The 132,722-nt window shown below is 40.3% G+C and overlaps 12 protein-coding genes and 3 long non-coding RNA genes across 21 annotated transcripts; 8 read left to right on the forward strand and 7 right to left on the reverse strand.

Moving 5' to 3' along the window:
* Positions 1–15,741: 15,741 nt before the first annotated feature.
* Positions 15,742–18,403, forward strand: LOC146674080 (uncharacterized). Of its 3 annotated transcripts, none has more exons than XR_014909112.1 (4): positions 15,742–16,290; positions 16,681–16,859; positions 17,036–17,162; positions 17,690–18,403. It is a non-coding gene; the product is annotated as an uncharacterized LOC146674080 (long non-coding RNA). The 3 variants fall into 3 exon arrangements; XR_014909113.1 differs by having other exon boundaries at positions 17,081–17,162; XR_014909111.1 differs by lacking the exon at positions 17,690–18,403 and having other exon boundaries at positions 17,036–17,650.
* Positions 18,404–20,498: 2,095 nt separating this feature from the next.
* Positions 20,499–21,512, forward strand: LOC146674081 (histone H2B 1/2). The gene has a single exon (XM_085394210.1). It carries the CDS (start codon positions 20,545–20,547, stop codon positions 20,917–20,919), a length of 375 nt encoding a protein of 124 aa, XP_085250336.1. The 5' UTR covers positions 20,499–20,544; the 3' UTR covers positions 20,920–21,512.
* A 1,669-nt stretch (positions 21,513–23,181) lies between these two features.
* Positions 23,182–39,302, forward strand: LOC146674082 (uncharacterized). 2 transcript variants are annotated; one of them, XM_085393956.1, is made up of 3 exons: positions 23,182–24,057; positions 38,257–38,341; positions 39,172–39,302. In XM_085393956.1, exons 1-3 carry the CDS (start codon positions 23,273–23,275, stop codon positions 39,247–39,249), a joined length of 948 nt encoding a protein of 315 aa, XP_085250082.1. In that variant the 5' UTR covers positions 23,182–23,272; the 3' UTR covers positions 39,250–39,302. The 2 variants fall into 2 exon arrangements, with proteins under 2 accessions (XP_085250082.1, XP_085250090.1); XM_085393964.1 differs by lacking the exons at positions 38,257–38,341; positions 39,172–39,302 and having other exon boundaries at positions 23,182–24,185.
* LOC146674083 (histone H2A-like) lies at positions 25,950–27,005 on the reverse strand. The gene is made up of 2 exons (XM_085384765.1): positions 26,959–27,005; positions 25,950–26,796 (listed from the first exon to the last, which is right to left on the reverse strand). Exons 1-2 carry the CDS (start codon positions 27,003–27,005, stop codon positions 26,424–26,426), a joined length of 420 nt encoding a protein of 139 aa, XP_085240891.1. The 3' UTR covers positions 25,950–26,423.
* LOC146674084 (histone H3) lies at positions 31,926–33,656 on the forward strand. The gene has a single exon (XM_085394145.1). The coding sequence runs from the start codon at positions 31,992–31,994 to the stop codon at positions 32,400–32,402; it is 411 nt and encodes a 136-aa protein (XP_085250271.1). The 5' UTR covers positions 31,926–31,991; the 3' UTR covers positions 32,403–33,656.
* LOC146674085 (histone H4) lies at positions 34,787–36,151 on the reverse strand. The gene has a single exon (XM_085394220.1). It carries the CDS (start codon positions 35,847–35,849, stop codon positions 35,538–35,540), a length of 312 nt encoding a protein of 103 aa, XP_085250346.1. The 5' UTR covers positions 35,850–36,151; the 3' UTR covers positions 34,787–35,537.
* A 100-nt stretch (positions 39,303–39,402) lies between the features above and the next one.
* LOC146674086 (uncharacterized) lies at positions 39,403–48,203 on the forward strand. The gene is made up of 5 exons (XM_085394103.1): positions 39,403–40,830; positions 40,917–41,031; positions 42,717–42,853; positions 43,001–43,082; positions 46,491–48,203. The coding sequence occupies exons 1-5, from the start codon at positions 40,759–40,761 to the stop codon at positions 46,565–46,567; spliced, it is 483 nt and encodes a 160-aa protein (XP_085250229.1). The 5' UTR covers positions 39,403–40,758; the 3' UTR covers positions 46,568–48,203.
* On the reverse strand, positions 43,495–45,343 carry LOC146674087 (histone H2B 1/2). Its single transcript, XM_085394201.1, has one exon. The coding sequence runs from the start codon at positions 45,298–45,300 to the stop codon at positions 44,926–44,928; it is 375 nt and encodes a 124-aa protein (XP_085250327.1). The 5' UTR covers positions 45,301–45,343; the 3' UTR covers positions 43,495–44,925.
* Positions 48,204–51,352: 3,149 nt separating the features above from the next.
* Positions 51,353–55,109, reverse strand: LOC146674088 (programmed cell death 1 ligand 1-like). Of its 2 annotated transcripts, none has more exons than XM_085394042.1 (4): positions 54,989–55,109; positions 53,215–53,270; positions 52,757–53,107; positions 51,353–52,634 (listed from the first exon to the last, which is right to left on the reverse strand). In XM_085394042.1, exons 2-4 carry the CDS (start codon positions 53,261–53,263, stop codon positions 52,378–52,380), a joined length of 657 nt encoding a protein of 218 aa, XP_085250168.1. In that variant the 5' UTR covers positions 53,264–53,270; positions 54,989–55,109; the 3' UTR covers positions 51,353–52,377. The 2 variants fall into 2 exon arrangements, with proteins under 2 accessions (XP_085250168.1, XP_085250159.1); XM_085394033.1 differs by having other exon boundaries at positions 51,353–52,637.
* Positions 55,110–57,753: 2,644 nt separating this feature from the next.
* LOC146674089 (polymeric immunoglobulin receptor-like) lies at positions 57,754–69,815 on the forward strand. Its single transcript, XM_085393976.1, has 6 exons — positions 57,754–58,564; positions 65,735–65,849; positions 65,979–66,314; positions 66,790–67,107; positions 68,017–68,277; positions 68,666–69,815. The coding sequence occupies exons 2-5, from the start codon at positions 65,810–65,812 to the stop codon at positions 68,217–68,219; spliced, it is 897 nt and encodes a 298-aa protein (XP_085250102.1). The 5' UTR covers positions 57,754–58,564; positions 65,735–65,809; the 3' UTR covers positions 68,220–68,277; positions 68,666–69,815.
* A 1,520-nt stretch (positions 69,816–71,335) lies between these two features.
* LOC146674090 (uncharacterized) lies at positions 71,336–74,421 on the forward strand. Of its 3 annotated transcripts, none has more exons than XR_014909105.1 (5): positions 71,336–71,375; positions 71,497–72,112; positions 72,471–72,623; positions 72,990–73,080; positions 73,670–74,421. It is a non-coding gene; the product is annotated as an uncharacterized LOC146674090 (long non-coding RNA). The 3 variants fall into 3 exon arrangements; XR_014909106.1 differs by having other exon boundaries at positions 71,342–71,628; positions 72,049–72,112; XR_014909104.1 differs by having other exon boundaries at positions 71,342–72,112.
* An 11,263-nt stretch (positions 74,422–85,684) lies between these two features.
* Positions 85,685–86,281, forward strand: LOC146674091 (GTPase IMAP family member 9-like). The gene has a single exon (XM_085401041.1). The coding sequence runs from the start codon at positions 85,685–85,687 to the stop codon at positions 86,279–86,281; it is 597 nt and encodes a 198-aa protein (XP_085257167.1).
* Positions 86,282–93,367: 7,086 nt separating this feature from the next.
* On the reverse strand, positions 93,368–94,231 carry LOC146674092 (uncharacterized). The gene is made up of 3 exons (XR_014909108.1): positions 94,053–94,231; positions 93,632–93,914; positions 93,368–93,504 (listed from the first exon to the last, which is right to left on the reverse strand). It is a non-coding gene; the product is annotated as an uncharacterized LOC146674092 (long non-coding RNA).
* A 16,436-nt stretch (positions 94,232–110,667) lies between these two features.
* On the reverse strand, positions 110,668–114,135 carry LOC146674093 (H-2 class II histocompatibility antigen, E-S beta chain-like). Its single transcript, XM_085394010.1, has 6 exons — positions 114,078–114,135; positions 113,596–113,868; positions 111,820–112,033; positions 111,673–111,740; positions 111,456–111,578; positions 110,668–110,873 (listed from the first exon to the last, which is right to left on the reverse strand). The coding sequence occupies exons 1-6, from the start codon at positions 114,130–114,132 to the stop codon at positions 110,851–110,853; spliced, it is 756 nt and encodes a 251-aa protein (XP_085250136.1). The 5' UTR covers positions 114,133–114,135; the 3' UTR covers positions 110,668–110,850.
* A 5,566-nt stretch (positions 114,136–119,701) lies between these two features.
* LOC146674094 (HLA class II histocompatibility antigen, DP alpha 1 chain-like) lies at positions 119,702–121,817 on the reverse strand. The gene is made up of 4 exons (XM_085394021.1): positions 121,760–121,817; positions 121,428–121,676; positions 120,422–120,706; positions 119,702–120,163 (listed from the first exon to the last, which is right to left on the reverse strand). Exons 1-4 carry the CDS (start codon positions 121,815–121,817, stop codon positions 120,024–120,026), a joined length of 732 nt encoding a protein of 243 aa, XP_085250147.1. The 3' UTR covers positions 119,702–120,023.
* Between the last annotated feature and the right edge of the window lie 10,905 nt (positions 121,818–132,722).

Below are 132,722 nucleotides of genomic sequence, written 5' to 3' on the forward strand. Positions count from 1 at the left end.
GGGAAATTGATTTGCAGTATGTCCATACAAACAAACAAACAAACAAACAAACAAACAAACAAACAAACAAACAAACAAACAAACAAACAAACAAACAAACAAACAAACAAACAACACATCACATACACACACAAAAATAATATAATATAATATAATATAATATAATATAATATAATATAATATAATATAATATAAGCCTGAGAAAACAACCTAGAATTTATCATCAAAAAAGCGCAATGTGCAATGCCAACAACACTTATGGTTTAGTGTTATTAACTATGATAATTGCAGTAGGTACAAAAGGCAATCTATGTCTCTTTGTCTTTACTGCAGGCACTTTATAATGACGACCTGATGGAAGAAGAAAATCATTAAAGAGAGGATGACCTGAGCACAACAGGACAGAAGTTGCCTTCTTAAGCACCTGCCTGTTATAAAAGTCCACAAGCTGGACCTGAGACCTCCCTGAAATCTGACCAGTCACTTTAACCAGGTTGCTAATTCTGGTCTTATTATTCAGGGACATATTACCGTACCAAGCAAAGATACAGAAAGTTAAAACAGATTCAATAAAACTTTTATAAAAAAGAGTCATCATTTCAGATGAAACATTAAAACCTCTCAACCTCCTTAAAAAGTACAGTCTTTGTTGAACCTTTTTCACTGTAGCAGCAAGATGTGACTCAAAGGACATAGTCTGATCAAGAACAACCCCCAAATACTTATGACTGTCCACCAGTTCAATGGCTGCACCATTTACCACTGTTAGTGCAGGATGGGGGGGGGGGGGGGGGGGGGTGACTTCCTGAAGTCAATAACCATGTCCTTGGTTTTCAAGGTGTTAATCATTAAGAAGGACTGATCACAGCCCAAAACAAACTCATCCACAACAGGCCCATGTGAATCCTCTTCACTGTGTCATCTGCATATTTAATGAAATGCCTGTTGGCCTATGTACTTCGACAGTCATTAGTGTACAAAATATAAAGTAAAGGAGAGAGACAACAACCTTGTGGTGAGCCAGTAGAAGAGTTCAGCTGTTTGGAGAAACAGCCGTTTACTCTCACACACTGAGATCTGTCAGTTAAAAAGTCTAAAATCCAACCAACGAGATTAAAATCGAGTTTAAACTGGTTAAGAAGTTTAGTTTGGATTATATTAAAAGCTGAAGAAAAAGATTTTTTTCCATACCTCTGGAACCTTCTGTTGCTGAAGAGATAAAATAAAGATGTAATAAAAAAATTTGCATAATTGCTCAGCGCATGTTCTAAGCACCACATATATTATCAGGACCTGGACTCTTATTAGTCTTACTCATTTTGAAAAGATTTCCCACCCTTCTTTCATCAGACAACAAAGCTGGGGGGCTTTGGTGCTCTCTATTAAGAAATCAAGTGTATTCCTTGAATTATAATTATCATTAAATCACAAATAAAATTTATTCAGCTCATTGGCTAACTGAGAATCTGAACTAAAACCAGGGAGACTTATCTTATTACAGTCACTGTAACAGTGACCAGTCATGTGTTTCATGCCTGCCCAGGCCAACAACAACAACAACAATCTTTATTTATAGAGCACATTTAAAAGCCTTGGGCATACCAAAGTGCTTTACATAAAACAATAAAAGGTTCAAACATTGATAACGGATAAATAAAAATAAGGAGTTATGTTCATAGATAAAAGCTACCAATAAGAATGACTACAGCACATGGGTAATAGCAAGATAAAAGCTGTACCACCATAATAAAAAACACCAATAGAAAGATAGGAGGGAATTAATACAAGAGGTCAATAGGTCACAGCAACCAAACAAACAAACAAACAAACCAGCAATTAAAAGGTGGAGAAGGCAAGTTTAAAAAGATATGTTTTAAGCTGTGATTTAAAAGAATGAATAGAATCAGATGCCCGGATGCCAATCGGGAGATTGTTCCAAAGCACAGGTGCAACAAGAGCAAACGATCGATCACCTCTAGTCTTAAGTCCACTCTTAAGTTATTGCTACCCATCTCCGCCTCTATCTTATCCTTGTATTTTATTCCCTCAGCAGATAAAACGGCCTCAAAGACACAGAGAGGAGCTCAATGTCAGGCAGACACACTTGTCTACGAACGGTCATGTTTTTACACCATTTCTGATTTATATACAAACACACCCCTCCTCCTTGAGATTTCTGGGTAGCTCCGGGATCTCTATCCAAACATATGGGAAACCCGAAGCCATTTTGTTCCAGAGAACAATCAGGGTCAGAATCCTTGAGCCAAGTCTCTGTGAATGCCATTAGACATGTATCCCTGTAGTCACGTAAGTGTGTGACATTCAAATGCAGTTCGTCCAATTTACTTCTCAGAGACGGCACATTAGCGCGGATTATTGATGGTAAAGGAATACGACTGTATCGCATTTGCTTCTGCAATCGCTGACGTAAGCCTCCCTTCTTAACCCACTTCCTAGCTTTGACTCTGTTAAAAACAAAAGTGCCCCTGTGGTTACTGGATAATCCAGAGCTGGAAAACACTGGAGGGTGAAAAGAGTCCAGAGACGGGCCTGTCCACCGAAGATCCAGAAGAAACTCCAGTGAGTATGTAATTGTTTGAGAGTATGATTCCAAACAACCATCAGGATTGCTAGTAAAACCATGCGAAATAAAAAACCCATCTTTGTTAAAAGAAGTTCCACAAAGCACAAGCCAATGCTATAGGATTTCCTCAGGCTCAAAAAATAAAAGAATAAAAGAATGAAGTAAAATAAGTTAAAACACTGACACTGACAGACAGAGACAGCCTGCTGGTCGCCGCAAGAGCAGCCCCTTCACCTCTACAGAAGGATAAAGGAATACATAGCCTAATAACAGAATTACACATAAACTGCTAACTGTTTTGGGCTCCTTGTCCTTCACCTGGATGATTTGTTTTGTGGTGAGCCATGAATGTCTCTGTGTTAGAGTAAAAATTTGCCTGTTGTTCTTATGTACCCTCATATGTTTAGTCAGTTTCATCTTCATGTTTGTTTTCCTTTTTTGTCCCTGTCAAGTTTGTGTGTCTCTTTCTCTGTGTTTGTTCTCTGTTTTATTTTTGTCTCTTTTTTTTGCCCTTTGTGCATTTAAACCCTTAGTTGACTTCTAGTTTTTTTTTCTAGTGTTTCTTGTGTTTTCTGTGCCTGAGTCGCCAAAATATTACTTGGTTTCTTACCATTTTTTATACAATGCTGATGCCTTACACCCCCCCCCCCCCCACACACACACACACACAAGTAAATAAATAACGGTGTGCAAATGAAGATTTGCTGTGTTCCTCCAACTCTTCCAGTAATGAAGCTGTTTCTTATCACAGGAAGAAGATGATCTACAGCTTTTTGAGTTTTGTATTCTCTGTAACAGAGCAGGAAAAAGTCATACTGCGCCACCATCTGGACAGGCAGACTCATTTCAGCTCTAACTGGTAGCTGAGTGTTGATGTTAAAAATGCAGCATTTATGTGAGACTTAATGCTGAAACAGTAAACAGAAATGTGACTATTATTTATTTATCGCAATTAAGAACATGATTGTCCATAATTAACTTGCGATTAATCACAAATTAATTTCAGATTTTTTTTAATCTGGTCTAAATGTGGTGTGTGAACAGTTTATTACCAGCTACCTTAATGAATACAGATTGATTGGACACCTGAACATAACAATCATTTATTAAAAAACAAAAAAACAAAAAAAACAAAACAAAGAATCAACAAAGAAGCTCTTATGTAAAAGCCCTGCTATGAGACCAGCCTGGGTAATAAATCACTATCGGCTGCTATTTGACAGTGACATGTTCAGTCATGTTCATGTTTTTACACCTGACTTAATCCCCTCTGGATCGAGGCTGCTGTCATGGCTTTACTTGCCACATTTAATATTAAGCTACTATGGAGCTAGGAACACAGGGATGTAAATTACATGGGAGATGATCATAAAATTACAGAAATATGCTAAAAATATGAAAATTAAACAATGGTGGATAAGGAGGTGACCTAGTACATCAGCTCAGTTCTTTATGAAAAAATCACTCTCAATTGCTAACATTTAACATACAGCTACTCAAGTTACAAAGGTATTTTTAAAAGTGATCAGAAAAACTTAAAACTTGAGATGCAAAATTCATTTTCAATAAGCTCATGCAACATCACAGTTTCATGCAATCTACACTTTGAAAATGTTTGTGTCATTTTCTCTGGTGTTCAGTCCAAAGTTCCTCTTGTCTTACTAATGTAGAAGAGCATGAGGAAAATAGCCATTAACAAAACACCAGCCAAGGACGCACGCACAACCAGAAGCCAGGAGCAGTCAGGACAATGTATAGAGACTCCTGCAGTGACACTTCTACTTTGGGTTGCTGTTTGTGGTGTGGAAACAGGTGTGTTTGAATCTGTGAACAATAAACACATACACAAAAGTTATCAATATACAGACAAATACAGTATGATAATTTAAAATACTCTCATACTGTCAAATACTTGGTGGCGCTCTTGGTGGCGCTGTCACTTGGTGTTTGCTCGCTCTGTGGTAGAGTATCACTTCCTGTTCCTGCTCAAACACAGTGGTCTTTCTGAGTAGCTTATTTGCTTAGCAATTTAAATAACAACTTTTAAATACATTCTTCTTTCATAGTATAATCTTCACGTGCTTCATCCGAAGCACACTTTCTGTGTACTCACTACCTAATTTATAGCTAAAGTATTCACTCACTGTCTCTGTACTGTCTTGCTAGCTTAGCTTAGCTCGTAGCCGACTCATTAGCACCATGGCTACTTCACCTGTCCGTCCTGCACTTTCTTGCTCATTGTGTCAGATGTTTAGTTACTCCTCGGCCTCCTTTAGCAGTAATGATATCTGTAACAAATGTAGCATATTTGCAGCTCTGGATTGCTGAATTGGAAACTCGGCTTCGCACCCTTCATTCACCCGTAGCTAGCCAGGACCCTGTAGCTGGTGCAGCCAAAGATACCGCAGGCCCCTCTAGCTGCTCCCCGGCAGACCCCAAGCAGCTGGGGAAAGAGGGCAGCTGGGTGACGGTGAGGAGGAAGCATAGTCTTAAACAGAATCCCAAGGTACACCACCAACCTGTTTATGTGTGTAACCGTTTTTTTCCCACTCGGTGACACACCCGCCAGGGGTCAAACTCTGGTAATTGGCGATTCTGTTCTCAGACATGTGAAGCTAGAGACACCGGCAACCATAGTCAATTGTCTTCCAGGGGCCAGAGCAGGCGACATTGAAGGAAATTTAAAACTGCTGGCTAAGGGTAAACGTAAATTCAGTAAAATCATAATTCACGTCGGCAGTAATGACACCCGGTTACGCCAATCGGAGGTCACTAAAATCAATATTGAATCGGTGTGCAACTTTGCCAAAACAATGTCGGACTATGTAGTTTTCTCTGGTCCCCTCCCCAATCAGACCAGGAGTGACATGTTTAGCCGCATGTTCTCCTTAAATTGCTGGCTGTCTGAGTGGTGTCCCAGAAACGATGTGGGCTTCATAGATAATTGGCAAACCTTCTGGAGGAAACCTGGTCTTGTTAGGAGAGACGGCATCCATCCCGCTTTGGATGGAGCAGCTCTCATTTCTAGAAATATGGACAAATTTATTAAATCCCCCAAAATATGACTATCCAGAGTTGGGACCAGGAAGCAGAGTTGCAGTGTTACACGCCTCTCTGCAGCTTCTCTCCTCCTGCTACCCCCCCAAAAACCCATCTCCACAGCTTCCAAAAAGACAAAAAACAAACTAAAAACCAGCAACAAACAACTTAAACATAAACAATCACAAAGAAAGAACAATACAGTATCCACATCTGAACCAAAGAGTAAAACAGTGAAATGTGGATTATTAAATATTAGGTCTCTCTCCTCCAAGTCTCTGTTAGTACATGACTTAATAATTGATCAACAAATCGATTTACTCTGCCTTACAGAAACCTGGTTGCAGCAGGATGATTATGTTAGTTTAAATGAATCAACACCCCCGAGTCATTCTAACTACCAGAAATCTCGAAGCACAGGCCGAGGGGGCGGTGTGGCAGCAATTTTTCACACCAGCCTATTAATTAATGAAAGACCAAGACAGACTTTTAATTCATTTGAAAGCCTGATGCTTAACATTGTCCACCCCAGCTGTAAAACTCAGAAACCAGTCTTACTTGTTATCATCTATCGTCCACCTGGGCCTTACACAGAGTTTCTGTCTGATTTCTTAGACTTTATATCTAATTTAGTTCTGAGCTCAGATAAAATAATTATTGTGGGTGATTTTAACATCCATGTAGATGCTAAAAATGACAGCCTCAACATGGCATTTAATCTGTTATTAGACTCAATTGGTTTCTCTCAAAATGTAAAAGAACCCACCCACCACTTTAATCACACTCTAGATCTTGTTTTAACATATGGCATAGAAACTGAACATTTAACAGTGTTTCCTGAAAACCCTCTCCTGTCTGATCATTTCCTGATAACATTTACATTTACAATTATTGATTACACAGCGGTGGAGAGTAGACTTTATCAAAGTAGATGTCTTTCTGAAAGCGCTGTAACTAAGTTTAAGAATATAATCCACCCACTGTTATCATCTCCAATGCCCTGTACCAACATAGAGCAGAGCAGCTATCTGAACGCTACCCCAACAGAGGTCGATTATCTTGTTAATAATTTCACCTCCTCACTACGTACGACTCTGGATACTGTAGCTCCTGTGAAAACTAAGGCCTCAAATCAGAAGTACCTGACTCCGTGGTATAATTCTCAAACACGTACCCTAAAGCAGATGACTCGTAATCTGGAGAGGAAATGGCGTGTCACAAATCTAGAGGATCATCATTTAGCCTGGAGAAATAGTTTGCTGCTTTATAAGAAAGCCCTCCGCAAAGCCAGAACATCTTACTATTCATCACTGATTGAAGTAAATAAGAACAACCCCAGGTTTCTCTTCAGCACTGTAGCCAGGCTGACAAACAGTCAGAGCTCTTTTGAGCCAACAATCCCTTTAACACTAACTAGTAATGACTTCATGAACTTCTTCACAAATAAAATTTTTATCATTAGAGAAAAAATTACCAGTAATCATCCCACAGATGTAATATTATCTACAGCTACTCTTAGTACCATTGATGTTAAGTTAGACTCTTTTTCTCCAATTGATCTTTCTGAGTTAACTTCAATAATTACTTCCTCCAAAACATCAACGTGTCTTTTAGACCCCATTCCTACAAAACTGCTCAAAGAAGTCCGGCCATTAATTAATTCTTCGATCGTTTGAATATGCCTCAGACCATTTCCTGAGCTTGAGAGAAGGAACAAAAAGGAAATGACACATTTCCTGCATCATTTCCACTCACACTTTCCCCACCCTTCTGTCTACTTTCTGCACTGTGCTATCTAAAACCCACAAAAAACACCACATGCCAAAGCTGACTGTTTTCTTAGAAATTAAGAGGAATATTAATGAATTCATTTATTTATTTGTAAATGAATTCATTAATATTAATTGTAATTTTGATGTGCATTTTGAGATTATTCCAATACAGTATTAAATAAAATACATCTGTTGTCTCCTTCCCAGTGGCTTGAGAGTTGTTTTGGACTTCAGTGAAATTTACCGGTTAATAAAGTAGGAACGACTCACCAGAACCTTTAGAATGTCTAAGAACTCTAAAGAAGCGTACACAAAGCCTTTCTCTAGTTGGAGGAGGAAGGAGTGGGTTTGACTCACTGTCACTAACTCTCACTAACTCACTGCCAGACTTAATTTACAGTGTTGTTATGTTTAACCTGGTTGAGCAGGTTACACATGTATGTTAGGCTAGAGTCCTTGCTGCAGGGCCTGGTTTTGAATCTGCCTTGACTGCTTGTGTGTCATTTCCCCTTACACTCTCCCCAAACTCCTGTCTACTGTCTGCACTCTGCTATCTAAAACACAAAAAATCACCACATGTTCAAAAATCACTGCCAGCTTGATTAATAAAATATCATACGCGAGTGTATTTAGGAAACTGACCCAGAACACAGACACGGGAGAAACGAACTAAAGTTTAACAAAAAGCAAGCCTTTATTGCAGCTGATACAAAATAGGAGAATAATGCAAGATGAAACAAGGGTGAAACTAAACTGAAACCTAAACTGGGACAGAACTAAACTAACTAAACAATGACGATGGACAAGAACATGAAAATGAACAGGAACATGCAACTATGGAACTATGAACTGAACTAAAACAACCATGAACCTGAACAGAAGGAAGAACTCTGAGACTTGCTGTGACTAGACATGAAACCAAACAGAGAACCTGGCAAAGAACAGTAAGACACAGAGGTGGATCACCTAGGGAGACACAGCTGACACAAATGATCATGACACCACAAGGAGAAATAAAACTAAACACACTGAAGATGGAAACATGAGACTCTTCAAAATAAAACACGGAGGGACATGAACTGAGACAGGCAACTCGACACAAGAGACATAGAGAGGGAGACGGACACAGAGGAGAGAGACACAAGGAGAACCTACATAGACGAGGAAATAACACAACAAACAGAAGAAACTCATAAACGAGGAGACTCAATCAACTAAATCCTAACTAATGATAACAACAGAAGAACTTAATAGAATTCCAATTTAACATAAGAAATCAAAAATACAAAATAAACTCAAAATGCTGGGTCACAGACCCAGGACCCATAAGAACCCATGCAGCTAGAGCCATCTATTTGCTGTGTTCCCACTGTGACAAAGTGGAAACTCATTGTGGGCTAGCAGGAGGGACTATGCGCTTACCTGCTGCTCTCTGGCAGGTAGCTCCATGCCCTCCTGGGTTTTAATTGCACCTTAGAACACACATGCATCAACACTACAATGAGCGGGTGGAGGGAGGTTTGGAGTCTTCTCTCACCCCCATTCTCTGCGGCCTGCTGGAGCGGGGGGGGCTAGGAGGAGTTGGCCGTCCGACTGCGGTCTGGAGTGTGGGGCCTCCTTGCTCCTGCGGAGTCGGGGCGGTCTGCCTCTCCCCACCACAGGGAAAAGGGTAACACCACCTGTAGAGTACGCTTGGGGAGTGTGATCGTGTGTACAGCGTCTCTTTATGTCTGTCTCCACGTCGGTTGAGTGTGAAGTGCATATGAGAGCATGAGGGTGGGAATGGATGTTTGTATCTGTGTGTGCCTGTATGTCTGTGTCTATATGTCAGGTTGGGTATCAGACGCCACCTCTCTGGGGACATCTCGGGCCCTCCAAGGTTTGGAGGCCTATCTCCACCCATCACCACTTCCTCTGCCGGTGGCGGACTCCCTCAGGTGTCGGTGCGTTGGTGGTTCTTTGTATCTGGGGATGGGCGTCCGGGTACACACCGGCTCACTCCTTGGCGGCCGCTTATTGGGGCTCGCTTGGGCCACTTTGGGGTGCCCCCGGCCTCTCGGCCTGGGGCTCGGTCACTCAGGCACAGCTGGCTGCCGGCGGAGCTCACGGGCGCGTCACTGCAACTCCCCCTGGCTTCTGCTCCACGGCTGCTGAATGAGCCCTCATCTGGGACTCTCCTCAGCTCTTACTGGGACAGTGGCGCGGCTGCCCCTCTGTTGGTCTTCCTTGGTCTCTTGTGTTCTGGGGGCCTCTGGATGTCTGGAGTTTTGATCTCCTCCATACCTGCTTCATACCCTGGAGGACGGGGCTGTGGCTCCCCACACTCCCTAGCAGATCATTACATGAAGGAACCTTTGGAATGCAAGCATGCTGATCCACACAGGTATGCACACAGGTGTACACATGGGTATTCACAGACGCGGACTACAGCTTTCTTGGCTGCTGCCTCAAAGCACATTGTGCGCTGTCTATCTTGCGTGCTGCACAATATCGTTTATTATTTCGTAACTATTGATATCTACTGCTAGCTAGTTTATTGTGATGGTGCTTTTTTTTTTCTTATTATGTTGCTCTTTGTTGTTTGCTTTCTCCTCTGTTTTTTTTTTCTCCATACAGGTGACCCTGGAGTTTTGTTTTTTTTGTTTGTTTGTTTTTTTCTTTCTTCCCCCCCTTCTCACCGTCTCTTCTCCCCTTTGGTTTTCTTTCTTTCTCTCCCTCTCTTTCTTTCATTCTTTCCCCCTGTCCTATCCCACAGTCATGTCTGTCCCGTTTGTAGGAACTGAAAATAAAATAAATTCATAATTTTAATAAAGGTCAATCAAATGGACCAATATGGCAAGGCCATGATGATCCACTTGGTAAAATAAATCCGCTTGACATCTTTCTTGGCCTTAAGACAACAATTCTGATGGCTAAAGATCCAAACGGGACAAAAAAAAAAGAAAAAAAAAAGTGGAAACTCATTTACCACTTGTCCCTTAACCATATTGATAATTTATTTCTTTGTTATTTTACAGTCAGCCATAATGCTTTAATTTAGACATTGCTGGTGTAACTTTTCACACTATCCCGGGTTTTGTTTGTGGTAGCAGTAGTTACATCCATTACATACATGCATGTGTTTTAAAGCAAACGCTACTAACTACTGATGGTCCGCTTGAAGCTGACGCTCCGGTGCGTGTGTCAAAAAAATCAACACACTGCTTCAGAAGCACTGTGTCGAAGCTTGATTCGTTTGGCCAGAGTCACGTGATCAGTGACGTCCGAAGCTTCATTTAGAGTGTGACTGCTTCGGTGTCTGATTCAATGGTTTATAAGGAAGCGAATCATTCGCGGGATTTGTGGAGTGTTTTGATGGTGACAGATAGCGAACCACTGATCATTCTACTGAGAGATTTGGAGCCAGCGAGGAATAGAGGAGGTTCTGTTGTGTGGGAGTATTTTGAGTAGATTTTGGTCAATCGGGTGGGTTTTCCAGCTTTGTGTTCTTGTTGTTTGCTTTTGTTTTGTGCGTGTTTATTTTATTTGACAACGGGAAAAAATCAAAATGTCAAAAATCTGTTTTTCATAATATAAATATCATCAAATAACTTTAGAAAAATTTCCACTTGATTCTTTACATGTAATGTTGTAAAAATATATATTTTATTGTTTAATTAATCTGAAAATGTTAGTCTGCCAAATGTGCAGCAATTTAATGTATTTATTCTCTTTAGCTGATAGTTTGTGGGGCCCAGGTAGACTGTATAATTGCATCTCTACCAGTTTCTCTGCACTCCAGCCTCCTCTGTGCCATGTGAGGGGATTTTCCTTAATGCAGAAGAAATTATCTCCACGAAAAGTAACAGTTTCGGCCATCGCACAGTGGAACGAATTTTCTTCTTAAATAAAAATGGAAAAGGGCTACCTTACATGCATCATGTTTTTAATTTGCAAGTTCATAAGCATTTTCCCTTTCACAATCAATTCTACCCCCAGGTCAGAAATATGTATAGGAAAGTTTCCCTAATATAATATTATTGATAAATACACCCATCTTGCGATTAATTTCATAAGTGCATGGAGGCAAGACCTCACAGCAGAAGCATACTCCATAATGTGTTGTACATTATTATATGTATATATTATATGTAACGTGGTATTTTTCAATTATTGTATTTACCAACATCAAGAAGTGAAAAGCAAAGAAAGACCACGCCATGGTGGATGTTTAAACAAGGAAAATTTGCTGGTCATAATTATTTATTAAACAAATAAACCACATTTTTTAACCCCCCAAAATACACGTTCAAAGCAACACAACGGCGGCCCAATATCATACAGAACTCCACTCTGTAGAGTGAGCAGTCATAATGAAGCAGTTGGTTTTATTTTGTGGATTCAAGCTGCTCTTCATATTTCTGGCCACCAAATGTCACCAGAGAGGACTGTGTTAAAAAGCTTCGAGTAATGAACCGTTTTTCAATACAAGCTTCAGTGCTTCAGAAAGCTTCATTTGGCCATCACTACTACTAACCATAAGGTCATTTGAATTTTCTTCTGTTCACAGGCAAATGTCTGGTAAATTGTGTTTCTTCACGTTGCTTTGGTTATACTTACCATGGTGTCCATGTTGTTTATTCAGGTCCTATATTTAAGACAGGTATATGAGAAGGGCCGCCCAGTACTTCCTGTTTATATAGGGTCATGAGGTCAATGATTGCATCATTGGGTGTAACCAAATGGAGGGTTTTTCATTTTGTATAGTATTGTTTATTTTCTTTAAAGTAGCCTTTTGAGTTATATTGTATGTGTTTTACTTTACAAACCATTTAGCTGAGTAAGTGAGTTTGTCCATTTCATGCATAATCTTATTCCTGTTCTTTGTTTAGAATTGTATTGTTTGGTCTGACCTATTTGTTTCAATGGTAGAGTCTTCAATCAACCTATTTGTTTCAATGGTAGAGTCTTCAATCATCTGCTAATGTTATTTACTTATCACCTTACTTGCTGCTTAAGTTATGCTACACTACACCCACCCCCAGTTTAAATCTGAGATAGAGTATATAGATGTATGATGGTTCCAACAAAACAGAATAAATGTGTGGGAAGACTCAAGAAGGTAGGTGTGGTAGTTTGAAATCTAGTAATGCTGGAACCTTATGCAGGAAAAGCAGGAGCAGCATTTACAGGCTATTTAGCACCAAGAATTTCTATTAAACCAGTAAAAATATTTCCACTATGATCTAACAACAAACTAAAGTGATTTCCTTGTCTCCTTTTCAGGCTGTGGTTGAGCGTCATAGCTGAATACACGGAGTAACCTGTAACGTTTAAACATATGCATTTTAAAGCTTAAGAGATCTAATGTGGAGCTTTAAAATTAGAAATGAACAACAGTAGGTGTGTGGAGACGCCACCAAGCAGCTCGACCTTCAGCCACAATACACTGTGAGACAAACTGCACAGAAACAGTTTGTGTTTGGTTACGGAGACCCGCAGTTGTTCCGATGTTGTCGCAAAAAGAAAAAAGAAGTTCCACTTTTAGGCCCTGACTTTACCACACATCATCTCTTTTTATATGGCATCCGCTAGTGATTAATACAGGAACAGGATTTCCTTTTTATGTGTTTCTGTTTAAGCTAAAATCGGTTTAGTGTGACACGAAAAAGGTCCCCTCGAATGTTTTAAAGCAAAAGTAATGAGTCTGTTTTGTTATGTAAATGTAAGAAGTAGAAATAATAGATATATATTCTTTTTAAATGTAGAGAGTGAAAGTAAAAAATTACTCATTAAAAAACTACTCAATAAGAGTAGACATACCTCAATTGAAAATTGTACTTAAGCACAGTCACAAAGTATTTGTACTTCCACCTCTGTAAACATCTGCGCACACAGTAATGAGGCCATGGCAGATACTGAGGAAATACAGAAGAAAAATCTTACAAAGAATATATTTTTAATTTTAGCGCATGCATGTGTGCATGTCTGTATCTGCTCTCACAGTGCATCCTGCAGGCCGATGGTGACCCTCACCTGTAAGCAAAGACATGTCATTGATCAACAGTTCAACTCAAACTGTGAGCATTTATCTTCTATTTAAACTCTTTTGTTCCAGCAGTCAGGGCAGGCTCGACCTGACTGCCAGGAATGCAACTCACACCTCACTGACGGCTGAAAAACTACAAACCAACCGAAAAATGTAATTAGCTACAATCACTGCAATGGAAACAAAGAAAACTCTGCACTGTAGTTTGCTCAAAACATATGTCATGTTTTAAAATGTACACGGGTGAAGAAATGTTCTATTTTTGTCACAAGGTGGCACCATGTTACAATTCTGAAATTATTTCTTCCATTGTTGACTCATTAGACTTTGGCTGTATCCCAATTCAGGGTCTGCACCCTTGAAGGCAGGGGGTTGAAAATGATGTGCCTAGGTAATAATAAAATGCAAAGATTGGTGACAGTGTTTATAAGGCAGCAGATAAAAAAAATTAAAAAAAACTGTGGGAAATAAACTAGGCTCTGCCAGTGAATCAGTCTTTGCGTCTCTTCCATCTCCTCATCTCATCTATCACTCTCCTGTCCGTCTGTCCGAAAAAGGCACAATTTGCTGTTGCGTTAATTTAGTATTTAACTATCCACACTTGAAAACTCTTGCACCTGACCCATAATAAAGCAATGATAAAAATACGTTATTAAAATAAAACATTACAATTGTGTTTATTATTGTTTTTATACTTGAATACCTCTGCAATGCAACAACTGGTATGTGTGTTATTGTTGCCTGTGGTCTTTTTAATCCAGCTGGTGAGGGATCCGCTGCCTTTAGCAGCCTCACACAGCTCCTTTTGTCACTGTATCCTCTTCTTGTCCTTACAGACCAGCACTACTTGTGCAGTTAATAAAAGGACAGGTAATGTTTTGTCACACTGTTAAGAAAGCTAATTGACAGGTGTGCAAATATGCATTGTGGCATAAAGAAGGTGATGGAGTGCAATGGCGTAGTTCACTTTAGTCCAGCTCAGTATGTAAGGGTCTGATAACGGGAAGGGATGTTTCTTCAGACAGTGAGGCTGAATCTGAATCTGTCTGAATATAATTTGGGAAAATTTTTAATAACAGTCAGTCTATGACTTAAGCAGCGTGGTTTTCAAAAGCAGGCCTCACAGCTGCTGATAATCACACCTAAACATCATGAAAATAGCGATGCAACAAAAAATGGTTCTTTGTGCCAAGATAATTGCATCTCATACACAACAAAAACTACACCATCACAATAAGAACAACAATGAATTCCCTCTCCAATATGCATGCAGTAATAAATAGCTTGACCACAGCACTTTTTGTGTTGCAGACTTTATTTTATCTGAAAATTCCACGACAAAGGATTGTGCAAGTTACCTCAGTTTCTAAATCAGATGGACTTCTAGGCTTGACAAACATCAGGATGACGTTGACAACTCCATTAGCCAGAGTTCGCATGAAGGCAGGACCCAAAAGCAGACTGAATAAACTGAATGAAACTATACACACACAATACTGTATTTATCACAGAAGTGATCGGGCAGAATCCAGAGAAATGGGAAAATCCAGAGACCCTGAGAGTATGAGGAAGAAAAGCCCATAAAAACAAAAAATCACGAGCGGCCCACTGGGCAAATGCCCGATGGCCAGCTCAGCCCTGCATCACAATATGAACCACATCAAATTACAATGAAAAAAATATTTTAACTGCTGGAAGCAAATATTAATCTTTTTTATACATAAACCATTTCGGTAACACTTACACACACTCGGCTACTAAATGAATGTGTTGTCACACCATAACTATTTCGTTGTTGTGAAAGTGTTGCCAGCATTAACTAATCTAACGGTCATCTACCAATCTAATTCAAGGGTCATGTCTGTGTTCTCCCACAGAAAATGATCCTACACGAACAACATGCTGCTTCAGACACTGATCCTCCCGGTGGAAGTGCACCTTCTTTTTCCTCCTTTTTAAGATTTTTTATGTTAATTTAAATTCAAAATCAACGGCTAAAAAAATATATGAACACCAGATAATTAAAAAAGTGAATGGTTCAGTCTCACGTGTGCAGTAGTGAGACATTGAACTTAACTAAAACTGTGCAGAGCCAAAGTATGGAACTCCAAAGTGTTCAAAATTAAATAAATAAATAGGTCAAGATGAAATAAATAACTATGTGAATAAATAAGACACAGATATGTAATGTGAGAATGATATTGTGAAATCATGGAACACATTTTGAAAAAAATGCTCATTATTGTGAAATATATTGCATTCTCCTATATACATTTACTTATTATTGTGAAATATTATTTCATGGTCATTATTTTTCACAATAACAGAGATTATTCCTGAGGCATTTTATTTATTTCCAGCCGTTTATATTCCAAAATGTCCTTTTTTCAAAGTCAGTCTTTATTTCAAAATCCCGTTTTTCCCGATGGCCTATTTATTTCATAATGCGACTTTTCAGCAGAATGACTTTGTCTGTCAATCAAGAGAGACAGGGCGGAGCCAGTTGTGTGATTGGTTGCTCCTTTACTCAGACGTAAGTAATAGCACATGAATTGTCGATTTAGGTTTAATGGTGCAATGCGTCTCCTATGCAGCTGGCGGCAGTATGCAGCTCAAAATAAACTTAAGGCACCGACAAATGCAAAACACTGGGCGCGAATAACGTTACAGGTGTATCCGTTTCTGAGTTACTCAGAGAACTTGCTAACCGCTTAGATTGAACGTCTTCACCTCAGTCTGAGTATTGCAGCAGTGTACTGGAGATGAAGTGGTCCCTGGTCCAAGTTCTCATCACAACCGCACAGTATTAACGTTAGCAAATGCTAACGCTATCACAGCTAGCTCCACTCCACGAAACGCTGTTCAGGGTAAGTAACGATATGTTATTATTGCTTGGTTAGTCTGTCTGTCTGTCTGCCAAATATGAGCTTTTTAAACAGTTTAGTCACAGATTTTTTTTTAATACTGTTTTTTATCATAGCAAAGAATTCTATAAATTAGGTAAGAGAAAATAATTGTCTTCTGGGTTAATGTCTGTATTACTATTTACATTGTTGTAGGTAATAGTTATTCATGACTGTTTTAAAGTGGCTTATCTTCTGTGCTAATATGGAAGACAAGTAATCTATGTGAAAGAAAAGAAAGCAATTTTAGTTCAACGTAGTGATTCTGTAAGTGGGTATAATTTGAAAATGCTTTTACTAGTACAGTGGATGTTCTTTAAATATTTAACATTTAAAGTGTGTGTCACTTTACAGACTCCAACTTCAGCTTTGGTTTGGTCTCAGAGTTGTAGGTCATAACACAAACAAGTCGTCAAGTCAAGCAGCTGAGGAAAGGGCTTAAGGAGACCATGGTATGGCCGCTTCTGACAGAAAGATCAGACATCATTCCTCTTTTCTTACCAAGGGAATCAGAGACTGCTCCCTGTTGTGAGGTAAGGTCAGGTCACATCTTTTAACATCTGAATAGTAAAGGTATTTGGTTAATTTATGAAGGATGAACATTAATTGTTGACACAAAACACCAATATACTGTTTTGTATGTGTGGGTTAGTTGAACAGCTGGCTTACATTTAATAAAAATACACCTAATGTTGCTGATGCTCTTAAGACTACAAGATAAGTAAAGCTATAAAATGACTGTGGCCTGCCACAGAAGATGAAGATGAGGAAGAAGAGGAATGCTCTCGAGGATAAATGCAGAGTGGCAGGTTACCTTCGGTCCTTCATTGAAAATGGTAAGTCTGCTGCGATAGGTATTTTGCCATTGGTTTTCTCTGATTATACTTTGGTAAATTACATACAGTCCAGTGATCTTGGGTCATTAACAAAGTACACTATAGTAGAGCTGGGCGATATGAGATTTTTTCATATCACGATATTTTTCATTTTTATTTTTTTTATAAAAGGACAAGAGCGGTGAGGTCTATCACAATAGTTTAATTTTTCTATTGAGAAAAAGTTATTTCGCAATACATATCGTTATATCGCCCAGCTCTACACTATAGTATAATTTTGTTTTGTTATTTGCTCCATGCAATACATAAGAGTGGTGGCATTATCAGTTTCACTAGAATTGTATGTAGACTACTTTTAGCTTTGTTAACATAAAAATATCTATAAAAGCTACAACAGCAATTTGAGTGGGGCAAAAATGTCTGGTGCCCTGTATGTAAGTGGTCATCTTTTATGGTATTTCTCCATAAAAGATTCAAAATAATGAATATAGGATGTCATTATAGTTTAAAACAATCTTCTGTTGCAGCATCTTGTGCACAACAAAAAGCCCTCATCAAGTTTTGGACAGGATGGGAAGTCTTGCTGAGAAATGACTGTGGAAGTGGTCAACAGCAATCTTCCAAAGGCTTCCACCGGTTTTGATGTACTACGTCTTCCTGCACACTACTGTACCTATGAGTCATTTCTAATGGACATTCAGGTGTGTCTCAACTCTACTGACTCAGGTTTTGGTCTGGTTTACGATTGATTCCATAACCACATGGTAAAATTAGACCATTTCTTCTTTCTTGCATCACATTACTGTACTCGGTGTTCAAAGAAACGGACAATCTAGTGAGTTCTAGTTCTTTTTAATACACTTGACAGTGAAAAATACACACTACAGGTGAGCATTGATGGCTTTTTTAATATAAACTGATGAAGAGTTCAGATATCAAAATCAGTTGTTCACTGTACATTATAAATTACACAGTATGTTTTGTTTATACTCGCTACTGATACAAAAAAAATTTCTAGAAAAAATTATTTGAATTAAGATGTTACACTACTGTACTGTGTTCATTGTATTAAATCTGCTCAGAGTTGACATGTACTGTATATCCAACCAAGAAATGAATATCATTAAAGTGACAGCTGTATAAAACAAATCCTGTTTTATAGCCACTCACTGTTTTGTTGAAAATGAAATTGGTTATGCTGTTTTGAGTCAGTATTAGCTACAAAGCTGTAGAAATTAAAAATAAATAAATCCTCCTGACATAGAAACTGATTAAATGTAATAATGTCTTTCTACAAGTGATTTTGAAGTATTGGTAGCACAGCAGGGTCTTGTTCATTCAGTGCATCTGGGAGCTGAATCTCAGGAATGGTGATCTCATTTGATGGGCGGCGATTATGTTGTCCTGTCCAGTCCACACCATAATCCTCATCAACCTGAAAGAGCATGCACATGTTTTAAATCTAAACTGAAGAGGTGTTTCCTGCAGCTGTTACTAGATGGACTTATTGAGTCTGCCAGGGCCTATGTGAGTTGCTTAGGCATTGGCTACCAACTAATTATTCATTCACCCATTCTAGGTCAGGATTGGTTCTCTTCAGGTATAACAAATTTAACTTTGTTTAAAGTATTGCCATCTATACCTGACAGGTGGGATAAAAGAGAATGGCTTGGGAGACACACAGCAAAGTTTTCCAATTAATGCTGAAAGAACCAAGGATGTAAATGTATTCTTGTTTTAGCTTTACCGAAGACACCAGAGAAAGTATATCTATAATGCTGCTGAAATAGACAAAACCATTTCAATAAACTCGCTATTTAACATCAACCTTGTTGTGCGTTATCAGAGAACAATCAACTGCAAACAGCAATGAAACATTCAACTATGTACTATTTAAAGCACTAATGACCCTGTTGTCTAACAAGATGTGATAAGTAAGTAGACTGTGGAAAGCTGGTGGGTCTACTCTCTGTGTAAAAGGTTCCTACAGGCTCCACTGACCCCAGTCTCCGAGTTAACACACTAACAGCTAACACTGCTAAACGTGTCTCAACGCCGAGATGGCGCCGATAGCTTTAGCCGTAGCTGCCCCACTTAGTTTAGACAGTAACAAAAAAAAGTAAGCGATAATAATTCATTGTCAAACGTCATAATTAAGGTCAACACCTAAACAATGCTGTGTACAGAATCACACAGGTGCTCAATTACAGCATAAACTTACCTTAGACCATCCTCCGTCATTTTCCTCCTAATTGTGCTCGGAGACACAGAAAACGTATCGGCAATTACCCCGATGGTTATCCCGGACAGCACTAAAATGTCCTGAGTGCTGCACCGGGATTTCTAGACGTGGACGGCCAACATTTGAAGACTGTTCTTCCTCGGCGTATTCCAAACGAACACGGTGCTGAATTGATCTTAAACCTTCGACAATGCTGTCATCGATGCTAACGTCTTGAAGAGCAATTATCATCCAGGCATTTTAGTACATCATCTAAACGACTCAAAACAGTATCTACAGGTAAATGATCCCTCTCTATCTGATTTGCTTAAATGAGCAGAACTGGCTGAAGTTCACACCAGTCCGCCATCCTCCGTGACTTTTGACCTAGCACGCTGTTGCTAGCTGTAGCAGCCGTCCGCGGAGCCGGTATCCAGGAAAACTAGTCGATGGTAAACGATAAGCCAATAGGTGCAAAGGTCCAGCCCACTTACATTGATTGACAGACAAAGTCATTCTGCTGAAAAGTCGCATTATGAAATAAATAGACCATCGGGAAAAACGGGATTTTGAAATAAAGACTGACTTTGAAAAAAGGTCATTTTGGACTAAAAACGGCTGGAAATAAATAAAATGCCTCAGGAATAATCTCTGTTATTGTGAAAAATAATGACCATGAAATAATATTTCACAATAATAAGTAAATGTATATAGGAGAATGCAATATATTTCACAATAATGAGCATTTTTTTCAAAATGTGTTCCATGATTTCACAATATCATTCTCACATTACATATCTGTGTCTTATTTATTCACATAGTTATTTATTTCATCTTGACCTATTTATTTATTTAATTTTGAACACTTTGGAGTTCCATACCAAAGCGATTTGCTTAGTTGGAAATACATTTACTGCTCATTTAGAACAAATGACTGTCTCAGCAAACGAGGACACAATCACACAGCCCACTGTCTTTGTTAGATGCGCGCCTGTTTCAGCACAGTTCACAAACTCCCTCCAACACAACGTCCGGCCCACTGTGCGGCTCCACCAATGAGATCCGAGGGCCCGCGCAGTAGTATTAGCATACAGCCTGTATAAAAAGCGCTGCTCTCAGCCACGGAGCTCATTCGTTACTGCAGAGTATCGAGGAGAGAAAATGCCTGAACCTGCCAAGTCGGCGCCCAAGAAGGGCTCCAAGAAAGCCGTGACCAAGACCGCCGGCAAGGGCGGCAAGAAGAAGAGAAAGACCAGGAAGGAGAGCTACGCCATCTACGTGTACAAGGTGCTGAAGCAGGTCCACCCCGACACCGGGATCTCCTCAAAGGCCATGAGCATCATGAACTCGTTTGTCAACGACATCTTCGAGCGCATCGCAGCGGAGGCATCTCGCCTGGCCCATTACAACAAACGCTCCACCATCACCTCCAGGGAGATCCAGACCGCAGTGCGCCTGCTCCTCCCCGGTGAGCTGGCCAAGCACGCAGTGTCTGAGGGCACCAAGGCTGTGACAAAGTACACGAGCTCCAAATAAACTGGCTATCAGACCTAAACACAACGGCTCTTTTCAGAGCCACACACTTTAAACTGACGAGCATAATTCCCTGTCACACTCGCTAGTTAATATGTCGCCAAATGCTTGAATCGCGGATATGGACCTTTGTGTCACTGGGTGGTATTAATCTGTTGCATTGACCGTGACGACTAAAATGTTTTGCAGTTTTCAGATTGTGGAAAGACAAACTGGCTACAAACAGAATTAATGCGACTTTGTATTTGACACTTGTGTTACAGTTCCAAGCACACTTTCTCTATTGTTCCTGATATGCAAAATTGAGTAATGACAGTGGCAGAGAAAAGGACATTAAAGAAACTGATGGGCCATGCCAGGCATCCTCTGCACCCGGCCATAAACAACCAGGAGAGTCTGTTCAGTGACAGGTTGCTTCTCCCCAAGACAAGAACCAACAGACTTAAACTCCTTTGTCCCACATGCCATCAGACTGTTTAACTCCTCTCTGGTGGCGAGAGGGAGGGGAAACAGGAGGACAAAGGAGGGGGGAACAGCTAAGCTGTAGTGCCTCTTCACCTCACTGTACAATACCTTGTGCAATACTTTTTGTAAATAGTCAACAGTGCAATAGACTCAATACTTGAAATGTGCAATTCACTTGTATTTTTATTTTTATTCCTATTTATTCTATTTATCCCCTTTGTATATTTTATTTATATTTGTTTCTGTATATGTGTGTGTGTATATGTATATATATATATATATATATATATAGATAGATAGATATAGATATAGATAGATATATCTATTCTGTAACTGTAACTTCGGTCGTTGCTGTGCTTTTTTTGGAAATCGAATTTCCCAGAGGAACCCACCCGAGAGATTAATAAAGTTCTATCTTATCTTATCTTAATTACACTGAAATGCTGTGGCACAGAAAACTTGTTAACATTGATGTTGCAGCTTTCTATTGCACGGTCTATCGTTTTAATCGTCTGTATTTGTTTTGTTGCAGTTTCTCCATACGTGCAATTTTTGTGGTCCTGTTTCAGTTACATGCAGCATCATGCTCTCGCTTCACTGTGTACTGTACTGCACGTGGTGGAAATGACAAACCCACCTGACTTGATGATGTGCACTTTAACTTTATAAACACACAACTAGACTATGATACATAAAGGGTGGTTTGGACTATTGGAACGCCAAAATTGGCTAATTTGGTGCCAAAATGTATACTAAAAAAGGCATGAATTAGTATCGTTACTTAATACACTTTTTGTGGTGTGTGGGGTCTTTGTTGGATGGATGGATGACATCTTTAGCATTTGCCTGTACTTCCTATGCCACAGGCAGGCTCTGCTGTGTCCTTCAAGCTTTCCTAGATATGACCGAAGAGGAATTTCCATCAAAGCAATCTTCAATCTAACTGCTGTTAAGCATGTTACTTGTCTTGGACAGAAAATTGTGGTTACACATTTTTCAGTAGGTGGAAGAATCACAGAATCCTCCAGAAAGAAGAGCAGAGATATACTGGGCATAACTAAAGGCACTAGATTAAACTGAAGTCGCTATCCAGGACATGAGATGAGCTTTATTAGTCCCACAGCTGAGAAATTCACCAACATGGGCAGAGCAGGATAAAATAAACAATTACAACAATATTACTATGAATAAAATGATTAAATATGTTTGACTAGTAGAGTCAACAAGTCAAGGTTTAACAGGGAGATAAGATGGATGTTTTTAGCAGGTATTGAGTATTACACATTGAGATACGCAGTGATCAGTTTGGATGTGTGTACGTGTTCATTCACTGCTGTTGTTTATTGTAGAGTCAGTAACTGTAGAAGGAAACTGAGTCAATGCAGACTAAGAGATCAGAGCCAAAGTGTGGAAGCGAGCTGCTGTAAGGTCACTAATGAAGCTTCTGATGTACAACAATGTGAGTGAAACTGTGCTTTGGTTAGAAGCGAGCAGCTGTCACACAAGTCTCGCTGCTCCGTGGGCCTCCAGCAGCATCGGTGTGTTTGCTGGGAGCTCGCAGCGTCACTTTGTCCCAAAGCTGCGCTCACCAGATGCTGCTTTTAACTCTGAGTGTGTGAACAAACATGTGTATCAGCTGGAAAAGGCTTTTTACGGAGCTCTGCTGCGGCTCCACCGGTTTTAGCAGAGAGAAGAGTCCAAGAAGCCGCTGAGCTCCGCACCGAGTCACTGAGCTTTGGGAGCTCCACGAACCGAGAGCAGAGAGCACGAGAGTCCGACACGAGGCCTGTACGAGGAGACACAAGCCCGCTGTGGACGGCTCCACTGTCGACCTGCAGTGCTGCTCACACACTCACTTTAAGCTCTTTGATCCCGAGACACGAAACACAAAATGAAGCATTGCGAGGCACGCGCGAGAGCTGCGCGCGCTGCCTTCACTCTCAACGGTTCTCATGATGCGTTTAAGTGCAGCGTGGCGCTTCCGACTTGCCATCACTGTACCGTGAATCTCGATCAGACGCGAAAGAGGAAAATGTCCGAGGAAGCTCCCGCACCTGCTGTCGTCCCGGCCAAGGCGGCCAAGAAGAAGACGAAGACGGCGGCTTCTAAGCCCAAGAAGGTCGGCCCCAGCGTGGGCGAGCTGATTGTGAAAACCGTGGCCGCTTCCAAGGAGCGCAGCGGCGTGTCCGCAGCCGCGCTCAAGAAGGCTCTGGCTGCCGGAGGCTACGATGTGGACAAGAACAAGGCCCGCGTCAAGACCGCCATCAAGAGCCTGGTAGCGAAGGGCACTCTGGTGCAGACCAAGGGCACCGGGGCCTCCGGATCCTTCAAGATGAACAAGAAGGTTACTGAGAGCAAAGCCAAGAAGCCCGCAAAGAAAGCCGCTCCTAAAGCCAAGAAGCCCGCCGCGGCCAAAGCCAAGAAACCGGCAGCAGCAGCTGCCAAGAAGTCGCCCAAGAAGGCAGCAGCAGCAGCTAAGAAGCCCGCAGCCGCTAAGAAGTCGCCCAAGAAGGCCAAGAAGCCCGCAGCGGCGGCCAAGAAAGCGCCCAAAAGCCCCAAGAAGGTGGCAAAGAGCCCCAAGAAGGTGCTCAAGAAGGCTCCCGCACCAAAGAAATCCCCCGCCAAGAAGGCCGCCAAGCCCAAAGTCAAGAAGGCGGCCACAGCAGCCAAGAAGAAGTGAGCTGACACCACTCTCACACTCAACAACGGCTCTTCTCAGAGCCACCACAGCAACACACAAGAGCTCCTTCCTCTCACTCACTCACCACTCTGTCATTCACAATAACGTCCATGTTATTAAAACACTTTTTTCCCCCTCATTTGTCCTCATTACAAATACAACTTGGATTACTATCATGGTGCACATTAGTGCTGTCTAAGCAAGTCTACAACTACAAGAATACAAATATTAACAACTCAACATTTACAATCACACCTTCATAGTACAGACACCTGCCATTTTTCTATGAGACACTATCATGCAAGAAATACACCTTTAAAAGTTTCACCTACATTTTTAAAGTATTTTATTGAAAAAACATCAATTGTGACTGAAAATATTACATTTATAGATGCATGTTATTATATATATATAGATATATCTATCTAGATAGATATGAGATATGTGTCACTTCTACTTTTGTTTTTTGAAAGCCTACACTGGCTGTTGTACTGTATATTTTAATGCTAACTAATAATATAATATTATCCAGGCAAAATGCTCTAATCTACAACCTTACCTCGCTAAATCTAGGCCAGTTGAACTGACATTCGGTCATTTCAAGGACACATAATTCCAAGCTGAACTCATACAGCTATTTATTTTACCATGTATTAATTTCATTAATCATTTTATAACCATTTTGATTCATGTACATTTGAACTAATGGAATTCTGTAGCATTAAGGGTGCAGGAAAATCCGTTATTTTAAAATATAGCCTTGAGGTTTACTTCTTGACCTCACCCATTCTTTGGATATCCCAGCTGAAGAAGAGTCCGGGGCTGCCCTGTGTCCCCCTCCACAGTAGTTTTCCACTAATTCTATTGTTCAGTCTGGGGGGGCTGTCCTCTAACCAGACTAGTAACTGTGGCTTCTTGTTCTTGGCTGAGGCAGATTTCACTCACTTTATAACAGGCAGACCCCCACTGTCAATGCATTTTTCATACTATACAGTTACACACCAAAGTTTATAGCTGAACCAACTGATTTGGCACGTCAGAGGTCAGCAACTTAATGTCATTCTTGGGAGCTTTAAGGTCGCATGAAATGCTTTGAGAACACAAATCCACTATTGTCCTTAAAACAGGGGTTGACAAAGACATTCTAACAAAAGCCACACTTAGGAATCATTTCCTGTTCTTCTGATCACCAGCTGCCCCCTATTATCCAAGCAAACTCTATTGTAATAGTTTTATTCTACTCACAATAGACACAAAAACCTAAGCGTAGATGTAAGTGACTTTGCAAAATGTCCCAAATTCAGCAGCAGTGCTGAACACGTCGCAAACAGCTGCACATTTTCCTCCACCTGTCCCTCTCCACCTCACGTTGTTATATTTTCCTATTGTGTTTAACAAGGTTTGAACTGCGTGTTGTCTGTTTCCATGAGCTTAGAAACTGTTTTAATTATAAAGCAAATGAACCATGATGAGTGTCCACATTCAGTTATGAAGCTAATAATTAGTGACATCCAATTTACTCTTTGTAGCTCTCTTCACGACAACACAGACACAGGTCGGTTCTTTGAAACGGGCGTTTATTACTTGGGCCTTCTCTCCTCAGCTTCACCATCACGCCGATACGCCGTGAGAACTGGTCACGAGCGAACAGTACAAACCAATTAGCAACTTTACAGTACACATATTAAGTCCAAACACAAATAAAAAAAAACATTTCTCAAATGACAAATACCTCGTTGGCTGCTTGTCCAGAAAAGAGGTCCTTAAGTCCTTGTATTGCCCTTTCTTTTAGTGAACCTTTAGCTTAAATCGCTTCATGAGAGACATCTGCTCGTGAAAGGTCTCGTGTGCTCTCGTTAAGGGTATTCTCACGAGACACTAGCTCTCACCTTACACATGTACATTTCAAATAAAGACATTTCAACGCAAACTATATATATTCATGAAATTATGTAACTTATAAATCAGTCATCTACATCATGAAATCCACACAGAACATTTTAACAGCATTTACACTCTTAATTAGTAAGATGAGCAATGAGGTGAATATGACCCCACATCACAACGCAGGAGACAGAGCTTTTTGCTGTAGTTTTATATCAAGACCTAAAGTAAGTTTCATTGACAAAAACGCAAAGAGCTTTGGAGTTAAAGTAGTTTTTATTTGAAGGTGGATTTCAGTCCCCGATTCTGTAAGATGACATGAATAAATGTACATTTCAAAGTAAATCAAGATGCATAATCTACATTTCCCAATACACAAAAAGTTACAGACAGTAAGAGCAAGAAGGATGTTTGCTCAGAGAGAAGTGTGTGGCTCTTAAAAGAGCCTTTGTTGTTGGTGAAGCCGAGCGCTTTGCGTTTACTTGGCCTTGGCGGGCTTCTCGGTCTTCTTGGGCAGCAGCACAGCCTGGATGTTGGGCAGCACACCACCCTGAGCGATGGTGACTCCCCCCAGGAGCTTGTTGAGCTCCTCGTCGTTGCGCACAGCCAGCTGCAGGTGACGTGGGATGATACGAGTCTTCTTGTTGTCGCGGGCTGCGTTGCCAGCCAGCTCCAGGATCTCAGCGGTCAGGTACTCGAGCACAGCTGCCAGGTAAACAGGGGCACCGGCTCCCACACGCTCGGCATAGTTGCCTTTGCGCAGCAGTCTGTGGACACGACCCACGGGGAACTGAAGCCCGGCACGGGATGAGCGGGTCTTGGCCTTAGCTCTGGCTTTGCCTCCGGTCTTTCTTTTTTTTTTTTTTTCTTAAACTTTATTTAAAGTAAACAAGTTTACATATAAAATGCACATACACATACAATTACATATACAAAACCATGAACACATACAAAAGGGAGAAACAAGGAGGAAAATCTAGCATTTGAGTCCACACAACGCTCACAAGACTTACAGTTTTAATTCGTTCCAGGGGAAAACTTTCCCAAGTTTCAGGTCCATTGTTCGTCTTCTCCGCAGGTCTGTAATGATATGTTTACTCACCACATCACTACTTATCATCTTTTGTTCTAACACTCCTTTGGCACGAGTTTTCCAAATATGTGTGTTGATTACACACATTACTAACCAAAAGAGTCTCCTTTTGTCGTCACACATTTTTTCTTTAAACAAACCATATTTAACTGCTTTAATATTAACATCCACATCATAGCCAATTTCTGTCATTTTCTGCCTGATCTCAGTTGTCCTATAACAATCCAATAGGAGATGTTCTAGGGTCTCATCTTCATCACAGTCTGTCATAGGACATTTCATGGTGGTAACAAAACAACTCCATTTTACCACCGCTCTCACAGGGAGGCGCCCGAGCGAGATGAGCCACACCACGTCTCTCATGCTTTCAGATAATAATTTGTCTTGTATATTTTTAACTATTGAAAGGTTTTCATCTTCATTTGCATACTTATATTGAATTACACCTTCATTTTTGGTTTCATTAATTTTTTTATAGATATTTTTCGTATTATCTTGGAGAATATTTAAACTATATTGTTCCCATTGACTTGATAAGTCACCGAACATAAGTCTGTGGTATGGAACACCCGCTCTGGCCCTGCCCTTTTTCTTTTGCCACAATTGCTCCTTCCCTCGAACCCACGGGGCACCCCGAGAAATTGCGCTTTGAGTAATTTTTATAAAAGGAATTCGCAAAACAATCTCTAAGTCTGGGGCTCCCAAACCCCCGTGCTTCCTACTCTTGTACATAAATTTCCTCTTAGTCACTTCTCGATTAGATCCCCAGATAAATTTAATGCACATCTTACTTATTTTCATTACAGTTGTTCTCGGAGGAGGAAAAATTGCGGCAAGGAAAAGAAGTTTCGAAATCATGTGTGTTTTTACAATATTAATACGTGTTTTATAATTTGTATCTTTATTTTCCCATTTCATAATTTCCATTTTAATTTCATTTTCTTTCTTATTCCAATTTAGTAAACTAGAGTCAGTATTATCAATCCATATACCCAGAATTTTAATCTCCCTACAAAGAGAGATCTTCATTTTAGGTTGTTTGGTCGGATGTCCAAGCCACACCCCTTCAGTTTTGTCTTGGTTCAGTTTGGCACCTGATGCCTGTTCGTAATGGTGTAATATCTCCATAACTGAAGACAGTTCGTTTTGGTTTCTAATTATCACCGTCACGTCATCTGCATACGCCAAAGCTGCGATTTTAAGGGATTTATCAAGGACGTATCCCTTGATCCGTTTATCATCATTTATCCTTTTCAATAAGGGATTAATTGCAAGGACATATAACGCAGCACTCAAAGGACATCCTTGTTTAACCCCGCACTCAGCACTAAAAGGGGATGAGAGCTTTCCATTTACCTTAACTTGCACTAGGGACTTTTTATAAATCAATTGGATAATAGAAATAAATTGGTCCGGAAAATTATAAGCTTTCATTACTTTCCATAAATAGGAGTGGGAAACAGAATCAAAAGCTCTCCTTTGATCTAATCCTAAAATGCAGAGTTCTGAGTCCTTTCCATTATAAATAATTTCTCTTAACATACTTAAGTTATCCCACATCAATCGTCCCTTAATTGCGCATGTTTGTTCTTTTTCAATGATAATATCTAATACATCCTCTAGTCTAGACATAATTATTTTAGCAAAAATCTTATAATCTACATTCATTATTGTCAGTTGCCTATAATTATTAATATCTTCTCTATCACCTTTCTTATATAATAAACACATAACTCCTTCATAAAACGATTTACCCATTGTTTCTCTTTCTATTCCTTCATTAAAATACTGAGTTAACAATTCAGACAGTTCTTTACTCGCAGTTTTGTAAAATTCAGAGGGGAGTCCATCCAGACCAGGTGTTTTATCGGTACTAAGTTGGTTAATTACTGACTCCACTTCCTCTCTTTTAATTTTTCCAATCAAAGTTTCATAAATGACAGAATCTAATGGTTCAACCTCACTCAAAAAATTGTTAATAGCGTCGCTGTTTGTAGCTATGGATGAAAACATCTCCGAACAATAATCTCTAATCACTTGTCTTTTCCCCTCTTCTTTAAAAACTGACTTTCCATGTTTATCCTTAATTGAGACAATAAAGTCATTCCGACTTTTCTTTTGATTATTAAAAATCATATAATCACTGTTCCCGTGAAAGTCAGTACGTCGCAACATATTAAATAAAACTTCTCTATTGACTCGATCAATGTCCTCTTTGAGAGACATCATTTGATTTTCCTCCTCCTCTTCCTTCTCCTTCTTATTTCTTAAATATATATATCTACACACATCTTCGTTATATTTTACATTCTTTGCATGGTTTAATTCTCTCGCTTTAAATTTAAAAAATTGACACATACGTCGTTTAAGAAGCTCCCAAAGTTCCGAGAAAGAAGTAGTAAAAATCTTAAGATGTAATATTTTCCTAATTTCGGATTTAACTTCGGACACAAGCAACTCGTCTGCTAACAAGGATGTATTCAATTTCCAATAGTTCAAAAATTCATGGGGACAACACGACACTGTTGCCATAACCACCATATGATCAGAAAAGTCTGTTAAAAGAGTGTCATATTTCAGACCTTGAACATTATGTGATATGTAGAATCTATCAATCCTTGTTTTAGTTAACGAATCGAATCTAGTGTAGTGGACGGTATGTGGATGCAAGTGCCTGTATAAATCACGAAGTGCCGCTTCCTTACAGACTTTAACCAACAATTTGCTTTCCCGCAGTTCTCTAAACTTAACCTTGGATATTCTGTCAGTTGCTTCAGTAACAATGTTAAAATCTCCACACAAAATTATATTAAAACCAATCTCTAATAAATACTTCAATTTTTTCAACAATTGTATCTTTTTCGTTCGTTCGGGTGCATTATAAACATTAATAATACGCAACCTTTGCCCGTAATAACAGCAATCAACAAGGAGGAGTCGTCCCGGTATTATGTCTCTTCTTTTGATTATATTCACCGCATCTTTTTTAAAGAAAATACCCACTCCGTCAGAGCTGTCTTCCCCTATCGATATTATTGAATGGGCAGTGTTCCACATTTTATTTAATTCGCATACATCTACGTGTGTCTTTAATCTCATCTCTTGAAGGCACAAAATATCATAATCAAGTCTTTTTAAGAAATCAACCTTCCTTTTCCTGCTTTTATCTGATTGGAGACCTCTGACATTAAATGTTATTATTTTGATGTTACTCATAGGTTGACTAAAGGAGAGACCATCTCAGAAATATTACTCACGGAGGACTTGGTCTATTATCCTTCCGCTTATCTCTTCCAGAACTAGAAGCAGAAACACTCCTTTTTCTGCTTCCTCTCGTATCCTCGTTGACGAGCTCGTTGAGGGCCGGGTGACTTCCACTAAAGATGATCTTCCGTTTTACTTTCGTTTCCCCGGGCAGCGAAGCAAGAGCCAGAGATGCCGCCTCTGAGAGAGGGAAGGATCCATGGTCCTCGCTATCTCCGTCGTCCTCAGGTGTCTGCTCGCTGTCAATTTCTTCGTCATCACTATCGCTTTCATTCTCACCATCCGATGTCTCTATGATTAGGTTACCATCTAGCTCTTTATCACTCTCGTCGCTTGACTGAGACAGTGGAGATGGTAACTCATTTTGAACAGGGCTAGACTGGGTATCCTGTTCATCCACTTGTGGATTGTCCAATCCAGGCGAAACTGGGAGTGACAGTGAGGTAGTTGTCGGAGGAAGGTGGGGAGGAGTAGAGGGAGGGGGCTCTCTCACCTGGTCATTCACAGGGGGATCCAAGACTTGGGAAGGGTCTACTAAAGAAGGGAAATCCATGGAAGCAGAAGGTCGAGGTTGTTGGGAAGATTTAAGTATATTCACGTAGGACTTGGGGCATTTAAAGAAAGTGTGCCCTTTCGCACCACAGAGGGAGCACTCACTTTCGTTTTGGCAAATTTTAGCCTTGTGGCCCAGCTCACCACATTTCCAACATTTGACAGTGGGGCATTCTCTCGCTTGGTGGTCTGGACCTTGGCAGATGAAACACCTCACCGATTGGCCCGGATAAATAATCCTGCCATTGTAGGGGCCCAACGAGATGGAATTCGGAATAGAAATTATATGTCCAGCTTCGTCTCTACGCATCCGAACTTTGTATTTTCGGACTCCATACCAGAATCCGAATTTATCCACTGGCTTGACTGGGGGTTGAAGAATCTCGCAATACCTTTTAAGATATAACTCGATATCTTGGTCTGGAATCCTTCCAGTCCAGAACTTAACAACAAGAGTCACTACCTCTACCTGGACAGAAGACTCCACTTGCCAGTCTTTCCATTTCGGATGTGATGCGTTGGAAAGGGAGATCTCTAAGAAGCGACGTAAGGGCGCCTCTTCGGTGAAACACAGCTCAAAATCCCGTTTACTGGGGAGAGCAATGAAGGAGTATATGTCCTGCACATTCAGCCATGATGTTTGCAATATCAGCTCTTCAGCAACATAATCACGGGTCGGGGGGTCCCCGTCTCCGATGTACTTGAGTCTCACCCATAAATTGCTGAAGTTTGAAGCAAACGATAATGGGGCATACGGGGGCATGATTACATAACTAATAACCAATTACTCCGGTCTTTCCGCGCCCACTCATTTTGACAGGTTCTTTTCTTCGTAGTATCGAGACTGAGAGAAAATGTGGCCCGATCAGCTCAAAGCCTCGCTTATATTTCCGCAGAGCGCGCGCAGCTTCGTCACGCACCAATCGCAGAGAGGCTTGCGGCAGCGCGCAACATCAATGCACTTTTCTCCAATGAGCAGCACACACCGAGGCGGGGCGATGCTCCACGTGGAGCCCGTCACCAATCACGAGCCGGAGCGGCACCGCGTCACAGCCAGTCTCACACTTTAAGAGCAGCGAGTCTCTTCTGTTCGCTACATTTTCTGCTCGTATCACAAGAAAAGAAAAGTGAGGAAGAATGGCAAGAACCAAGCAGACCGCTCGCAAGTCTACTGGCGGCAAAGCCCCCAGGAAGCAGCTGGCCACCAAGGCCGCTCGTAAGAGCGCCCCGGCCACCGGAGGCGTCAAGAAGCCCCACCGTTATAGGCCTGGTACCGTGGCTCTGCGCGAGATCCGCCGTTACCAGAAATCCACCGAGCTGCTGATCCGCAAGCTGCCCTTCCAGCGTCTGGTCCGCGAGATCGCTCAGGACTTCAAGACCGACCTGCGCTTCCAGAGCTCTGCTGTCATGGCTCTGCAGGAGGCCAGCGAGGCTTATCTGGTCGGACTCTTCGAGGACACCAACCTGTGCGCCATCCACGCCAAAAGGGTCACCATCATGCCCAAAGACATCCAGCTGGCTCGCCGCATCCGCGGAGAGAGAGCTTAAGCTGCACGCTCTCCTACAAACAACGGCTCTTTTCAGAGCCACCTCACTCACACCAAGAGCTCGCTCCTTTATTCTTTTTATTAGTATTCTTTTTGTAACACAAGTTTTATGCTCACTTCAATCTTAATGCTGTTTCTATACCAGAAATTACACTTTGCATCAACGTGGAATTCACTGACTTTATTTTCACAATTGCCTCACTATGGCCAATGTCATTGGCTGGGCCTTTCACGGACCTGTTTACGTCTTCATGCATTCTCAGTCATCCAGGAAAGTAAATCTCCAAAAAGTTGATTCTGTTCATAGATGTAAAACAAATATGCCAGCAGTTTATCTCAGTTAACGAGAGGAGCAGGCATGTGTGTGGCCCCTTCACATAGTGGACAGTGAGTTGTTGTGTGGGGCATGTAGTCCATGTCTGTTGCTGTAACAGTAGTTCATGTTGAGAATAAAACATCCCAGCTCACTAACTTGATCGGGGCAATAGTGCCTAAAATGTTGCATCATTTTGCCGAGAGATCTTTTACTTTGTGGTCATCTTAGATGGACAAAAACCACCAGGTCATTCAGTGTTCCCTTAGTGTTAATGCATATAAGAGATGTTGGTGCACTATAACTGAAGTAATGTTAAGTCCTTAAAGTCATATTCTTTTATTATCATGACTGTATTTGAAGCTTCCTTTTTTTTGGTATGATACCTGATTGATATGGAATATGGCTGAAGTAAACTAAAGCCTAAAATACTTAGTCAGTCATTTGTTTAATGGTAATTTAACATTAAGTAATTCACATATAAAACTATGAATTGTAATTTTAAATGGTTTAAAAGCATGAAGAATAGCACATGTAGGCAAGTATATTTCTCCTCTTTTTAAAAAATAAATAAATAAATAATAATAATCAAGAAACAAAGACAAAAGCAGGGCAGGGTTTGGAGGTTGAATCATCCATCCCCACCAAGGCCAAAACCAAATCTAAGCCCTTGTCAGGATCATCCCCCACCACCTGCAGCTGGCCGTCCACAACGACGAAGAGCTGAACAAGCTGCTGGGCCGACAACATCCAGGCCAAGAAGAATGAGAAAGCTGAATAAAATCCAGCCACTTTCCTCAACCGACTAACGGCTCTTGTAAGAGCCACTCACCTCTGAGAGTACACTTGGTTAAAGTAATGACACTAAATCTTTAATCCATAGGTGTCAAACTCATGTTCACACTAGAACTGAAGTGGGACAGCCCTGTTAGTCTATCAGTATGTGCAACACATTTAGTTGTTTTAGTACATGAAAAAAAATCTGAAATCTGTGAAGTTATTACCCAGACTTTTCTTTTTAAAAACTTGCTTTGAAACCAGAGATCTGTGTCGTAAGTGCATAAGATAAGATGACCTTGATTAGTCCCACAGGTGGGAAATTTGTTTCGTTACAGCAAAAGTGCAAAGTTATGTAGCAGAAATTAGAAAACACTGGTATGCAATAGAATACAAATGCTATATACAACTGAGTAAGAAAATAGAAAAGTACAACTTTGTCAGAAAAAAAGAATTGCACATATAGCAGTCTTATTGCACTTGTGTGGATGTGTGTGTTTGATCAGCTGCAAGTCTTTGTTGTAGAGTCTGACAGCAGTGGGGAGGAAAGACCTGAGTAATCTCTCTGTCCCACATCGTGGGTGCTGCAGCCTGCCACTAAAGGAGCTGCTCAGTGCTGTCAGAGTTTATGCTGTCAGAAGCATAAACATTGTCTCATTGTTTGTTCCTTAAAGTACTTGCATTAAAACTTAAAAACAAGACAGCTGAACAGATTAAAGAGGTTCAGACTTATAATTGTAAATCACTACAAACTCTCATTTAGGTCTAAGATTCATTTAGACCGAAAGCGAACCACAGCTGTGAGCTACATGCAAACACTAGTGGTGTGGTGTATTTTCTGTAATTCTGATCCACTCCTTCAAAGGAGCTTTTTTTAAATTATTATTATTATTTATACCTGGACGCACGTCAACTAAATGTAGACAACCTGGCAAATCTTCTTGTTTGCGATGTGGGTCGTTTCATCACAGATCATTTACAGTTGCTTTTGATACTTTGTTTGCAGTTTAAACAGACATGTTGCATTTCAAGTGCATAAAATCTGCATACTAAAACATATGTTAGACAATGTTGCTTGTATGAAGGTTATGTCAGGATTGTGAGAGTGAGATCACATCAAAACTGTTATATTGATATGATTGGTGAAGATGATATTTCAGGCACACATCAGGAAGAGGTTTAAGAAGCTTCATTGGGTTTCAGCCACTCATGTCCACCTTTTACTAGATCAAAGGTGGGTTAGTTACCTAAAAAAAATAAATAAATTAAAAAAAAAGAATCTACTAAGCAAGCACTTCTGTTTCAAGCAGATTTATGGCAGGAAGACATTTACAAATAAACTGATGAATAAGTGAAATTTATTATTTTTCTTTTGTTTGGTCTATGACTGTTCAGTGAGTATTAATAAACAGTGGTATTGAATAGGCCTGTAACCTGTGAAGTTCAGTTTGTGGTCATGACAGTTATTGTAACGTTGTGAAGAAAAGCACGCATTACAGCTGAATCTTATAGCAAAACGGAGAGTCAATATAATCTTGTAGCGTCCCTCGACAGACGATCAGCGTTCCGGTTACCGGTGTTTATTCAGAATAGTAACACGGGCTAATGTGGGCCGTAGCCAACGCCAAAACAACGGGGAAAGTGCCCTCTACAGCAACAGCACAACCCCCGACACTCTTCTGTCTTCCGCCACACACAAACTACTCTAATCCCCGCCCCCGAACACTGTCAGCCAACCACACACACACACCTGCTCTCCTCCAGACTGTCATTGGTAGCTGATGTGATTGACAGACTAACCGGCCTCTCGACTACTGCACATTCAAGGACACTCGGTAAATCGCCATGCTGCGGATGTGGTCCAACTATGCCGTAAGTAATTGGCAATTCTGAACACAATACACTGATAACACAACAGTCAACTGACTTATAACCCAGTCAGTTACAATATGTAGGCAATGTCAGTCGGTCATAAGGGAACAAAACTCTCAAAGTGAAAGTGGGTGGCTCTTAAAAGAGCCGTTTGATGGATTAGGGCGAATGAGTTTAACCGCCAAAGCCGTACAGAGTGCGGCCCTGCCTCTTCAGAGCGTACACCACATCCATGGCGGTCACAGTCTTCCTCTTGGCGTGCTCAGTGTAGGTGACGGCATCACGGATGACGTTCTCCAGGAACACCTTGAGCACACCACGAGTCTCCTCGTAGATGAGGCCGGAGATGCGCTTCACTCCGCCACGGCGAGCCAGACGACGGATAGCGGGTTTGGTGATACCCTGGATGTTATCACGGAGAACTTTACGGTGACGCTTGGCGCCTCCCTTGCCGAGTCCTTTGCCACCCTTGCCCCGTCCACTCATGGTTACAGTTTCTTCTTTGAACAAACAAAGTCGAATGAAGTGCAATCCCACGGAGCCGTCTTATTATGTGTGCTCAGCGGACGTAAAAGGAAACAGACGGTGCGAGGCTCGCTGGACGACTCGAAGCTCAGTGGCTCCGCCCACTCCTCTCTTCTCTAAATGTGGAAATGTTGTCTTTTGTTAATGACAAATCAAATCTAACCGAATGGAGGCTCACAACAAATCGCACCCACAATGTCATGTCAGTGTTTTTCGAAATCTACAAGTGTATTTACTTGTGTACAGTAAACTGCGATGGAGACAACCAGTGCCACTCCACCCCCAATGAAGCCTCTTAAACCTCTTCCTGAAGTGTGCCTGAAATATCATCTTCAACTCTCAAAATCCTGACATAACCTTCATACAAGCAAGATTGTTTGCAGTTTAAACAGACATGTTGCATTTCAAGTGCATAAAATCTGGCTACTAAAACATAAGTATCAAAGGCAACTGTAAATGCTCTGTGATGAAACGACCCACATCGCAAACAAGAAGTTTTGCCAGATTGTCTACATTGACGTGCTTCCAGGTAAAAAAAAAAAAAAAAAAAGCTCCTTTGAAGGAGTGGATCAGAATTACAGAAAATACACCACACACAAAGTGTGTTTGCATGTAGCTCACAGCTGTGGTTTGCTGTCGGTCTAAATGAATCTTAGACCTAAATGAGAGTTTGTAGTGATTTACAATTATAAGTCTGAACCTCTTTAATCTACTCAGCTGTCTTTTTTTAAGTTTTAGTGCAAGTACTTTAAGGAACAAACAATGAGACAATGTTTATGTTCTTACTACACAGATTTCTGTTTTTACATTAAGTTTATAAAAAAGAAAAGTCTGGGTAATAACTTTACAATTCAAGTCAGTCAGATTTTTATTCATGTACTAAAACAACTAAATGTGTTGCACATACTGATAGACTAACAGGGCTGTCCCACTTCAGTTCTAGTGTGAACATGAGTTTGACACCTATGGATTAAAGATTTAGTTTCATTACTTTAACCAAGTGTACTCTCAGAGGTGAGTGGCTCTTACAAGAGCCGTTAGTTGCTCTAAGACAGTCGCAGGATTTTATTTAGCTTTCTCATGCTTCTTGGCCTGGATGTTGGGCAGCACACCACATTCAAAATTACAATCCATAGTTTTATATGTAAATTATATAATGTCAAATTACCATTAAACAAATGACTGACTAAGAAATTTAGACTTTAGTTTACTTCAGCCATATTCCATATAAATCAGGTATCAAAGGGGCAGGGGCTTGAGCACCTTTCCTGATGGGTGCCCAAAGTGCCCTTTTGTTGAGGCAACTTTTAAAAAAATAATTATTTATTTATTTATTTTTTATGTGTGTGTGCAGAGTCCTGTCTGTGCCCCTCAACAATAATATTTAACTATTAATCACAGTTTTGCTAAATAAAAGGCTCTGGCTTGCAATTTTTGCAGGTGAATTTTTTTCAGGTGAATTTTTGCAGATGAATTTTTGCAGGTGAATATTTTTGCAGGGAAATTTGGAGGATAAAAATTCAGTGTCATAAATTCAATGTCTAAAAATACTTGAATTCTGATGATACTATATTTCTTCCATAGAGAAACACAAGTTAACTCAGAGACACAGACTGATGCGACAAAACCAGTAAGTAGGTGTACAGCGAACACTGTAGTGTGTAGCACCCAGGAGTATTAGCTTATTACGTACACGTTGGTAAGCTGTCTTGTTGCAACTGACGAACTGAAACAAACGAGCGTGCTGTGTGTGCAACAGCGCGACAAACATTACCTGTCCTTTTATTAACTGCACAAGTAGTGCTGGTCATAGCTGCTGGCTACCTGTGTAAGGCTTTCATGGGTCTGTAGCTCTGTCACCGTTTTAGGGAACATATTTAGTTTTAAAGCAAGTTACAGGGCTTTTCCTGCCTTTCTGGAGGGATTATATTTCACTAAAAAACGATCTAATATGCATGTCCACATAATTATGCATTATTATAATATTTAAAAAAAAAACACACGCTGTATTTTAAAGAACATACATTAAGAAGCAGATTATATTAGATTTATATTTTAAATAAGACAAAATTTGGATTTTACAGCAGTAAAATTATTGTATCTCTACAGTTTAAACATGTAATAAGCTTTGCCCCTGCACAGAGTGGATAGTGAAACAAATGGAATCATCATAATGACATTATTTCATATTTATATTTATATTAAGAAGAGAAGCAAAGAGTGATTCACAGGCAGAGCCTAATTTATTTCTCACAGTTTTTTGTTGCTTTATGGTTCCAAGCGCTGTCACCAATCTTTGCATTTTGTTATTATCTCATGATACTTGTTTAATCAGCTACCATCTCTATGGACTTTTTAATGTCTACAGTCTCAGATCAACACAGCCCTGCCCTCCAGTACTATCAGCAGCAGGAGCAGCAGGAACCCCTCAACAGCAACATTTTACCCATCAGGTAAAACATCGGCTTGTGCCGTGATATTTAAACCGAGCAGCATCACTGACTTTCAGCTTGTTGTGTTTGTGGATATATGACTGACTTTAATTATCCATAAAATCATCACAATCTCTGTAAGATTAAAGTCAACTATTGAACGGCGTATATTTTGAAGTAAAGGCTTTTAAACCAAGTTAGTACAAACATCGCTAATGTCACATAACTTACCCGACATGTGGCCAACAGTAATGTTTTAATGTTCTTCATTATAAAAACATTTGCGCATAAATAAGTGACATAATATTCAGTACTTATGAAGGCTACACCAACCCATCCTTAAAATTCAGGGAAATTAAGGACGCATTTGAGGGCCGCATTTCGAGCAGCCTTTGAATTGGGACAGCCTTCGTCGTGTCGCTGTGACGTAATCGGCCTTAAAATGCGGCCTTTAATCAAATCAAATCAAATCACTTTTATTGTCACATCACATGTGCAGGTACATTGGTACAGCACATGTGAGTGAAATTCTTGTGTGCGAGCTTCACAAGCAACAGAGTTGTGCAAAATACAATAATGTAAACAAGCAAAATACAAGAATGGCTACATCTGAAACTAATAAATATATGTACAATATATAATAGTATATGCATTTCTGGATGTGTATACTAAATGTTTTTCTACGTGTGTGTATACACATTTTTACAAATTAAATAGAGTAAACAATAAAATAAAATATATAAAAATATACAGAGTTGAGACATGTGCAGAACAGTGGCATTACTGTACAGTGTGTAGTGCATAATGTTAAAGTTCCAGTAGTGAAGGTGAGGTGTCTATGACGTGTTCAGCAGTCTGATGGCCTGATGGAAAAAGCTGTCTCTCAGTCTGCTGGTACGGGACCGGATGCTGCAGAACCTCCTTCCTGATGGAAGCAGTCTGAACAGTTTATGGCTGGGGTGACTGGAGTCCTTGATGATCCTCCCCGCTTTCCTCAGGCACCGCTTCCTGTAGATGTCTTGGAGGGAGGGAAGCTCACCTCCAATTATCCGTTCAGAGCACCGCACTACTCGCTGGAGAGCTTTGCAGTTGTAGGCGGTGCTGTTGCCATACCAGGTGGTGATGCATCCAGTGAGGATGCTCTCAATGGAACAGTGATAGGAGGTCCTGAGGATGCGGGGGCTCATGCCGAATCTTTTCAGTCTCCTGAGAAAGAAGAGGCGCTGCTGCGCCTTCTTCACTGTTTTGTTTGTGTGTACTGACCACGTAAGATCCTCAGCCAGATGTACTCCAAGGAACCGGAAGCTGCTCACTCTCTCCACAGCAGCGCCGTTGATGGTGATGGGGGTGTGTACTTCTCTGCACCTCCGGAAGTCCACTATCAACTCCTTTGTCTTTGCGACGTTGAGGGTGAGATGGTTGTCTTGACACCAGTGGGTCAGGGCGCTGACCTCCTCCCTGTAGGCCGTCTCATCGCCGTTGGTGATAAGACCCACCACTGTAGTGTCGTCCGCAAACTTCACAAGGCAGAATTGACAAATAAAGTTGACTTTGACTTTGACTTTTTGACTTTGATGTTGGAATTGTTAGCGGCTGTGCAGTCGTAGGTGTAGAGTGAGTACAGGAGAGGGCTCAGTACACACCCCTGTGGAGCACCAGTGTTCAGTGTGATGGGGGATGAGGTGATGCTGCAGGTAAGGCTGCAGACCCCAAATCTGGTCATTGGTACTTCCTGGCTTGTGTAGTTACTAGGTAACAAAAGCCCAACACTGCCCCTAGCGTCCTGGAGCACTTCCGTTGTGTTTTGGAATTTGCATGTGTTTTGGGGTTTGCAAGTGTTTTGGAGTTTGTATGTGCTTTGTCTCTAGGGGCCACCGTAATTTTGGCATCTAGTCGCCAACTTTCTGCCCTATAATAGTTCAACAAATGAGCCTTTTGTATTATAGTTAGTCTAGTTGTGTGTTTATAAAGTTAAAGTGCACATCATCAAGTCAGGTGGGTTTGTCATTTCCACCATGTGCAGTACAGTACACAGTGAAGTAAGACCATAGTGCTGCATATAACAGACACAGGATCACAAAAATTGCATATATGGAGAAACTACAACAAAACGAATAGATATACGTAGTGATGTGACGTTCTGTATCGAGGCTTCGAAGCTTCTGTCGAGTAATGGAGGGGGCGTTTCCGCGATGCGCATAACAAGGCTTGCTTCATTCATGGGAGGAGCTGAAAATGATGACGTCTGAAGCCTCGCTGCCCGGCTGTACCACGTGACTGTTTCAGGAAGTGGTTCGAACTTTGCCGTGAGCTATGACTGAGATATAAACCCCTCAGACTTCATTCAAAATGTGGGTGTTTGATGGAGAGTTGCGGTTAGTGAGAGTTTGGAGACAGTTTGGAGGTTTAGGAGAGTGAGGAGAGAAAGTCAGGAGAGAATGGAGCCAGCTAAGAAGAGGAGGATGTCCTCCCCTGTGTGGGAACATTTTGATCCTATTCCTCCCAACAAGGTATGTAAATTTCTACAGAAGATGTATTTTCATAATACTGATGGTGCAATACAATTTATGTTAAGCTGTCTTTACTTTTGTACAAGGTGAAGTGTTTGCTATGTGCCAGGGAGCTGGGATATAACAACAACACATCATCCATGCTTAGGCACTACAGAGCTTTGCATGAGAATAGGAACACCAATTGTGGAGCAAGACCAGGTGAGCCATCAAATGCAATGATAATATAGCATGCAGTAGTGATGGCCCGCTTGAAGCTGAAGCTCCGGTGCATGTGTCAAAAAAATCAACACACTGCTTCAGAAGCACTGTGTCGAAGCTTGATTCGTTTGGCCAGAGTCACATGATCAGTGACGTCCGAAGCTTCATTTAGAGTGTGACTGCTTCGGTGTCTGATTCAATGGTTTATAAGCAGGTGAATCATTCGCGGGATTTGTGGAGTGTTTTGATGGTGACAGATAGCGAACCACTGATCATTCTACTGAGAGATTTGGAGCCAGCGAGGAATAGAGGAGGTTCTGTTGTGCGGGAGAATTTTGAGTAGATTTTTGTCAATCGGGTGGGTTTTCCAGCTTTGTGTTCTTGTTGTTTGCCGGAGGTTTCTTCCTGTTAAAAGGGAGTTTTTCCTTCCCACTGTCGCCAAAGTGCTTGCTCATAGGGGGTCATATGATTGTTGGGTTTTTCTCTGTATCTATGAAGCGCCTTGAGGCGACTTTTGTTGTGATTTGGCGCTATATAAATAAAATTGAATTGAATTGAATTTAAATTTTGTTTTGTGCGTGTTTATTATATCTGAAAACGGGAAAAAGGTAAAATGTCAAACATCTGCTTCCATAATATAAATATCATTAAATAACTTTAGAAAAACTTCCACTTGATTCTTTACATGTAATGTTGTAAAAATATATATTTTATTGTTTAATTAATCTGAAAATGTTAGTCTGCCAAATGTGCAGCAATTGAATTTATTTATTCTCTTTAGCTGATAGTTGGTGGGGCCCAGGTAGACTGTATAACTGCATCTCTACCAGTTTCTGTGCACTCCAGCCTCCTCTGTGCCATGTGAAGGGATTTTCCTTAAGGCAGGAGAAATTATCTCCACGAAAAGGAACAGTTTCCGCCATCGCACACTAGAACAAATTCTCTTTTTAAATAAAAATGGAAAAGGGTTACCGTCAATGCATCATGTTTTTAATTTGCAAGTTCATAAGCATTTTCCTTTTCCATTTCACAATCAATTCTACCCCCAGGTCAAAAATATGTCTGGGAAAATTTCCCTAATATAATATTATTTATAAATATACCCCTCCGGCGATTAAATGCATACGTGCATGGAGGCAGGACCTCAGAGCAGAAGCATACTCCATAATGTGTTGTACATTATTATATGTATATATTATATGTAACGTGGTATTTTTCAATTATTGTATTTTACCAACATCAAGAAGTCACAAGCAAAGACAGACCACACCATGATGCATATTTAAACAAGGAGAGTTTACTGATCAAAACTATTTATTAAACAAATAAAACACATTTTTTTAACCACCAAAAAATACACGTTCAAAGCAACAAAACGGCGGCCCAATATCAGACAGGATTCCACTCTGTAGAGTGTGCAATCATAATGAAGCGGTTGGTTTTATTTTGTGGATTCAAGCTGCTCTTCATATTTTTGGCCACCAAATGTCACCAGAGAGGACTGTGTTAAAAAGCTTCGAGTAATGAACCGTTTTTCAATACAAGCTTCAGTGCTTCAGAAAGCTTCATTTGGCCATCACTAGCATGCAGTAATGTTACTAAATGATATAACAATATTATACAAGTGCAATAAGTTACGTGTGTGATATTTATATTTGTGCTTTGTTTTTATTGTCTTTCCTCAGGAGAACAATCTCAAATAGATGAAGACCTGGTTAGCATGGTGATTGAGGACTCCCAGCCATTTATCATTGTGGAGGACAAAGGATTCAAAAGATTTGTTGAATCATTAAATCCTAGCTATGTTCTCCCCACTAAAAAGGTCATAACAGCAGTGAAAATTTAGTTTTTACAGAATAAAATGTGAACAGGCAGGACTGAACCTCAAAGCCTAAGTGTGTAGCTACACTACACACTGCTTCACAGCCACGTCGTACTTTTAAACAAAATGTTTTTTTCTTTCCTTTAGGCCCTGAAAGTCATGGTGGAGGCCAGGTACCAGAAGATGAAGGAGAAAGCTAAGGCCAGCATTGAGAAGGCAGCAGCTGTGAGTCTGACATCAGATATATGGACCTCCAACACAGAGGCCTATCTTTCAGTCACCTGCCATTTTGTTGATGAGTCCAGCACATTAAATACTGTTGTTTTAGGAGTGCAGTATTTTCCTAATGCACACACTGAAGAAAACACAAGTGAAAGGCTCACTCATGACAGAATGGGCAATTACTGACAAAGTCACATGCCTAGTAACAGATGGGGCTGCTAATATGAGGGCTTGTGCAAGGGAACTACGACTCAAACATGCCATATGCATAGCTCACACCCTGAACTTAGTGGTGAAGAAGGCCCTTGACCAGACCCCTGAGCTCTCACATCCTGAGCTCTCTGACATCCGAGCCAAGTCCAGGAAGATCACGGGATATTTCAGGAGCAGTACCCCTGCAAAACTAACTTCTTAAGTGGCTTAATTACATTAATTATTGTTCTGCTCCCTTGACAATCTAATGTATGCTTTTTTTAAATTGTATTTTGTAAGGAGAGGCTTTCAGTGATACAGGAACGACCATGGGCTGGACTGGGACAAAAAAAAAAATCGGCCTGGGCATTTTGACTAGAGACTGGCCCACCAGGTATTATAGGAAAAACCATAAAGCCTTTGAATGAAAACAAATGCTGTTGTCACAAGTGATGTACACTGTCTTGTTGGTATATGTGTATCAATCTAATAAACTTAAACCTACACCATCCTCCCTATTCTGGCATTCTAAACTGTACCCGAAAGTAGACTGCTTGGTTGAGTCAACCTCCTGAACTATCTACAACACACGGTGAAAACCTGAAATTAAGACAGAAGACTAGAGGTGAGACATGATTACTGAATATTAAAAATAAATAAATAATATTTTATTAATAAAATAAACAGATATTGAGGTCCAACGGTACATGATGGAGCCAAATATTGGAAGGCTGGAGGACCCCCTTAAATACTGGGAGAGACAAAAATATGTCTTTCCTCACTTATATAAGGTAACACTGACATACCTGTGTACCCCTGCCTCATCTGTGCCCTGTGAGCCGACTATTTTCAAAAGCAGGGGAATTATTGTCCAAAAAAAAAAAAAAAAAAAAAAATCTCCTACGACCTGCCACAGTGGAGAAACTGTTTTTAAATAAAAACCAATGACGTGTTCCCTGAACACTAATCACGGTCCACACCTCAACGCTACAAAAGCACAACCACTGTCCACACCCTAACCACACCTCACAGTAAATGATCATTTCCATTTTAAGCATTTCCAAATAATCATTTTCCATTCTGCCAGTATAAATATACACAGTATACTGCCATCACTACAATATACATGTTTTACACACTCCTTTTGTTGTTGACATTTACAGGCTGTGTGCAAAATGCCACACTCTTCAAATTCATGCCAACTAATATTTTTATGTCCAGTAGGTGTCCTGCTAGAGCAAATGAAGCTTCAAGACGCTTTGTGCTGGGGTGAAAAGCTTCACAGCTTCATAAAGCGTCATCTATTAGACCTATACGACCTAACCAATATAGACAGTGCAATAAAAAGACGCAACTTCGCATATCAGGAATAAAATAAAAAGTATGCTTGAACGGTCAGATACTAAGTTGCTGTAACTCTGCGTTTATCTCTCTACAATTTAAAAAAAAAAAAAAAAAAAAAAAATCGGGAATCCATTTCGGTCATCTCTGTCACTGCAGCGGATTGAGACAACGCAGTGACACACAGGCGAACATCTGCGATTCAAGTGCAGTAGTTGGCAACAAAGTAATTGTACGTTGAATAATAGGACGTATGCTCGTCAGTTTAAAGTGTGTGGCTCTGAAAAGAGCCGTTGTGTTTAGGTCTGATAGCCAGTTTATTTGGAGCTCGTGTACTTTGTCACAGCCTTGGTGCCCTCAGACACTGCGTGCTTGGCCAGCTCACCGGGGAGGAGCAGGCGCACTGCGGTCTGGATCTCCCTGGAGGTGATGGTGGAGCGTTTGTTGTAATGGGCCAGGCGAGATGCCTCGGCTGCGATGCGCTCGAAGATGTCGTTGACAAACGAGTTCATGATGCTCATGGCCTTTGAGGAGATCCCGGTGTCGGGGTGGACCTGCTTCAGCACCTTGTACACGTAGATGGCGTAGCTCTCCTTCCTGGTCTTTCTCTTCTTCTTGCCGCCCTTGCCGGCGGTCTTGGTCACGGCTTTCTTGGAGCCCTTCTTGGGCGCCGACTTGGCAGGTTCAGGCATTTTCTCTCCTCGATACTCTGCAGTAACGAATGAGCTCCGTGGCTGAGAGCAGCGCTTTTTATACAGGCTGTATGCTAATACTACTGCGCGGGCCCTCGGATCTCATTGGTGGAGCCGCACAGTGGGCCGGACGTTGTGTTGGAGGGAGTTTGTGAACTGTGCTGAAACAGGCGCGCATCTAACAAAGACAGTGGGCTGTGTGATTGTGTCCTCGTTTGCTGAGACAGTCATTTGTTCTAAATGAGCAGTAAATGTATTTCCAACTAAGCACATCGCTTTGGCTCTGCACAGTTTTAGTTAAGTTCAATGTCTCACTACTGCACACATGACACTGAACCATTCACTTTTTTATTATCTGGTGTTCATATGTTTTTTTTAGCCGTTGATTTCCATTATTAAAATAGATATCGATGTAGTTCCTTTCTGTTTCCACAAGTTTACACTGCTTACACTGCTTTCCAGCAGGTCAACAGCGCAATCTGTTGACCTGCTGGAAACTCTTGCACAAAATGACTTTGTCTTTTAAAAGATGTAGGGAACCTCTGGCCTTTATTAATGATATCAGTTAAAAATACATTCATAAATGTGAAATCTATTCTCAGTTATTTTAATAACAACTGCATTATAAAAGTGTTGTAAATTCTTTAAGAGAAGAAAGGAAATCAAAGGCAGCACATGCCTTTGATTGTTGGAATATCCCAAGGGGCTATTGGGACGAGTACAACCAGTATGAATCATAAACGCCTCAGGCATGTCGATGAGCAGGTTGTTTAAGATGACAATCACACTAAGGAAGAGCTTTAAAAAGCTGAGCATAGCCAGTTGGTACGTGACAGTACACTGTTACTTCATGGCTGCAGAATGTCAGTGAAAAACAGCCAGCAGCACTAAATAGTTTATTTTTGACTCCACTTAGTGGATTCCTGCATTAATACTCTTGAACTGTAAACTGTAAAACATATCAGTGTCTTAAACACACATTAATAGTCTAATTATTCTTAAAAATAATGATGCTATTGTTTGTCTGGATACAACTTTGCTTTGATATTTCTGCAGTCTTTCATTTTGTCTTTAGATATTTTAATGAGTGAATGAAGTCAGACTGTAGATTGTCCTTCTTCTAGCTGTACTGACTGACCTTTGACCTCATGTGTTGATGACTCTTCACCTCTGTCTCCTCTCACAAGGAGAAGATGATCTGCAGGATCCTGCTGCTCATCATCCTCACCTCATGTGTCTCTGGTTAGTTTACAGCTTCACTTTATGAACTCCAAAGCTCAACAACAGATTTGTTCCAGTTTAAGAGTGAATGAGTGAGCAGTTTTACAGGCCTTACCCTACGATATAAGCAGAGGAGAGTGGATGGATGGATGGACAGCTGCTTGTGTCAGCAATGGAGAAAACTGTGTAAGTTCTTGGAGTTCTTTTATCTGCTTGTGAATGAGGAAGAAACTCAAAGAAATTTGTTTACATCGTGAAAGTGCTTCTCTTAAATCAAAAGCACTTCTCGCTTTATTACCTGTTGAACAGGTAGTAAAAAACAATTTAGAAGGAATGCGGCATGAACAGAGGCGGAGCCAGACATTTGAAACACCCGGGGCTTAGCCCTAAAGGGTAGTACGCATGTGGGTTTTTTTTTTTGTTTTTTTTTTTTGGGGGGGGGGGGGGGGGGGGGTGTTAGAAATGACTGAAAGATTAATAGGCTCTGTTTTGAGTTTCAAAAAAGAATGACTTCACAGAGGGAAAAATATATATCACATATGCAGGACACCTTAAACTAGTTTTTTAATTAAGCAGCAAGGCAGAACAAAGTCGGGGCTGTATCAAGACACGAGGACTAAACCCCAATTCAACCAGACCCAGAACTGATCCTGAATTAAAACAAGACTACAACAGTTCAAAATCAGGACTACAGAATCAGAACTAGATGATAGTAGTACTAAAAATCATCATATACCTGCACTACACTTGTTTTTTTAATTCTAAGAAAAGTCCACTATTTAGATTGAGAAAAGTTTATATAATTATTTAGCCTTGTTGCGCAAAAAAGCCTGCATAACTTAAATGTAGAATTTGAAAAATAGCAAACCTAAAAAGAAACACTAGGTACGAGATACATGAGGACCTATGATACGGTGATACTTTTGGTAAACAACCATTTGACTAACATGTGTGTCTCACCTGCTCTTGTTCCACCTCTGTTCTGTCCTCATTCTCCATCTCCCTCTCTGTTCCTCTCTCTCCCTCTTTGTGCTGACAATCATCAAATATACAGTTGAAACCACATATTTATGTACTCTTCAGATCAAAACACAAACACTTTTTTAATTGTAACATCAAATCAGACTAAATGTTTATTTTTTTAGATTGATAAATATAAAAAACATATTTGTTAACTTTAAGAGTAAAGAGAGAAACTATCTGTATTTCTTAATTGCAAATGGCACCAAATTGTATTCAAACTGAGCCACACCTATGGAGCTCCACAATTCTTTTCCTGGTGTTTTGGTTGACATCTCTTGATGTTCCCATGTCACAGAAACAGTGTTTTGCCTTATATGCATCCACAGCTGTGCCACCAGTTTACTCACATGGACTCTACTTTTTTTTTTTTTTTTTTTTTCTAAATGACATCAGAAACAGCAGTATGCGACATTACGTGATGGCAGAGCTTCAGTTCATCCTTTGTCATTTTTTTTTTTTTTTTTTTTTTAATAAATAGGACAGGGGGAATGAATGAGAGAAAGAGGGGGAGAGAAAGAAAGAAAACCAAAGGGGAGAAGAGACGGTGAGAAGGGGGGGGAAGAGAGAGAAAAAAAAAAAAGAACTCCTGGGTCACCTGTATGGAGAAAAAAAAAAAAAATCAAACAAAAAAAACAAACAGAGGAGACAGCAAACAACAAAGAGCAACATAATAATAGAGAAAACAAAGCACCATCACAATAAACTAGCTAGTCATAGATATCAATATTTACTAAATAATAAACGATATTGTGCAGCACGCAAGATAGACAGCGCACAGTGTGCTTTGAGGTAGCAGCCAAGAAAGCTTTAGTCCGCGTCTGTGAATACCCATGTGTGCATACCTGTGTGGATCAGCATGCTTGCATTCCAAAGGTTTTTCCATGTAATGATCTGCTAGGGAGTGTGGGGGGGCCACAGCCCCGTCCTCCAGGGTGTGAAGCGGGTATGGAGGAGATCAAAACTCCAGACATCCAGAGGCCCCCAGAACACAAGAGACCATGGAAGACCAACAGAGGGGCAGCCGCGCTACTGTTCCAGTAAGAGCTGAGGAGAGTCCCAGATGAGGGCTCGCCCAGCAGCCGCGGAGCAGAAGTCAGGGGGAGTTGCAGTGACGCGCCCGTGAGCTCCGCCGGCCCCCAGCTGTGCCTGAGTGACCGAGCCCCAGGCCGAGAGGCCGGGGGCACCCCACCTCCAAAGGGGCCCGAGCGAGCCCCAGGCCCCAGGCCCCGACAAGCGGCCGCCAAGGAGTGAGCCGGTGTGTACCCGGACGCCCACCCCCAGACACAAAGAACCACCAACACACCGACACCTGAGGGAGTCCGCCACCGGCAGGGGAAGTGGTGGTGGGTGGAGATAGGCCTCCAAACCTTGGAGGGCCTGAGGTGTCCCCAGAGAGGTGGCGTCTGATACCCAACCTGACATATAGACACAGACATACAGGCACACACAGACACAAACATCCATTCCCACCCTCATGCTCTCATATGCACTCACTCCACACTCAACCAACGTGGAGACAGACATAAAGAGACGCTGTACACACAATCACACTCCCCAAGCGTACTCTACAAACCGGGTCTAGGTACCCTTGCCCCTGGAGGGGGGAATTGCACCCAGACCCAGGTGGTGTTACCCTTTTCCCTGCGGTGGGGAGAGGCAGACCACCCCGACTCCGCAGCAGCAGGGAGGCCCCACACCCCAGACCGCAGTCGGACGGCCAACTCCTCCTACTAGCCCTCCCGCTCCAGCAGGCCGCAGAGAATGGGGGTGGGAGAAGACTCCAAACCTCCCTCCACCCGCTCATTGTAGTGTTGATGCATGTGTGTTCTAAGGTGCAATTAAAACCCAGGAGGGCATGGAGCTACCTGCCAAGGAGCAGCAGGTAAGCGCATAGCCCCTCCTGCTAGCCCTCAATGACTAAGTGTATTTAAAATTGAGAGGTGGGCAACGACGTCAGGGGTGAGGTATACACCCTGATGGTAATTTGGACTCCGTGATTGTGCCCACCCCCAAGATCCTATATGTATGTGTAATGAGAGTGTGAATAATGTGAATGTCTAAGTTGTGGGATAAAATTGAGGCAGAGGCAGCCAGAAGGGGACAGGGGGGGGGGGGGGGGGGGGGGGGGTAGCCTCCTCTGCACCCTGGTGACATACCCCCACTCCAAGGCCCTGCATGTGTGGGTGGTTGTGGAGGAGCGGGAAGAGGGAGGCAGCTGGAGATGGGGAGGGAAGGAAGGGAGGGGCAGGTAACCCCTCCCTGGGGCCAGCTCCCCCGCTGACCCCAGTAGGCACTCCCACCCTCCGCGACCCGCCAGGGAAGGGGGGCCCAGGCCCATCAGACCGGGGCCCAGTGCAGTAGCGCCCTCCGGCTCCACAGAGCCCTGGACAGTCCACCCAACCCCACCACAGAGAAAACTGCACCCACCCCACCATCCACACATCTTCCAGACTACATAAGACGGTAAACGCCCAGGCTGAGATCTTCCTCCACCTCTCCTGTATCTCCCCCTCCTGCAGACACATGGACTCTACTAACCTATCAGAAGCTTCTTCAGCTCAGAATGGAATCGTCTGCAGTTTTCTTATTAATTAACAATAAACTTAGTGTACATGTGCTCCTAATTTTGATCAAAGTGATAAAAAATAGACAGCTCTGTCTCTCTTTATTCTGACATTTAACTAATTCAAAAGATGTTTCAATATTTATCTAAAACAAAAGTTTACTCTAAATTAATGTTGTACAGTAAAAATGTTTTATGTTTTCCCCCTAAAGTGTATGTAAATATCTGGTTACAAATGTGAATATCCTGCTGTGTACTGAAATCCCTCTTGTTTTGCATAGAAATATACTGAACAACATACAAAGCATAATATATAAAATAACATTTACCTGAGTTTTTTCTTTGAAAGAAGCCTCTAATGTCCATTCTTATATTTCAGTACATAACTGAAACCGATTTAGTCGGGGAGGGTAAGAACTGAAAATATGAAATAAACACACGTAAGCTAAGACTCTCTAAAAACAATAGCATTTGTTCGGCTTTTCATTTTGCCATTTGTTGATTCACTTGAACAGCAAGTAACATAATATTGGTCAAGTGATCAGTTTGATATCAATCTTTCGTGATGCACCGTCATATTTACATTATTTGTACGGTATGAATGATTTGCTTTGGTACCTGCTCAAACTTAAGCTCTCCTTATGGCTGGCTCCGTTTCTTCAACAGCGCACTCACAGGCAGCAGCTGCCCCGCCCTCTTGCTCAGTCGCTTAGTGTCTGAGCTCGGATCATACCAATATCAGGGGGGATTCACGCACAGTCGTAAATTCCCACAGTGTGCACTATGTGCTTCGAATATTGCTTGCACTTTTTGTTTTATACAGTTGTCAGCCAAGCATCTAACTATGAAAAAAATTACACCCCAAAAGACCCCGGGCTTCTGACAAAAAGACCCGGGCTTAAGCCCAGTAAGCCACCCCCACGCTCCGCCCCTGGGCATGAACCAACGAGAAACTGATATAACAACAATACAGCAGCTTTCTTATCTACCCAGACATATCAGGACACAATGGTGAAGGATGCATTCATGGATGTATGAAGAGGTTTTTAAACACTTATCTGTAAATGGATAATTTCAGTCAGACTGAACCCAACACTATTTTGCAGAACTCTTGGCTCTGGCTTTCAGCTGTCTTAAATTATGAGGCAATAAATCACACAGAGAGCTGAATTTTTCTCACGTGAGTCAACAATGTTGAATAACCTAAGTATAAAACAAGAAATAGAATCAGCTCCAAAACTCAACTCGAAGTATGTGAGACTGATTTTATTGTTTTGATCAAAGGGCGATTTACAGTTTTGTGTTTTAAACGTGTCTATTAAAATGTTGCATTTCTGTCATTGAATATGTGTATAAACCTTTTATAAACAATCTATTCACTGACTGTTGCCTAAAAGCTGGAGTTGAACAGTAACTTTTTAACTAACAGGTGACTCACACTGAAAACAGCAGTACATGACCCTGTAACCATGTGGTCCTAACTGTTGTGACACTAATGAAATCTACAATGAGTATCATTGTAATGACACATCTTCATTCCTAACTAGTTAAAATGTAAATTGATAATATAACAGCGAAAATTCAGATCCAGTTACAAATGAAGTATTAGGGACTAACGGATAAACCCTTTGAAAGTTCTCCACTATGACTGTGTGGCAGGATGAGGTGCTCAGGAATAATGAGGAAAAGAGCAAGGGACTAATGATGATGTTCCAAGCACACACCATGGTTCATAAATAATCACAGCACACATAAATACCCACCACCAGGGCCCCCTAATCACCTCCTCTTTAGGCCTTCCTCTGAATAAGACTAACAATTTTTATTCTGAATACTTTATTAAATTTAAAAAAAAATACTTTTAAGTTCTGCAGATGGATCAAACAAGAAAACAAGTCAAAAAGCAACGAGGACACAACGAGGCAAAGCAACAGCCCACAGATTAAACGTAGGCCAGAGAAACAGCAGTGGCCATGCTACAAAGTCATCAGGCTCAGACCACCGATCAAACTGCATTGCCCAATTCCTCTCCCTGAGTCGAGTCCATACTGTTAAGGTACAAAAGTTCAATACTGCAAACTGAACAACACCCTGCAGGATGTTGCCAGTGTCATCAGTTCTGCTATATGAATGCTATAAGAGGGAACCGGAAATGTATGAATTTAATCTGAAAGCTTTGGATGACTTATTGAATAATTTTAACAGTTTGGGAAATGTTTTCTTCCATTTTAACGTAAGCTTCTAAGAGTTCAGGGAGGTGAGGTCCTCAGTCAGATTAAGCTAATGGGTGGAGCTTCTGATGAAGAAGCAGGAAGAGACTCAGAAGAAGAAGAAGTCGAGGTGACCACACTACTCAGACTGTGACTGTTTACATGTTTACATTTTCTTTTCTCTGCTTTTAAACTCAGTGTGATGAGCAGAGCTGCAGCAGCTGCTGTCAGTATGAGTGCAGCATAGAGGCCGATCCTTCCTCGACTCTCTGTCTGTGGGTTCATTGTTGGAGTTTGATGTTTGGGCTCATCAGCAGCTGCTGGAAGGACAGAAAATATTATTTTATCCTGAAAGTTCAATCAATTCATCAAAGTTTATTATCCTAAAGTTCAACTAAAATATGACACTCATTTTTAAAGTTCTACTCAATCAACTTACCAGTGACGCTGAGTTTACAATCTTGAAAGCTGCTGCCACTATTTGTCTTCACTTCACATCTGTACAGACCCGAGTCCTCAGTCCTGAGTCCGGACAGTTGAAGTCTGATTCGTCCTTCTCTGAGGGCGTCTTTGTCACTCTGGACTCGTCCTGAAAACTTTGCATCCTGAGACTCTGACACCTCAACACCTTCATGAACCTGATACAGGACTGAGAGTTCTGGACGACTGCAGCGGATCTTCAGTGAAGTGATGAAGCTGTCAGGTTTGGTGGTGAACGTCCACTCCAGTGTGATGTTGTGGTTCTCCTCTGCCTGATAGCAGGTCTGTGTCACATTGACTACAAATGATCCTGTTGAGGAGACAGAGAGGGAAAGAGAGGAGCAGACACACTGAGAACTGGAACAAATCTGTTGTTGAGCTTTATTTGGAGTTCATAAAGTGAAGCTGTAAACTAACCAGAGACACATGAGGTGAGGATGATGAGCAGCAGGATCCTGCAGATCATCTTCTCCCTGTGAGAGGAGACAGAGGTGAAGAGTCATCAACACATGAGGTCAAAGGTCAGAAGCAGTGATGCAGTTACAGAGTTTGTCCACCAGGAGAAAAAAGTAGATTTTTATGTGTTCATGTTATAAATAAATGTGTGCGCTGAGTGAACAAATAAAAGCGGATTAAAACAAAATCATTTGACTTCTCTTGGTTTGATCTGATTTCTATATTTATAAGTCAGACTGGACAGATTCCAAAGTTGGACATTAACTTGGGTTAAGTTTCATGATTAGTTCTGGGCTCTAAGTTTTTTTTTTATGCTGCTTCTCTGCTGAGTAAGCCGTTTATTGGGGATGCAGGGGTGGGCAACTCCAGGCTTTGGAGGCCGGCGTCCTGCAGGTTTTAGATCTCACTCTGGGTCAACACACCTAAATCACATGATTAGTTCGTTAGGCCTCTGGAGAAGTTCAGGACATGTGGAGGAGGTCATTTAGCCATTTAAATCAGATGGGTTGGATCAAGTACACATCTAAAACATGAGGCCTGGAGTTGTCCACCCCTGAGAGTGTAATTCATAAAATGTGCCTGTGTGAGTTCTTACATTACAGTGAAATCAGAAGTCACATCATCACGTGGTTAGCTTTGTAAAAAATGATGATCGATGGGTTAAAGAGAGAGAGAAGAAAAGGAGGAGATAAAGTACAGCAGCTGGTGTCTGCTCGTCTTCCCACTCACATTCTGCACACTCTAACAAACACATGACTGAGCTGAGCTGAGAGAACAGCAGTTCAGTGAGGGGAGGGGGGTTATGATGAAAGGTGAAGAGTTGTTTAACATATGCTAGCATTTACACTTCGAAGCTAACCGCAGATTATATTAAATATAAATTCTAAAACTGAATACATTTCATAGTGTTAACCATTTTAAGCCCAACAAGTCCACCAGCTTATCTTTACATTCCTACATGCTGCAGGGCCATTCACATGTTTTCTGTAATTGAAAAGTTTAATTATGTGTCCATTAACAAAATAAGTTATAAACTATATTTATATAAAACATGTGTATACTTAGTGCATTAGTTGTATTTTAACTATAAATAATTCATATTAGAAAATATAAAGCCTGCATATTTGTAAAGAAAAGGCTTTGACTTTGCCACTCCGTCGGATGTCTTTAGTTCCGCCCCTGCTGTAGTAGTGCCATAAATTAGGTAAACAGAAATACTGAGCTGGACTTCAGTGGCTGAGGATCATGAGAAGATTAAAAGGACACGATAAAACCATAATGCATACACTCCACGGGTGAATGCGCCGGTGATGGTCCTTATAACAACTTATCATAGAGCAAACACTCCAAAACAAGATGCCCATACGGCACTCTGTGGCAACTGGAGCAAATCCTCAAAGGACGAGCAAAAACGGAGGCAGCAGTTTTCCTCCACTGGCTGGGCCGATACACTTGAACATTCACCGCTGAATGGAAGTTCTGCATGGCAGCCATCTAGTCATAGAAATAACAAAATAGCTTTAGCTCCTAGTTTTGTAATTTGCCGTTGGTGGCAAAATGGCGCAAATGCTGCTTAGCCCAGAATTGAAAGAAAGCTATATCCACCTGAAGGAATACAACTGCCCTCTGCACAACAGCTGGAAATAAGGAATCGGGCAGTCTGCAAACAGTGCCGCAAACAAGCCACTAAAACACTTACTAAACAAATTAAGTGGATAAAGGATGGCAAGCACACCTGTGACTTTGTAGAGTCGGATCAAAACCGCCTGGTTCATCCCAAAAATGCACTGACGCCCGATTCCCACGATCAGAAATGCTGAAGGAGCAATCAATGAGGAAATGAACCCCGCGTGTCCTTATACAACAGACGCAGAAAGAGAGAGCGATAGAAAGAGGGAAAAGTGGAACAAGGAGATAAACCTGTCTGACAGAAAATCACGCACCTGGGGGATGCACAGTAGTGATGTTCGATTCGTGAACGAATCGTTCAATACTCGAGAATCACTTTACTGACTCGTGAATCATGATTCACAAGCCCAACTGACTCACTGACTCATCCCTGTTGCTGTTAGCAAACTAATTCCATTAGTAGAAATATATGTAGCTTATAATTAAAATTGTGGGGGGGGGAACAACAGCCAGTTTCGTAACAAAAGCATTTCTGCTCTGAACTGGAAGAAAAAACCCTGAGTAGAAGCTCACATCAAGAAAATAGCTCCTCGGTTCAGAGTAGCATCGCGCTGCTAACATGCTAACAACACATTTGAGCTACTCACCCCCTCCCTCCTGTGCTGAATCAAAGAGCGAGCGAACGAATCACTCACTCACTCACTCACTCACTCACCCCCTCCCTCCTGGCTCACAGCTTCTTCTTCTTCTTGGTTGGCCACCAATGTTAAGGTGCATTACCGCCCCCTGGCTCACAGCGCAGTGGACATTTAGATGAGAAAATATATATTTGACACACTTAAGGAAAATACTAATAAAATACAAATAAACAAAATAAATGTTTATTAAGCAATTTTGATAGGAAGTTGCTTAATTTTAGAAATGTTTTTGCTCTTTTTTTCTCTATAAAATAGTTGTTTTTTTTTTAAATCATTCATCTTAGCAGTGGGATTCACATGAAAAGGGAAACAAATTAAGTTTGAGTGAAAATGTAAAATTTTTGCACTCTCTGGTCAACTGACTCAGTGAATCAAATGACTCAAAAACCGATTCACTTTGGTGAGTGACTCATTAACACCCGATTCAGTAAAAATAATCAAATTTACCATCACTAATGCACAGTACAGTAGTGCAATTCATCCTGATCGGTGATTGGTCAAAGTCTAGAGTGAAAGAGGAGGCCTGTGATTGGTGAAAAATGTGCAATGAAGAAGCCCTCTTTCATTTATTCAGTCTGTTGTCTGTTTTTTCTTAATCAGGTGATGTTTCCAGCTCCTTTATCCCACCGGACGCCTGGAATGCTGTCTGTGGTCTTCAGCATGATCACAATGTGTTATTTACGTATGTTGACTGGTTGACAATGACAGGACAGTAAGCATTATCAGTGCACATACAATAAAAGCCTCTAGTTTTTATGCCAACATTGATGATGATTTTCCTTATAGCTCTTTTGAACCAAAACAGTTTGGAAAGTCTCCTGAAATCAACAGCAATTGAGAACGAATTGCTTTGTCTCCAACATGAAAAAAAAATGTTGACAGGCGAGGGTGCAGTTGTTGCAATGATAAAGCAGAACATCGCAGTTATCTGCAGCACAGTCACTGAAGACAGCGCTGAAAATCTAACACTTTCGTTCAGTTGAGTTTTCTCCTCTCAACCTCTGTTCACAAGCACGCTTCAGTCTTTCGCTTAAAACTCGATTCGGTCATTTATTAACATTTTTTTTCTTTTCCAGACTAAAAAAAAAGTTGTAGATGAATTGACTCTTTACTAGGTGTGACTCAAAGCCGTTCATCTTTTGGTTTAACCTGGTGTGTTTCTGATCAGTCATTCATTTCTAACAAGCAGCTTCTTCCGCATCCATTCTCACTTACTGTCGCAGCTGCAGACAATCCGTTCTGAATATAAGATCGTGTCTGTGACGGAGCAGGAAAAAGTGAGTTTATAGCGCCACCATCTGGACAGACAGGCTCATTTCAGCTCTAACTGTAGCTGAGTGTTGATGTTCAAACTGCAGCATTTCTGTGAGATTCTTTGAATGTTACTTTGTACATTTGGTGAAACTGTTGGTGCTGTGATGCTCCTCTGAAACACTCATAAGTCAGCATATTACTGTGATACAGTATGTGTGTTTTCTTTAACCCTTCATTGTTTGTTTGTTTTTTCACACACAGTAGGTGACAGAATTGAACATGGAGGATCAAATGTAGACACTGGAGTGCAGTTCAGTAATTTAAGTCACAGAAAGAGGACGTAAAAATCTCTCAAAGAAAAAGTGCTACAAATCCACTCTTCTAAGCTGATGTCTTTTTTTGTCACACCAGATGCAGCTCTCTGCATCATTGTATTGTATTGTATTGTATTGTATCTTTATTTGTTTCAGACATATAAAACAAAAAACAATATATACACACTACATATATTTTCATTTACAGATACGAATATATATCTATTCAACATTCTTATACATATGACCACAACATGTTTGTGCGATAAAGGAGAAATCATTTCAGCTTATACTACTTCTATTTAAGAAAATAATCTTCTCTCTCATTATTATTATTATCTAGACCAATCTAGACTCTCCAGTCACTTGAACACTGGACCCTTAAGTGCAATTAAATAAATGTGATATAAATAATATATTAATATCTAATGAGAGAAAGGGAGAGACACACACTGGTGAGCGAGCTCCTTTCACTCATATCAGCAGAGAGAGAGAGAGCGGCACACTGAGCTGTGAACTCCTTAAAAGTCTCAATAAAAAAAACTCAAGGAGGAAGTAAACCTCAAGGAGTTTTTAGCTCAGAGTTCCTCTGTTTTGTAGTTTTTCTACTTTCAAAGGAAAATGTCATTTGCAGCATCAGGTGACGTCAACATATCTGTAACCTGCTGCTCTAATACTGCACCGCCATAAAGAAAATAGTTATTGTTAGAGAGTTATCTCTGGGATGCTGGGATGATAGCTCCCTCAGGACTTAAACTCCAGTCAGAGAGTGGGGCACAGAGAGTGATGTCCGGATATACTTTAATGGAAGTTAACAGCAGCTCAACAGTACAGCAGTAGGCATACTTAACAAGTGTGGGCAGACGTGTGGTTCTGAATAACAAGAAACAAGGAGAAACAATTATCACATGTAAATATAACAATCATCACTTCCCAACATCACACCAATATAATGAACTGTAACACAGATAATGCTCAGAGGTGAATGCTCTGACATAAGAAAGTCCCACAATCCCATTTGAACAGGCAGGAAACAAGAATACCTGCATATCTCAGGCAACAGAAAAGCTAATGCCCCAAAATTAGGAAAAGTCGACAATTACATGGTCTTCAGTGCCCTCTAGTGGCTAAATAACCCAACTGCGGTGCACAGATCCAACCCGCAACAAAGGCTACGGTGGTAAGTCACATGTTTCTACCAATCTCGATAAATCTCCTGGCCTAAACCCCTGTAATTATCGTCAACAAGTACAACCCGTGCTATAAGTGGAAATGGACCCGTAGAACTGGAGGGATTTTGACTCACATTTGCGCAGGAACGCACACGGCTGGAGATCGCTATTCCCCTGCACTAAAACATGCCGCTCCCCGGCAGGACCGTCGTAAAAGCATGTGACGTCATCACCGCAGCAAACAGTAAGAACAAAGTGGAACTTATCGGCAGACATTACCAGTGCAGTTATAACTATGCGACTGAAATATAAGGAGACTTTCGGACAGTTATACTGTCAAAAGAAATGTTCATCCAGGTTGTGATGAGTTTTTTCTTTTCCCTTTTTTATTGTCACTGATGCTTCAGGTGTGAATATCTCATAAACAACAGGCAGCAGGTTCACTATTACCCAAACTCCAGACTCAGTAAAACATCATGTCAGTGTTACAGGATACAAACTCCACAGCAGTGGAAAGTTAAAGAAAGTCCATTCATAGTTCAAAGGTCGCTCAGCAGAGGATGATTTAAATGTTATCATTGGTCAGAATTAAAACAAGAAGCTTGAACTTTTTATAAAGATTACATTTGATCAAATTGTTTTTTTGTTTATATATAGATATATTTAAAATTAATAAAAAAATAAAACCTTTTGCTGTGCCAGCTTCTAGCTTAGTTTGACAGTGTGTAGAACAAACCTGATGAAAACTTAAAGTCAGCCAAACACATCCAAATTTTGAGGCTGGGAGTAAAAAAAACGAATCTGACTGAGCCCAAAATCAGCTGCAACCCTGTGTAGTTATTACAGTAAACACAGCGGTCTTTTCTCTTTATTTATTTATTTTTTCATAAAGTGATTTATTGTGAGCAACACAAATTTGAACAGGGGGCAAATTTTGTTTTGGCACACTGATCATTACAGTCACAGCTTGTTGTCTTTAACAGTCTCAGTGTTTTTCTTTTCTTGTTTGTGTGCGAATTTCCCCAAATCATGCGATGATCATGATTACTGACAGTCTGGTATAAAAAGTAGTTTTGTTTGGAGTTGTGCAGGACTTGTCTTTGTCATTGTATCACAGAAAAGTGTCATCAAGATGTATTCATAGCCAGAGGCCAGCAGGTGTCACTGTGGAGATGGTTTCAGATTGTTTTGACACTTCAATATAATTCCTGCACAAATGCTTCAGTGTTTCACGAAGCCTCACTTTGCCCATCACTAGTAAGCAGGCACCAAGTGCTGTTACTGCCTGCTGCACACAGCAGATCGACCAAACTGTCCGACCTGTAGATGTACATGGTTCATTCCAATGTGTCAGTTTAAAGATATCTCACTGAGTGTCAGAAAGACAAGTTTGCTTCTCTTCTCTACTGCAAGTGAAAAAAAAACTGCAGAATGTTTTCAGTGTCATCAGTTCAGCTATATTAAATCAATGTGGTGTTAAATTTTGTTATAAGAAGCAATGGGAAATGTTTTCATGTAATTTGAAAGCTTTGGATGTGTTATCAAGCTTCTGAATTTCTGGAAATAATCTAATTATCTTTTTTTACTCACAATTTATTCTAAGCTTATAATTATTTGTATTTTACTCTAAACTTGAAAACTCGAGTTTATTAATTTTAAATTATGTCAAGGTCTGGGGTATGTGACACACTGTTCATGTGTTTGCACTGGTTGTTTCCGGTTTGAGTAGTATTCAATGTTGTTGTTGTTTTGTGGCCCTGCCAAGAGGAGATACTCTTTTGAAATGAAGACAAACACAGCAGTTGGAAATCTCCAGTTCATGTGATGTGTATGATGAAGATGGTGATGATGATGATGATGATGATGATGATGATGATAGTGGTGGTGGCGATGATACAGCAACATAATTAATAATTTTAATAATACATTTTATTTAGAAGCACCTTTCAAGACACCTAAAGACACTTAACAATAGAATAAAATGCATAATAGGACAATGACAAAATAAAGAACAATAAAAATAAATAAAAAGCACAACATAAAATAAACAAACAGTGGGTTCACAGTGAATATGGAAATATGAACAGATGGGTTTTGAGTTAAGATTTAAACTGGGAGAGAAAAGCAATGTTTCTTATATCAGGGGGTAGAGAGTTCCATCAGCTATTTAGTTTTAGAAGGTACATTTGGAATTTGAATTTTAAATCCTCAAAAATGAAACTGAGGACATGAACTTGAGGTGAACAGTTTGTTTCATTTTAAAACAAATTATTTTGACGTCATCACCATCATCATCATTAATCAGTGATAGACTGCCCGATGATCCGTGATGTTTAAACAAACAGGTTCTGATCAGGTGCAGCTGTCAGGATATTCAGAGTCTGAATCATTGTCAGTTATTTCTCACATTTCCTTCCTTAAATCCAGAGTCAGTATCTGCAGCAGTGATTATGTCTACTAAAACACGAAATCAGGTACTCTGATGATTAATTAATTGATGTATTATTACCAGTGTTGGGGAGTAACGGAATACATGTACCGCCGTTACGTATTTAGAATACAAAATATGAGTAACTGTATTCTGTTACAGTTACCGTTTAAAAAGGTGGTATTCAGAGTACAGTTACTTTGTTGAAATAAATGGATTACACTGCGGTACTTTCCTGTTTCATTTTGTCGCGGGTCAGGACTGTTTGGGTTTTGTTTGACAGCTACGATCTGTTGTTCCAGGCGGCAGCGTTACGGTTGCCATGGTTACAGGGCGACGCTCTCTCTCTCTCTGCGACTGTGTGTTTCCTGGGTGAAAGAGCGCCTTTTCGTTGTTGTTGTTGTTGTGCTAAGCTAACAGGCAGAATGCTACAAGCATAGCTCTAAAGAATGTAGCATCATGGGCAGTGTAGTCCGTGTTGCTGGGAGAATGGACTGCCATACACGTTATGGGTCTGTGAGCGCGAGGAGGGAGAAAAAGGGGAGTGGAAAGGTACGAGTTGTCATCGAGGAAAAACGGGAGCTGGAAGCATGTAAATGTAATAATAACCACTGCAGCCAAGAAGAGTGCCTGACGAGCCCAGTTGTAAGTAAGCTATTAAGACTCGACTGTACACCGTGTTCGTGTTTTCCTCCGAAAACAATAAGTTCCGTTGGAGCAGTCTTTCAACGCCTCTCTCTGTCTGTCGCAAGAAAAGTTGACCCACACAACAAAGTAAAGCTATTTTTCGGCTACAAGCCAACAGGGACCCCGCCGTATTAGTCAGAGGTCCCTTTACTACAGTTCGGAGTCGCGGACCTTCAGTAACAGTAATAAATCACACAGCAATAGTACATTCACGTTGTTGTAAAAAGCACGATAATATATTAAGTAATCCAAAGTATTCAGAATACGTTACTGTCATTGAGTAACGTAACGGAATACGTTACAGAATACATTTTCGGGCATGTATTCTGTATTCTGTAATGGAATACATTTTAAAAGTAACCTTCCCAACACTGATTATTACTTTGTTGTGTTGAATCTGGATGTTGTTGTATTGGTTGGCACCTTTCTGCAACATAGTGTGGAGATCTGCGGTCGTAGCTCCCATCTTTAAGAAGGAAGACCAAAGGGTGTCCATATAGATAGTGTGAGGAGTTGAATGATGTTATGCTTATTGGAGCCCCTCCTGGGGCAAACACATCCATACATACACAGCAGGTCAGTGGTGCTCCTGGGAAAATGAGGTAGGTTGGACAGGAGTAGGATGGCAGCCAAATGTGCCGGAAGGCCTGCAAGGAATAGTAATTCAAAGGATTTATTCTGTTTTTCATAACCCTGTCACTATCTTCTTAGGTCCATGGAACATACTGCCCAAAGCAGAGAGCCCGGGAGGCGTATTCTATCTGGTAATCAGGGTGGACATGTCAGGAACAGATTTGTTTGGGGTAATTAGGGTACACTTAGTTTACCCCAAAGCCTGAGTCACACTTAAAAACTCAATGACAAATCTAACTGATAAACTAATAATCTCGGCACCAAACACGATAGGGCAAGCGGAGAATGCGAGTTCATTTATGCCAAAACAAGATAACTATACATGTTTCAGGTTTTCTACAGATAATGTAAAGTACCAGGTGGGAGAAATCGACCCTACTTGGTGTGCCGTCACACCCACGGGAAGAACCACGAATAATGTGAGTGACCCGAGCACATTAATTGGAACATGGGCAAGAAGTGGGTTGTATTATTATTGTGGGCAAAGCACCCTTTTGGTTCGTGTCCCAATGGGAAGCGTAGGGACATGTGCGATGGTGCGACTGGCGCTCCACTCATACTGATTGGAAATCAGGTAAAGACTATTCAGCAACACAACACACGTACCTTAGCAGCCAGACATAAGAGACACATTTTGGCAAAAAGAGGGACCCATGGTATACATGCATATGACCCCCGGCTAAACTCTCTGACTAGGATAGACTCCATAGGAGTGCCCAGGGGAGTTACAAACGAGTATAAGCTGGCAGACCCAGTAGCTTCAGGGTTGGAAAGTATATTCCTTTGGATAACGCCTAATAAGAATGATGACCGCATTAACTACGTTCATTATAACTGGCTGAGACTCTCTAGCCTTACCAGGGACGCCATGGAAGGGTTTGCAGAATAATCCGACTTCGCTGATGGGAGTGCAGAATCGAATGGCCCTTGACATGTTGTTGGCGGAGAAAAGGGGGCGTCTGTGCTATGTTCGGAGACATGTTCTGCACCTTTATCCCCAACAATACTGCCCCAGATGGCTCAGTAACCCGAGCTCTGGAGGGCCGGAAAATTTGTCTAAAACGATGCATGAGCACTCAGGTATCGGAAACCCAGTGGAGTCCTGGGTGGTATCCGTGTTTGGACGGTGGAAAGGTTTGGCTATGTCAGCAACGGTTTCATTCGCTACACTTTTAGGGATACTGGTCACCTGTGGTTGTTGTGTCATTCCCTGTGTCAAAGGATTCTTGGTAAAACGATGGCTAGGGTTGCGGACTCTGGACGGGTGGATTCAATCTACCTGAGGAACTTAGATGCCATAGAGTGGGCTGAGGAGTGATACAACACGAGGTGTGGTGACATTCCTTTTTTGGAATGTCTAAAGAGGGAATGTGGAGATACAGAAATTCTTTTATTGCTGCCATATAATCTGAATCATTATACCTGCATTAATAACATTCTTTACAGCATTATTTCATGTAATAATATTTCTGACAGTATTGATACTGCATTACAGTTATTTATTGAAGATGTCCATTTGAGGATCCTTCCATTATGTTAACTTTTATTACAAGTACGGTTAGAAGTATTTTATACACATTGCATGTCTGCGCTTAGTTTGAGTTGATGTTTGGTTCATTAAGGGTCTTAAGCTTCACTGGCGTGACTATCCAGGTGATACATGCTGAGGGAAACTAGAACATAGAAGGATAACTGCAATGCATGCTTACAGTACATATAATACATATAATCTAGGAATGTGTCCGGCCTGAGGCCTTAACTCATTTGTCTTACTCAGGTGTCTTACTATATTTTATTCTACTTGGTAACAGACAGGGCAGCACGGTGGCACGGTGGTTAGCACTGTTGCCGCACAGCAAGAAGGTCCTGAGTTCAATTCCACCATCAGGCCGGGGTCTTTCTGTGTGGAGTTTGCATGTTCTCCCCGTGTTTGTGTGGGTTCTCTCCGGGTACTCCGGCTTCCTCCCACTGTCCAAAGACATGCAGCTTGTGGGGATAGGTTAATTGATTAATCCAAATTGTCACTAGGTGTGAATGTGCGAGTGAATGCGAGTGTCTGTCCCTATGTGTTAGCCCTGCGACAGACTGGCGACCAGTCCAGGGTGTATCCCGCCTTTCGCCCTATGACAGCTGGGATAGGCTCCAGCGCCCCCCGCGACCCTGAAAAGGATAAGCGGAAGCGAATGGATGGATGGATGGATGGATGGATGGTAACAGACGATCAGAGTCAATAATTAGCCTCAGAGACCCTGAGGGCTTGAAGTTTATTACCTTGTATGGAAGGTGTTATAGAAAAGAGAAGTTCTATGTCTGCTTATAGCTATTAAAGATGTACGATTAACTGTGACTAATGTCTGGAACCTATTTTAATCTGTCATTGACGCCATGGGGGGGCGTGTACCCCACTGCTTTATAAGTATCCACAACATGTATTTTGGTCAGAAGACATATGTTGATGTTTTCTCCGGGCTGTTAATAAACTCATCGTTTGATTGCACTTTTCTGGGGCCTCCGTGGTTTGTGACACTGCTTTACATTGATTGATTTCGCGACACATGTGCAATGGCATGACATGTAATTCATATGTATCCATTTTCTTTAAGTGTTGTTTTGATGTTACAAAGAGTAAACTTGTCACATACAGCAGTCTAATAGCTGAGTGGATATTTTGGGTAGTTTAGTTGTGCATAAAAGTGCAGTATCTTTGTGGTAGCATAAAATGTTCTTTAAATAAACTGACTTCCTCAAAATGATATGCTTATCTCACAGATCACTTGCAGAGAACTACTGTCCAATGACTCAGTAAAGCTGAAACCACACTTAATAAAGCTACTTGATTTTAGTGTTTCAAAGATTTTGAATGTCACTCCTGTCGATACAAATGGCTGCTTGGACACTTTCAGCTGCCATGATATGAGTTCAGCTTGTGTCCCATTATTTGGACAGAGACGTGCTGTTTCTTCACTCTCTCTGGATTTTTCAGAAATTAAAGGTTATGGGGGAAGTTGTACTTTGGGTCATTCTGACAGTCAGACAGAGAACAGCTGTGTCAAAGTCAATTGTGAAGCACCTCCTTAACTCCATATTCAACAAGACGCATTATTCAAAATTCAGAAACTCCTTTAGTTACAAAGTAAACAAGTTCCTCAGATTGAACAAGGATTAGGAAGTTGTTTTATGGCCCCTGCATATTCCTAATCTAACTGTGATATTGCACTGATATTTGTAACCTCGGATTGATTAGGACTCAGTACGAATAACTTCAGTTACAAATAAACAAACAAAAACCCCCAAAATGAAACGAGGAGTTTTATAAGTTATAGTGAAACTCTGGAAAGCTCTCAAATAAAATTAATTTACCAGAAGCATGAAAGATTTTTTTATCTGCTTTCTGTTCCCCTTTCATCATAAAGCTGCATCAGCAGTATTTTAAGGTCACAAAGTCAAATTTAATCTGAAATTTGTTCATTCACAATCACAGCATCAAAGATGTTTCATGATGAACAAACTGCGTACAGGTAGATTAATGATGTTGATGTTTGTACACATGTACACTGTATCATCGCATCACTATCCTCATTAGCATGTTTTGTGTGTAACTGAACAAATATAAGGAAGTGAAAAAAAGGGAACATGCGACTAAACAGTTGTCTTATAATCTGACAGACACAGACGGAGTGAAGTGTCAGGTGCTGTTCTTCTGAAGTTTAACAACTTTTCTGCATCAGGATCAAAACCAAAATGAAAATCCTCCATTTTCTCTTCTTTGTTTTCTTGTCAGGTGAGGACTGATTACCTCATTGTCTCTTTCATGCTGCTCTTTATTCATTTTTATTTTTTATGGGAACTTTATAAAATGCACATATTCGCATTTGATATTCATCTTACTATTATTATTCTTATCTGACAGATCCAGCTGTGCTCGTCAAGGCAAGGCTCAACATCTATTCTGCAGCTGAAGGAGGAAATGCTACACTTAACTGCCACTTAACTTTACCTGGAAGCACAAAGTTCTTCTGTAAGGAAAAATGTGAGCGAGCAGAAAATATCCTCATTAAAACAAATGGAAGCACAGCTCAGAGTGGGAGATACAGCATTAATTATAAAGATGGATCTTCAGGAAAAGGAATTGTGTCTGTGACCTTCACACACATGATCAAGTCTGACGCAGGAATGTACAGGTGTGGTTTGGGAAAATCTTCTGCTCCGGATTCATACTCAGACTTTGTGGTCAGAGTTTCAAATGGTGAGTTTATACTAAAGTATGTGTGTGTTTCTGTCCATGTGTTTTAGCCTAAGTACTTGCACCTACAAGCATCACATTATCAGATGTGTCTTGGTTTTAACAGCAAAACCCTCCCAAGTTAACATCTCTGATCAAGAATAATAGAAGTAAGAAGTTTGCTCTGTTTGCCAAAATTGAACAGTGGCTAAACATTTGATATTATGGGAAAATTTAAATATAGCAGATGAAAGGTCAGCCCTCTGTACTTCCAAATCTTCATTATGTGAATGTAACATTTTGAATGGCTTCTTTAAATATGCTAATATTATTGTAGAGTAGTCACTGATCCTGCCCAGGGTCAGGTGAGTGTTTTCTGAGATTTTCACTGATTTTATATAAAAATCAGAATATCATCAATCATGCTTACATGCTACAGGAAATGCGACACAACAGCTTACAGGAAGTACAGACTAATTCATGTTCTTCTGCTTCACAGATCTGGATAAAAACTCTGGTTTTACTCGCACAGAAACTGAGGGAGAAGCAGTCACATTGGGATGTGCCTATACTGTGTACGGACAGAGGAAGTTCTTTTGTAAGAATGAGTGTAAGAATGAAGGGGAGATCCTCATTGACACAAGCAATGATAAATCTGTGAGTGGCAGATACAGCATTGAATATACAGCAGGATCTGCGTTTGGACTGCATGCGACCATCACACAGCTGACCAAGTCAGATACAGGAGGGTACAGGTGTGGTTATGGAAACCCTCTGTCTCCAGATTCATACTACAGTACCAGTCTTGTTGTCATTGGTAAGTAGGATGGTAAGAAATATGTGATTTAAAAAAAAAACAATAGCATGCTTTGTCATTCAGTAGGATAAAATAACATAAAAACTGAGGACTCCTGTTACTCACTGTCACGGTCGGGGCTATTGTCTCTTTTCAGTGTCTTTTTTTATTATCTTTTCTTTTGTTATTTTGAATAACACCTTAATTTATTTAATTTCTAATGAGATGCCTGTATCCTGCAGTAAAACCTGAGCAGAAGATTTGTGACTCATAATTGTATGAATGAACATTTGGCAAAAGTGCAAAACAATCTCTATGTTAAATCTTTTGTTGGAGGGAGTTGTTCTTTTAAATTTTCTCTGTTTCTTCAAAAATGTCTGTTCACATACATATAAAATCATAGCCACTAGCTGAGGCCAAATGTATTAAAGTGTTACAGTCAAGTTGTGTTGGTGATGACATTGTGTTCAAATGACAGACAAAACCTGTGTCTCAAATGTGGCTTGAGAAAATTATGAATCAAACTGAATTTCAAAAAATCAGACCGTTATCAGTTCTAGTGTAAAAGCATGATGGTGTTATATTCTGAACAGCATTTTATTTGTGATAGTCAAGCTACGGTTGATTGCTAATTTTACAGTTAATGTACAATACACTGCAGAATATAATATAATCATGTGCCAAACAACCATCTGTCACACCAACATCCAACCTCACTTTTTCAGTGTGCACTAAAAGTTTCCAAATTAATGTTTTGAAGAGTTTGAGTTCATCAGGTGATGTGGATTGACACTGAGATTGAGTGAGAGGCTGACCATCTAATCTGTTTTAAAGATTTCATTATAATGTTAATGATGCATTTTGTATTTGGCAAATGTTTTTATTTTCAAGTATCACTACTCTTTTTTTAAATTTGTGTATTGTTCACAGGTTCAAATCCACATACTTCGACACCACAAGCAACAACTAAAACAACACAAACACCACCAACAACAACAGCACAGAGACAGAGTTTCACTCCAAAGATTTCTACGTCTTCATCAGATTGTCCTCACTCCTCTTTGGGTCTGGTTGTGTGTGTCTCTCTGATTGGTGTTTTACTGATGGCTGTTTTCATCCTGCTCCATTTATAAGACAAGGAGGAACACTGCACTGAACATCAGAGAAAATGCAGGCAACAAAAACATGGAGGTGAGTTTCTGTCACTTGTTTACTTTCTGTTTATACAGGTTTCAGTGACTACTGTTTAATCACTGTGATGTTCTTAATGAAGTGTAGTGAAAAATGAATATATTTTTTTTAATTAATAACAGACCAAGTTACAGAAACATGTTCTCTTTTTGTTCTAGTACTTCTTATTGTTATTGTTATTAGGTTGGTTCTTCTGTATTTGCATGTTTTTTTCTTTCCCAGACAAGCATCAGTTCACCATATCTAAATATGTGAAATCACATTTAGCCCTGTCAGTATTTTGCTCTGAAGCAAAACTGCTGTACTTCTCATTTTTAATAGCATGAAACTGATAATGCATAATGTTTTTGAAACCTCAGCTTTTATGTTGTTGATGTTTTATTTTCAGTTGTCTGGCACATACGAGAACTGGGGTCCACCCTCCCAACATAAAGGCAGTAAGGACCAGGATCACGTCTACTCTGCTTTGTAAAAAGCACAAGTCTGAAAATGCTAATGTTCTGATGCTTTTTTTTTCTCTTTGGGCAAGTTTAAGATCTTATATAATTTGTTTCACACACATATAAATATATATGAACTGAGCTTATTTTTTCCAGTTACTTTCTTTCTATGTATTCTTGACTTCTTTCTTTATCCATAAATCTGACTGAATGAAACATTCATGTACCACATTTAAAAATAATGAAAAGTCTGTAAGTGTACTAAGATTTTTAATTACTGGAGATCAGGAAAAGTCCATTATGTTTTCCATTTTTATTGACCTATTTAGCATTTCACATATATTTAGCATGGTAGCAAAAAAGCTTCAATATGCAATCTTAGCTTTGTAACACTGAGAACATGCTTATTACGCTGCATTATAAACATTTGAAGAAGAGATCAGTAGAAATATGTTTTATTGACAGAAACAGAAAACCAAAAGCTTTTTTCTAACATGCAATAAAATGGTTCACAAGCTGGCCAAAAAAAGGAAGTTGAGCCTGATTAAAGCTTAAGAAACTTTACCTCTCCTCAGCCTCACCATCACCCTCAGAGGAGCTTTGTCCTGTTCTTTATTGTGGTGGTGAGGGAGGTTGTCAAACTAAAGAAGAAGGCTTTGGTTGGTCTGAAGCAGCAGACCGATACGGGAGGGCCAAAGTGTTGTGGCCTCAGCAGTTGCGGAAAAAAACTTGGTAGTTGGAGGAGGTTGTGGGTGAGACAATTCACAGTTTGCTTAGAATCCATAACAAAGAAAACCAGAATAAACAAATAAACACTTACTTGTTTAGATGTGCAGTGTATGGGAGCAGGTGCATGATGGTTTCAACAGGCTCAAGTACAGCAGTCACTCAGCATCAGCACATCTATTCTCTGTAAGAGGAACTCAGTTGCACATCAAGGCAGACTCACTCCAAAACCTCTGAATGCTTATCACAAACACTGTAATTACCGCTGGATCCCTCTGCACACGTCATTCACAACACAACATGTTGTTGCTCAGCATAAGGAAACAGACTGAGAAGTGTGTATTCAAAGGAGGCATTCAGGTGGAGTATTGCAGGCAGTCACAGCCCAGAACTAAATATGAAACTAAGCACAAAGTAATGTCCAAGGTTTTTTTAATCAAGTGATTCTAATTTTTGTTCCAGGTTCTGTTTATTTGGTATTTTCTATGAAACAAAAAAAATTAATGTGAAATAATATAAGTTTCATATAGAAGACTTATGTTGTTGTGATTCTCTTTGTTTTGCATACACTGTAATGAGTGAATCAGGTCAGACTGTAGATTTTCCTTCTTCTAGCTGTGCTGACTGACCTTTGACCTCATGAATGAAGCATGACATTTTCCTGCTTAGCTGACTGGATGCATTACAGTCAGACACCGGCCTCAATAAGAGAAACAAGTTTATGTATATACATCATTATAGCTGAATGTGTGTACGCCAGAGGGCGCTGCTTCTTTTGATTAAATCGTCTGTTACAGTTTTTTCTGATTGCTTAAGCACATTTTTTGTAACTATTTTGCAAAACTCTTCACACAAATAAGAAAACCTGTCACCCAATAATCAAAACATTGTAGTTCTCTTGCAAAAGCAAACACAGCTAGATTAACTCTTCACACCTTCGTAAAAATGGTGTTTCCGTATCAAACAGTACACACAAGCCATCATCTACTAAGCACACAATGCGCCAACTGCACACTGATGGTATGAATACAAAACACATCTGGCTTTTGCTTTCTCTGTGCACAAGGTAGGCTATGTCAGTTTGAGCTCATACTTCTGTCATAGATCCATAAGCATAGAGGGATCCAAACTTCAAGTACTGGTGTTTATTCAAACACATCAAAACAAACACAAGTGTTTATTTCCAAGTATAGGATTATTTGCAATCGCCATAGTGACTATATGGGTTACTTGGTCTGCAGTGAACATGCTTCCTCTGCCCCAGCATCTGGTCATCTAGCAATTCTGTAAAGTAACAATTTCAGTATTTTTACATCAATGGTATTGGTGTGTTTCTCATTGGCATATGGCAGTGCTACGAATCTTTGTGCGAAGTGACTGTACTAACCGATTCTCATTTCAAGATGTCCTTATGGTGCTTGCTACAGTGTAGCGGCTCGAGTTAGGCTGGACCCGTTGGCCAGCTATCCTCAGGGTCATTCCACGGTTGATTACATGGTCCACTATTGTAGCTCTGATGTCATCAGCAATTCTATTTCTTACTCTTCTTACCCTTCCTCTCCCCCCTCCTCCTCTTCCTCTCCCCCCTCCTCGTCTTCCTCTTGCTCCTCCTTGTCCTTGTCGTCCTCTTCATCCTACTTCTTCACCTCCACGTCCTCTTCCTCGGCCTCCTCTACTTCTCACTCTTTCTGCTCCTTCCATTGTACTCCACATAGACAGCTTACCTGTGGCCTGTTTATAGTGCTTAGGCTGATTGCAAAGTGAACTAATTATCTAAAAAAGTTTTCACATGTGAAAGTGTGCCAGACAGTTGGCAAAATAGTGTAAATAATAGCCATAAATGTGTATAGTTTTGCTAGGAGTGCATTGATCATTTGGAAATTGAGTGTAAAGCACACTGAAAAAAAGGGACTGGCCATCTCTTGGATTTATGTAAGCATCTTGCATGCATTTAACACAATTGCCTCATGTTTTAAAGTTAAATGTAACTATATAGTGTAAAAACTACATGATATGCAGAAAGGGTGTATTAAATTGTTCATATCATGTTCAGGTGAAGTAAGTCAATAAGATAGCAACGTTAAATCTCGTGAAACCACGCGTGATTTCATCTCGCGGGCTTTGGATCGTGGTTTAAAAAAGGCATCCATCTCAGTCAAGTCGAGCAGCCAACTCTACGTTTTTGGTATGTCTTGATTTTTTGAATTCATTTTTACCATATTTCAGCCAAATGTAGTTAAACGTCTAGAGTGTCGCCATGTAACATGCTAAAAAAGAGCCGTTAGCTTATTTGCTGTTTTATCTGTTGTCAAAGAATTGGCGCTTTTTCATTTGAATTTGTCTTTGGCAGAAGAGCCGTAATATCACATTAAACCTAATTACGAGGCACTCATAACATAATTTGGTTTTCTGTGTGAATAGATTTGTCAACTGACTCTTCAGTTACATTGTGTATTTACTGCACCGTGGTGTTAGTGAGATTTTGGACATTGAACAGCTTTAGCTAATATCATCAGCGGCATTATGCTAGCTTACATCCCTACCCCTCCTGCCCTCACCTGCTGTCCTTTTGTTTTTGTTTTTGTTTTTTTTGCTGCACATTGAGAGATGACCTCTATTCTGCATTTCACCAGGAGTCAGCTGATGGATTGTGGGTTCAAGGTGTTATGGTAAGAAAGTATATTCTATTTTCGTTTCTGTAACTTAATTATAATAGGTTTTTTATAATTATTAGGTGCATGCATACTCACCCTATTAATACAACTGAGAGATCCAAAATCTGCCATAGGTTTAACTTATACCTGTATGTATTGCCAGAAAGGTGATTACTGGACTCGCATTAATGCACACTTGAACTGAAATGAGGTTGTAACTTGTGGGTTGTTGGGTTGCAAATCAGAAACAAACATCTTTGGATTTTTTTTGATCCCATAAGATCTGGAAACACAGTTTTTATTCAACAAAACATTACTGATTAACCAAGCACAGTGCCTGCTGTTATTTCAAAATAATTTTATGTCATTTCAGATAAAATGCAGCATTCCAGTGCATCCCAACCATGCCTTTACAGTCAAGGTTTCTGACGGAGCTGAGTTTTTCTCTGACAGTCTGCTGAAAGTGTTTGCAAAGTGATCGGGGGAACAGGGCACAAAGCTAAAGGATGTAGCTGCCATAATGACAGTAAGAACTTTAAAATTCTTTAACTACAAAGTGTATATGCATTGCATTAGGTCAGTAAAAGATTTTTATGCTACATCCATTGAAACAGTCAACTATTACCTGTGAGTAATGATTCCACTAAAAGGATGCCATAATTTTCGTCATGCATTTACTGGCCCACTGAGAAAAAATTATCTTTTTTAAAAAATAAATGTTCTGGAAACTATATATCCATAAAGTTGATGTCAAACAGGAACTTTTGATATTGCTTTGTAGATGCTGGTGTTGCATGTTGACTGGTTTAAAAAGTCAAGAGTTTTTGTCTGGGATCATTTTCTTCTGTGCTACTGAAAAGTTCACAAATCTCTGTTTTCTTTGTTATAATAGTCAAGGATGACATTAATGCTCGGAGTCCCTCATCAAAGTGCTCCGCATCTGTGTGAAAGACAATTGCAACATCTTGGTGCAGGAGTTCATGGTGAGTGTTTTATGAGTAGAGTGTGGCTTTGCAACATTTAAAAATGCATTTAGTTATCCACTTGATCCCTCATTGGACTGGTTAGGACCAGTAGTCCTCTTTAATAATTTGAAGTTCACATGAGGCCTGGTAGTGAACTCGGCCGCCGGCCCTTGAGGCCCCACCCCTGTATTAGGGGTCACATCAGTGTGAAAAAACTTTAAATTTGTCATTCTAATGAACAAAGGAAAATCCCACCAATATTTATATTAGCTTTTGTTTGAAAAAATGACCAACTGACCAACAGCTAACCAAATTGTGGGGCTGAAAGTCTCAATTCTAACATCTTCTGAGTGACATAACCTGGATTTCTGATGGGCCGGTGTCTTTCTAACAAAAACTAATGTAAAGCATTTGAAATTATTATGTTTTTCACCCTCTCTTAGAAACTCTGTTAGACCATGAATGGCAGCATGGCAGGCCACTCTTTGGCTATAGCTATTTACTATGTTGCTTGCATTGGTTTATATTACTCTAACATTAGAACTGGTAGATTCAAAAGAGATGAGTTTAAAAAGGAATCTTAAAGAAATGTTTTGTGTTTAACCAGGACTTGACTGAGGCCACTGCACAGATTGAGAAAACCACAATGAACATCTGTCTCCAGAGGATGCGGCAGGCAATGACTTTTCTGATGTTGTTCTTCAAGATCTGAATAACGTGACCTTTGCAGTAGCCATGCTGTTTGGACCTTTTTTATTCCTTCAACATGAGTTACCCATCACAACTCTGCTACACTTTTGAGGTGATTCAATGGGTGGTAATGGAGTTGGATGCAACTCAGCTCTCAAGAAAAGCTCACAACTAAGACAAAACTGCTCCTGCAACGAAGCTCACTGTTATGCATGTGAGGTGACCAGCTCTAGGTGAGAGGACATTTAAATCTCACACTTGTTCTGCTGCATTTTTGAAGCTCAATTCCAGGAACAGATCGCAGGGTTCATTTTTATATACTCTGCAACTGCCATGAGGACGAGCCGTTTTTTGTTGTTGTTTGTTTTTCCTTTTGCTCTGTACAAGTTCTGTTTGTCTGTTTGGCAGCATTTTTAAATTTCTCTTTGTATTTTTTCTTTCTTTTACTAGTGAAGAGATGTAGCGTGAACAGTTATACAGTCTAAATATCCCATATGGGTCGTGTGAAATGGTATTTTCAGTTTCATTCAGTTGAAGTAAAGAACGTTGAATATTTCTAAGTGTGCTGTTTTGAACCAAGATGTCACAGTATGATCAGTGCTGTAATTTTTGACAGTCACTGTATCAATGTTATTTTTGCGTCTCTTGAATAAAGGTTTTGACCTGCAAGTGCTAATTTCTTTAGTTATTGGGGTAAAATGGGTAGTGTTAATAGGAAGGTGTTTGCCAATTCAGTAACCTAATTTAATGTTAATGGAAACTAACATTACCTCAAATTGTTTAGTCATAATTGTTTTTTAACTGAATCTTGACGTCAGAGGCCTTAAATAGAATGTTTTGTATTGTTCTTTCCCAACATTTTTCAAAAGAAACAGTCCAATTTTTTTGCTGTGATTGATTCCAGAGAACACGGAAGAACTGACATTATTTAACTGTTGATTTATATAGATTCAGTAGAGGAGTAATGTCAGTTTAATTCTTTACCTACTGCAGTGAAATTAGACATTTTGTTTTGAAAGGTTACTGGTGGATGCCAGCAACCATCTTGGAAGAGAACAATACAATCTGTTATAAGGCCTCCATTTGAAAATTGTGTATTTGATACTAGAATATAATAGCAAAATGTAATTTGAAGATAACATGTAGTATTTAAGTGACCAAGTAGTATTGGGTAAAAGTTATTGAATCGTGTTGGGATAACGTGAGAAAATTGTGAAGGATTAAAATATTCCAAGAGCTCAAATTACTTCATCAAAACATGTTTAAGTCACATTTTATCAACACAAATTGAACAAGGTATTGAACATGAATAAATTGTGTTAATTTAACTCAATTGTTTAAGTTGCTGCCAAAGCAAAACATCTGTGTGCAACAAATGTCCACCATTGAATTAAGTAAATCCAACAACATATTTTTTTCAGTGCAGTGAGTTGTGTTTACAGTTCTGCAAAAAGAGTGCTGTGCAGTGGATTGTAGCTACAGGTTTGCAAAGTGTGTGTTACAAAATGGCAAACTGAGTGCAAAGCAGTGTTTGTGTTTTTAGTTTTGCAAACTCAGTGAATGGTTTTGCTGTAAGTATTAATAGTTTTAGAAATTGTGCTATAAGAATCACAGTTAGGGTTTAAGCATTCAGAAAAAACTGTAATGTAATGTAAACATATCAGATTCAGGACAAACTCTTTCTGCATATAAATAAAGATTGATTCAACTTTAGCACTGTAGGAAATAATAGATTCACATTTGTGTTTACAGAGTTAGAAAGTGTTTTATTTCATTTAGTTTGAATCATGTTCTGTCACAGAAAAGTTCATAGACTATATAAATCATTTGATAACAGCTTCTCATCACAGGAATCATCTGTGTGAACAGGTTTAAATACAGGAAATAAATAGAACAGGTACAAACAGTGTAAATATCACAGTAATATGCTGACTTATGAGTGTTATAGAGGAGGAGCATCACAGCAGCAACAGCTTCACCAAATGTACAAAGTAACATTCAATGAATCTCACAGAAATGCTGCAGTTTGAACATCAACACTTAGCTACAGTTAGAGCTGAAATGAGCCTGTCTGTCCAGATGGTGGCGCTGTAAGCTCACTTTTTCTTGCTCTGTTACAGACATGATCTTATTTTCAGGCTCTGAACGAAGTGACTGTCTGCAGCAGTGTGAATGACTCAGAGGAGGAAGAAGCCTCTGGTTGACATGAACGACTGATGTCGGAACAACTTTGTGGTTGTTCGTGTAAAACCACAAAGATGTTACAAATTGTTTCTGTTTGTTCTGCTTGGTAATATAAATTGAGCACTGTGTCTCTCTCATGCTCAGTCAGTGTATCTGTAATCCGTCCGTGGATGTTTGTGTGTGCAGAATGTGAGTCTAAAGAAGAGCAGACAGCAGCAGAAAGTATTTTATCTGTAACTCTGTTTTTATGTCAAAACGACTCTGAGAGTGTTTAAAGTGAAATCTCTGCTCTCATTATCATTAGGTATAATGTTATTATCCTGTTAAGCTCCAAAGGGCTTTCAGAGCTTCCTGTTTGAAAATGACTTGCCCAAAAAGAAGGGAGTATTTATCTGCAATTACAAACTGGCACAAGCTTTGGACCACACTGTAGCTCAAAGGCTACTTACTGAAAAAAAAAGACAGTTTATTCATTTTAAATGATTCACTGATTGTTGATGAGTTGCACCTGACCAAATGTATCAACCATAAAACAAAAGGTGGACTCTTGTATATCCATGAAACATTTAAAAGAACAACATCAAAAACAGACCTGTGTGTGATAACATTAGCTGTCCGCTTACATGAACCATCAATTGTCAAATTGTTTATTTATTTTGTTTATTAAATCTTCTTCTTCTTCATAAAAGAATGAAATATCAATTTTAATATAACTTTTAAATTGTATGATTTGAAATTTCTATTTATTTATTTTCAAAGAAACAATAAATATTAATAAATATATCATGTAAATGTATCATATGTAAATATGCCAGAGTCAGCCATAAGGCAACTTTCATCTCTAGTCCCATAATATTTGCTACATTGAGCATTTTGTGCACTTTATTGCTTATACATTTATTATTTTTAGGTTTTCAGGTGAAAAAAAAATCACATCGATGAAGCGCTCTCAAAAGAGAAAACACAGGAAACATTTATGACACGTTTACTGACACTTGAGCATGATTACAAGTGTGTCATTGTTGGATTTGATTTCCCCCAAACTGCAGGATCTGCAGGTTTTCATGTCTCTGCATAATGACTCATCAACATGTGAGGAGAAAACGTACAAATCCATCATACACACAGTATATATTATAAAGATACACAGTTAATGTTTAACATTAATACATATCAGACACACAAGAGTCTCATCAGTCACTCAGTGTGTGAAAACAGTCACTGACTTGACACAGATGTAGTAACAGGTAAAATTAATTTTAGTAACAACTCAGAATATTTTCCGCTAATGCTCACTATATTTCAGTTATTCGGCTCAGGTTATAATAAAACAACAAATATATGACATCAGTGAGCAAGATTACAACTAATAAAGTCATTTTATGGTTAATGACTAAATATCAAAAAAAGATTATTCCTAGTTCAATAAGACAACATATAAAAATAAAAGATTCATTTCTTTGTAAAAATGAGAACAAAATAAAACAAAAATACTCAGTTCTCAGGCGGGTAAAACTCATTATAAGATAAGATCAATTCAAACGTATTGTTCTTCAGATGTAGACATGTTATTTAACAGCCCGCCTACAAGGGAGAAGTCACGCACTGTACCAGCGATATTGGATCAGTTACAACCAGGTCAGCCATGCTGATGGTCTCTCAGTTTGAGGCTTGGTCTGATTCACAGTCGATTGCTGCTTGTACATGTGAAGCATTTTACAGAGAAATGTAAGTCACAATATTGGAACTGTTTATGTAGGCCTGCAGGCTCTGAATGAATAACGTGCCCTATATTCTTGTGAGGAGTGGTGATGGCCAAATAAAGCTTCAGAAGCATTTAAGCTTGTATCAAAAAAGGCTCCTGTGACCAAAAATATGAAAAGTACCTTGATTCTACCAATTAAAATGAAATACTTCATGATTCTCCATTTAAAAGAGCTCAGCTGACAACTTTTGTTTAATATCATGTGACAGTTCTGTCTGGTGAGCTTCACCCCATTTTCAACAGGTGACATTTTTTTCCAGCTGCAAGGATTTCAGTTTTGTAATTCTTGTAATTATTGAATTCATGTTTTTGATACTATTGCTTCTATTACACACGTCGGTTATATATCAGTTGTTAAGCTTAACATAGGAATGCTTTACAAACATTCAGAAATGAACTTACACATTTGCTGTACTTCTCTGGGATAGCTTGCTCAGAGATGAAATGCCGGTTTGGCAGCACTTAGCAAGGCTCCAGATGCTTTCAGTGTGATGTAACTCCAGACCGCCGACAGGTCTCACACACCACAGCCGCTCTATCATGTGACGCATACTTCTCCGACATACTAATGTCACCTCCTGGGTTACATTTTGTGAGGTGCTTTTGTGAACCAATTGGTTATCGACCTACATTATTTAGTTTACTAAATGCCAAAAATATCCACCAGAAGGCACTGTGAATGGAAACTGTTGGCTCTTCTTATACCTCTCCCAACCAGGAAGTCAGAAACCAAAAACCATCCAACATATTTTGAGTGTTTTTGATGAAACTAAGACAGGAAGACAAATTTTTTTGATATATGATAGTGTTAGAGGACTTACTAAACAGATGTATGTCACTTGACAGCATTAAAAAAGTGAAATTAAATGTTTAATGATTTTTTTTAAAAAGTGGTCAAAGTGGTTTATTTGTCCCTTTATGGTGCTAATGCTAACATAACCTAAATGTTATTAAAATTGACTATTTGCCATAAAATCAGACCACTAGACCCATTTTGTTTATCCATTGCTATTGATAAATTACATTAAGTGTTAGCACAGCAAGAATAGGCTGAAATAATTTCCTCAGTAAGTCATTTTTGTAACTTTCTGAGTTAATATTAGTAAATATTGTAAAAATGAAGAATAACACGTGGAAATCACAAATATCACAACTGATTACCTTTTAACCAAATTACAGTAGCTGGTAAATTAATATTACTAAGTTGTCAAAAATTTTAATTTCATGTTTAACAAGTACTATATGGACACTAAACAATTATATTGTCACAAACTGAAAGCAGGGACTCAAGCGCAGAGCAGGTTGACGTCTCAGAACACGATTTATTTACACACCAGTGCAATAATATATACAGTGACGGGGAAAATTCAGGGTTCCGGGGGATTAGGGGAAGGCTCTCTCTCACGCTCGCTCACGTCCTCACAACCGACTCACACACGTTCGTACCGCGAGGAGGTCACAGGTCCGGGAAGATAAAATGGAACAGGAAAGGGAGAAATCACTCACAAATCACAAAGGTAGGGCGTAAAGGTATAAGACCACGGGAGCTGGAAAGAAAGACTAACGTCAGTAGCGCAATCATCCAGCGATGAGAGGATCTGTGACCCAGCCTCAAATAGTAGATGGGTAATCAGCTGATCGCCAACAGCTGTGTGAGCCAAGGGCGGGAGCCAGCTGTGAGCTCCGCCCAGGCAGAGAGGTAGGGGAGAGAGAGAGAAAGCAAAAACACAAGTGTAGCCTTGTGAGGCCGGCTGGGCAGGCACGGGGACCATGACATATATGGCTCAAAATCACATGGTCCTGTGGCATGATACTGATGATACCATCCACCTTCAACCACAGTGTGTTTGAGGTCATGGTTTCATATGAAGCCAACAGGGCTGGCACTCTCCACCAGTATATTGCCAACAAACCAGATGAGTGGGGCTTTAAATTGTTCTGCCAAGCAAGTTCATCTGGCATCATCCACGACTTGCTGCTGTATCAAGGGGGGTCTACATTCTTCAATGCTCCACTGAGTGAAAAGGAACCCAAGCTACCTCTAAATGGCCAAAGTTTAAAAAAAAAAAAAAACACTATGCAACCCCATAAAAGAACCTCAGCTCTTCACAAGTTTCAGCTTGGTCCAGAACTTGCACACCTCCTTGGGTGTCAGGTGCATTGGTACTGTATGACCAAACTGCACCGGTGGAGCTCCCCTGATGGCAGACAAAGACCTGATGAAGAAGGGCCATGAAGCCTGTTATTACAGGCTGATATTTTATTTTGCAATAAAATGGTTTGACACTAAATGTGTCAACCTTCTAAACAACGGCTGTGGGTTCATGAGTCTTTCATCGGTGAAACGGAGGAGCAAACAGTCCAATGCAAAGATCAATGCCCATCACTCATCCCTGTATATAATTAACATAAGGGAGGAATTAAGCTTTCTGATATGATATTACACCTGTATAAGACAAGTTATAAGTTACGGAGATGGCATATTCCACTGTTCAGATAAATCCTTGACTTGAATAACTGGTCTACAAGAGGGACTGTACCCTACCGGACCAGAAACCGATGGTTCTTAAAAGGTTTCCACCTGGCTGTGTCTGAACCAAGTTAACAAGCCAGCATCTAGAGTTGGACAACCATGATCCAGCTCTCCAAGACCACAGAATAAATGCTACACCCTAAGACCCCAATGACCAAAACCACAAGCAGATGTGCTTGATTTGTACTGTTTATGTTTTAGTTTTTTAAAAACCAAAAATGATTTTGCACTGTAGCATTAAATCGGAAGTGGCCTGAATGTGAGTATTTTGTGCTGTAGCACATTTTTCACATTTGCAGATTAGAAAACTATTATTTTCTTGTTTCATATATTACTTTCCTTTGATGGAATGAAAACAGCATGCCAGTGAACAAACATGTTTACTGGCATGCTGCTGGAAATAAACTGTATCCAATGCCCTGGATAGTTTTTGTTATTACAGTTTTTCTCGATTGCTAAAACACATTTCTTGAAACTACGCCTCATATCCTCACAACAGTAAACACAAATCCATAACATCTCACTCAATTTCCCAAACATCCTATTTCCAGGTCAAAATGAAGCTCTACACCCAAAACTATTCACTCCTGCTGAAAAACCAAACTTTGCCCTCAGACATCAAACACAAGCCCTCAAAAACACACACACTACAACAGAGTTTTGCACACTGGTACAATTAATTCAAAACAATAGTTCCAAAACAAATAGGTTGCTTATGGTTCTCCCCTTCAAAACCCTTGTCACATGATAAACACAAAAGACGCAACCAATGTATGTACAGTGGCACATTGTCATTCATGTACTATACAGTACAACACACACCAGAAACATTATTCCACCTCAGCATCTTGTCTTTGGTCTGGGTCAGGCCAGAGAATCTCATCCACATCACAGGCTGTATTGGCCCCAGCCAGGCAGCGGGGGTAAAATCCTCTTGCATGCCTGATCCACCCCTGGCATGCATCTACTGATATGTCTAGGCAGGCCTCTTCCATGGCCTGAAGGAGGTGAACACGGACATAAGGTTCTCGGTCATACACTTTCCACCGCCATGCCGAAAATAACTCCTCTATCGGGTTTAGAAAGGGAGAGTATGCAGGCAGAAATATATTAGAAAACCTTGGGTTATTGGTAAACCAGTCACGAACCAGAGCAGCGCGATGGAAGCTGACGTTATCCCACACAACAACGTAGTGAGGCTGCTCTGGCTGTGCTGGTTCCCTGTAGTCCAGCTGGAACATATGTTGTCTTAAACCATCAAGAAAAGCAAGGAGAAGCATAGTGTTATAGGGTCCTAGTACGGCATGGCGGTGGAGTACCCCTCGTTGGCTGATGGCTGCGCACATAGTGACATTCCCCCCACGCTGACCAGGGACATTTACAATAGCCCGATGGCCAATTATGTTCCTCCCCCTTTTCCTTCTTTTGGTCAGGTTAAAACCTGCCTCATCCACAAAGATTATTTCATGGGGAACAGGCCGTCCTTCAATCTCAAAGATTCTCTGCAAAACACATAACACAGTAGAGTCAATCGGTACCCTGAACCACAGTTCAAGAGTGCTGAAATGGCAGCATAAACTGCCATGCTGTGATGGTACACAATACTTTATACAGTATCAAAACTCATACCTGAACATATTCCACACGTTGGTTTTTCACTCTGTCAGAGTTTCGTTCGAAAGGGACTCGGTATGCCTGTTTCATCCGGAATTGATTCTTTCGGTCAATTGTGGAGAGGCTGATGGCATTTATGCCTCGAAAAAGATGATCATCCTCAATCACTCTCCTTTGAATCTCTTGCAGGCGGATTACATTATTTGCAGTTACCATGTTTACAAGTTCCCTCTCTTGCTCCTCCGACAAAAGCCTTAACCTGCCTCCACCAGGTGGTCGTCTCTGTGTCCTACAAAAATAGAAGCACTCATTACTGTAACTGTCACACATTCATTTTACAGGCAAATAATGGAAACATACTGAAACTCAAGACACATAAGTTCAGTAACTTAAACGTTACTGTACAAAGCAGTCTTACTGCAAGTACACCTACCTGTTTTCCTCCCTGAAGGTTCTGATGATGGAGGCAACAGTGAAGCGACTCAAATTTGGTTGTACTCGTTGCCCAGCCTCCCTCATAGTCATCCCATGGACAAGGACATGGTGAACTAAAGTGGCTCGAATTTCATCCGAGACTGACTGTCTTCTTGCCCTTGCTCTTCCCCTTCCTTGTCGCCGTCGTTCTCCACCTCCACCTCCTTCACCACGTCCTCCTCCTCCTCCACCTCTCCCTCCTCCTCCACCACCTTCCTGTTGTCCTAGACCACCTCCTCCTCCTCTTCCACCACGTCCTCCTCTTTCACCACACCCTCCTCTTTCACCATGTCCTCTTCCTCCACCACGTCCTCCTCCTTCACCACACCCTCCTCTTTCACCATGTCCTCTTCCTCCACCACGTCCTCCTCCTTCACCACGTCCTCCTCCTTCACCACGTCCTCTTTCTCCACCACGTCCTCCTCCTTCACCACACCCTCCTCCTTCACCACGTCCTCTTTCTCCACCACGTCCTCTTCCTTTGCATCTCTTTGGATCCATTGTTTCAAACCTGAATGAGCTGACTTTGGCCCTTTTATCTATCCATCGCAGGTTCTGATTGGTGTGTGCTAAATTTTGACTCCTAGTGTTTCCACCTGGTTAATTGTGTGCTAATTGAGCTCAAGCTATGCTGACTTAAGTTAACATTATTGCATGCTAGTGCTTTCTAAATGACTACATGGTGTAAGCACTGTAAAATGTAGGGATTTGTGTGTAGAGTTTTGCAGTAACAGTTCACCAAATTTGAGTCATGTGTCAAAGCAGGGAATAGTGTTTATAGTTCAGGGAAATGGGTGAGCTTTTTGAACAATAGCGTTACGGTTTTGAAATTTTAGTTTAGAGGCCTGGTTATAGTGTTTAAGCAATCGAGAAAAACTGTAATAATAATCCGTGCGCGTCATCCCCATCGAGACACAGTCAAGATGGTATTTGAATATGAACCATTAAATAAATGAAACCACAGTGTCCTATAGCACTCACTATAGTGTCGCAGTGATGAACCCTGTGTAAAAGAACAGAGGTACATAGTGAAAGAAGAGGATAAAACAGCACTACATACACTAGTCTTTACTGGCATTTTTGTGTCCACAGCTCCTTTATATTAGTGTGTATTTTCTTTTTATTCGAATATTTTTTTTCTTTTCCCTTCATTTAAAAAACATATGAACAAATTATACAAAATATTGATGAATACTGAAGTTATAGCTGGAATGTGCAGAAAATAGGTTTAAATGTTAAACTAAATTATTCAAGTCAGAGAATGTTGAATATAATTAAATTTTTTGCTTGATGCATAAAGTTAAAAGAGTAAAACTAATAAAACAAGTAAAAAAAGAGACTTTTCCATTTGATTACATTTTGTATGATGGGTTATGTAGAAAAAGTAGAATTGGGCTGAAAGATCTATCGCTTTATCACCTCTTCAGGTTGTAAATCGTGTTTTTAAAAAGTAACTAAGTAACTAAGTAATTAATTACTTTTGAAAATAAGTAATCAGTAAAGTAATGGGATTACTTTTTTGGGGAAGTACTCAGTAATTAGTTACTGATTACTTTTTTCAAGTAACTTGACCAACACTGGTCTTGACGCTACATGGGCAACAGTCAGGATAGTATTTGAATATGAACCATTAAAGAAATGAAACTACAGTGTACATAATGAAAGAAGAAAACAAAACAGCAATACACACACTGGTCTTTACTGGCATTTTTGTGTCCACAGCTCCTTTATATTACTGTGTATTTTCTTTTTATTTGAATTTTTTTTTTCTTTTTCCTTCATTTAAAAAAACATATGAACAAATTATACAAAATATTGAGGTATACTGAAGTTATAGCTAAGGGCCTGGAAAATAACCTGATAGTCTAATATAAACAGAGAAGCAGCACAAAAAATTGCCATTTTAATGTTCTTTATTTCTTAACATAGCTCACTTTTTAAAAAGTAAAAGATTTTAAGAGCAAATCAAAGTACATATAGTGAAGGTTACACAGACCCCCTATCAGAAAGAGGTTCTGCTTTAAAATTTGAGAGTAACATGTAGAAAGAAATTGGATTCCAGGGCCGTACAGAGATGTTTCCTTCAAACATCAGAAATAAACATAAAGTGAAGGGTTTTATTTACTTTTTTTTTTTTTTTGGTTTAAATTATTGTCACAAACATCAACTCAAAAGTAAGTTTTCCTTGTTGTTAATTTTTGCATCTAAAGTTATGCCCAGTAGGGAAATTCCACTGCAACTTCATAAACCTTGCAAATATTGGTTGAATATGATGAAAGTGACTCTTGAAGTTGGCAGTTTTGTTTTGTTTAAAAAATAATCATAATTTTACAGTGTCCTGGAAAAAAAAGACACCAGTACAATGAAATAAGCTCTGCAAAATCCATACAAAATAAAGGTGATAAAAATAAAAATAAAAACTAAAATATAATTAATAATTAAAATAAAAAAATACAAAAATTAAAAATGAAATGTAGGCAAATACAGACCTTAGTAATTGTCTTCTTGTGGTATAATGTAAGGAGGGGTTTTTACAGTCTAACTGATTAATTTGCCAAAAGAAAAGACAAAACATACAGAGTTAAAGACTTTTAACAGATTTTCCTAAAGATTTCCTACATGTCTTTGAGTGATTTCTGTAATAAGCAAAATCTTTGTCGTGAAGTCACTTTGATGGAGTCACCGTGAGCTTGAGCTCTACAAATAATTCCTTCCTGGTGTTCTAGGCCTACTGGAATACTTCCTGCTTTCAGTCAGGCTGTAAACATTCAACCAGAAACTACGTCATGCTGCTGCACCACCTTTTTCAACAGCAAATAAATGTGATCTCTCTCTGACCTTGATGTGTTGAAAAAGAGGAAACAAAACAGCCGATAAGGGAAGAGAATTATTCTGCAGCATCAAATAAGTAACAACTATTGAACTTATTCATTGTTGACAGACATGGCCAGTAAGTATATTTACATCTTTCATATTCATTTAATGTTCAGATGCATTTCCCTGTGATAAATCTGATTTTAATATGAACCTAACCCTATTTTACTTTTTTTTTAAAATGTTGTTCTTATATTTAATTCCCTCAATTTATCTTTTATTACTACGTCTAGCATACAGGAGTGTAGACATATTACATTTTCTTCTTGGTGAAGGATAAATCTATATCTTCTTAATATCCAATTTACAATCAGAGGGCACAGTGTCAGTGTTATGAAATACGTTTTTTAATGGGACCAGACATGAATAATGTCTCTGTGATTGTCTGTGACAGATGAAGCTGTCACAGGATGGTGCTTGTTGGGAAAACGAGAGTTGGGAAAAGTGCAGCAGGAAACACCATCTTAAGGAAAAGAGCTTTTGAAACTATGAGACTTCCTGCTGTAGCGGCACCAGTAACTCTGAGGAAAGGAGAAGAAGAGTTTTATGGACAAACACTGGCTTTAGTTGATACTCCAGGCCTGCTCCATCCCAATCAAGATCAAGATGAGGTGAAGAGGCACATCACCAACTGCATCACATTTGCTGCTCCGGGTCCACACGTGTTCTTGGTTGTGATCGATCCAAACAGATTCACGGAAAATGATAGAAGAATAATGAGAACCATTCGGCAGATATTTGGAGAAAACCTAGCACGTTTCTCTTTGCTCTTGTTCACCCATGGAGACATTCTGGAAGCTCAGGAGCGCTCCATTGAAGAAATAATCCGTGAAAATCCATCTCTCCGTTCTATCATTCATCAGTGTCATGGAGGATATCATGTTTTAAATAACAATGATGGGGATCTCACTCAGGTCTTAGAGTTGCAGAGGAAGATACACATGCTGGTTCAGAGAAATGGAGGACAATACTACACTGATGAGATGCAAAGAGAGCCCGATCTGGGAAATGTTATGGCCACCAGTTTCACCATTGGTGTTCTTGTTGGTCTACTGGGACTGGGAATACTTGCAGTGCGAAAGTAGGAATGTGTTACAACATTTTATCAGTATCTCTGATATTAATATTTGATATCATAGAAATCCATACATGTAGAATGCATACTTCAGACCTGTGTCATATGTCTGTTTGAACTTTAGGCTTGTTTTACATTTACATTATTAATTCATACTTTAACTGTTTAGGGTCATAGGCTGAGGTCCATTATTAACACTAAATGGTTAAATGAATGGACAACATGATTTCAGGGAATAACCATCTTATGGATATACTATCTTACATCAGGCTGGACATCATGTTGTTGGGGTTGTTCAGCTTCAGCTTATTAATCATGTATAGATTTTATAAACTGTAATTTTTTCAGTTTTTTAATGAATAAAACTGTTAACAATTTTTTCTCATTATAATTTCAATCATCATGTGATTTACAGAATTTCTCAGACTATGAGAGTACATACATACATATATATATATATATATATATATATATATATATATATATATATATATATATATATATATATATATATATATATATTCAAATACTATTCAAATACTATTCAAATACAAATAAAAATGTGTTGGAGAGATTCAAGAGTCAATTCAGTCTAAATTTATTCACAGCTTTGAATGAACAATGACCCTAAACATAAAGCCAGGGCAACAATGGAATGGTTTAAAACAAAACACATTCATGTGTTAGAAAGGCCCAGTCAAAGTCCAGATCTAAATCCAATCGAGCATCTGTGGCAAGATCTGAAAACTGCTGTTCACAAACGCTGTCCACCAGATCACAACAAAGACGTAAACAAAAAAAAGGTAAAAATAAAGAGAGAAACTAACTAACAATTACATTAATGAATAGAAAACGCACACACAAATTGTTACATGTGAAATTATTTTTGGAAAGAATCAGAAGTGAGACAGTTTGAATCCAGAGCTCAATGAAAAGATGCATGAATTAAACCTGATTATAAAATACATATGCAATGAAGACACGCTTACACTTACATACATGACATAAATTGGTATTTCTGACCGGAAAAAGAGAAATGGGTCGTTTAAGCACTCATGATAATAATGAAAATGTCTCAGTTTTGTTATTTTCAGGTGCAAAGACCTGGATCAATTTTCCACATGCAGCGGTCAGAAGAAAGTTATAGGTTAACATCACTGGAAATGTTCAGGCAAGTTTCTGGTTGAATTGTTCACAGCGCCATGTGTTACTACAGTTTTTTCTGAATGCTTAAACCCTAACTGTGATTCCTGTAGCACAATCTCTAAAACTATTCAGACTTATAGCAAAACCACTCACTGAGTTTGCAAAACTAAAAGCACAAAAACTGCTTTGCACTCAGTTTGCAATTTTGTAACACACACTTTGCAAAACTGTAGGCACAATTCACTGCACAACACTCAATTACCAAATTTCCAACACACTCCTAGCAAAACTATACACATTTATGGCTATTATTTACACTATTTTGCCAACTGTCTGGCACACTTTCACATGTGAAAGCTTTTTTAGATAATTAGTTCACTTTGCAATCAGCCTAAGCACTATAATACAGGTAAGCTGTGTGTGCGGAGTACAATGGAGGGAGCAGAAAGAGTGAGAAGTAGAGGAGGCCGAGGAAGAGGACGTGGAGGTGAAGAAGTAGGATGAAGAGGACGACAAGGACAAGGAGGAGCAAGAGGAAGATGAGGAGGGGGGAGAGGAAGATGAGGAGGGGGGAGAGGAAGGGTAGGAAGAGTAAGAAATAGAATTGCTGATGACATCAGAGCTACAATAGTGGACCATGTAATCAACCGTGGAATGACCCTGAGGATAGCTGGCCAACGGGTCCAGCCTAACTCGAGCCGCTACACTGTAGCAAGCACCATAAGGACATCTTGAAATGAGAATCGGTTAGTACAGTCACTTCGCACAAAGATTTGTAGCACTGCCATATGCCAATGAGAAACACACCAATACCATTGATGTAAAAATACTGAAATTGTTACTTTACAGAATTGCTAGATGACCAGATGCTGGGGGCAGAGGAAGCATGTTCACTGCAGACCAAGTAACCCATATACTCAGTATGGCGATTGCAAATAATCCTATACTTGGAAATAAACACTTGTGTTTGTTTTGATGTGTTTGAATAAACACCAGTACTTGAAGTTTGGATCCCTCTATGCTTATGGATCTATGACAGAAGTATGAGCTCAAACTGACATAGCCTACCTTGTGCACAGAGAAAGCAAAAGCCAGATGTGTTTTGTATTCATACCATCGGTGTGCAGTTGGCGCATTGTGTGCTTAGTAGATGATGGCTTGTGTGTACTGTTTGATACGGAAACACCATTTTTACGAAGGTGTGAAGAGTTAATCTAGCTGTGTTTGCTTTTGCAAGAGAACTACAATGTTTTGATTATTGGGTGACAGGTTTTCTTATTTGTGTGAAGAGTTTTGCAAAATTAGCCAATAGTTACAAAAAATGTGCTTAAGCAATCAGAAAAAACTGTAAGTCAGCATAGCTTGAGCTCAATTAGCACACAATTAACCAGATGGAAACACTAGGAGTCAAAATTTATCACACACCAATCAGAACCTTCGATGGATAGATAAAAGGGCCAAAGTCAGCTCATTCAGGTTTGAAACAATGGATCCAAAGAGATGCAAAGGAAGAGGACGTGGTGGAGGAAGAGGACGTGGTGAAGGAGGAGGACGTGGTGGAGGAAGAGGACATGGTGAAAGAGGAGGACGTGGTGAAAGAGGAGGAGGACGTGGAGGAGGAGGACGTGGTGAAAGAGGAGGACGTGGTGAAAGAGGAGGAGGAGGTGGAGGAAGAGGACGTGGTGAAAGAGGAGGAGGAGGTGGTCTAGGACAACAGGAAGGAGGTGGAGGAGGAGGAGGACGTGGTGAAGGAGGTGGAGGTGGAGAACGACGGCGACAAGGAAGGGGAAGAGCAAGGGCAAGAAGACAGTCATTCTCGGATGAAATTCGAGCCACTTTAGTTGACCATGTCCTTGTCCATGGGATGACTATGAGGGAGGCTGGGCAACGAGTACAACCAAATTTGAGTCGCTTCACTGTTGCCTCCATCATCAGAACCTTCAGGGAGGAAAACAGGTAGGTGTACTTGCAGTAAGACTGCTTTGTACAGTAACTTTTAAGTTACTGAACTTATGTTTCTTGAGTTTCAGTATGTTTCCATTATTTTCCTGTAAAAAGAATGTGTGACAGTTACAGTAATGAGTGCTTCTATTTTTGTAGGACACAGAGACGACCACCTGGTGGAGGCAGGTTAAGGCTTTTGTCGGAGGGCCAAGAGAGGGAACTTGTATATGTCAGTTGACCTGAGAGTGTCAGGATCCTGAAGAACAAAACTTTTCTGTGTGTAAGATGTTTGAGGTTGTTGTTTTAGTGATGGGTTGATTCTGTCGGTTAGGTTTGGGTTGTTTTCTTATTTTAATAGAGGGAGTTTTATTAAACATGGACATGTATTAGAGGGGCCCATTATTTTTGTAACAGTGCACTTAGAAAACCTGTCAAGTGATTTTGTTTTGTACTTTGATGAGCTAATAATTAGCTCTCTTTTTCTAATTTTTGTTCTAAGCAGGCCTGGAAGTGAGTGAATTAACAGCGCTGTAAAAATTTCCGGGAGAACAAACATAAGGTGAGCTTTCCAGATTACAATGGGTGGAGGAAAGGCTACCTGTGGGGACCTGATCAGGTTGTAAGTCCCTGTCTAAAAGGATTGCCGCGAGCCAATCCAGTCCAAGAGCATAAAGAACTATTGTCCTACAAAACAAAACAAAATAAATGAATGAGCTCATGTTGCTAAGGGTGGAGAATCAAATTATTTTTGCTGGAGTCTCCACTATCAGCAATATCTCGTGTCAATGTATCTGGTGTGAATGTGTGTGACTGGACCAAGGTTAGGATGAATAAATGTGGACAAACAATTTACCATGCCGGCAAGAGAAAGGGGATGCTTTGCTTTGCTTTGCTTTTGCCATGAGCAGGAGGAGTGGGAGACTTACTTTTGGGGATGCTGATTTTGGGTTACTGGTGTTGGCTTTAAATAAACTCTGTGTTATTGACTGGGTTTAGATTATGGTACTAGATTATAGTGTTGGGAAAATGCCAAATGCTAAAGGGGAGAAAATTTTGACGTTACTCATGTTACCATTAACCAAAGCAGGCCACTCTAGAAGTCAATTAAAATTTATAGAGAAAAATAACTAAAACAAAAGTAATATTTATGAGTCACATCGGAGATTGCTAGACTTAAAATAAAATAAAATGCAGTTATAGAATAACGAACGCTTATCTAAGTGACCAAGGTTTCTTGCTTTAAAGCAGGAGCAAAGTGAGGAAAGCATATATATTTTGGCTAAGTCTGATAAAGTATAATTAGAATGTACCATTACATTAAGAGGAGCAAAATGAAATCAAAATATGCTATATCAAGAACATGTTATAACACAGGAAATGTGAGTTTTAAAATGAAATTAGTGTTAACACACGTGTTGTTTCTAGGTAGCTTTTAGCTATGATAAAATTTACGAATACGTAATTGCTTATATGCTTAAACTTAATTGAATAAAATGTTTATTTTGTATTGGATCTTTTAGTAGAAAAGGCGCTTATAATGATTTTCTTGTGAAAGGTGACTTTAGGTCAGAGTTAAGGCACTTGCAGCAGCGACAGTTTGTGTACAGGATGTTGATGATCAGATAAGGAAAAATAGAGCGAGCAACCGGACATGAAAGCAGAGCTTTAAGGGGTTTTAAAACGATGAGTCACGTTGAAGAATATATATATAACTAGAAGTAAAAAGTCAGGAACATAATTAGGATCATGCTTTTGATTAAAGAGTCCCAAACATGATAAGTTAGGGAGGTGCAGGAAAAGGTGTTTTGTTTCCTTTGCAGAAGATCTTGGCGACCACAGGGGGGTGAGGATGCTGGAGGCCCGAGGCCTGGTGGACCACAATAGAGGGACTGAGAAAAACCTAATCTTATGCATGGGTGTTCTCAAATGGGAGCTGGTGTTTATTACTGGACCACTTAGATGACATGAGGTTGTTCTCTGATTCGCTGAGCCAAAAGGACGGCTAGAGAGGGTCAGAGCGAGGACACAATGTATTGCGACCTCTGGTGTTCCAGAGGTCGAGAGAGGGAGTATTGAGAGTGGAGAGATATTTTGCTGTTATTGTTAATAATCATCATCATTACCATTGCATTAATAATATAATTGCATTCAGATGTTTAAACATTTTGGTACCCAATTAGCCTTTATTACAGGTGCAGTTATAACCACTTTAAACTGTTGAGTTGAATCTATAATCTTAAATGCTTTTGAATGCTTGTTATAATCTTAAGTGTGTATGTGCTGATTCTGTTGAATTTGAGTACACCCTGTACAGAGTCAGAGTGACAGGAAACTGCAGGCTTGCAGAGCGTTTGCAGAAGTGAAACCGAAAGCAGAATCTAAGTGCAGGTTATTCTGAGGAGCTGGTTAGACGAGGCTATGTGAATAACTAGGGTATTCAAATTGTCTGTTATACTTTTATATTCTTTTATTAAGCTTTTAGTAGAGGTTCTTGATTAAAACATTTATTCAACATAGTACATATAGTTTCAGTTAGGTTATTACACATAAGGATGAGCCTCTGTTCTGGTGAAAGGTCAGAAGTGCAACGGGTGAGATGAGAGAGCATTTAAGGACGAGACACACATACAGTTAGTGAGCGTTAGTAGGCGAGAGGTGACATAGAGGCCGAGTGAGGTCATGACATGTACACACACACACACACATTAGTTAGACTCATTTATAGGTGAGAGGTTAGTCATGTCTGGTTGTAACTGCGAAATTGGCTCTGCAAAAGAGGAACCGTTTCTTGTTGTCTCTGAAAATGAGGAACGGTGTCTGGCAGGATGAGTGGCTTGAACGGGAAGTCAAAAGGTTGACAGGAAATACCGGCCATGAAGATAGAAGACAATGTTCTTTCGAACTGTGTTAAAAGTCATTGTGGTTTTGATCTGACCTATGTATGAAATGTATCTGTGACGTATGAAGGGGTGTCATTAATTCAAACCCTGATGCTATAAAATAATTGTTTGTTCTTTGATTAAGTCGAAGATCAATTCCTGTCTGCGTACAGAGTGATCTTCCCACGCGTGTATTCATTACAGTTTTTCTCGATTGCTAAAACACATTTCTTGAAACTACGCCTCATATCCTCACAACTGTAAACACAAATCCATAACATCTCACTCAATTTCCCAAACATCCTATTTCCAGGTCAAAATGAAGCTCTACACCCAAAACTATTCACTCCTGCTGAAAAACCAAACTTTGCCCTCAGACATCAAACACAAGCCCTCAAAAACACACACACCACAACAGAGTTTTGCACACTGGTACAATTAATTCAAAACAATAGTTCCAAAACAAATAGGTTGCTTATGGTTCTCCCCTTCAAAACCCTTGTCACATGATAAACACAAAAGACACAACCAATGTATGTACAGTGGCACATTGTCATTCATGTACTATACAGTACAACACACACCAGAAACATTATCCCACCTCAGCATCTTGTCTTTGGTCTGGGTCAGGCCAGAGAATCTCATCCACATCACAGGCTATATTGGCCCCAGCCAGGCAGCGGGGGTAAAATCCTCTTGCATGCCTGATCCACCCCTGGCATGCATCTACTGATATGTCTAGGCAGGCCTCTTCCATGGCCTGAAGGAGGTGAACACGGACATAAGGTTCTCGGTCATACACTTTCCACCGCCATGCCGAAAATAACTCCTCTATCAGGTTTAGAAAGGGAGAGTATGCAGGCAGAAAGATATTAGAAAACCTTGGGTTATTGGTAAACCAGTCACGAACCAGAGCAGCGCGATGGAAGCTGACGTTATCCCACACAACAACGTAGTGAGGCTGCTCTGGCTGTGCTGGTTCCCTGTAGTCCAGCTGGAACATATGTTGTCTTAAACCATCAAGAAAAGCAAGGAGAAGCATAGTGTTATAGGGTCCTAGTACGGCATGGCGGTGGAGTACCCCTCGTTGGCTGATGGCTGCGCACATAGTGACATTCCCCCCACGCTGACCAGGGACATTTACAATAGCCCGATGGCCAATTATGTTCCTCCCCCTTTTCCTTCTTTTGGTCAGGTTAAAACCTGCCTCATCCACAAAGATTATTTCATGGGGAACAGGCCGTCCTTCAATCTCAAAGATTCTCTGCAAAACACATAACACAGTAGAGTCAATCGGTACCCTGAACCACAGTTCAAGAGTGCTGAAATGGCAGCATAAACTGCCATGCTGTGATGGTACACAATACTTTATACAGTATCAAAACTCATACCTGAACATATTCCACACGTTGGTTTTTCACTCTGTCAGAGTTTCGTTCGAAAGGGACTCGGTATGCCTGTTTCATCCGGAATTGATTCTTTCGGAGGATGCGGTCAATTGTGGAGAGGCTGATGGCATTTATGCCTCGAAAAAGATGATCATCCTCAATCACTCTCCTTTGAATCTCTTGCAGGCAGATTACATTATTTGCAATTACCATGTTTACAAGTTCCCTCTCTTGCTCCTCCAACAAAAGCCTTAACCTGCCTCCACCAGGTGGTCGTCTCTGTGTCCTACAAAAATAGAAGCACTCATTACTGTAACTGTCACACATTCATTTTACAGGCAAATAATGGAAACATACTCAAGACACATAAGTTCAGTAACTTAAACGTTACTGTACAAAGCAGTCTTACTGCAAGTACACCTACCTGTTTTCCTCCCTGAAGGTTCTGATGATGGAGGCAACAGTGAAGCGACTCAAATTCGGTTGTACTCGTTGCCCAGCCTCCCTCATAGTCATCCCATGGACAAGGACATGGTCAACTAAAGTGGCTCGAATTTCATCCGAGACTGACTGTCTTCTTGCCCTTGCTCTTCCCCTTCCTTGTCGCCGTCGTTCTCCACCTCCTTCACCACGTCCTCCTCCTTCACCACGTCCTCCTCTTTCACCATGTCCTCTTTCTCCACCACGTCCTCTTCCTTTGCATCTCTTTGGATCCATTGTTTCAAACCTGAATGAGCTGACTTTGGCCCTTTTATCTATCCATCGCAGGTTCTGATTGGTGTGTGCTAAATTTTGACTCCTAGTGTTTCCACCTGGTTAATTGTGTGCTAATTGAGCTCAAGCTATGCTGACTTAAGTTAACATTATTGCATGCTAGTGCTTTCTAAATGACTACATGGTGTAAGCACTGTAAAATGTAGGGATTTGTGTGTAGAGTTTTGCAGTAACAGTTCACCAAATTTGAGTCATGTGTCAAAGCAGGGAATAGTGTTTATAGTTCAGGGAAATGGGTGAGCTTTTTGAACAATAGCGTTACGGTTTTGAAATTTTAGTTTAGAGGCCTGGTTATAGTGTTTAGGCAATCGAGAAAAACTGTAAAATCAATTGTTTGACCAAGTTCTGGACCATGGTTGTTTGTACTCTCCTTCCCCAATATTTGAACCTTAACATTATATAAATAAAAGTCAAAAAACATAATTAGGTTCATGCTTTTGATTAGGGAGTCCCAACCATAGGTTGAGGCGTGGTAGGAAAAGGTGTTTTGTTTCCTTTGCAGGAGATGTCGGGACCAAAGCGACCACAGGGGTGGCGAGGATCCTGGAGGCTGGAGACCGAAGGGAGCCACTAGAGAGGGACTGAGAAAAAGGACAGACCACTAGAGATTGACAAGTTCACTGACCAACTTTAGGCTCACTGATACATTTGGTGTGACCAACCTCAAGCATGGAGCGTTCTCAAGTGGGAGCTGGCGTTTTATTACTGGACCAACTAGACGACATGAGTTGGTTGTCTGATTCCCTGAGCCAGAGGATGGCTAGAGAGGGTCAGAGCGATGACACTAGTAAAGTGTGGAGGGTCACCAAGAGAGGGAGTGTTGATATGAGCCAAATATTTTACTGCTACTATTCATAACCACCATCATTACAATTGCATTAATAACATAATCTACAGCATTGATATTTCATTCACATGTTTAAACATATTGGCACCCAATTAGCCTTTATTACAGGTGCATTTATAACCCCTTTAAACTGTTGAGTTTAAATTTATAATCTTAAATGCTTATATACTGATGATATTACTTTATAAGAAAGGCCCAACTCTGAGTACACTCTGTGCCAAAAAGTCCTGACAGGAAACAACATGCTTTTGCAGAGCGTGCTTTTGCACCCAGAAAGTGAAACTAAGCAGAGTGTAAGAGACGTGGAGCTTAGAAGGTTAATCCTACAGTAAAAATAGTAGCTGAGCAAAGGCCTGAGTGTATTCAGCAACCTGCTGCGTTTGAGTTTGCTTGGTAACAGATGACTCAGAATAAGTCAGGAAGTATACTTCTAAAATGTCTTTGTTTCCTCTGTAAAGTGTACATTTTTTGGTTGTTATTTTGAGGAGCCGTTTGGATTATGCTATTTGAATAACCAGGTTATTCATTATTATCTTTTATTTGTTTATATGCTTTTATTATGTCAGGGTTCCTGGGTTGGTGACCCAGTGTTTTCAGTTTTGTCACATTTAGGTTATGTTGCCACATCAATGTTCTCACTTCCTGTTTTTTCCCTGTGTCAGCTTGTCTCTTGTGTCATTAGTCAGATTATGTTCAGCCCTGTACTCACCTGTTTCCAATCATTGCCATCATTCAACATGTGTATTTAAGTTCCTCGGGTTCACCAGTTCTTTGTCGTGTCATTGATGTTGATGTTCGTGTGATGTTGTCCTTCCCGTGTGTTCTCTCAGTTCAGTCAGTCATTCAGTGATCCAGCCAGTCAGTGTCCGTTCACCCTCTGTTCATCCTCTCCTTATAATAAACCTTCACCAGTCTTCACCTACCTGCGAGTCCTGCGTTTGGGTTCCTTCTTCCTCGCCTCCACACAACGCCTGACAGAATGACACGACCCGTGCCACGAAGACACGATTGGAACCCAGCGGACTCGGACCTCTACGAGCGGCAGGAGGCAGCGCTTTCCCGTTGGGCAGAGGAGCTCAGGGGAAAACAGCGGCTCTTCGCGGAGAGAGAGCACGTCTTCGAGGGACTCTCCTGGCTCTGGGCGGGCCTCGGAGACGCCGCGTTCCCCCACCTGCTGCCTCACCTGCACCGGAGCATTTGCCGCGGAGAGTGGACGTTTCACGCCGCGCTTCGGCTGCTCCCTCTCTCGCCGCTCCGCTCCTCGCTCACACACCTGCCGCCTCATTCGCCGGACCTCCACCTTCGCCACGGCACAGCGGCTACGCCTCCCACCTCGGCTCAACGGAGGCAACCGCGCCAGAGGCTCAGCTGTTTACCCCGGCTGCTTCCTCTTCCCAGAGAAAGCGGTGCACACGCCGCCATAATATGGACCATTTTCAGCAACTCCTGGTGGTGAGTGCCAGTGACTGTTTTCCACACCCTTCGTCTGATTACTCCCTTAAAACGCACAGTACACTCACTTCTGATTCATGGGGAGTTTCCTTCCTAGAGGACGATGTGGACTGGGAAGACTTTTTCTGCTCTGCTCCCTCTGAGCTGGGATTCATTAAGGACAACCCCCGCACTTCAACACCTCCGGAGACAGTTCAACTAAAGACTGTAAATGGTGATGGCAGAAAGGCCAGAGCAATCTCCGATAAATCTGTTACAGTCCGTGTGTATGCAAACCCTAGGCCTGCTTACTCTAGGACCGTTTTATCCGAGCCTGCTCCTTCGTCCACCTGTCAGCCTGTTCCGGTTTCATCAGTTCCGGCCACTGTTGAAAATACTCATGCACCCAAACCTGTCAGTATCACTCACCCAGTCATTATCTCCACTCCCGTCAGTCAGCCTATACCCACACCAGTGCCAGCTCCCAGGAGGAGGGCAGCTGCGACCCAGTCTACCTCCACACCCGTTCCTGTTTCTCGGGTGGGGGTGACTGGTGTCCAGCCACCTCCCGCACCTGTCCCAGCGCCCAGGCTGAGGGCGGCCAGGATCTGACCTGACCCCCCTAGAGGCTCGGCTGAGGCTCTCCAGCCAGCGCCCTCACGCTCCGGAGGCACGGAAGAGCTAACCTGTCCACCTGCTAATTCGCCAGCCCATCCATCTCCTCACTCAGCTTTCCATGCCCTAGCACTATCTCTAGTTAGGCTAGCTGACCTGTCCCCTGCTCAGGCACCAGCCTTACTAGCCCAAGCTGCAGCTTTATCCCCCTCACTAGCTCAGTCTTTAGCTCAGCCATTAGCCGTACCAACCTCAGCTCAGCCATTAGCCTCACCGACCTCTGTTTATCCATTAGTCTCCTCAGTCCAGTCAGTTCACTCCCCTGCTGTTCAGCCTTCACTCCAGTCCCCTGTAGTCCAGTCTCCTGCCCTCCAGTCCCCTGTAGGTCAGTCTCCTCCTGTCCTCCAGTCTACTCTAGTTCAGTCTCCTCCTGTCCTCCAGTCTACTCTAGTTCAGTCTCCTGTCCTCCAGTCCCCTCCAGTTCAGTCTTCTGTCCTCCAGTCCCCTGTCCAGTCAGTCCAGTCTGCCCCTGTCCAGTCAGTCCAGTCAGTCCAGTCTGCCCCTGTCCAGTCTGCTCCCGTCCAGTCAGTCCAGTCGCCTCCCGTCCGGCCACCTGTAGCTCAGTCGCCCATTCTCCTGCCGTCTGTAGTCCAGTCTTCTGTAGTCCAGTTACTCATTCACCATCCTGTTCAGTTCCCTGACCTGCAGCCACAGCATCCAGAGCCAGCTGCGAGCTCTCCCGCTCCTCAGCCAGGGGTTTCCGCGCCCGCTGGCCTGGCCGCTCCTCAGCCGACTATTTCTGGATACCGCGGTGTGTGCCGCTGCTCCACTTGGGAGAAAGAAAAAGAGAGAAGCTGACTCTGCGACGCGAATGGACTCTGTGGATCTGTTGTTTTTACGTGTTGTTGGTTTCTTCTTCTAAGGATTAATTCTTCTGTGGAGAGCCTGGACATGAACATTTCTGCTGGCTTTTCATTCCCCTTTCCCTCTGCTGAGACTAGACTGACTGTAGCACATGTGAGTGATAACTTGGCCGACTACAACTGTTGGTGCTGGTCTTCGGCTCAGTATAACGAAACGATTTAGAACTAATCTTGGATTGAGCTCTAGTGTTGCAGACATGCTATTGTAATAACATGGTTGTGATCACTCCAGTCTAATTTCAGTTGTTGGGCGAAATTTTATTTGTGGTTTTTCTAAATTTAATCTTGAATGGCATTTTTGCAGTTTTGTCTTTCTAGTCTGACCTAACTGACTCTTTTACTGCTATATCAATAACTGCGCTGTGCCCTGAAGCGGCTTAATTTTTTTTTGAAATCGCAATGGCACACTACCCAGACGACTCTGACTCAGACATGGAACTTAACTCGCTACCTATGTGCCAGATAGTTGAAAATGTGACTCCTAGCCTTAGCCAACAAGTGGTGGAGTTAAGAACTGAGGTGAATAAGCTTAGTGATTGTTTACATGACTCACTGAACATACAGCAGAGTTTAATAAAGCAGTGGGACCAACTCACAACGGGGACCTCTCCCCCTCCTGCAGTCCCACAGTCTCCTGTTTTCCCAATGGCCGCATCGACACCTCATGTTCCTGCTAGGGACAAAACTGAACCCACCAACAGTACCAATCCATTCCTGCCCAGCAACCTATTTCAACCTACAAATCCTTTCCTCCCATCTCACTCACTCGAGCTCAGCAGCACTTCCAGAGTGATTGCGGCAGCTTTACATCACGCCAAACTGGAGCCTCCTGTGTATGCTGGGGACGGCAAAGTGCAACCTGAGGACTGGTTAAATGCAGTTTGCACAGATGTCACAGGGTGGAAAGGGACAAGTTATCTAAGTTTTTCTACTATGCATGTTTTGCTGTGTTTTACCTTTTTAATATTTTAATATTGTACACTGGCTTATTTTTGAGTTTTACTGCATGTTTTAATGGTATTTATTTGGTGACTTGTCCTGGAAAGACTCCGCCCCTACCTGATAATAAACTGATCACACCTGCGAGAGATCCCAGAGAGGCCAATAAGAGGGCCTGACAGACCACAGGAAGCAGTTCGACCGAGAGGCTAGAGAGACGGCCAGGAGTAAGTGGTGTCAGGCGGCAGCGCCTGCAAGCCGAAGGGGCTGGTGGAGCTGGGCGTTAGGGGAGGACAGAACACCAGCGCGCAGAGGACCAGCGCACAGGGCACCAGTGCAGAGAGTGACAGTACCAGCGGGGAGAGCGGAGACAGCACCAGCGGAAGGCACGGGACGGCTGTGTGGCTTTGCAGTTTTAAAGAAGCGGCGGGCGGAGTTGAGAGCTCTGCCCACCCGGGGTAAGTCTTCGACTTATCCCCTTTTATTGAATAAAAACTGCCGGAAGAATAGTGACTGCCGCTCCTCCCTTTCTCTAGCATATCAAGACGCGAATGCGGAAAGGAAGGAGAGGACTCCGCTGGGTTTCCCTTTTACTTCGCTGGATTTCTTCACTCCCTGGGACTTTTATGCCGTGGTGGATCCCACTGGACTTTTAATGTTGTGTTTTATTGATTTTTATTGTGTTATCCCTTGGCCAAGGTTGTTTTAATTCATTTTACATTTTTAACTATTTAAATATAATAAATTATATTTTTAATTCTACAGTTTTTTTATCATGTGCTTTCCCTTGGCGGCTCCACTGCTCTGCCCGCTTTAAGGAAGGTTTCCTTCCTTTTAAAAAAACACAAACCACCTTGGAAATAAAATCAGCCTTTCCGCTCCGTTACACATACAAAGCCTCATTGAATCTAACCGATGGGCAATTGCTAAACGAACTGCCACACTTTCTTGCAAAAGAGCCCGGGAAATGGTTCAAGGCATTGAGCTCCCACATCACATCATGGGCTCAATTCTGTCAACTGTTTAAGACCGTTTTTCTGCCCTCCGACAGCCAAGAACGCATTCTGAGAGGAATTTTGGATCGTGTTCAGGCTCAGGACGAACCGCTCCCAACCTTTGTTGCCCACATGTTGAGTGAGTTTGACAAACTGAAGAGTCCTCCACCTGAAAAAGACAGAATCGACCTAATTAGTAAACATGCTCTTGAAAAATACAGAGTTGCCCTGTATGGCGCTAATGTCACTTCTGTAATGGACCTGCTGCTACGTGCTCATGAGCTTCACTCAGTGCTTAGACCACAAAGACCACAGCCTGCTTTATGTGGCAAAGACAACTATAAGCCTGAACCGTACTGCTTCAAATGCTCTCAGTCACTACACGCACCTGCCCAAACTGTAACACCCAACCTCATTTGCCACAACGAGCCTCAAACACCACTAGGCATGGCCCAGTCCAGCCATTGCCGGCACCTGGCCCCTCTGACCCTGGCCATGAAAAGGTGGAATTAAGCAGCACCACATCCCAGCCACAATACAGGCAGTCGGGAAACTACAGGGGGGGGAGGACATTTCACAGAGGCCAACCTTCCCCCAGTTACTATTGGAGCCTCACACGCCTGATTCACCACAGGGTGGACACAGTCTTGGACACTTGGAAGACAATTTTTCACAAGTCCACTGGAATACCCCACTAAGAACAAAAGTGAACTTCAATGCTTCATCTGTGGATGCTACCCTCGACACGGGTGCTTCCCTCTCGGCTGTACGAACAGATCTCATTCAAGTAAATGACTCTTACCCTAGAAACACAAGTGAGTGGAATGGTCCTGCAGTTAACCTCACCAATAATGCTCCCTGTATCCCTGAGGGTGTTATTTGGCTCAATATTGGATTCATGAACAAGAGCTTTTACCGGCATTTTGCAATAATACCGGATTTGTCCTCTCCTTTCATTCTGGGAATGGATTTTATGGCAAGAGCTTCTGTTTCTATTCACATTCCCACTAGAACAGTCTACATGGGCAGCTCCTGTAGTCATTGTAAATAGAGCGGCCGCAGAACCAAGGTTTTGTGTGGACTTTCGAGGGCTCAACCAAGTTACCCGAAAAGACTCTTATCCCCTGCCTCGTGTAGATGAGTCTTTGGACTTTCTGGCACGGGGAAAGTTTGTCCCCACATTGGACTTAGCGCGAGGCTATTGGCAGGTTGCTGTAGCAGAGGACTCGAAGCCTAAAACTGCCTTCATCTCTCACTCTGCAACGCACCTGCAACTTTTCAGAGACTCACGAACTCTGTGAGGACCATGTCACATCAGCCCTGATCCTGTCATTTCCAGACTTCAACCGTTCCTTTTCCATTCACGCCGATGCATGTGACATTGGTCTTGGGCAGTGTTGATGCAAAAGGATGACAAGGGTCGTGAGTATGTTATGACTTTTGCTAGTTGCTCCCTTCACAAAGCTGAACTCCCCTACTGCACTTCAGAGAAGGAGTGCCTTGCTGTGATATGGGCTCTGGAACACTTCCACCCATATGTTGAAGGTGTTCATGTTACCATCTTCACTGACCACAACAGTCTCAGGTGGCTCATATCTCGTCAAACCCAACGGGCCGACTCGCCCGCTGGTCACTTCGTTTGCAGTACTTTGATTTCACAATAGTGCACAAACCTGGTGCACGAAACAAAGTTCCCGATGCACTGTCACACAACCCTTTGCCTCTGACCTGTGACAGGCTGACTGATCTTTTACCAGATCATGCTGTCATGGGCAGCCTGGACATTCGTACTCTACCCCCCGTCATTCTGGCTGATCGTTCACAATTGAGACAGCTGCAGTTAGACGATCATGTCACAGGTCCACTCCTCAGAGACATTGAAGCAGACTCTCTGAACAGCTGGGACAATGCCACCTTGTTACAGTATGTTGTGTATGACTCTCTTTTGTATCACAGAGAACCCAAGTCCACGTCATGCTCAGTGTGCCAACTCACCAAGCCAAGTCAGAAAAAAGCAGCTGGTCTTATGGTTCCCATTGTCCCTCAGAAACCCTGGGAGTATGTGGGTGTGGATTTTGTTGGGCCACTTCCCTGCACCCCCACTGGTAATGCATATTTGATCGTGTTTGTTGACTATTTGACTAAGTGGGTTGAAGCCAGTGCTGTCAAAGAAGCTACCTCTCAGGTAGCAGCTGATAAATTCGTCACTGACATTTTTGCTAGACATGGTACACCCACTTACCTGATTTCTGACAGAGGGTCTCCTTTTGTGAGTGAGCTTTTTGAACATGTTGTTTCTGCCTTAGGCTTGGTGCACAGACTCACTACGGCATATCACCCTCAGACAAATGCTACTGAACGCGTCAACCGGACTCTGAAAACTGCAATCCAAGCTTATGTAGGTGATAAGCACACATCATGGGACAAGTTTCTCCCTCAGATTTGCTTTGCTCTGCGTACCTCCCCCCATGACAGTACAGGTATGACTCCTGCCATGATGCTTTATGATCGTGAGTTAGACACCCCGCTTGACCTTATCACTCAGCCTTCTACAGCAGGTGTTGATGAACCGGGTGTGCCTTACCCTGAGACTCTGAGAGCCTCCCTGCAGGAAGCTCACGACCACGCCAGAGCAGCTTTGGACTATAGCCATGACAGACAAAAACATTACTATGACTTGAGACATCGACATGCCACGTTTCGTGTTGGTGACCTTGTGAAAGTTAAGACGCACCCCAGGTCAGACGCTCAGTCTAACTTTACTGCTAAACTTGCACCACTGTTTGAGGGACCATTGCGTGTATCTCAAAGACTCAGTGATGTTAATTACAGGCTCACTTGGGTGGATGCAGGTGTTTATCATGTTGTGAACATGCAGTCCATACCTGGGACTCTCTCACTTCCAAAGAACATTCTGTTTCATCGCCTGCTGGGAGAGAGACCGCAGAGGATCTGAACTCTGACTCTCAGGCCCACCCTGGCCCCCCTGCAGACACCGACATTGACTCTGAGCCATTCCCCTTTGATTTACCGGACATTGACTCTTCTTCTGGTGTGGGTGCTGTTTCAGACAGTCTTTCACCCAGATCTGTCCAGCACCAAGCTGCTGGTGGACATTACAATCTCAGGCCCAGACGTTGCCCAAGAGTTACGTCTGGCTGGAGCAACAAAAGATGGACTAATGATTTTCACACAACCAGGCTTGATCTGAAGTGAAATGTTTTGGTTAAACCTGTTTGATGCTGTCTTGTTGCATTGCTATTTTGAGTCGTGATATGTAGATGTTTCTGTTTGCTCCACTTAATCCAGTTTTGTGGCTCTGTAGTGCGTTAAGGTTCATTCTTGGCATTTACTTAAAAAAAAAAAAAGTGAAAAAACTAGGAAAACTGATTTTCCACTGTATATATTTGTCTTATTTTCACCAATTTCATTTTTAAATGGTCTTTTGCCCTGTGTGTGTGCACCAATCTTAGCTGTAACCTCTATGTATAGGGTACTGTTAGGTGTGGTGTGTGCTTTTTCAGCTGTGTACGGCTGAGGACAGCCTTTTTATCACCAGGGGGGACTATGTAACAGTTGCTGTTGTAATGCAGTGTACGACCACATGGCAGCGCCTCCTGTCTCATGACTGGTGTGTCACCCCCTTTTTGTTCTTCTTCGCACTCCTCCTGTAATGGATGCTCCCGTGTGTACGCGGACTAGTGTGCTCTCGTGTAATGTGTGGTAGAGGTAGCACTTTTATTTTTGATATTGTCCAGCCTCAGCCTCAGCTTCAGCTTCGCCTGGTCCAGCCTCAGCCTCAGCTTGATATTGTAAATAAATGAGTACTTTTGGAAAGTCAGAAGCTGTTGCTCATTCGCTATCCACCTGCACACCTCCACGGCTGGCTTCATCTCCACCGCACGTTACAACGCGACAATAGACATCTCCGACATTCTTCTTAGTTGGTGCTCGGTCTGATTCCGCAGTTCTTCCTGCTGACGGCGTGCCACCGCCACCTGCTCTCACTGCATGGCCGCCAGCTCGGCCACCATTCTCACCACCTCCTCCCTCTGCTGGCCCAATCCTGGGTCTGCCATGCCTCCCCTCCTGGATTTCGGCACCAGCATGCACGGCAGACAGACAGCAGTGAGGGATTGTTCTGAACCTGAGAGAAAACCTGAGACATCAAGTGGAGGAAAGATCAGCCTCTACTGTGGACTGACAGCAGCTCTGCTGCTTCTGTGCTGCTTTTCATTCATTTACTGTCTGAATAGAAAACAGGATTTCTACTCATCTAATAATGGAAGTCAGAAAGATATGGGTTTTTTTTCTTACAGAATAAGTGGTGTTTGTGTTCCACAGTGATCTGTTGCTTTATTGTCTGATCTCATAAAAACTGCCAGACTGTATCTGTGAGTTCAGACGCGTGTTCATTTAGAGCCTTAACCCTTTAAGCCCTACCATAGAACCAAGTCCGCCAGAGCTTATATTATATTTTTACATGCTGTAGAGCCATTTTTGGGAGCATTTCAAGTTGCTATACATCAATACAACCATTACAGCCTAAATTTTAATAATATGTATGTATTAAATACATAGTAATTATATAAAATGTAAAAAAGTGCAATAAACTACAAAAAAATTGAAAATCGTTTTTGCTTTTTTAACATATATTTCTAGTTAGAGAAATTTAAGAGGCTTATCCCTCAAAACTGTAAATACAAAAAAATTGCACAAAGTAGTTTCCTACCACAGGAAATTTATTTTGAGTGTCTTCATAGTTTTATTTTTGAAATACACCAATTTTTATACACTGCAGGAAAAACGAAAATAAATATTATACTACAAATTTGCAAAAAAGCAACATATGCATCAAAATAAACTATTTCCAGCAGTGCAATATGAGTCCTAAGCATCCCAGAAACGACACAGAAAGTCATAAAGTCAAACATAACTTTTAAAAAGACCAGTATAGGCCCTGAGGCCCTGATGGTAAAAAAAAGACTACATTTCCGCAAAAATGACGTCACTTCCGGTTTCGGGCAGGTAATGGCGGACATGCAAAAGTTCGTGCTGACGTCTATGGACTACTTGCACAATCACTTCCGCGTTCTATGTAGTCCTGCCCCAGTGCTTCCGGTGCGGTTAAACCATGGCGACGTTCTACACTCGCTGCCTACAAGAGCTCCCAAAATTAAACATCACTGATGTTCATCGGATTTGCAGAGTGACGACTACCCCCGCCAGCAAATTAGATAAAGGATTTAAGTTATGTGCTGCATCATATATACACAACTACGACTAGTTTAACTACGAAAACCAAAATGCCATCAAATGATCATAGTTTGGAAATCTATTCACGAGAGAGACATACATGTGTCAATCATTAATTAACATTACACACTGACATAAAAATAATGTGAACTGTGACAAATATGCTAATGGTATGCTGTATAAAATAGTCTGATTAAGAGTCTATTTGGTGTTGTATTTTACCTGTAGCATTAGGATATCGTTTAAATACTAAAGCATCTACATGAAACATACAATCAGCAGAGAAAAAGTAAATGTCTATTTTGTTTTCATTAAGAGTGGAAAAACTTTCGAATATTTAACTGATGGTGACCTTGGTATATTTTAAACAGTTAGCTTGAATAGAACTGAGGTGTACCTGGTATAGAATCGGATGTCACTGTCGGAGCCAGCAAAACGCTGTAACCCAAATTCTCGCTGGACACATAACTCCTGTATTTCCTTCTTTAGAGTCTCCACGTCTTTGGACAGGTCTTCTGCAGCTGATGCAGATATGTCCAATGCAGACGGCTCAGGGACTGAGCAGTAGTCATGATCTCTTGTAAGACTGTGCTCTTCTTGATCGTCAGGAGGAACTCCTTCAGGGCGTCGCTCCGTTCTCTCCCAAACACTACGCCGCGGTGGTTCAACTTTATAGCCATTCCACTCAAAAAGTGTTGGTACAGCACCTTTAATAAGCCGCCTTCGACCGTCGAGGGTTGTTGGCTCTATGAGTTGATCACTGGCAAAGTGTCTGCAGCAGACTCTGGTGTGAGAGGTAATCGTGAAATGATCCCGCCGTATGTTTACCAGCCATTGTCTTCTCAAGTCAGAATGGGTCGGAAAGGCATGAAAACTTAGTATGCTGTTAAAAGCAAGCGCTTTTTATGCAGTTTTTGCAAAGCTATATGTGGAAGGAAACTGTGACCTAGGACAAGCTGATGGTATAAGATGTAAGTACAACTCCTCCGGTTTCATATGCAAAAAAAATTATTGCGCTAGCTTACGTGGTTGCAGAGCTACCGGAATTTAAAAATAATTACGCAAAACAGAGCGTGCCCGCTCCGACCGGTTCTAAAGGGTTAAACCTTGTACTTGAAGCTTTAATATTTTTATTGATAAGTTGAAATTGTGTTACAAACAAATGCTATTTTTCTATTTATATAAAACTGTTAATTATTAATAGTACAGTTAAACATATTTTATTGATTTATAAATGTACATTTTAAAAACAAAACGTGGCAATGTATGAGTCTGAAGAAGTGAAACACAACACTGACTCACACACTTGTAATCATGTATAACTCTTATTATTGTGTCATAAATGTTTCCTGTGTGCTCTGCAGTTTCTTACAGTATATACAGTATTGGTATCGGTCTGATCCTGACCTAAATTCCAGGATTGGATATCAGGGAGAAACAAAAAATGTAACCCGATCCTTAAATATCTCAAAAGCACCTCACAAAACTTGTGACATGGCGTAACCCAGGTAGTGAGTGGTACCTTAGCATGTCGGAGCAGTATGTATCACATGATAGAGCAGCTGTTGCGTGCGAGATCTGTCGGCTGTCTGGAGTTACTTCACACTGAAAGCATCTGGAGACTCGTTACGTGCTGCCAAACCAGCATTTCATCTTTGAGCAAGCTATCCCAAAGAAGTAAAGCAAGTATGTAAGTTCATCTCTGAATGTTTATAAAGCATTCCTATGTTAAGCTTAACAACCGGTATATGGAGCTCGGACGTCTGTGCGATGTCATTGCTAAGTCTGATTTTACAATGGATAGACTCAAGTTTTACTTTGAGAAAAACTAACTAACTAACTAACCCTAACCCGTCGAAAGGGGAGGGGCCGGCTGCTCCCAAATAGAGCACATTTCATTCATAATGTTGTAAATCCAAGCCCATTATGTATTCACGATCTGAATACTGGGTTGTGTGAAATCCCAGAAATACACCTTAGACAAAGTGAATCTGTGAACTGGGGTGTAGGTCTATTAGGTTATGTTGTGGCAATCCTCGGGTTGGGGGATGGGTGTTCATACTGGAGTGCAAAATTAAAACCAATGGAAGATGGACAAGAAAAGTTCAAAGCCATCAGGTGCTCAGTTTAGAAAAAATAGTAAAGAAGAGGAAGAGAAACGAGCAAAAGATACAGGTAAGCAGATGTGTCATTGGATAATGGCAGGTCATCCTGAAACAATCAGAATCAGAATACTTTATTAATCCCTAAGGAAATTATGTGGATTTCAGTTGCTCCAAAAAGAAATGGTAAAAACAGTAACAGACTAAACTCCATTATGTTACAGATTTTAATATTAATTAGTCATTGTCAGTTGCTGATTTGTCCTGTTCTCATTGTATGACGAATTATGATGGCTGTTTGGTAGCTGTTTGCATACTATGCATACTCTCTCTCTCTTTATATGTGTGTGTGTGTGCAGTGGCGGTCCTAGCCTGTTTGGCGCCCTGGGCGAACACTCCCTCTGGCGCCCCCCCCCCCCCCCCCCCCCCCCCCCACACACACACACACACACACACACACACAAAACAAGGATTGTACATTAACATAAAACTGTTGTACACACACACATATGAAGAGAGAGAGAGTATGCATAGTACCACAGTTTGTAGATGCACATTTGGATGGATTGGTGAACTTCTGCCTGTCTTTAATTCTGAGAAACTATCTTTTCAAAGTGCTCTTTTTATACTCATTTTATACTCAGTAAGTCAGTCATGTTACTGACTTACTGCCAATTAATCTCTAAATGCTCCTACAGCTGATTCACTTTAGTAACAGTGACTTTTCCAAGCTTTTGTTGCCTGAATACAAATCATTGCATTTTGTTTTTATTGACCAAACCAGAATGAGAATGTTAAAATTTACGATGTTGACTGGGAACTGCAGTTATAGATAATATTGTTGGGTGTAACTATGAGATCAAATGGCTGTTTTATTTATCAGCAGTGGTCTACCATTGGGTAAGCTCTTTCATGTTAGGTTTGAGGGTCAGCAGTGATGTAACTAACCAAAATAAATGAGAATCATGAATGTTAAAAATATAGATATTTTTTTTAATAATAGAATAACATCACTTCTATCCTGGGCAGGTTTACCTTACTCAACCACTTTGATTTCTCAGTAAAACAAACAAACAAACAAACAAACAAACAAACAAACAAAAAACATTTCTGGCACAGTTATTTGTTCATTAAGAAATTAACAAAAAGTGATCTAGAAAAACACTTTTCGGTGCTGCATAACAGTGGTTTCATGGTCAGTGTTTAACCCTTTGAGGTCCTCACCAAGAAAAAAGCAATGGAAACGGTTTTGTTTCCATTTCTTATTGATTTGGGTGACTAATCAATATTTAATAATATATTTAATAATATATTTAATAATATACAATCAATATTTCTTTTTTCAATAGACCCTTTAGTTTTTAAAATATTGATTTCTACCAAACAGTTGAGATGTCCATCTATGGTAAAAGTATGAAATGTCATGCAAATACAAGTACATTAGATAATACAGTTGAGAAAAAATCAAATAAAGTGCCGAATTATAATTAAATTAATAACAAAACTATCCAGGCCATTGGATAAAGTTTATTTCTAGTAGCATGCCAGTGAACACTGCTGTTTCCATGCCATCAAATGAAAGTATTATATCAAACAACAAAATACATAGTTTTTTCATCTGCAAATGTGAAAGATGTGCTACAGCACAAAATACTCTCATTCAGGCCACTTCTGATTGAATGCTACTGTGCAAAAATGAGTTTTGTGTTTAAAATAGAATAGTGCAAATCAAGCACATCTGCTTGTGGTTTTGGTCGTTGGGGTCTTAGGGTGTAGCATTTATTCTGTGGTCTTGGAGAGCTGGATCATGGTTGTCCAACTCTAGATGCTGGCTTGTTAACTTGGTTCAGACACAGCCAGGTGGAAACCTTTTGAGAGCCATCGGTTTCTGGTCCGGTAGGGCACAGTCCCTCTTGTGGACCAGGTATTCAAGTCAAGGATGTATCCAAACAGTGTAATATGCCATCTCCTTAACTTTTAACTTGTAACTTGTCTTGTACAGGTGCAATAGCATATCAGAAAGTTTAATTCCTCCCATATGCTAATTATATACAGGGATGAGTGATGGGCATGGAATGGTGATCTGATGATGTTTAGGAGGTTGACACATTTCTTGTCAAACCATTGCATTGCAATCAGACCTTGATCAGCCTGTAATAACAGGCTTCATGGCCCTTCTTCATCAGGTCTTTGTCTGCCATCAGGGGAGCTCCACAGGTGCAGTTTGGTCATACAGTACCAATGCACCTGACACCCAAGGAGGTGTGCAAGTTCTGGACCAAGCTGAAACTTGTGAAGAACTGCGGTTCTTTTATGGGGTTGCATAGTGGGTTTTTTTTACAACTTTGGCCCCTTACAGGTAGCTTCTGTTCCTTTTCACTCAGGGGAGCATTGAAGAATGTAGACCCCCCTTGATACAGCAGCAAGTTGTGGATGATACCAGATGAACTTGCTTGGCAGAACAATTTAAAGCCACACTCATCTGGTTTGTTGGCAATATATTGGTGGAGAGTGCCAGCCCTTGTTGCTTCATATGAAACCATGACCTCAAACACACTGTGGTTGAAGGTGGGTGATATCATCAGAATCATCAGAAAGTTACAAAAATGACTTACTGAGGAAATTATTTCAGCCTATTCTTGCTGTGCTAACACTTAATGTGATTTATCAATAGCAATGGATAAACAAAATGGGTCTAGTGGTCTGATTTTATGGCAAATAGTCAATTTTAATAACATTTAGGTTATGTTAGCATTAGCACCACAAAGGGACAAATCAACCTTTTGTTTGACCACTTTTTAAAAAATTATTAAACATTTAATTTCACTTTTTTAATGCTGTCAAGTGACATACATCTGTTTAGTAAGTCCTCCAACACTATCATATATCAAAAAATGTTATCTTCCTACCTTAGTTTTATTGGGAGAGGGATAAGCAGAGCCAACAGTTTCCATTTGCAGTGCCTTCTGATGGATTTTTTTGGCATTACAGATGTAAACCAATTGGTAGAAAAGACTCAATAAGGTAGGTCAATTTCAGTGAAAGCCTCAGTTAGATATAGGGCCTGAAAATGTGCTCTACCAATTGGTTGACCAGAACACTAAAGGGTTTTAAACAGTGTACAGTGACATCAATGTGTTGATGCATGTAAGTAAGCACACAGGTGAAATGTTATGTTTATTGTGGTTCAAAGACATTAATTAAACATCTATACATGAGTTTGGTCATGGATCAGGTTCAGAGTCGCCCATTCCAGAGATCATGAGTCTGCTGAACACACAAATCAGCTGCTTCTTACTCCATCAGAAAGAGCCAGGACTAGGATCAGGATCCTGCCTCATTAATTGAAAAACAGAGTATGATCTAGATAAAGAGATAAGGACAGAGTCAATAAGAAACTCTTTATCCACATGAGGACAACTGATCTCAATCAAACATCAACAACAATGATTCAGTGAAGTCCCTAGTTTAAATGCATGGACTCTGTCTGCTCTGAAAAACAGGTCTGAACTGGTGTGAAATCCTATAAGTCTGACAGGGAGATGCCTGAGGCCTGAAGCAGCTGAGGTTGTCTAAATAAGGGACTAATATCTAATCAGAGGACAGCAGATAAAATATAGAGTTCAAAAATACACATGTGATTGTGTTAATTGGTAATTTAGCTTCCAATGCAATATTAGAATAAAAAATTGTAATAAAAGCTCAGACTCAGGCCCTTTAGATGGAGAGCCAATCCAGACCTCTTATTCAGGGATAGCTGGGATCCACCACATTTGAACGCATCAGTGAAATTAGACTGGGGCCTAAATATGGACTTAAAACTTGTCTAAACTTGTGAGAAATTAAATTCACTAGCTGAAAGTGAATATAGAACATAAACAGGCTAACAAAAAGGCTGACATAAACGCTTGCCAAATGGTCTGTGAGTGTGAGTCCTGGTCTAACCTGGGGCTTTCCACCTGTAGAGAAAACATCCAGCCAAAAGTAAGATCAGACCCAGGGTCAGTATAGAGGCTCCGATGGCAATCAGCGTGGTTGATTCAGGAGTTGATTTGTCTGAGGACGGCTCTGAGTCGGACAGGTGACAGATAGAGGCCAACAGTCAAACAGACAGGTTAGCAGTCAAATACATATTTCTGTGGACAGACAGACAGGTATTTACCCCAGTCAGTGATCAGAGGTTCCTTCAGGCTAGCGTGCTCCACCACACAGGAGATGTTCTCGCCAGACCTTCAACACAAAGACCACTGATTCACAAACCACTCACAGAATGGATCCGGAAATGAACCAGGATCTGATGTGGACTGACCTGGGTGTGTACTCCAGGTAGGAGTGAGTCTGGTAGTACCAATCACCATTTGCCATCTCCTTAGTGGAAGTGACATCAGAGGTGACTTCCTGTCCGTCTCTGAGCCAGCTCACTTTGATCTCACTGGGAAAGAAGTCGTAGACGCTGCAGACCAACATGGCAGGATGGTGACCAGAAAGTGGGGTCTTGGACTTAATTCTGACACTGGGCTGAACTAAAAACCACACAGACATTATATTACCATTGTGGCAATATTATGTGTAATGGGATAGAATCATCTGTAATCTACCTATAGAAAATGTGTTAGCTGTCAGAATAATGGCATAATTTTGGTTATTTGTAATTAAATAAATTAGAATTGCAAATTTCAAATCAATTTTATTTATATTGCTTCAAATCACAACAGTTGCCTATTGTAAAAATTGTATTTTATGTAATTTATTGTAAAATCCCTACATTAATATAAGGAAATAAGAAAAAAAATGCAACAATCATATGACCCCTATGAGCAAGAGTTTTGGTGAGAAAACTGAAGGCTCTCCCTCACATTCTACTTTTAAATACTCTAGGAATGACAAGTAAGCCTGCAGTGCGAGAGCGAAGTGCCTAATGGCATGATATGGCACTGTAAAGTCATTAAGATAAGATGAGGTTATTATTGAGGAGCAGGATTTTAAATTAAATTCTGGATTTAACAGGAAGCCACTGAAGGGAAGCCAATACAGGAAAAATATGCTTTCTCTTTCTAATTCATAATTTCTAATATCATAATTTTATTAATATCGTATTTTTACTACTTCCTTTATTACACCCTAAGCTCATGAATAATTTATTGGGGTCATAAATCACTCTGTTTGACATAAGGGGCATAATATCACTCTCTCGAATGAACTAGTTTTTCAGCGTCACTCTGAGACAGGATATTTCTAATTTTAGAGATGTTGCACAAATAGAAAAAAGCAGTCCTACATATTTGTTTAATAAGTGTATTGAAGGACATCCTGGTAAAAAAAATGACACTTTTTTTCAAATTGCAATTATTAATTAACACTAACAGTATCAGGAAGCAAATGCTTCCTGGCCATCCAGTGAAACTGTTGGGAAGACAGCGTTGGAGAAACATGAACATTTTATTTATACTGTATAATCTGCAGATTCTGACAGAAATCTGCAACTATCCTTTGAAGCACCACTCCTCTCTAAAACAGCAATAAGGATAATTATTAGGTTATTTACATTATTATGTAAATAACAAAATAACTTAAAGCAAAAATTGGGAAACGTAAAGTCCGAAGTCTTTATATTAAGGGCCATCAGTCAAACAATACTGTTGCTCTGGGTCTAAACAGAGCGCGTTGTGTGTGACGTCTTCTTTTGCACATGCGGGCCTCTTTAAGGGTTCACACGAGAGCGTTTGCTGTCGCATTTTATTTGTAGTGTGAACAAGCAGATAAAAAAATCGGATTTGAAGAAGCTCAAGTTTTGCCACCAGCATTCAATGCAAGCTGTATTTACCCAAATATTTGTTAAATCATCTTCTACTTTTTAACTTCTAATTAAAGTTTTAATTAATCCTGAAATAATTTAATAAAAAACTTTTCATTGTTAAAAAACTTTGTTTCTTGAATTTTAAAGAAACAGAACTCCAGTAGACTCCAAATTTCTAAACAAATTTAAACCTTCAGGAGTTTAAGGATTAAACTGAGTGATTCAGAGTGTTGGTCGCTGTGTGGCTGAACATGATGCCCTGATGATGTTGCGCAACTTCACACTCACCTGACTTAGCTAGAACAGCCCGATCATGAAGATCAATGTTATGGTAACAATATTGCACTACCATTTGTCTCATTGAATTCAGCCGTGCAGTATTATTGTTCCAGAGCATTGCCAGCTCCACTCCATGCTCAGTGAATCCAACATACTTCCCCACACTGCTGCTGAACCTGATGTACTCTATCTTCTTGTAATAGCGAGAGTAGATGTACTCGATGTGCTTCAGCGCAGTGGAGTTAAATTCACAGCGTTCCACCCTATACTCTAAAAATCCATCTGAAGAACAAAACAGAACATCAGTGAAGTGCAGACTGTGGAGAACTGATCATACCTGTATAATACCTGTATAATAGATGATAAAGTATAAACTGTATGTTATATTGATGAGTCTATTGATCAATGAACCATGTATTGATCAACAATATACAGACCAAAGATGGATGTATTGATTGGTAATAGTGTGTTGATCAGTGCATTGATCATACCTGCAGTGCGGATGCTGATGAAGAGGAGGGTGAAGCAGAGAAAAGATAAAGCCATGTTCCTGAGTGCTCTTAACAAACTGCCTCAGTCTGACTGAGAGCTGCTTTAAAAGCCAGATGACATAGTCACTTGATCACAGCATCACCTGTTAATAGGAAGAACTCTCTCAGAAAGGTTTCATCTGTAGTTTATAACCCCACCCTGCCACACCCCTTTTTTCTCTAGCTAATGCAGTCCTAGGTATTAATGCGACTGAGGACTGAGGCTGTTCAGATGGAAACACTGTGACTTATTTGTTCAGATAAAGATAAACTAAATACAAAATGATTTGGCTTTTATAAAGTGTGATATTATCTATCGTTAAGCAAATATACTGGAACCAGCAGGTTCATCATGTTCATTAGTCAAAGTAAACTTTATCGCTACATACAGTATCATTATTGATGACAGTACGTGTTAGACAAAGTAAAGTTTGAATTTGTTTGAAGACCTGAAACATTTAAGTGTGATAAACACATCAACAGTATTTTCATGATTGATTATGGTGATTTACTCGGAGGTCAGAACCACATCTCTAACTCTGGAACTGCATGAGCCTGTGGACATCAGTTAAGCTGTTAATGAACCTGCAGTCAGCTGAGACTGAATAAATTACATGGATGAGTGATGAAATCTTTCTCCCACTGAAAACATCACATCCAGATGAACAGAATCAACTTTTTGAAATTTTCTTACCTGGATGACTGAGCATGTATCAAGACATTATTGATCAGTTCTACAGATCTTTAATCAGTGATTCTACAGTAAATGATTCCGAGGAGCCGACTGACAGTGTAAAAGCTTCATTACTGTCCACAGACTCATGCAGTTACAGAGTTAGACATTTGATCTGACCTCAAGGTAAATCACAAGTGAAAAAGTGTTTGCCCCCTTCCTGATTTTTTTTCTGTATTTTTATATTAATATGATGTGACTGTGAAAAAAAAATCAGTAACTAATTACTTACGGTTCCAAAAAAGTAATCCTGTTACTTTCTGATTACTTGTTTTCAAAAGTAATTAATTGCTTAGTTAGTTACTTTTTAAAAACATGACACACAAGCTGAATAGGTAATAAAGCAATAATTACCTGCATAATCCATCATATAAAATGTAATCAAATGAAAAAGTTTGTTTTTAAAACTTGCTTTATTAGTTTTAGTCTTTTAACTTTATGCATCAAGCAAAAATTAAATTAAATGCAACAGTCTTTGACTTGAAGAAATTTGTTTAACATTTAAACCTATATTCTGCACATTCCAGCATATAAAATAAAACATTTTTTTTGCGTTTACACTGACTCTTTCAAATAGATGCAAGTAAAACACAGCAGAAAATCAATAAATACCAAGACTCAGCGGCACTAAGCCCTGTTGCTCTTCAATCTATTTTCACCTGTATAGCAGGAGTGGGGTAGGCGGAGGTTTGCCCTGGTGCAGGTGTGCTGCAGCGGTCATGTTAGTGGAAGGATCCGGGAGTTTCTCTGTGAATTTCACATTCCTGTGGCAGCGTACTTGGTGCTTGCTCAGAAGTTTATGGGTTTTTTTCGCTGTAGAAAGAAGTTTTCAGTGTATAGCGGACACTAATGTTTTTGTCACTTTTTATGAAACAAACTCAAAGTAAGGTCAGTACTTCCATGCTTTAAAGGCGGCACAGTCATACTCTCTCCCGCACTCGATATATAATCCATTGTTGATCTGCACAAGTCTGTTACCACGAATGTCACACATGCTAATATCATTGTCGTGAGACAAGCTTTAGCTTGGCACACACCTGGGGAACACAGCCGAACAGAATCTATCTGACGAGACAGGACAGGCAAACCGGAATATGAAGCACACGGAATGAGGGACTGCCAAAATTACAGTTTAGCAATGCAGTAACGCAGCGTGCTTACTGGAAAGTAACAGTAATCTAATTACCTTTATTGCAATAGTAATCCCTTACTTTACTTGTTACTTGAAAAAAGTAATCGGTTTACAGTTACTGCCCATCTCTGGTGGTGAATCACATCTTCCAGCTTCACTTAGTCCAACATTTACTGTCATCTGTTACAATAAACATGATGAACGTGCTGGTTCCAGTATCTCTGCTTTACTGATCATCCAAAACAGAAAATAATATCACACTTTATAGAAGCCAAATCATGTTGTATTTGGTTTATCTTTATCTGAACAAATGGGTCATATGTTTCAATTTGAACAGTCCAAAAACTTTGGACCACATAATGCTACCAGCTTAATCCTCGGTCACATTAACACCTGGCACTGCATTAGCTAGAGAAGGGATTAATTGATTGATTGATTGATTGATTGATTGATTGATTGATTGATTGATTGACTCATTCATTCATTCATTCATTGATTCATTGATTGATTGATTGATTGATTGATTGATTGATTGATTGATTGACTCATTCATTGATTCATTGATTCATTGATTCATTGATTGATTCATTGATTCACTGATTGATTGATTGATTGATTGATTGATTGATTGATTGATTGATTGATTGATTGATTGATTGATCGTACTTTATTCATCCCGAGGGATGTGGCAGGGTGGTGTGATAAACTATCCAAAAAACCTCTGTGAGAGTTCTTCCTGTTAACAGGTGATGCTGTGGTCACGTGACTCTACACAGTAAAAAATGAGTGTCAGTTTTGCAGAGTTGATTTCAACTCTGTTTCAAATAACCTTTTGTCCCACTCAAAATTAGAGTAAAATTTACTCCAGGGCCAGTCTTAACTTTTTAGTTTTAACTCCTCTCAATTTGGTGTCGAAATGAATAATGAAATGTTCGGAGAAATAAGATTACACTTTACACAGCTTGTTTTTTTACTACAAATGCAGTTTAATAATAACACACTAATGTGTAATAATATTTCACTTCTATTTCTCTGTAGTGTAATTTTTTATATTCATCATATTCAGTTCATCATCATCAGGTTGTCAACATTAAAGACAACTAAATCTTGCTTTGTCCTTTGTCAACTCATAGGCATAGGAATGCTTTTGAAAGGCTACTGCACATGATGGCAAATTGAGCAGCACTGGTTTCTCATGTATTATCAAAACTTACTCAATCTGGTAAAACAGAGGCATCAGACACTACTTTAACATTGTTTATCCCTTTTACATTCAGAGAGACATACTTTAAATCACTCATTGCAGGATCTGGTTATTTAAATCATGTAGAGTGGTAGCAACAGTAAAAGTATCAGCCTCATAAATTAACTTATAAGAAAGACTCCAAACGCATGAATCATGATTCACAAGCCCAACTGACTCCCTGACTCATCCCTGTTGGTGTTAGCAAACTAATTTCATTAGAAGAAATATATCTAGCTTATAATTAAAATTGTGGAGAAAAACACGAAGTATCCAGTATCTTAACAAAAACATTTCTGCTCTGTACTGGAAGAAAAAACCCTGAGTAGAAACTCACATCAACGGTGCAAGTTAGGCGCACCGGCACAAAAGTTAGGTGCACTCAAATATTTCAACCACATCGCTTAAAACCGCAGTTTTACATGTGCACTTTTTTGGAGGGGAAATTGCAGTCCATACAGACAATATTCATTTGTAAATTATTAACTAACAATCTTGTACTTAAAGTGCTTTGGCAATATTGTAGACAATGTTAAACTTAATCATCACATCAGCCTCCTCTGACGACCTGTTTGCTGTTGCATGCTGCTGAAAGGCAGTGGGGAGAGGGGGCACTTGGGCAGTGCATTTATTGCAGCATATAATGTGCTTTCTGGATACACTGTGTTTTTTCAGCATTCAAAGATTAATGGCACCATGTCAGAGCTGGCTATGAACTTCAGACGGATCAGGCCTTAACTTAACAAAAAAGTTATCAATAGTTATTTTCATCTTTTCTTATTACCCACAGCTACATCCACTTCTGTCGGGCCTCACTAGGGCTGGGTATCATCACTGATTTCAATAATCCATTCGATTCTGGTTCTCAAAGTCCTGATTCGATTCAATTTAGCCTCAGACTGTCAGAAATATTATAATTCTCATCATTTATCAGTACTGATGTATGTGAGACTTCATCAGAATTGTGAACATCACAGCAGATGCTTTTGTGTCAAAGTAACTGAGAATAAAACACAGAAAAACAAGAAGGAGATTTTTCTGGTCTGGCTTTTTATAGCAGATAACCTTAAAAATATTCTATAATTTTGCATAATTTTAAAAAGTTTATTTTTCTTCAGTATTGAACAGCAGAAACTATGCTTTCTTGTCCGAGGTCATTTAAGTGAAAAAAAAAGAAAAGAAAAGAAAAATACAGCGGCCGACAGCGCTGTAATCAACGGTAGACTGTTGGGTAATAAGCGAATGAATAATGCAGAAAACAGATTTGAGACGGGAAACTGTTCTTGAAGTACAGAGAGAGAGAGAGAGAGCTGTGCAGGAAGTGTGATTTTTATCGTGGTGGAAGCAAAACAGCAAAAGTCAGAGGGAATTCATGACGACATTTATCAAATGTGAAGCGTAGTTTGCTGCTTCTTTTGCTGCTGGCTCGGTGAATTTTAGTTGGAGAGAGACAAAACCTGAAGCTCAGAATCAGCGCAAAAAGACGTGAACACAGAGCTCCGACAGCGTGTCCGTCTACGGGCCGTCGGGTGAGAAAGCCGAGAAAGACAAAGCTGATTCTGTTGCGTCGGGTCCGCTCTGTGTTTACGTCTTTGTGTGGAATCCGTGTACCTGCTCTCATTTGCTGTTTGGTGGTTGTTGAAATAGTTTTGTGAGCTTTAATCTGAGAATCTGGCGTTTCTGGCAAAATACGTTTATGTTTAAAAGTCGATTCAGGATTTAATGAATCGACATTGCCTTATTCTAGTGATGTGTCAGTTGCGAACGAAACGGCTCTTAGAGTCTTTGAAGTGAACGACACGAGCCTTTTTTTTTCTTTCTCTCACCCTCAGGAGGGAAAGAGAGAGAAAGAGAGCCAGGGACAACAACGTCACACTAGAAAGGTAATAATCCAGAACTATTTTCAGTTGCAGATGATTCAGAAGGATTCAGAAGGTTTATTCATGCAGGCCCATATGACAGAGAATGTGCATCTTCTTTTTGTTTTCATATTTTAATTTATATTTAATTGGGTTGTGGTTTGCAGTGTTTTGTGTTGTTTCACTTTAAATTTCACGGCCAATCAGAGAAGTCCCGCCCCTGACTATCTCTGATTGGTTTAGTCCAGGATAGGGGCATAATGTGTGTCTGTTGTTCTTCCAGGTGACTATTAGATATCCCACATTGCAATGCAGTAGTGAAACACATAACACTTCTGGACAGTGAGTGAGGCAGCTGAGATCTAAGATCAATAAATCTTAAATCTAAGTGGATAATATTTCTCTTTGCTAGAAGTGTTATTTATTGCTGCATATTACCCTTTACTAAACAAATAGTTTGGTCTTTTAGGTTGCACTCATCCAGCAGATCACACATGTATCATTCAGCTGATACTGATTATTAATGAAATATAACAAAACAAAAAACTGACTCATGTTTACAGGTGAGGATTTATTTCAAATTCAGGTTTATTTATATCTGTCTGAATCATATAGATGGAACTGAAGGCAAAGATAGTCAACAGATAAAACTGAGTTTAAAAAAACGTAAAAAGGCAGATGGATTGTTTCAGACTGACTATGAAGTCCCTTTTGGATAGCTTTCTGATTGGTTAATATTACTTGTCATTTTTATGTTACTGGCATTTTAAACTGAATCTGTTTAACAGTGTGAAAATAAAGTGAACTTAAGGCTCCATGTAAACACAGCCAGGGTCACATGAATGAAGATCAGAGAGCAGAGCAGCATCCTTAAACGACATTGTCTACACAAGCACTGTGGTTGATGATGTCTGTGGTTGACATCATCAACCACAGACGATCAGATGCATTTGTTTGCTTTGAGGATGAAGAAGGTTCCACCTGCAGCACAGAGCACGCCGATAATCACACCGAGTCCACAGAACACTGCAGGTCCAAGGCTGGGCTTGTGTTTCTCAGGCGTCTCAGGTGTGTCCACATCTGGAGGCAGAAACAGACACATGACACAGACACAATCGTTCAGACTTAATCGTTCTGATTAATTACAGCTCAATAATGTGAACTGCATGAGCTGAAAACTGTCAGCTCATTAACTAAAGTTAGCTGTTCAGGTTAATACTCAGCCAAGGCTTTGTGAAATCTGCAGACAGAAACACGAAGACATGAAACTTCATAATTATGCACTATTGTCTCTGTATTTCAGTCTGTCTCCTCTGTTTAAATAAAAGTGTTTCTCACTATAGATCTTGATCAGTGGTTTGGTCAGACCCAGATGTTCCACTGTACAGCTGTAGACGTCTCCCTGCTGTGGGATGAACTGCAGTCTGGCGATCTGGGTGAAGGTTCCATTTTTGTTGGGATAGGGATTGTTGATGCTGGATCCTCCAGTCGTAATCTGTCCATTCTTGGTCCAGGAGACTTTGACAGGAGCAGGATAGAAACCAGTCACATGACAGACCAAAGTGTTTTTAGCTCTGAGCTCCACCTCGTTTCTGGTGTAGATCGTCACACCTGAAGGAGCATCTGTACACAAACACAAGTCAGTTCGATGATGGTCAAGGAATCCGCAGAGTAGAATATCTCTTGTCTTAATCTTAGATAAGTTACTCCCTCAATGAGCCTGTCAGGTCTATCAGCATGGAAACACAACAGCGTTTTCAATAAAGAAACTTCAATGAGAATATACATGTGATAAAATACCAAACAGTCATATGGCAGTGAAATGGTCAGTGGGACCCATATAGAACCTCCTGCTCTAAAACCTGAAATGAAAATCTTGAGCTTTTGGAACTTGAAAGTGTTGAAGAAAATCTTCAAAACAAATAAATGTAGAGGTTTGTGAGTTAGTAATGGTTTGTACTGGGAAAGTATGGAACATACAGTAAGATGGACACCCCTATGTCAGCCAAATATATAATTTGTGTAATATACTTGGATATTTATACTTGAGCTATTTTTATATTTTGTAACTTTGTAATATGTTGTAATATTTAACTTAGTTTAGTCTGCTACTGTTCTCACTGTCTTGGAGAAAGTGCGACCACGTAATTTCTTCTGGGAATAATAAAGTATTCTGATTCTGGTTTATGAAACCCACCACACACCACATCATTTATAACCTAACCTCATTAATCACGTGACACTGATGACAACATTTACATCAAAGTAAATTTAATTCCCTATTTTAGTTGATTAATGTAGATTGAATGTTGTTATCAGTTTGTGTGTGCCTGTATGTGTTTACCACGTCGTGGAGGGAAGTCCTTCATAGCCGTCTCACTAAGCTGCAGGAACTGTCTGCAGCCATATAAATTAGCCACAGCGATATTATAAGCTCCATCTCCGAAGCTGATGGGTTGAACAAAAGGTGGCTGAGGATAAACATCCATCTGTTTCTCAAAGTCTGCGTACCAAAGTTCTTCACGATTCAGTCCAAACATGACCCCTCCATGAATGTATGAACAGCCAACGACATGGATGTCTGTATGTAGAGCTGAAACACATTAATGGAATTAAATGCTGATATTCTGATCAATAAGCAGCTGACTGTCTGTCAGTTTAAAGAGAGAAACTCACCATCAGCAGAGCCCCAGAGCACATAGGAGAGGAAGAGGAGCAGCTCCTTCATCTTCATCAGCAGTTCTCACTGACGAATAGAGTTAAACTGTGACTGTATGAAGTCTCTGAGTGAACTGGCAGAAAGTGCAGCAGCAGGTGAGCTCTAACACACACACAGCCAATCACAGAGCTCACAGCTCGTGATGTGATACAGCCTCTTAGAAATAAACATTTCTGTTCTTTGTTAGTCATTCTGTAATTTAAAACTAATACATCAAAGTGACTTTATTTGTATCATGTAGACAATACTTTGCAAATTTTGAACTAAAACTTTTAAAATATATTTCTGTAAAATAAAAACTAAATTGTAATGTTTAAAGTCATTTAGAGTTTTCAGATTGAATCATCTCAAGCATCAGACACATCAGAAAAAAACCAGATGTGTCTGATTTTCCATTTCTTAGATTATTTGTAAAAGACGAGTGATTCATGAGGTAACATGTATTCATGTGCAGCTAATATGCAGATAAGGACTTTACTTAGATAACAGATCAGTGTATAAAATTTGAGATGTAGTTTAAGATTAAAGAACTGAATTAAAAGTGTTTCACTCACTTCCATCATAATAAATGTTGATGTGTCTACTCTGTCCCTACCCCTTAGAACTTTATGGACTCCCATTTTCCTCCGAGATAAGACAGGTTTCTTCTTATAGTGATTAAAATGTATTTACTTTATTAAGTGTAAAAACAAACATGTGTTTAGATCACAGACTGTACATAAAAGATGGATGTAGTCACTGTGGTGTTACTGGTTCATTTCTGGAATTAACATAAACAGATGTCAGCAGAATTAGAGATTATCAAGAAGGGCATGACGAGATGATTCTGAACAGGTGTCGAAGGACAACGCCACCTGGGACTATAGAAATAATTTCAAAGAAAGATAGAGATAAGCAAATGAAGCCAAACGCCCAAGCCTTCACTGCATTTGCAAGGCAAGAGGCTTGGGATTTTGCTTTGCAAATTAGCTTTTCACTTACTTCCATACATCAGGCCCTGATGACTCACCACTGCTAACTGTGGAAGAAATTCTGGATCAATTGATAGGCTCAGACAGTAAAAAAAGATGGAACATGCATCGCTTTTTTGGAAAGGCTGCATGAGAAAGCCTCCTCTCTTTAATAACAAGCAGCATCTGAAAAATGATCTGCTGTAATAGAGTTATGTGAAAAAAGTATTTGCCCCTTACTCATTTCTTAGTTTTTGCATATTTGTCACATTTAGATGTTTCATATCATTAAAAATATACACTTTAAAAAATAACCCTAGTAAGAAAAATGTGCAGTTATTAAATTATATTTAATTTATTAAGAAAAAGCTTCAGTTTAAATGCCACACCCAGGCCTCATCACTGCCACACCTACTGATTCAGAAATCAATTAATTGGAGAATTTGTATCGGAATTGCAGGAGCAGGACCACGCCTCCAAACACGCTCCTTCCAGTTGTCATCTATATAAGTTCCCCCAGTTCTGCAAGCTGTTCATTCTCGTTTACGTGCCCCACCCTCCCTCCTTGTTTTCAATACTTTAACTTCTTCACTTTTATTTAGTGCATGGAGATCTGCAAGGCCCAGGAGCCATCGCCAGTCCCCTTAAGGCCTTTCCCAAACCACAACTCAATTCATGTCCAAGCATTCACCTTTACCTACTAAAACGCTATTAAGCCTAACATGAGGACGTGGGCCCAGCTAGTGAAACAGAATCTGTTTGACAAAGTGAAACAGTATAAATATCTCAACACCTCAGCACATCATGTCATAATCTAAAAAATCAACTGAGAAACAAGGTTAGTGACAGCCATCACTCTGAAAGGGTTTCTAAGGCTCAATGACAGCCATCATCCACTTAAGTAGAAAACCTGGAACAGTGCTGGAACTTCCCAAGAGTTGCCAGCCTACCAAAATTACTCCAAGAGTTCAGCTATGACTCAGCCAGGAGTTTACAGAAGAACCCAGGACAACATCTAAGTGCCTACAGGCCTCACTGGGTTCAGTTAAGGTCAGAGAGAGAAAGTACTCTCTCTGGCCTTAATTGAACTGAGTGTACTTTATTTTCCTATGACTGTATTAACTAGCATTAAAAGTGACAACTACTTTCTACAGTAGCAGGCAACATGGAGGCTGTTAAGCGGCTTCCATGAAAATACAACATGGCTATTCGACTATTTTTTCCAATACTGGTAGGATCATCACATTATACAGATACGTGGGTCTACAGTTAACACACTGCTCTTTTTTTAGCTGTTTGACAACATGAACAATGCTAATGAAGCACCAGGAAGTTGACTGCAGTTCCCTTAATCAATTGAACCCCAATGGATTTTCTGAGGTTCCTGCTTGAAAATTATATTCCTGAAATGAAAAGAGTACTTCTCTGTAATACTCATTCTGTAATTCATTTCAGTTTTCTGTGGTTACACAGTTCCTTGAAACTAAACAATGTAAGCGCGTTACAATGTTTTAGCACTGTTTATTTGAGGTGGGCTCCATTGCAGAGTGGAATCAGTTGGGTTAGGTTTTATTTCAAAAATGTGACCAATGTTTGAGAAACGTGGTAAGATGGAGGATTCTTTATTTTTTTTTCTGACTAAATGAGATAAAACAGTGACACGGGTCAAACAAGTTGTTAATTATTCTTTTCCCAATAGTTTTAAGTTGGTTTGTTGTTATCATATCCTTGTGACCAGAGTTTTGTCTTTACTGATGTGTTTTCTTTATGTTTGAATGATTTCAAAAGTTCAAAATTTTTATCGTTCGCCTTGTACACCGATGATAGTCTGATATAATTGTATAAAATTCATGCAAAACACCTCAGATACCCCTGAAGCTGCTGAGCAAAAAGAAACACTAAAAATACATCACAGACAGGATTCACAAACTCTTCATTCAAGTATCCAAATGAATCAAGGACAATTTGGTCACATTTCGCAGTATTTCACTAACACTACAGAATAAATATGATTCAGGACAAAATTAATTAAAGCCTTGGTTTACTTGAAGTTTGAGATGATAGCATATTCACTGAATTTTGCTTTAGCACCACAATTACTTTTTACTCAATTTTTAAGAGTAAAACAGTCAAACTTTGATTAAACATTTATAGATGAGTTCAGCGATTCACAGTCTGTGAAAGACTCTGCCCTAATCTGAACAATGCTAATGAAGCACCAGGAAGTTTACTGCAGTTCCCTTTATTTATTCTCTTTATTTATTTCCTTCATTTATTTCCTTGTTCTGTGGTCACACAGTTCCTTCAGTCTACACAATGTAAGCACGTTATATCCCACATCATTTTAATTTCGTCTAAAATCTAACTAGTGTACAACATTAGACATCAGTCAACCTTACATTTATACTTTTCTCATCATCAGTCACACAGGACACAAAACAATGCTTCTTGTTGTGAGCTGGGATAGGCTCCCTCCACTTTACAACCATGAACTGTAAAAGCAGAGAAGGGATATAAACATACTGGTCTTTTTGAAAGCAAGAAAGAAAAAAGATCAGCACATGATTGAAGCTGTTGAATGCTCACCATCTTATTGTTTTATTTTATGATGATTATTGAGAGCAGTCTGACTGAATTTCCTGGTTTTCAGTCCTCAGAGTGTGTTATGTAAACAGCAACAACATCTACATCAACATCTAAGTCAAATGATAAAAAAAACAATGTGATGCTGATTGTATAATGTGGTGAAAATAAGATGTAAAGCAGTTTCTTCCTCAGCTGAATCATAATACTTTTTTAATCCCAGAGAAAGTAAAGTAATGAGAGAGTTAGAACAGAATAGAATAGAATAATCCTTTAATTTAATTTAATTTAATTGAAATTTGGGTGTAACAGCAGCAAGACAGACACATATACAAACAAACAGTACACAAGACACAGTACAGAAAAAATACACAATTTTTACATATGTACATGAAGGACAATGGTTACTAAAAAGTGAGTACTGTACTGTTATTAAATTAAATAAAATTAAATACAGATAAGAGGGCCTCTTTGCTTAGGCTGCTGCCCCCGCGACCCGGCCTCGGATAAAGCGGATGAAGATGGATGGACAGATAAGAGGCAAACCCTGGTTGTAGAGTGAATCGGTTGATAAAATAGTGCAAGGTACAGCGCTGATGTAAACATCTATGATTGTTGGGAGCAGTTTTGATTGTACAGTCTGACAGCTGCAGGGAGTAAGGACCTGCGGAAACGCTCCTTCATGCATCTAGGATGCAGCAGTCTGTCACTGAAGGAGCTCTGCAGGTCAGCAACATTTACATGCATGGGGTGGGAGACTCTGTCCATCAGAGATGTTATTTTGGCCAGAGTCCTTCTGTCTCCCACCACCTGCACTGGGTCCAGGGTGCATCCCAGAACAGAGCTGGCCTTCCTGATGAGTTTATCCAACCTCTTCCTCTCAGCTGCAGATAAACCGCTGCTACAACATACAACACTGTAAGAAATGACAGATGCCACCACAGAGTCATAGAAGGTCTTTAAAATCGCTCCCTGTACTCCAAATGACCTCAGCCGCCTCAGCAGGTAGAGTCTGCTCTGACCCTTCCTGTAAAGAGCATCAGTGTTGTGGCTCCAGTCCAATTTATTATTCAGGTGAACACCCAGGTACCTATACGAGTCCACTATCTCAATGTCCACTCCCTGGATGTTCACCGGTGTCAGTGTGGTAGGTTTGCGTCTCCGGAAATCCACCACCAACTCCTTGGTTTTCCCGGCATTGATCAGCGGGTGGTTTTGCTGGCACCAGTCCACAAAGTCCAGAGTCCACTGTCTGTACTCTGTGATGAGGCCGACTATGGCAGAGTCGTCAGAGAACTTCTGTAGGTGGCGGCATGGGGAGTTAAAGTAAAAACAAAATAATCCAGTATATTACAAAATATTACAAATTCAAGCACTTGACATTTTTGTTACATTATACAAATTCGTCATGAATTCTCTCTTACTTTAGCTGTCTTACTTCCACAACAATAAAATCGCTCTTTGCACACAACTCTAGCTCTCAGTATACTTTAAGACCAGTTTCCTGTCAAGAATTCATGGTGCCTTATTTGCTCTGTTATCTACTGTTGTGTACAGTGTTGTCGACCGCTGTTTTTATCTCAAAAAAATGCCATCCGATAAGAAAGCCTAATCTCGGTTATTCAATACCGAAGAAATTTCAACTTTTACGAATTGAAATTGCAAAACTCTTAGCTATGTTTTTGATAAAAACCTCTGTTTCTTTGCTCTGCTTCACTTTAGCAGCATCAGTTTTTTGCAGGTAATTTTCATATGTTTATTCATGGTTTTCTCCCATTTTTGATCTAGCTGGAGCATATTTTCAAGGTGGTAATGTGCTATAAAACACCAGGCCAGGAAAATCTTCATATTTTTCTGTTTTATCGCCAGTTACTTTGACACAAAGACATCTGCTGTGATAGCTGCACCTCTGAAGAAGTCTCACAAATGTCAGCTTTGTTTTTATGCCTAGGTAGATAACACTGAGGTAATTGCAGGGAAACAGTCAATCTCAAAAGCCCCGGGGCTCTACATGTCCAATATTGTGCTGCTTTAGGATCTGTTATTAATATAAAAATAAATATATTTTCATTTAGAGTTCTTTTCTGAAAGTACACATCAAATAATCTATGGTAAAAATATGTCCGACTGAGCCAAAATCAAATTGAATCAAATCAAATCAAATCAAGTCGGGACCTTTTGAATCAGAATTGAATCAGTTGGAGAAATTAGTGACAATACCCAGTTCTAATTATAACTACTCACTCTGCAGAGCTAAATTGACAGCTTCTGTGTAATATTATGTGACAGTGCTGTTGTTTTGTGTTGGATTGGGACAGTAGAGAGACAAGTTGGACACAGGCGTTCAATTTGTGTCTCAGTCTTCAGTTCAGTTCAATTCAATACTTTCTTGTCCCACAAGGGGAAATTCTTTTAGCAGCAAGGGCAACAACACAAGTAAACAAAACAATAATAAAAACCCATAAGATGGTTATTTGCCATTAAGGAGATGAGATGCGGTGGGGATAAAGGAAACCTGGAGTCTTTCTATAAATATATAACAAATAATGATATGAACTATGACTACACTGCTGCACAGTTTTAGCTGAACAGTAGAAACATTAAAGCTCCTCCGTGTGTAACAGCTACAGTGCAACATAAAAACTGGTCAGAAGTCCTTCAGGATGAATCATGATGTCAAGCTGAACACAGTTGGATAAATCTTATGTCTGATGCTTCACTGGTGGCCCTCGACTGTAAGCAAAGGCATTTAAATCAAACTAAAATGTGACTCAGAGCAGAACAGACTTTTGGTTTTCCTCAAAGGTATTCTGAAACGACGGCCAGAGGGCAACAAATCAAACTCACTGTGAAGTGGATGGTTAAAACAATTAACAATAGAATGAGCCTTCCACAGCACGTTTGTTATAAATGACCAAAAGTCCATCTTACGAATGCCCTGAGATTTTACTGGCAGTTTTTACCAAAAGTCCTAACCAATCCTTGCTCTTCAGAGTTATGTTACAAAACCAAACAGCAATACAGGAAGAAATAACAGATTCAATAAAACAAGGACAACGTTTCAGATGAGACTTATTTGTACAGCCTTGCAAAGTTATGCTGACTAACTCTCTCCACCATTAAAAATAAATAACTAATAAAGATGAATTAGACTGAAAAGTCTGATTTTTTGCCACATTTTCTTAATGAGCTCTCCAGACACACACAATGATGTCTGTTTTCAGAGAAAATTTAGTTCCTCCTTTTACTTCTAACTCCTAATCTGACTGAATCTGCTTTTTCAGCATTGTTCTCCACCTTTAAAGAACCACAGATGTGTCATGTGAACTTTAAATGTTTAAGGAGGTGATGCTGGATGAGACAGATTGAGAGAGAGGAGCAGACAAACTAGTTTAATTCAAGAAAATATTTTATTTACAGGAGAGTTAATGAAGACTTTATAACAAAGCTGAAGGCCTTTGGTGTCTGATCATGCACAGAGTGTTGGGGTTAATGTTGTTTCGATGAGTTTTGTAATCTGTTTCTCAGTTCCCCCTAAGATAGAAGTTGTGTGTGTCATGGCTACTATTTATAAACGTCTCTGTAATGTCAGTGTTTTCTGTGTTATCCAGCTGTCAGGGTGCTATGTTTTTATTTGTTTTAAGTTTAACCAAGCATAACCTGTAAGTTAATGAGTGGGTACATGAGTTTCTTTATTTTCTCATTAAGTGCTGCATTATGTATCAATAAAGAGTAGATTGCATAAAAATATTATCCGTGAAAGCCCTCAGTTAGATTTTATCGAGCGTCAGTGGTTGTAGCATGCTAACCTGTCATGTCTGCTAATGTCAGTGACTTTAAACCAACTTCTGACTAATAAGAGGGAAATATTTACTTTGATTTTGTTTTATTTTAGGATAAACTTAATTCGTGTCCTTAATTAATGTCCCTTAAACACTTTAAATTTTGTATATGTATTGATGTAGTTGTTGTTGTTGTGCTGATCCTCCTTTATAAAACATGTAACACTGTGGATTTTTTTTATCTTCATGCAGGAACATCAGGACATTTATTTATTTTAGAATCTGTCTCCACAAATGATTTGTGTCCTGCAGGCAGCATCTTGAAATCTGAGTAGGACCATCATGTCTCATCATGTGTTCCAGGTCTCAGAGTTGTGTCATCATGTAGTTCAAAGTTCAGGCTGGATTTAAAACAAGAATAAAAGTGAAGCATCATGAACAAATACTAGTTTCAACCATCCAATCAGAGAGGCAGAAAGCTGAAGCTTGTGTTTAGCTCAACATCACGATTTATCCTGCAGCACTTCTCTCTGATATTTTTTATGTTCCTTCTGAGCACCTTGTGCCATCTACTGACATGTTTGAGTAATTCACTGGTGGGTGTAATAATAAGGGGAGTGCAATGAAGCTGGTGCTGTAATACGTTTTTAAAGAATTAATTCACTACTGTACTTGTTACAGTGTTTTTCCATTGTTTGGTAATGTGACTGGATTCACATAATAATTACCAGTTATAATATAAGCCTTATGTCAAGCGCAGTGGAGTGGAGTGTGAGGACCAAAGTGCAGGATGTTGAAGGCAGACTGATGTGAACAGAAGAGCTGATAATTGCAGGCTGATGGCAGGTTTGTACAGATCCAAAACATAAAGGTACAAAGGAAACTGAAAACTAAACTCCCGAAACCTACAGCTTCCATGTGATGTTTTACTGGATGTGGTTTCAGGACATTTTTTTCCAAGATCAACATTGACCTTGAACAATAAACACAAAACAAATCAATACTAAATCAACAGCAATGCAGACAAACGCAGCAATATAATAATCATATTACAATACGGGCAAATACAAACATTTATTAAACACAAGAGGATGCATTAACATTAGGCTTGTGCATAAGTTCAATAAGAAAGATGTGTAATCACTCAATTTAAGGAAACATCACATTACTTAGAATTTTCAAAAAAATGTTAATTTTGTGTCTTCTAGCAACAGCCAGTAGTTTTAAATATATCAGAAGTAATCACATAAATCTGTAGATCGTACATTAGACAAAGATATATGAGTTAAAACCAAATGTGTACAACAACCAGTTAAAGTTACATTTTGGGAACAATAATTACAAAGAAAGTAAAAACCTTACTGGTAACAACAGACAGGGTTCTTCGTCATCGTAATAGTGAATCAGTTTTACTTGCTAACATTTCATATACAACTACTTAAGTTACAAAAGTACAGTAAAATACAGAAACACAGTGAAGCAAATAATATGGGAGGTGATCATAAAATTGCAGAAATGTGCTCAAAAATTTCAAAATGAAATGATGGTCCTTTTGGGCTCTTTATGTCTGGAATTTGGATCTCATGAGTTCTCATACCCAGCAGAAAACTGAAAATAAACAACCTAAAACATGAGCAGGGCTGGACTGGGACAAAAACATTGGCCCCGGTATTTTGAGTAGAGACAGGCCCAACAGGTATTATAGGAAGGGGTGCACATAAGTGGTCCGCAGGTGCGCATGCACTTTCAAAATAAAGGACGCACAGAGATGTGGTGCAGAATATGTCGTGAAAATCTTTCTATAAATTATACATCAGAAGACCACTTTGATTTTAAGATTCAGATAATTCTTTATTAAAAGCTACACATTTTAAATGAGAATAAGAAATAAAAGTCTTTGCGCCCCCTTTTCCCTGTTAATGCCCTACCTGGCCCCCTGGCAGAATTTTGTTAGACCCGTCCCTGCACCGTTAGCAGCTGTCAACTACAAAAGGATCCTGGTGTTATATATAATCGCGTTCTTTTTCACCTCAGTACCATTTTCTTATATGATAAGATTGCTTTCAGAGCAGTTACCCAAGCAAGGGGGCGGGTGCATCCGCCCTCCTTGGCTGTAACTGGTCCAGCCCAGAGTCGATCATGACCAATTGGTCAATCCACCACCTTTCATTGTTTATACCATTATAAAACGTAAAAAAACAAAAAAAAACAAAAACAAAACATCGGCCCATTAAAACAAAAATCACCATCGGGCATACCAGGCATTTGAATGGGAAAAAAGGAGATACAAGACAATGCAAAACGAATGCTAAGTTACTCAGGGAAACACGGAGAGACACGCAGCCATGAGGGAGGACACATCACTGAACTGAGGGAGACGCTGACCTAAATACACAGACGTATAACAGGGATGTGAGGACACGAGGAACACAGCTGACATCACTAATCATAATGAGACAGGGAAGCTAGACCAAACATAGAAACACGGGACCTTCACAATAAAACGGGAAACACGATACGGAAGTGGAGAGGCAAACGAGAGGGAATGAGGGAACATGAGGGAGAGAGCGGACATGATGGGCTGGGGGAGACATAAACAAGATGGAATAAAACACGAGAGGAAAACAAGGCACGACAACTCACACCACTGTATACACGCTGACACCAGGGGAAGACACAGAGAGCAACAACACAGGGGGAAATCTAACAAACAATACTGAACAGAATAACCTAGGAGACGTAGAATAATTCTTAAGAAATGAACTTAACATAATACAAAAACACAAGAAAACTGAGAACCCTGAGTCAAAATGACCCAGGACCATGACAATGAGATGTACAACAGAGTTTAAACAACCTCATGCAACATCACGCTTTTAACAAATGGGAATAAAAAAATAAGAAACACATTTTTTTTTCCAGAGAAACAAAGATTATAAATATCATAAGAAGTTCAACAGGTTTCTTTCAGAACAGCATATATGTGCTGCAGTGTCAGGAAACAGGACTAACGCACCGTTCACACTTTTAAATATGACACCCTGAAATGGTGATGTTGTGGAATAACTTCAGAAAGGTCAGTAAAATATATTGTATGCTGTCATATCTACATAATTATATAAACATGTTTCTGTCTGCTATAAAAGTTGTTTGCTTTGTCTTCACTTCCCTCTGCTGGTGAAGAAACTCTGATAACAGGTAACATCACTTATTTTCACTAAATTTCACTGAGAAAGTCTCACAGACAGCAGGGATCAACAACACTCACTGAAACCTGCAACAACAGACAGAAAACAAGTGACACAAACTCACCTCCATGTTTGTGTCATTTTCTCTGGTGTTCAGTCCAAAGTTCCTCCTTGTCTTACTAATGTAGAAGAGCATGAGGAAAACAGCCATCAGCAAAACACCATCCAAGGACGCACGCACAACCAGAAGCCAGGAGGAGTCAGGACAATGTGTAGAGACTCCTGCAGTGACACTTTCACTCTGTGTTGCTGTTGTTGTTTGTAGTGTGGAAGCAGGTGTGTACAATAAATACACACATAAAAATCATAATCAATAGTGATAAAGACAAATAATAAAGTAATAAAGTAAAAATAATA

This window comes from Rhamphochromis longiceps, linkage group LG3, assembly GCF_057381845.1.
Source record: "Rhamphochromis longiceps isolate RC_006_pf linkage group LG3, R_longiceps_female_GT1.1, whole genome shotgun sequence".
Classification (NCBI taxonomy): Eukaryota; Metazoa; Chordata; class Actinopteri; order Cichliformes; family Cichlidae; genus Rhamphochromis; species Rhamphochromis longiceps.

Bases quoted from the DNA above. Each gene is read 5' to 3' on its own strand.
- LOC146674081 (XM_085394210.1), top strand. From the start codon at position 20,545: ATGCCTGAACCTGCCAAGTCGGCGCCCAAGAAGGGCTCCAAGAAAGCC.
- LOC146674082 (XM_085393956.1), top strand. From the start codon at position 23,273: ATGAAGCATTGCGAGGCACGCGCGAGAGCTGCGCGCGCTGCCTTCACT. The intron at 24,058-38,256 runs GTGAGCTGACAC...TAATGTCTACAG, and splicing joins GCCACAGCAGCCAAGAAGAA to TCTCAGATCAACACAGCCCT. The intron at 38,342-39,171 runs GTAAAACATCGG...TGACGTGTTCAG, and splicing joins AGCAACATTTTACCCATCAG to CAGTCTGATGGCCTGATGGA.
- LOC146674083 (XM_085384765.1), bottom strand. From the start codon at position 27,005: ATGGACCTGAAACTTGGGAAAGTTTTCCCCTGGAACGAATTAAAACT. The intron at 26,797-26,958 runs GTAAGTCTTGTG...AAAAAAAAAAAG, and splicing joins CCCTGGAACGAATTAAAACT to AAAGACCGGAGGCAAAGCCA.
- LOC146674084 (XM_085394145.1), top strand. From the start codon at position 31,992: ATGGCAAGAACCAAGCAGACCGCTCGCAAGTCTACTGGCGGCAAAGCC.
- LOC146674085 (XM_085394220.1), bottom strand. From the start codon at position 35,849: ATGAGTGGACGGGGCAAGGGTGGCAAAGGACTCGGCAAGGGAGGCGCC.
- LOC146674086 (XM_085394103.1), top strand. From the start codon at position 40,759: ATGGAGCCAGCTAAGAAGAGGAGGATGTCCTCCCCTGTGTGGGAACAT. The intron at 40,831-40,916 runs GTATGTAAATTT...CTTTTGTACAAG, and splicing joins ATCCTATTCCTCCCAACAAG to GTGAAGTGTTTGCTATGTGC. The intron at 41,032-42,716 runs GTGAGCCATCAA...GTCTTTCCTCAG, and splicing joins CAATTGTGGAGCAAGACCAG to GAGAACAATCTCAAATAGAT.
- LOC146674087 (XM_085394201.1), bottom strand. From the start codon at position 45,300: ATGCCTGAACCTGCCAAGTCGGCGCCCAAGAAGGGCTCCAAGAAAGCC.
- LOC146674088 (XM_085394033.1), bottom strand. From the start codon at position 53,263: ATGATCTGCAGGATCCTGCTGCTCATCATCCTCACCTCATGTGTCTCT. The intron at 53,108-53,214 runs GTTAGTTTACAG...TCTCCTCAACAG, and splicing joins CCTCACCTCATGTGTCTCTG to GATCATTTGTAGTCAATGTG. The intron at 52,638-52,756 runs GTAAGTTGATTG...CTGTCCTTCCAG, and splicing joins TTGTAAACTCAGCGTCACTG to CAGCTGCTGATGAGCCCAAA.
- LOC146674089 (XM_085393976.1), top strand. From the start codon at position 65,810: ATGAAAATCCTCCATTTTCTCTTCTTTGTTTTCTTGTCAG. The intron at 65,850-65,978 runs GTGAGGACTGAT...CTTATCTGACAG, and splicing joins CTTCTTTGTTTTCTTGTCAG to ATCCAGCTGTGCTCGTCAAG. The intron at 67,108-68,016 runs GTAAGTAGGATG...TATTGTTCACAG, and splicing joins TACCAGTCTTGTTGTCATTG to GTTCAAATCCACATACTTCG.
- LOC146674091 (XM_085401041.1), top strand. From the start codon at position 85,685: ATGAGACTTCCTGCTGTAGCGGCACCAGTAACTCTGAGGAAAGGAGAA.
- LOC146674093 (XM_085394010.1), bottom strand. From the start codon at position 114,132: ATGGCTTTATCTTTTCTCTGCTTCACCCTCCTCTTCATCAGCATCCGC. The intron at 113,869-114,077 runs GTATGATCAATG...TTTGTTCTTCAG, and splicing joins CATCAGCATCCGCACTGCAG to ATGGATTTTTAGAGTATAGG. The intron at 111,741-111,819 runs GTCAGTCCACAT...TTTGTGTTGAAG, and splicing joins TACCTGGAGTACACACCCAG to GTCTGGCGAGAACATCTCCT.
- LOC146674094 (XM_085394021.1), bottom strand. From the start codon at position 121,817: ATGAAGATGAAGGAGCTGCTCCTCTTCCTCTCCTATGTGCTCTGGGGC. The intron at 121,677-121,759 runs GTGAGTTTCTCT...AATGTGTTTCAG, and splicing joins GCTCTGGGGCTCTGCTGATG to CTCTACATACAGACATCCAT. The intron at 120,164-120,421 runs GTGAGAAACACT...TTCTGCCTCCAG, and splicing joins ACCACTGATCAAGATCTATA to ATGTGGACACACCTGAGACG.